General features: G+C 42.1%; 2 protein-coding genes across 6 annotated transcripts; one reads left to right on the forward strand and one right to left on the reverse strand.

Annotated features, from left to right (window-relative positions):
• Positions 1-1,397: 1,397 nt before the first annotated feature.
• Positions 1,398-106,331, reverse strand: PPP4R4 (protein phosphatase 4 regulatory subunit 4). Of its 5 annotated transcripts, none has more exons than XM_086708895.1 (25): positions 106,065-106,330; positions 104,577-104,650; positions 69,956-70,058; positions 49,766-49,913; positions 49,191-49,264; positions 46,542-46,648; positions 45,618-45,725; positions 38,654-38,775; positions 36,099-36,221; positions 34,881-35,050; positions 34,425-34,544; positions 32,029-32,106; positions 31,234-31,317; positions 30,453-30,635; positions 27,110-27,215; positions 24,975-25,122; positions 21,039-21,183; positions 18,830-18,871; positions 18,668-18,742; positions 12,288-12,357; positions 11,770-11,856; positions 11,377-11,470; positions 10,223-10,293; positions 5,910-6,057; positions 1,398-2,528 (listed from the first exon to the last, which is right to left on the reverse strand). In XM_086708895.1, exons 1-25 carry the CDS (start codon positions 106,182-106,184, stop codon positions 2,504-2,506), a joined length of 2,625 nt encoding a protein of 874 aa, XP_086565021.1. In that variant the 5' UTR covers positions 106,185-106,330; the 3' UTR covers positions 1,398-2,503. The 5 variants fall into 5 exon arrangements, with proteins under 5 accessions (XP_086565021.1, XP_086565024.1, XP_086565022.1 ...); XM_086708898.1 differs by lacking the exon at positions 69,956-70,058 and adding an exon at positions 53,114-53,216 and having other exon boundaries at positions 106,065-106,115; XM_086708896.1 differs by lacking the exon at positions 18,668-18,742 and having other exon boundaries at positions 106,065-106,331.
• A 35,006-nt stretch (positions 106,332-141,337) lies between these two features.
• On the forward strand, positions 141,338-143,161 carry LOC147579741 (interferon alpha-inducible protein 27-like protein 2). The gene is made up of 4 exons (XM_086708900.1): positions 141,338-141,488; positions 141,655-141,684; positions 142,200-142,361; positions 142,941-143,161. The coding sequence occupies exons 1-4, from the start codon at positions 141,443-141,445 to the stop codon at positions 143,141-143,143; spliced, it is 441 nt and encodes a 146-aa protein (XP_086565026.1). The 5' UTR covers positions 141,338-141,442; the 3' UTR covers positions 143,144-143,161.
• Positions 143,162-144,179: the final 1,018 nt, after the last annotated feature.

Raw genomic sequence — 144,179 nt, forward strand, 5'->3', positions numbered from 1 at the left:
CTCTGTGTCCTCTCTAATAAGTAAACTCCTTTTCAGCCCAATCTCCATTTCTGCCAGCTAAACCGAGTTCTATGGGTCTGATATTTCACTTGTAATGCTAACTAGTGAAATTTTAGAACCTGTCCTTAAGAATGCAAGTTTCTAGGGGCGCCTGGGTGGCTCAGTCGGTTAAGTGTCCGACTTCGGCTCAGGTCATGATCTCACAGTTCGTGGGTTCGAGCCCCGTGTCGGGCTCTGTGCTGACAGCTCAGAGCCTGGAACCTATTTCAGATTCTGTGTCTCCCTCTCTCTCTGCCCCTTCCCTGTTCACGCTCTCTCTCTGTCTCAAGAACAAATAAACATTAAAAAAAAATTTTTTTAAAAAAGAATGCAAGTTTCTATAATTAAGAAGACAAGGGGGCCAGCCATCTCTGTATCACTACAGCTCCAGATGTCATACAACTGGTTTAAAAGATCTATTTGATGAATTGTTACACTGAGAACTTTTACGAAGAGCATCAATTTTGCTTCTGGTGTAAATCGAGATATATGTGAATATTCGTAACTGCTACCAATTTGTTTTTTCACTCGCTTATTTCTTTTTAATTTGTTTTTTTTACATATCTGTCCTTGGAAGTATAAGTTTAGCAGATATGTCAGTGGTTTTGGTAATCACGTTCTGTGGGAAAAAAAGAGTACTTCTGAAAGTAATGTTGATTAACCATCTTAACTGACCATTTAGTAAGTTGGACCAAGACCGCAGCTGACTTCTGCACACTCCTGACATTTACACGCAGTAGTGAGTTTTCTCTGGCAAAACACTTTACTCTTTTCCCGCATGCATGGTGGAAAATAAATCCCCTAACTCTGCTATTATTATTATGAGTCATTATTGAACAAATCAAGTGAAACTCTCCATTTTATTTAAAGCAACAGAGTCAATGCCGAGTATGAATCCAAGTGCAGGAAGAACGTGATTGGACGTCACACACCGCACACGTGCTCTCCTAGTCACGTAGTCAGGTTCACGTTAGAGATGCTAACAGAGGTCACGGTCGAAACAGTTACATGAGATCCACAAAGAATACTGAATTCACTGAGTCGATACTGTCCTGTCACTCAAACCTGGTTTTTACCCAATTTTTAAGGAGTTCAACAATTCCATTTACCTGACTGTCCTTAAGTGAAAGATATTAAGAATCACTAAAACTAGCTCCAAAGAGGCCATATGAAAGGAAAAGGGAAAATAAACGTTTTGGAGAAGTCTCACATTGAGTTGCTGCCCCCGGAGTAATTTATACTTGATGTTGGGGTGGTTCTCAGCCATTCCTTCAAAATGAACGGTCTTACTCTACTTAATGGTGGAATAAAAATAAACTGCAGGTAAGTACTTAAAACTTTTCTCACAAACACAGGTATCTCATTAACCTATGTTTTATTTTGAGTCAATTCATTATTCATCATTTCACATTATAAAAAGTAACCACACGCGCGTATGCATTCACAAATTAGATCATCTTTATCATACATCAATGTATTTTAAAAAACAAATATTTTCTAATATCAATAGAGTTAGATGCTGATTGCATTTTGAAATAGGGAAGCTGACAATAGCTTCATACAGTAGATCTCAAGAACTGACATTTTAAAATTAAGAATTGTGTATGTTCCACAGGCAAATTTTGATGGGAATATTAGCATCAGTACAAATGAATGCTGTTGACGTAGCTTAAGCATGATAGCTTAGAATAACAGCTGATTCAAACTAGGTTCATCATTTTAAATTCAGTAAGGACAAGTACAATCTAAAGTGTAAACAAAGTATTTATAAAATAAATTCTTCTAGGAAATGAAATCATCAATCTATTATTCTTAAGGTAGTTGTACCTAAAGTTTCCAGAAATCTTTGTAGAATTTTCAATGCCAAATGGAAATCTCAGAACGTCCAGGAACAACACAGTCGCCACCACCGTGGGACCGATAAAATCGCGGCCAGCTGCTCATACCCTTTCCAGTGTGACTTTTCAATTGGGCCTGGAGATTTGTGAGAAAATGCAGTGCCTCTCTTACTCCCAAGGCCCCTTCAAGTGATCAGCTAAAGCAATTTCAGTCGATCTGGACTTTCATAGAATGTTTGAATGCTAAAACCCTAGAACAACTAAACAGCTGCTTTCCTGCACAGATGAACGCAGACTGGTCTCCTCTCTAGCAGTGCTTAAAGCGGACACCTAAAGTTGGTTTTCGTTGCACTTCACTATGACATTGGAATTCTGTAACCACATTATTACTCAAGAAATACATATTATACCACCTAGGGAATCTAATTTCAAATACGGAAAGTTTATCAACATCAGCTGCCATTATGGGTCTCTTCTCCATTCATCAACCAAAAAAAAAAAAAAAACAAAAAAAAAACCCAAAAAAACAAAAACAAAAAAACGCCCCAGCCATTGCTTTAGCTTTTGTCCATCAATCACATTATCTCCAGTTGTCTTTCTTTTGCCTTCTTCATCAAGCGGATGATTTAAGGATTGGATTTTCTCGATTTTCTTTGTCAAGACAGAAAGAAGGGAGGGAGGGGAAGAGGCAGAAAGGGAGGGAAAGAGAGAGTGAAGAGAAAAAGAGAAAACATGAAAAACTGTATCCGTTCAATGCTTACAAAGTAAATAAGAAATGTAATTTACTCTAAATAAATCTAATATATGAGGATTCTGTTTAAACGAAAAAGAAATTCCACATTAAAGATTACTTGGAACTATCTTTAATTACCAAATCCCATGCACATCTAACAAAGCATTCAATCCCATTCATACAGCTCTTCCTGCCTTTTTTTTTTTTTTTTTTTTTTTTTTTTTGGTAGGACAACAGTGGAAATTAACACAGGCCCAAGCATATCAACTATCTGGCTTTAAAGGACATACGATACGACGCATCCCGATACCTCCTTCAAGACACTGGCACTCTGAAATACCAGATGTATCATCTCTAGGACACTGAAACGCTGGAGAACGTACCGCATGGGATTTTTTGGAGAAGCAAAACTGAGATAATTAATACCTTCTGAGATCACTTCATAAGCTTTTTTTTTTTTTAGCATTTATTTATTTTTGAGACCGAGAGAGACAAAGCATGAACGGGGGAGGGCCAGAGAGAGGGAGACACAGAATCTGAAACAGGCTCCAGGCTCTGAGCTGTCAGCACAGAGCCCGACGCGGGGCTCGAACTCACGGACCGCGAGATCATGACCTGGGCCGAAGTCGGCCACTTAACCGACTGAGCCACCCAGGCGCCCCTTCATAAGCTTATTTTAAGGAAAAAGGAGTATTTTCATCCAGATGCAGCAACGGGCACCGAATTGTGGATAACACTTCACAGAAACAAGCCCAGCGTAGACACCAATCACCTGTTCCAGTCCCGCGGCACTGTGCACTCGTGACAAAATGCAGACTAGAACATTCCACCAAAATACAGTTACGGACTTGATATCCAGCCTCCTGCTAAAAATGCAGCTGAAGGGGCGCCTGGGTGGCTCAGTCGGTTAAGCGGCCGACTTTGGCTCGGGTCATGATCACATGGTTTGTGAGTTCAAGCCCTGCTCCAGGCTCTGACAGCTCGGACCTGAAGCCTGCTTTAGATTCTGTGTCTCCCTCTCTGCCCCACTTGTATTCTGTCTCTCAAAAATGAACAGATGTTAAAAAAATTTTTTTTAATAAATAAATAAAAAAGCAGCTATAATACCAACATTCCTCCTCCTTCAAAACATTCAGAAAAGAGGAAACACATGATGGGATTTTTTAGAGTGTGTCTCCATTTATTTTTTAACCATCAATTCTATAATTTGATTACATAATTCTATAAATATTATTATATATATATTGAGCAAGAGAAAATTCAGTCTATAAAAAGTAAAAACATGCTCAACAACGAAAGAACAGATAAAGACAGTAATCTGAAATAAAGGAGAGCTGGTATAAATATTAGCTTTTAGCAATCTTTACGTTAAAAAATGTCTATGGCATTTAGAAAAATAAGTTGGGAAGAGAGTGAATTACATTCTGATCATTAAGTATGTTCTTCGGTAGAATTCTAGGGCAAGCTTTTGAGAGGAAGAGGGACTAGGCTGACAGACAGGAAGGACCAGGGAGCAAGAACAGGAAGAAGATACCTTAAGTGATGAAGCACGAGTCCACCCTCCCATTTCACAGATGGGCACAATGAGGCCCAGAGTGCTGAAATGAACTGTACGCAGTAGTTAGCTGCCACTGGAACCAGGGGACAAGGCTCCGGCTCCATGCTCTCTACAGACCATTACCCTGTCCTGCCTCTATCCTCAGGACTTCTACATGGAATTTCCATAGTATAATCGCTTGAGCAGTAATTGCTGGGGCAAAGAACATTCTCCGTAAATAAAAGTACCCTTTGTATCAGTGCTACTAATCCGTAATATTAGTGGACGCCTGGGCGGCTCAGTCGGTTAAGTGTCGGCCCCTTGGTTTTGGCTCAGGTCATCATCTCACGGTTCGAGTTCGAGCCCCGCATCGGGCGGTGCACTGACAGCACGGAGCCTGCTTGGGATTCTGTCTCCCTCTCTCTCTGCCCCTCCCCCGCCTGCTCTCTCTTTCTCAAGAATAAACAAAACTAAACTTAAAACAAAAACAAACCCTTTAATATCAGTATTACCTTTTCTATTTGCTATTGCTTTCTTCTATGATACAGTCCTACTCTTTGCTAGAGCTCCATTCAATCAATTTGTTCCTAAGTTTTAAGTGAATTTTAAATACATCCATATTTGTATACATACCAGTGGCCAATTAAAATTTAGACTAAATTAAGATATAGTTCAGTTCCTAAATGGGACCAAAGCATGAAGTTTCTGCAAAAAAGATGCATTCGAGCAACTTCGTTAGAGAATATTCATGAACTCGGTGAGATACGCTTAAAAGGAAACCTGAGTCCTGGTTAAGGTCCATTCTACTCAGAAGGTCCAGGTGTCCTATATGAAGGAGTACACCTTAACGATCGTTTGGGCATCTGGGATGAATCCGTTCCACCTTGATGTGATGTCTCACCATGGGGATTTTTTTTTTTAATTTTTTTTTTTAACATTTATTTATTTTTGAGACAGAGAGAGCTAGAGCATGAACGGGGGAGGGTCAGAGAGAGAGGGAGACACAGAATCCGAAACAGGTTCCGGGCTCTGAGCTGTCAGCACACAGCCCGACACAGGGCTCGAACCCACGGACCGCGAGATCATGACCTGAGCCGAAGTCGGCCGCTCAACCAACTGAGCCACCCAGGCGCCCCAACCATGGAGATTTTTATAGTCTACTCTCCTAAATGTTTAAACTGAAAGTACCAAAGGCTTCCACAATTCAAACAACGGATATAAATAGCGCACAGAAAGGAATCACAAAGGAGAAGAACAGAGGCCCTTTCTAACCACCACACTGAAGGCCAGGTACAGTCTGTAGAAATCTCCAGTTTGCGGGACCCACAGCTCTGGATCACGGGCTGCAGTAGTATTTCTCCAGTGGCATTCGCTGTACCCACCTTTCGAAGCGCCGGGTGATTAAATACTGTGTACGTAAGCTGGCTGCTCGAAAGGGATGCGGTTAGCACCCAGCGTCTCCTCAGAGAAAAATCCCCTAAATGCAAACACTTCACGGAAAAATAAATGCGTCTCGGATATTAATGGGAGCCGTCGGAAGTTTCCTGCTGATTCCCTAAGGCTACGGTGTCTTTGCCACATATAAGTCATCTTACATAAAGTATCTGAGCCAACAGAGACACACGTGACAATAACTCCTTTCAATTTATACCATTTCCTCACTGTGGACATTGTCTGTTGTTTGGAAAGCATTTAAGTGGGAAGGGAAGTGCCTGAGAAAAAGCCTAGAATGGTACGCTTCGCACAGCACTGGAGTACTTACAAGGTAGCCTTTCGTGGTGGTGTCTCTTTGCTCCCACTGCTCTTTGGATCGACGGAGTTACCTGTCCCACGGGAGGTGCCCGGCAGGGAAGCGGTGGGAGAAAAGGTGGTTGGGGCACTACAGGCATTACGAGTGCGGAATGAATCATCTGAAAGGAATTCAAGTACAGTCAGACGTACTGAATAAGCAAAGAAAGAGGCTAACCTGGGGTTAATGACGGCTGACTTTTTTTCTTTTAAAATCAATTTTAGGGGCGCCTGGGTGGCGCAGTCGGTTAAGCGTCCGACTTCAGCCAGGTCACGATCTTGCGGTCCGTGAGTTCGAGCCCCGCGTCGGGCTCTGGGCTGATGGCTCGGAGCCCGGAGCCTGGTTCCGATTCTGTGTCTCCCTCTCTCTCTGCCCCTCCCCTGTTCATGCTCTGTCTCTCTCTGTCCCAAAAATAAATAAACGTTGAAAAAAAATAAAATAAAATAAAATAAAATCAATTTTATCAAGATACAGTTTACGGGCAATAAACCACGCAGATCAAGGTCTGACATCCGTACACAGCCATGAAGGCATCGCCACCATCAAGAGGGAACCCTGTTGATCCCTACCTCCCGCACTCTGGTCGCCCCGCCTCACACCGCAGGCAATCGGCCTCCTGTCACTAAAGGTTAGTTTGCATTTTCTAGAATTTTACGTAAATAGAATCATACAGTATTTCTGTCTTCTTTCACTCGGCACAATTCGTTTGAGATTCATCCTGGTTTTTGCGTGTATCAAGACTTCATTCCTTTTTATCGGTGACAGATACGCCATTGTATGGATATATCAAAATTTGCTTATACATTCTCCTGCTGATAGACATTTGGATTTTTTCCAGTTTTGACTATTACAAAGAAAGCTGCTATGAACAAGTGTGTACAAGTCTGTGTATGGATATACGTTTTGATTTCTTGCCAAGTAAAAGACTAGGACTGGAACTGCTGGGTCACATACCAAGTGCATATTTAACTGCATACGAAACCGCCAACTAGTTGCCCAAAGTGGTTGTACCAGTCTGCATTTCCACCAGCAACGAATAAGCGTTCTGGAGAGCTGCTTTACATCCTCACACACACTTGATATTGTGAGTCTTTCTAATTTTAGACATTTTACTGTCTGTGCAGTGGTTATCTCCTTGTATTTCTCACCCCTCATTGCTTTTTTTAAAAAAATTCAGAACTTTAAAGTTCTTTTTTTTTTTTTTTAACACTTTTTATTTATTTTTGAGAGACAGAGACAGAGCACGAGCAGGGGAGGGGCAGAGAGAGAGGGAGACACAGAATCTGAAGCAGGCTCTGAGCTGTCAGCACAGAGCCCGACGCAGGGCTTGAACCCACAAACCGTGAGATCATGACCTGAGCCGAAGTTGGACGCCTAACCGACTGAGCCACCCAGGTGCCCCTACAATTCAGAACTTTAAAAACATTTTTTTTAAATCAGTATTTTCTTGCTTTAATGTATTTGTCTGGGTCCTCGGTCTACAAAATTTTTAAAAAATGAATAAACAGTAACATATCATCTGGCGTCAAGAAATGATTTATAGCATTAGCAATAACACGTTAATTTTTTCGTTACAAGAACCTATAGGCATTTTTAAAAGTGGAGAACACAAAAACAGTATGAAAATAAAACTTATCTATAATACCATAATTCTAGCAACTGAAGCAATAGTCTTTAACCGTCCTAATATAATTTGCTTCAGTCTCTTTTCCCTTAGCAGGCTACGTACGTGCACGCCTATGCGTATAACTTACGCAAATAAGGACCTCCTGTGCTTCCTATTTGATACCATACTTTGTGATTTCGTAAATCTTTAACTATTTTTCTATGTAATCAAGTGGGGGTTTTTTTCTTAAACATTTTAAGGAATGCACAGAATTCTATCCGTAAAACTTTTTTTTTTTTTTATGTACACTGGACACACAATTAGCTTCAGGGTACAACACGGTGATTCCTCTATGCGCTGTGCTGTATCCCTGCAAGTGTGACTGCCATCTGTCACCGTGCTACACTACTACAAGGCCGCTGATGATACTTCTGACTCTGTGCCTTGCTCACCCACCCCCCAAAGCCTGCACCTCCCACGCCCCTGCCCCCATCTTGCCCATCCCCCCCCCCCTCCGGGCAAACATCCCATTTCTAGTGATCTGTCATGAAACGGTGAGATAAAATACATAAAATGTGGTAAAACATGTCAGAGTGTGTACCTTGGTATGATGTGATGAAAATGGCACTTTACCTCTGTCACCCTTCCTCCAACCCACAACCTTAGTCTAATTGTAAGAAAAACATCAGATAAATTCTAATAGAGGGGCGTCCTGCAAAATATTTAGCCAGTACCTCTCAAAACTGGGACTGTCACCAAAAACAAGGAAAGGCTAAGAAACCGTCACAGCTAAGGAAAGCCTAAGGTGAGCTGACAAGTGAATTTACGTCATGTTGTATGCTGGATGGGATCCTGGGTGGCTCGGTCGGTTGAGTGTCTGACTTCAGCTCAGGTCATGATCTCATGGTTCGGGAGTTCAAACCCCGCATGGGCTCTGTGCTGACAGCTCAGAGCCTGGAGGCTGCTTCAGATTCTGTGTCTCCCTCCCTCTCTGCCCCTCTCCTGTTCATATTCAGTCTCTCTCTCTCTCTTGAAAAATAAGTAAACATTAAAAAAAATTTAAATATGCTCATCTGAAGTCATCTCCAAGAGGCTAGATGGGATCCATGCAAGTTTGAAGAACCACTTCTATATATATATATACATATATATATATATATATATATATGTATATATACATACACACACATATATATATGTATATATATATGTATGTACACATACATATATATATGTATATATATATGTATGTGTATATATATATAACATATATATTATATGTATATAATATATATATAATAAAAGTTCACAAACCCTTAATGTTCCCTTAGTATCTCCTAAAGAAATCGCTGACTTGCAAAGATAAAAGTAATGAATAGTTTTATTATTTATGGCCCTCACTTCAAGGAGCATTGGTAATTTTAGTTCAACACATTTCTGTTATCAAATTCTTTCAGGTTTCTTATGCTACTCATAGTCTACTATATATATGGTATATGAATATCAGTGCTTTAATACTGGGACTATTTTCTCTTCTGGCAAATGAAAACATACTGTTTACAGCCAGTGGGTGTACATTCTTCATGAGAATAAAAAACACATAGTAAGAGGAAGACAGAATATTCAAAACACAACCTGAAAAGGACATGTGACCCAACTTTTAAAAGTTTCTGACCTCTTGAGTCGATTTGCTATTCCTCACACTAAAAAATTACCATAGCTCAATAACTTCCAGCCAGTATTTCTAAGGCAAAAAGTTACAACTATACAGTCATTAGCAATTTTTAGCAATATATTTTCCCTTATCCATGGTATCATTGTGTTCTATTATATAAGACAGAGGTAAGCAAACTACAAGTCTGTAAGCCAAATCTTGCCCGCTGCCTGTTTTTGTAAATAAAACTTTATTGGAACACAACCATACCTATCCATCATGTACTGTTTATGGCTGCTTCTACTCAACAGTAGAGTTGAGTAATTGTGACAGAAACCAATTTGGCCGAGAAAGCCTACAATATTTACTATCTGGCCCTTTACAGAAAAAGTTTGCTGACCCCTGGTATAAATATTCAAATATGTAATATTGTAAATGTTTGGCTACATATGATCCACCATGAAGCCCTACTCTTTTTAGCTTCTTTAAAAATCACTGCAAAACTTTTCATCTGTGCCTCAGGAGGGCCTCAGACTACGGAAGAACCTACTCGATTATTGCCCTTTCTTTCTTTCAAAAGTATTGAACTCTGGGGCACCTGGGTGGTTCAGTCAGTTAAGCATCTGACTTTGGCTCAGGCCATGATCTCTCCATCTATGGGTTTGAGCCCAGCGTGGGGCTCTGTGCTGACAGCATGGAGCCTGGAGCCTGCTTCGGATTCTGTGTCTCCCTCTCTCTCTGCCCCTCCCCTGTTCATGCTCTGTCTCTGTCTCAAAAATAAACAAACATTTAAAAAAAAATTTAAAAAAAAATAAAGTATTGAACTCTGAGTCTTGACGGTGAAAACAAAATGGCATAGTCAAGAATTTTCTCAGTTGCTAGGGAAAAGTTTAACCATTTAGGCCTTTGATAAAGATACAAGTTTAGGGGGAACACTGTCTCCAGAAATAAAGAGGTCATGTAAAGAAAACAGTAATTCATTAAATTTAGCAATTATTTTTTTAAAGAGCTCAGATTTCTACTTACCAGTTAGTGAAACCACAGAAGTCTTTCCTAACCCTGAGACGGAAGGTGTATATCCTACTGTAGAACTTTTACTAGAAAAGAATGTGAAATGGTTTAAAATACAAGAAATTGGCTTCTGTCACCCTAGTCATTAGGCACTTGGTCTTTCTAAATCTCTTTTAACGCTTTCCTCTACCTCTGGTGGAAGCACAGTTGCTACTTTTACTTCTCAATTTATTGCTTACCATGCCTCACAATAACTATTCTTTCTGTACCTTAAAAGCATCTCCTTAAACTTGCTATAGCAGAATCGGTTTTTCTTTTGATGCTCAACTACGACAGATAATACGGATACAATTTTCCTGGAAATAATTTCTCTTCAGTTGTAATCTCTTTGCCCATCTCAAGATCACTCTATTGATTAGGAAGTCCAGATAGATCTATTGAGAACGTCCAAAAACGTAGCTGAAAAGCTAGAGTAAGCTATCTTTCACAAAAGAAAGACATATCTTTCCCATGCCATGTTATCTTTCTTGACAGATGCTTTTAAAGACATTTACGTTGACTTAAAAGTTATTTTCATTGATGGATACGCAGCTCTTACATACTGTATGTGTACAACATTTATAAAAAGTCAGGGTCACAGAATTTATGCTGACTCTCTCCTCGTCTTAACTGTTGATCGTTCAGTGCGTGGGGCCAAAGGGGAAACCAGACACTCATCTATCGTCAGAAGAATTGTTGTGATCACTTTGCCACAAAAACACACTAGTACTTCTTTACAGAAGAAAACAGTAGCAACAGCAAATGGACGTCCACCTCTACTTAGCAAATGGGACACGTCCGCAGCCACTCAGAAGCTGAGTGGTGCATATGACAGACAGAGCACCGCCTCCCTCATAAAACAGCGTATGGATTCCATGATGCTATTATACGGCACCATGGCAGAAAGTCCTCCTAGAATGCCAGAATACCCATTGTTATACAAACTGGCAGGCTACAATTTTTTTCATATAAAATCTTTACAGAAGAACCCTTACAATCTATTGACCTATTAAAAAAAAAAAAAACAAAAGTAACCCTCATTTTGTATAGTGTAAATATTTCACGTAAGTAAAGATAGGTAACTAGCAAAATCAAATTGGGTTAGAACACGAATAGCTGACATGCCATACCTAGCACACTTGTCTAAGTTGCCGTATTTCGCATGAAAAGCTTGATTATTAAAAGACTGGCTTCGGATCAGTTTGGATTTCTTGATTTCTTTGCCTGGAGTAAAAAGCAGAAGGAAAACGCAGTTCATCCTTGGCTGCCCTATGCCCATCCCCTGGCCAACTCCCCCCGCCCCCGCCCCCTTTCGTGAGGCACGGATTTGTCCAGCTTCCTTTCCTCGGTTGAGCTAACTGGAGTATCTCTTACCCCTACTGCTCAGCAAGAACTCCCAAAACACTGAATGATAGAAGGTAAAAGCTGTTTTAGAAGAATACATCTCCTCTAGTGGCGTGGCTTTCCCTAGAACTGATTTTATAAAAGGGGAAAAGAAGACACAAAAAGAGGCTGTTTCCTACTTGTCGATGGGGTGCTGGTTCCAGGAGGTCCGGGAACAGAGATGGGGATGCTCTTGGGCAGAGTCGTCGGTGTCTTGGTGTCTCTACCTAAAACAAACTCTGTTTTCAATGCTGTAATTTCCTCTGAGCTCTTAATCTCCATAAGCACGCAAGACAACACAGAGAGTATGTGTCCTACTAGCTAAGAAGCGCTCTTTCCCAAATATGCTGCATTTATGTATCTACGTATTTCAATCTCAGCTGTCCAGTGACCGATTTCACAACGGCACTGCTGTTGTCAGACTTTAAGTTTCCCTGTGAAGGATCTGAACCTTCACACGGACTCCCAGCATTTATTCATGTATTCCTAAACCGGTGCCACATGAAACAGCCAATGTTTGAAAACTACCTTTTAAAAAATGAGAGAAAGTGGGCCAATTTTCTGTCTCAAACTCTGAAAATCGGCGTGGTCTGTCAGCACGCCAGGACGCGACACCAAGCGTGTAACTTAGCGGTTGAGACGTGGGAAAACTACTTACGTTTCTTTTCAAAGCTTTTCTCACTCATGGGCCTCCCATCGCTCTGTTGCTTCTCTTTCTCTAATTGTTCCTGTTATCAAAACAGTGTGTTAGCAGGAAATGGTAAGCACAGGTAGATTGATAAAACTCTTCTTTTATTTTTTTTAAGGCTTATTTATTTTGAGACAGAGACACAGGAGGGACAGAAAGAGAGGGAGAGAGAGAAGCCCAGGCAGGCTCCACGTTTAGCACAGAGCCCGATGTGGGGCTTGATCCCACAAACCGTGAGATCATGACCTGGGCAGAAATCAAGAGCCGGACGCTTAACCAACGGAGTCACCCAGGTGCCCCAAACACTCTTCTGAGAAATTACTCCAAGCATTACAGATACAAATACAGTTCACAAAAGTGCCTTAGCGAAGAATTCTCTTTCCAAACTACTATCTGAAGAAGTCAAGGTTCTTTCAGATTTGAGTTCTTTTAACAGGTACAGAATTGTGCCCTGGGAGGTCTGTCAAGCTAAAACAATGAGTTTAGTATCATTGTTATAATGGGCCTTTCTCTTCTGGAAGGTATGTACCAATTCTCATTGGCAAAATGTTGCTTATTAATGGTCATCTCCATTTCTGATGGGTAAGTGGCAAAGTAATACTTGTCTTTAAAAGATTGAGAAAAAGAAATGGTGTGTTGGGATATTTTTTAATGGTTTACTGAAGTGTAACATATGTAAAGAAAGTGAAGAGCTCAGTGAATTTTCCCAAAATGAACACATATAATCACCTTCCAGATCCAGAAACAAAATGTTACCAAAACTCAGTTTCTCCCCAAAAACAGAACAGGGAGGCAGGAAAATCAATAAACATGCCAAGTTCTGAGCAAACTTAGCATAACTGACATGTAGAAAACACTACACCCAGGGTGCCTGGCTGGCTCAGTCGGAGGATCTTGATCTCGAGCTCATGAGTTCAAGCCCCACACTGAGTGTGGAACCTCCTTAAAAGTCAAACAAAAACCAAAAGCCAAAAGACAACACTACACTCGGCAACTGGAGAACACGCATTCTTTTCGATTGCACATGTAATGAAAAGCAGGGAGAAACCAGACAACAGATTAAAAAATTTCTGTTTAGAACCGGTCTCCATAAAAAAGAACCAAATGGAACTCTCGCAGTGCAAATAAGACGCGTAAAAGTGAAAAACAAACGTCATTAAGTGGGTTGCAAGTAGTGTTGGCTACTTTCCCCACCTTTTCCTCGATTATCTTGGTCACATTAGTCACAGCTGGCTTCGAGTCCGCTAACTCCGATGCCAGGATCACCTGTGGCTCTTCTATCGCCTGATTTTTGTCTTGGGTTTAGCTCACTGAGTTCTAAAACTCAGCGTTTAGAGCCTGCTTATGCTCTGCAGTTTCTACTGCTGGCCGTCCTGAACTGTAATCTTTGCCTCCGAAGGCTGCTGAAGTCATGCACTTGCTTTTTCAGATCTCCACTGACGTGTTTAATTTCACAGAACAGTTCTCCACAGGGAGAAAATATAAGGAAGAAGTCAATGGGAATTTGAGAACTGAAAAATGCAGCACTGGGAATAAAAACACTGGATGCGCTCAGCAGCTCAAAGAGGACAGGAAAAGTCAGTGGCCTTGAAGACGCATCAACGGAAGTTATTCGCTCTGAATAACAAAGTGTAAGGAAAGAAAAAAAAAAAAAAAAAGGAATAAAACCTCATGGACCAGTGGGGCAAGATCAAAAGATCTACCATCTGGGACCGAAGACCCAGAAGTAGAAGAGCGAACACATACTTAAAATAATGGCTCAAACCTTCGCAAATTTGGGAAATGATACACGTTTACAGATCCGGAAAGCTCAGCAAATCCAAAACAGATAAATTTGAAGTAAATTATGCCTAAACACATCAAAAGCAAACTGCTGAAAACAAAGCATAAGAGGAAAGACATCTTCAAAGTAACCAGAGGAAGGCAACATTACGCACAGAACGATAATCCAAAAGAGAGCTAATATTTTATCAGATGCTATGGAGACCAGAACGCATCTTTTTTTTTTTTTAATTTTTTTTTTCAACGTTTATTTATTTTTGGGACAGAGAGAGACAGAGCATGAACGGGGGAGGGGCAGAGAGAGAGGGAGACACAGAATCGGAAACAGGCTCCAGGCTCCGAGCCATCAGCCCAGAGCCTGACGCGGGGCTCGAACTCACGGACCGCGAGATCGTGACCTGGCTGAAGTCGGACACTTAACCGACTGCACCACCCACGCGCCCCCAGAACGCATCTTTAAAGGACAGTAAGAGAAAGGTTGTCAACCCCGAATGCCATATCCAGTGAAAATGGCCTTCAGGGGCAAAGGCAAAAAACAATATGTTTCAGGTAAGGGAAAGCTAAGAAAATATGCCACGAAATACCTGCCCCCCCCCTCCCCAGAACAACCAAAGCCAGTTCTTCAGGCCAAAGGGAAAAAATAGCAGAGGGAAGTTCAGACACTTAGCAATGAATGAAGAGTACTAGAACTGGTAAAAAATAAGAAAGTAAACACAGGAGTTTACGCTCTTAAATTCTTCAAAGATACAGATCACAACTTAAAGCAAAGATTATTACACTGACTCGTGGGGCTTTCAATACAAATATAATTCACGTAACAACTGTAACATAAAGGGCAGAGAGCTCTGTATCATCGTTGAATGAATTAGTACACTATTAACACTTAGTAGACCTTAAAGGGTTAAGTGTATCGTATCCTCTCGATGAAACCACCAAAAAACAATTCAAAAAAAAAAGAAAGAAAGAAAAGAGACAGAGAAAGAAAGGGGAAGAAGAGACAGAACACCAACCACTAAGGTAAGAATGAAACAGAAGTTATCACCATGGATCCTATATATATATTAAAAGAATAATATAAGAGTATAAACAACTTTATGGGAACAAATTTGACAGCTCAGCTAACAGAATTCTGGGTATGGGAAGCAAATTATCAAGTTTACAAAAGAAGAAATAAAAAATCTGAACAGCTTTGTATCTATTAGTAGTTGAATCAATTACCAAAATTCTTTTCAAAATTAAAACTTTGGGCCTTGATAATTTCACTAGTGAATTCTATCAAACACCCAAGGAAAAATTAAAACCAATTTTATACAAACTCCATCAGAAAACAGAGGAAGAGGAATTAAGAGGAGGTGGTAATACTACACATTTCATTTTATAAGGCCCACAACTGTAATATGAAACTTAAAAGTCCCAAAAATGACAAAAAAGGAAATTATAGACAATTTCACTGTGAATAGAGATGCAAAAGTCCCTTTAAAAACTAGCCAAGAATCCATCAATAGAGAAAAGGTAATATATCATCATCAAGTAGAGTTTATCCCCAAAATACAAGATTGATTTAGCATTTAAAAACCCAAGGTAATTTGGGGTGCCTGGTTGGCCCAGTTGGCTGAGCATCCGACTTCAGCTCAGGTCATGATCTCTTGGTTCATGAGTTCGAGCCCCGCGTCAGGCTCGCCGCATGTCAGCGCAGAGCCTGCTTTGGATCCTCTGTCCCCCTTCCCGCTGCCCCTCCCCCACTCGTGCTTTTTCACTTAAAAATAAACATTTAAAAAAAAATAGCAATAATTAAAAATAAAAAAAATACAGTGGCTTAACAGGATAAAGAGTAAGCAAACATCATTTCTATATATGAAGAAAGAACATCTGACAAAATTCAATAGTCATTCATAAAAACCCTCAGCGGACTAGATATAGGAGGCAACTTCTGCAATTTGATAAAGGGCACCCACATAAAACCTCTTGGTAACATCATGCCGAATGGTTAAAAATCAAGCTATTTCCCCCTAAAATCTGTAAAATGACAAGGGTGACTGCTCCTGTCACTTTTATTCAATTGGAAGTGTTTCGTTATACTTCAGGTCCTAGACTTTGCAACCAGACGTAAGAAATAAAAGGCATAAACACTGAATAGAAAGAAGTAATCTTGTTGTACCTAAAGAGGATATAATGGCTCATGTAGAAAACCCTATTAAATCGAAAAACAACTCTAGAACAAATACAAGGTGAATATATAAAAATCAACGGTAATTGACAGCAGTGAAATTCTAGGAAGTAAGATTAAAAATTATAATTCCATTTATAATAATGACAAAAACCATAATATGCCCAGAAATAAATTGAACATAAGACCTCCTTTAACTCTACACTTAACACTACCAAAATTACATGGAAAAAAGTAAAGATTAAATAAATGGAGTGGCAGACAATGTTCAGAGATCAGAAAATTCATTGTTAGGATAATTAACACAATTCTAACAAAAATTCCAGCGGGCTTAAAAAAAACAAAAAATTCCAGCGGGCTTTTTATGTAAATGGATAAACTGATTCTAAACTTTGTATCAAAATGCAAAGGGCCTAGATTTGTCAAAGCAATTAAAAAAGAACAAAGTTGAAAAACTTAACCTACCTTATTTCGAAAATTACTATAATGTCACAGTGATAAAGACAGTTTGGAATTGCCAAAAAGATAAACGTGTAAATCAGTGGAACAGAATAGGGAGTCAAGAAATAAACACATACGTATATGGACATTTTTTTTTTAAGATGCTAAGGCAATTCAATAAGGAAGTTTTCGATGAATAGTGCTAGAATAATTGAATATTCAGATGGGAAAAATCATATAAACTAATTGAAGTGGACCACAGACCTAACTGTAAAACCTACCACTAAAATTTCCAGAAGAAAACACAGCAAAAAGTCTTTGTAATTTTGGGGTAGACAATGGATTCTTGGAACAAACAAGCATAAACAATAAGAGAAAAAAATGGTAAGTGGAACCTCATCAAGATTTAAAACTGCTCTGCAAAATAAAATAATCTTTCACCATTAAATAAGTGAAAGATAAGCCACAGACTCAAAGAAAACATTCATAAAATGTATATCTGACAATGGAGTAGTAATGAGCGTATAAAGAACTCTTGCATCTCAATAAGATGACGACAACCACCCATTTAAATATCTGAAAACAGGGGCGCCTGAGTGGCTCAGTCGGTCGGGCATCTGACTTTTGGTTTCAGCTCAAGTCATGATCTCTCAGTTGTGGGATCAAGCCCCACATCCAGCTCTGCACTGTCAGCGCAGTGGATTCTCCCTTGGAATTCTCCCTCCCTCTCTCTCTGCCCCTTCCCTGTTTGCATGGGCATGTGCTCTCTCAAAATGAATACGTAAACTGAAAAAATCTGAAAACAGACTTCATCAAATAAGAGATAAGGGTGGGCAATAAACAGAGAGATGTTCAACATCACTAGACATCAGGGATATACAATTTGAAATCACAATGAGACACGATTATATACCCGCCCTATCGAGCTGAGAGGATGTGGGGTAACTGAAGCTCTCCACCACAGCCAATGGGGACGTAAAATGGTACAGCAACCTTGTAAAACTGTGTTTTGTTGTTTTTTTTTAATTAAGCAAGCCATACCATCCAATCCAGCCATTCCATTCCTAGGTATTTCTGCAAAAGAAGACTTCTTCATAGGCCCACCCAGAGACGTCTTCATAAATGGTCACAGCAGCTTTATTTCTAATATCCCCAAACTAGAAGTAACCCAAGTACTCATAAGAGGTGGATAAACACGGGGCGCCTGGGTATGTCAGTCAGGTAAGCATCCGATCCTTAATTTCAGCTCAGGTCATAATCTCATGGTTCATGAGATCAAGACCTGTGTTGGGTTCTGCACTGACAACGTGGAGCCTGTTTGGGATTCTCTCTCTCTCTCTCTCTCTCTCTCTCTGCCCCTCCCCTGCTCACACGCTCGCTCTCTCTCTCTCAAAAGAAATAAACATTTCTTTTTAAAAAGGGTTTCTAATTTAAAATAAAAAGAGGTGGATAAACAAACTGTGGTAGGTCTGGAATGTGGACTACTACTCAGAGATAAACAGGAATGAACGACTGAGAACATACAGCAGCGCGGATAAATGTTAAAACAATTATGCTGGTAAAAAGAGGCAGGAACAGAAAACATTATATGTAAACAAACTTCTATAAATTCTAGCTGCTAGCTATTTATAGACAGAAACTAGATGAATGGTTTTGGGGGAGCTGAGTAGAACGTATGGATTTCCAAGGGGCCCGGGGAAGCGCCTGAGGGAATGGAAATGGCTGGCATTTTGGTTGTGGTGATGTTTTCATCAAACTGTACCCTTTCAATATATCCAGTTAATTGTACGCCAATCATACTTCAATAAAGTAGTTGTTTTTTAAAGGTTCTCAGATGTAGTTTGCGTTCTAGTTCGCAACAGAGATTTCAAAAACTCAGGAAATTATTGGGTTGCATAACAAAGCACAGCTCACACTGGTCAGAGAGAAGTGTGTGTGTGCCCACGTGCAAACAACGTACCATTTCCATAAGTAGTAGTTCTTCTCTTTCTTTCTCTTGATCCAACAAATCTTTTTCATAAAACTTTTTCTGAAACTAAGTTTAAAATGAAGTTACGAAACACTACGATGAGTTCCTGCCAATTTTTATATTCTTTGAGCATAAGGTAAAGCCTGGGCTTACCGCATCCATAGACATTTCCATCCTGTCCAGCTCTAACACGGTCTAAAAGCAAAGTTGTGAAAAATTATTCGACAGGAATTAAATTAAGCCAAACAATCGTCTCTCCAAAAGACTCCTTTTCCAGAGGGAGGTTCAAAGAGGAGACTTCTCCATTCTATGGGAAGGCTACATTAGAAAACCTCTCAGATTCTTCCCAATTTTACATGGTACTTTTCGCCAACCTCCTAATGCCAGGCTCCATTTATGCTGCTTGTAAAAGACTTTAACCTTAAAGAGAGCAAGTCTAGAGGGACACGTTGGACACTAAACACACACAAATTAGCGAACTTCTAATAACCCCAGGGCCACTCTTCTCTGAATCTTCAGAAATACAAGATAATTTTTGAATTTTTTAAAAGACCTTTTAGCTAAATACATACGAAGCAAACTGTCATTTGGGTTAAAATCCTTAGTTCCTTTCCGTAGAAATGTTTGATCATTATGACATTCTAACCATTAAGGAAGACTTCGCCCTGAAAGTATTTCTCAATTTAGCATTTCTCTTTCAGAACACATTAGTCTGAAACAAATCATTTTAATGAAACAGCGGTCCAGCTGACCCAGCATTGTGACTCTGACAGAGGACTGTACTTCTCACTATGACGGTCCAGATAAAAGTCTATTTATACAGACTCATGCCCAAAGCCAGTGTTGCACACAGAATATTTATTTGAAGATTTTTTATGCTGAAATTCAGGAAGATATTGTAATTTATGCCATGAAATTATCCCTTTTAAATAAAATTGCTTCCCACCTTAGAAACTGACTAGCATAAGCCATGCCATTTTTATCCCGAAGCTTTGTAGAAGAAGCTTCCTCGGTGGTTCCCTTTCCAAGCCTTCAGTTTGATAAGCATTATACTATAGAATTTTCATGGGATTGACTGACTTCCTCATGTGACACACACTTACAGTAAGGTCTAGTCTTGTAGATTAGTAATCCATTAATTCAATCATTTTTGTCCCTATTTATGGGGTTAGTTTATCTTTTGAGTTAATAAATTCTGCCAAGAAAGTCACTCGTGCTCTTATGTTTATTATTGTGAAAGTTAACTCTGTTGCCTAAACTTCTGTAATTAAATGGTAAGGACAGAAATATCTGGTAGAAACAAATACATATAATACATACATACACGTATATACGTATACTATATATAATATGCTTTTAGATTTAGGTGCGTGTCCAGACCCTGGGTATTTCTGGTTAGTTTAGCTGGTAAAAGAGGAACTCACACTTCAGTAAAACAAGAGTATACTAATTAATACTAAATTATCAAATCACTGTATTAAAAAGTTCCTCATGTGACATCTGGCAATGATCTCTAAGAAAAAAAACGGGAAAAAAAAAAATAAAGGATTCTTTTTTTTCCCCTCACCATCAATGCTAAGTTAAAAGACATTAATAAATTAATTCCTCTCAGTATAAAGAAATGCTCAGAAACTATGTATCCTGAAGTTCACACTCAGACTGAGAGTAACCACTTAAATTTGACTTAATCTTACAAAAATATGAGTTACACATTCAGCAAAAAGTTTTGAAAGACTACAAACTATTTTCAGGCATGACTTCACTAACCCCAAATTTTTGCTGTTTGCATTTTGTAACATCAGCAAACAATCCACGTGAGCCCATGCTAAATATAAAAGAAACAAACAAACCCATAAGACATGACGTCACATTCCTGAAAAAAGAATGCACTCGGGGTAAGAGATCCATATTCCAGCCCCGGCTCAGCCACTTGCTAATATGATCCCAAGCAGACATTTACTATCTGTAGGCCTAGAGTTTCTGCAAAATCAAACAGATCTTGAAGGCCCTTCCAGGGCTAAATTTCTATGAAGTGTGACTTTCCCAGTTGGATTATAATCACTTATAAATCAAGTCTGGTGGATGAAGTATTCATTATTAGTTGAACAGTATTTATTAAGCACCTCAAATGGGCCAAGCACTCTCATGGTGCTTATATTACTAGTAATACAAGTTGAATGTCTAACTGCCCCATGAAAGGAACTTTAGCAGCTGTAGCACACGTCAGCCAAGTCCGTTCCCAACACTACTCTAGCAACGCTATGTTACCATATTGCTATCGTGTCAAGCTAAAACACGGAAGCTGTGATGGACACTGTCTTCACGCAAGAAACGCCACTGGTGCGGCAAGAGCGATACTTACTCTTTTTACAATAGCCAGAACATCTTTATCTTTTTCTTGACAGAGGAGTTTCCTCACACACATTTCTAACTGCTGAAGCAGATGCTTATCTGCAGGGATCTTCAGAGTAGATTTCACTTTGGGCAACAAGTAGCAAAGTTTCATTCTGTAATAAATTAAACAGTACTTACTTTTGAATGAGTTCAATAACTAAGAATAACAGTAACGCGCGAAATGGAAAGAAAATTCAAACTTCGGGGAGCCTGGGAATTTAGCCTGTAGCAAACGCTTAAGGGGTGGCTGTTAGGAGTCAAGCATTCCTTATTCTGGGTGCTGAGACACACAGTGAAAAAGACCAACCAAATTCTTTGCTCTCCTGGAGCTCACCCTGTAGTATGGGGTAAGGAAGAAAGAATAAGGAAACAAAGTATCTGTCAGAGAGTGGTAAGTGCCATGGACAAAACTAAAGCAGGAAAAGAAAAGGGAGAATCAGAGGAGGGGCGTTAGTTTTAAAAGACGAGGTCATAGAGAGTTTCAGCGAAGGTTTCGCTGAACAGATAATATTTAATCAAAGATATTAAAGAAAATTAGGGAGTAAGTAACGTGAACATCCAGAGAAGAGCATGATGGACAGGCGCCTGCCGTATGTGCAAATGACCTATAGGGGGAGCCTGACTTGGGTGTTACCCCAAATTGGCAAATTGACCCAAACTGGCAAAGAGGCTATAGTGGGTAGAGCTGAGCAAAGGTGAGATCATCAGGAGACCTCAAAGTGGCAACAGGAGGCCAGCTCGTGCAGGGCCTTGGAGGCCACTGCTCGAAGACTAGCTTTCACTTTGAACACCGTAAGAAGCCGTGGAGGGTTTTACGCAGAGGAGGGAAGTGATCGGGCTTAACGTGATGGAAGGATCACCTGACTACTGGTTTGAGAGCAGACCGTAGAGGGTCGAGGACAGAAGGGAAACAACAGAGGAGGCTCTAGCAGTCATCCAGGTAGGAGACGGCGGCCGCCTGAGCCAGAGTGGTAGCGGTCAGGCAGCGAGAAGCGTTTGCATTCAACGTATTTTGCAAGCAGCAGTGCGTGCTGAGGAACCGTGGTGGGGTGGCAGGAAGGAGGTAAGGTTTTGATCCAAGCAGGTGGCAAGAGGAGATGGTCATGTGCACGGATGGAGAAGACCTCAGAAGAGGCAAGGGCAGGTGTGGGTGCGGGACACGGCGGGGATTTACTTTCGGGCAGACCGAGTCTGAGGCGCTTGTTGGACAAGCCACGGAAATGCTAAGTGGGCAGCTAGCTCGACGCGTCTCCTGTATAGGAAGGACACCCGTGCTGGAGACATACAGTCAGGAATCTTCAGCACACAGATGACATGCAAGCCAGGAGACTGGAGAGTTCGCCAAGGCCATTGAGTGCAGTCTGAGAAGAAAAGGCAAAAGGACAGAGCCTAGGTGCCATCCCAGTCTACACCACGCGGATAAGGCAGCAACACACAGACGGAAGAACACCAGAGAGGTGAGAGGCAATCTGGGGCAGTACAGAAAACCTTGCCGGGAAGAGGCAGTGCAGAAAGTGCTCTGCTTTGCTAAGCTACTAGTCTAGTGCTCTGCCGGGGCTGCTTTCACAGAGCGATGCCAGGCAGTTGCCTACGTTTGGGCTGCTGTATTCATTCATTCCTCTGAGTGCTCTCCAGATACTATTTTTTTTACTTCTACGCCAAACCCGAGACAACCAAGTCCCATTCCTAGAGTTTCTAGGCCAACCGGTCTACTGAGCCCGCAGTCAAGGATTCTCCACATACAAAAATTTGCTTTCTATTCAGGCGAAAAGGCGAAGGAGGCTCTTCCTCTAGAATACTCAGCTCCATTCATAGCAATAATGGTCTCGAACTCATTTGAACTCACCATGGATCCTGGTGATGCTTTCTCTCAGTTAAGGGGCCCAGTTACCCCAAAGAGAATCATTTGCATTTCTGGCAAAGGGGAAGGCTCCGTTGAATACCAACGGTCTTTCCAGCCTCCACATTGTCTAGGCTCCGTGAATGCAAGTTTTAAACATTGACGTAAGGAAAAACAAAAACAATCAACAGTCTATGCACACTTCATTCTTTACAACTCAAGGCAAGTCTCGAAAACATACATTCAACAAAAGCTACAGAAGTGGTGATTTAACTCTGAGAATCCTGGGTCCGTGCGATTATAAAGATTTTATGATTAGGTATCACACGCCCTTCCTGGTAAGCTAAATTCTTCATGTACATTATCTCAGGTATTTATCCCCTGGAACCCCCTATGAATTAGGTGCTAAGGAAATCCATGTGCAGAGAGATTATGTGACTTGCCCAAAGACACACAGGTAGTATAGAGCTGGAAGTCAGCTCAGGCAGTGTGGCTCCAGAAACCCCTGTCCTAAGTGCACGATCCCACCACTCTTGCCTGTGATGGCTTTCGTTCTATCTACACATCTCTGCAGAGCTGGGCAAATGCTTTCGTCTCCAAAACCCAATTAATATATGGTATTGCTGGACCCGTTTGTTTGGCGGTTACCCAGGCAGAAGAGTGGAAACCGAAACAAATTGCTATGCAATGATCTCTTACCCCCAAAATAACCAAAATTCACAGAGCAATGTTCAATTAATCTTCATTTGGTTTTTGAATTGACAGGTTGCTTTCTCTTAGGGTCAACTCTATGCTTTCAGTCTCGTTGACCTGGGTTAGAGATGATTTCATTTCCTTTCAGGTTTGTGTTTTTGTTTTAAAGTTTTTTTATTTATTTGAGAAAGAGAGCGAGAGAGAGAGCAGGAGAGGGGCAGAGAGAGGGAGAGACAGAATCCGAAGCAGGCTCCTCGTGAGCGCAGAGCAGGACACAAGGCTCAATCTCGTGAACCGTGACATCACGACCTGAGCCAAGATCAAGAGTCAGGGGGTGCCTGGGTGGCTCAGTCAGTTAAATGTCCAACTTCGGCTCAGGTCATGATCTCGCGGTTTGTGGGTTTGAGCCCCGTGCCGGGCTCTATGCTGACAGCGTGGAGTCTGGAGCCTGCTTAGAATTCTGTGTCTCCCTGGGGAGCCTGGGTGGCTCAGTCGGTTAAGCATCCGACTTCGGCTCAGGTCATGATCTCGCAGTCCATGAGTTCGAGCCCTGCGTCGGGCTCTGTGCTGACAGCTCAGAGCCTGGAACCTGCTTCACATTCTGGGTCTCCCTCTTTCTCTCTGCCCCTCCCCCACTCACACTCTGTCTCTCTCTCTCTCTCCCAAGAATAAAAACATTAAAGAATGTTTAAAAAAAAAGAGAGAGAGAGAGAGAGAGAGATGCTTAACTGACTGAGCCACCCAGGTGCCCCTCGTTGCCGTTCAAATAATTTTTGTCAACTGCTTGATAAGTAAGTGACAATTCATCACAGCGGGAGCTGCTTTTCTAGGGCCGACTTCGATTTGCAACATGTTTGCAAGTTAGATTCATTAGTTACTTAGCACAGATAAGATGCACAAAATACTGAAGCCAATGCAGTGGCATTTTCCGTATTTTCTTACACTAAAAATATAAAACAAAAACCAATCTCTTGATTGCCTCTAAAAATGGACAGATCTTTGCCCAAGCCAACTTGGAATTATTTTTTCTTTAGTCTTAGAAGATCCATAAATTATGAATATCTGCGCAAATCCTGATGCCAATGTGTGTATCCAAGCGGCAGGAGAAGCCTGCCAGGCTGGCTTTCACTACTGCTCTCTCAACCCAATAAACAAAAGACCTGAGACACCGTGAAAAGCTTCCAAGTCTTACTGAGGCTCATCAACTAAGACCACTAGGAATTTCAAAATAAGTATACAGTATTTACTTGTTTTCTGATTGACCATGAAAAAGATTTTGCATGTTCTTTACAGTTGGTAAGTAGATAAATTATAGTAGATAAATTTAAACATACAATTTTTTTCAAGTATTTCCTTGGATTGGTAGCATACCTCACATTTGCCACTGGATCGTGTGTCAGTTCAATAGCGGGTAGAAAGAAGTATTTACAGAAAAATGATTTGGAGAAGATCTCTATAATAAATTCACAGGTATCCAAAAATCGAAGTCTATTCCAATAGCTTTTTCCTTGGCCCAGTTCTAGAAACAACAACAAAAAAGATAAGTTTAATCTTTCCTACATGAAATTATATGTGACAAAATTAGACACACAAAACCCGTGACAAGTTTTTTTATATCCACAATTTGCTTAGCAAATACAAGAGATAAGAGAAAAAAAATCATACATACTAAAGATCTGTGGACTCCCAAAAATAAGGACATCTCAAAACATCTCAAAAACCAGAAAAAAATGTATTAAACATTGCATTCTATTCCATAAGCATTTATTAAGTACTAAATAACTATATCTACTATTTTTTGATCACCCATTACGTGCTAAGTACTCTATACGTATTATCACATTTAATCCCGAGAAACAATCCAATGGGGTAAGTATAGATTTATCCTCCTGAGAGGAGGTTCAGAGGTTAAAGTCACAGAGCTGGTAGGCGTAGTGCTGGAATGCAAATGAAAGTCTGTGTAACTTCGAACTCTGAACTTCTATTTGACCAATCAAATTAGTTGTTTTCTTCATTTCCATAGAAATGCTCTGAAGTGGTTAAAGTCCTATGTAACACTGTTTTACTGACAATAATTCAGGTAAACATTTAAAGGATTGTTTTCTCCCTATTCCACAAGTGTTCAAAAGCAAAATTCTTAATATTTAAAGCCAAGCGGAATCTCCTTTCAAAATAAAACTGATGCTAAATGTGAGGTTGTACCCCTGAAAAATGAAAATTAAAACAGAGTCAAAAAGAGAAAGCTTAAGGGGCGTCTGGGTGGCTCAGTCGGTTGAGCGTCCGACTTCAGCTCAGGTCACGATCTCGCGGTCTGTGAGTTCGAGCCCCGCGTCGGGCTCTGGGCTGATGGCTGGGAGCCTGGAGCCTGTTTCGGATTCTGTGCCTCCCTCTCTCTGACCCTCCCCCATTCATGCTCTGTCTCTCTCTGTCTCAAAAAATAAATAAACGTTAAAAAAAAATTTAAAAAAAAAAAAGAGAAAGCTTAAAGTATACTGAGCATAATTTTTCTTAAATGGAATTTGATACACTCTTAATTTTTTGAAAAATGGTGATCCAACTTAAAATGGTGAAGTCCAATAACCAGAAAATCCCTACCTACTACCTACGCTGGATAACAGAGTTCAATAAAAGCATTAAGACACTATGGTCAAAACAAGTATACAGTAATTAAAAATTTACTAAGTATATATAAGTATGTGACACTCTTTCTAGAATTAACACATTAACTAAAGGTTTCTGTCTCGAGTTAGCCCTTAGCAAATTAAAAAAAAAACTTGCATTTGTTAACTGATTTCATTTTTTTTTTTATTTTTTTTTCAACGTTTATTTATTTTTGGGACAGAGAGAGACAGAGCATGAACGGGGGAGGGGCAGAGAGAGAGGGAGACACAGAATCGGAAACAGGCTCCAGGCTCTGAGCCATCAGCCCAGAGCCCCACGCGGGGCTCGAACTCACGGACCGCGAGATCGTGACCTGGCTGAAGTCGGACGCTTAACTGACTGCGCCACCCAGGCGCCCCCTGATTTCATTTTTTAAAACATTATGAACCACATAGGCTTACCAGATTCATAGTCACGTATGCATCAACTCTATTCAAGGGAACTAAAAAAAATCCTTGCATTCTGCTAATATTTAATATAAAAACATAAAATGCTACATTCATGGAGACTCAACTCGTATTTTAGTTCCAAATGCTATTTCATCAGGGTAGAAACTGGACTTTCACCATAAAGAAACATTATTTTCATTTTTCAAGTGTAGAAACTCACTAAAAAAGACCCAGAGTAATTATTACTTTTGTTCATCACAGAATAATCCTATCTTAAAGATTTCTAAAACAACCCCCAAAAATTAACCTAGAAAACTCAAATACAAACACACTCCAGATACTTACCAACATCAGCCTAACTATTCATGACAAAATAATACATGCAGTAAGTCAGAACTAACTAAGGCCACTTTGCTTACTTTCCGTTTTTCAAAGTGAGAGGCAATGATTACTTACGTTCAATTAATTTTTGAATGACCTCATGTCTCTGTTCTTGTTTACGATTATAACGTAGAAAAATGCATAGCGTTCGTGAAGCTGCCTTTTGGACAGGTAAGACATTCTTAAAGAAATAAGAAAGACAATTAAACCAATATAATAATACACTTTTGCTCCACAAATCAATTTTTGATTGCGGCTAAAAGTAAGAGCAGTGTTGGGGCGTCTGGGTGGCTCAGTCGGTTAAGCGTCCGACTTCAGCTCAGGTCATGATCTTGCGGTTCGTGGGTTCAAGCCCCACAAGCCCCGCATCGGGCACTGTGCTCACAGCTCGGAGCCTGGAGCCTGCTTTGGATTCTGTGTCTCCCTCTCTCTCTGCCCCTGCCCCCTCGTACTCTGTCTCTCTCTCAAAAATAAACATTAAAAAAAAAAAAAAAAGTAAGAACAGTGTGGTCCACCTCTCAAATCCCTGTGGAAGTGCCCTCATAATTTAATGTCAATACCACTCAGGCATATCAACTAATGTATCATATTACAAAGTTAATTCAGTTTGGCACAGTTTCCAAATCATCCAAATCTGATTTATAGGATGACTCTCGTTTCTTTGCCACTTCATCTTAAGTGACATTCTCCCTAAATACATCTCGGCCACCCATTCTCTTAGCCATTCCCTGGACCTTGTCACTCATTTATTCAGCAAATACTTGCAAGAACATACCCTGTGTCAGATACATCATCAAAAATGTGCCACTTCTAAAATATAAATTTAGAGATCCCATGATCAGATATACTTTGCGATCCTTCTGGCTTGCTTCTGACTCTTCAAACTCAATGTCATCACTGAGATCCCTGGTCCATACCACAGATGAAACTTAGAATCAAAGGGACACCATGTCCATAACTCTTACTAATGTTCTATACTCCTTTGTCCTTTGAATTTCTGTCACACCGCTGGGCAGAATTCATTAATTTTAAATGAATTCAATTATCTGTCTTTACTGGGTTTGGGTTCCAACTACGTATCAGAGAAAAATCTCTCAACCAGATCTATTATGCCCAGTATAAAATTCACGTACACCATCTTGGCTTACGTATCAATACTATAATATTTAAATATTAAAGGTTCAGACTAGTACAGTGGGGATCCTTGAAATTCAAGTAGAATAAAACCGCACACTGCTGCCTTTCTGTATCTTTAAATATTTTTCACAACAAAAGTAGGGGGAAAAAAGCTTATGTCATTGCTCAAAACCTTCCAAAGACTTCCCCTGTTTCAGAGAATACAACCTGGATTCCATATCATGGCCCTCAAAGTGTGCTGTGCTGTGGACCCAGCCACCCCTCTACCTCACATCTCTACCACTTTCTACAATGGCTTCCGTCCTCACGCAACCACACTATTCCCTTTGCCTGGACCACTTGTCCTTCAGACATCCACAGAGTAATTCCAGTACTTTGTTCAAGCCTCTGCATGAAGCACACTTGATCAGAGAGGACTTTTTCCTGACCGCTCTCTCCACAACAGATCCTACTACCCTCGGTCACGTTCCTCGCCCTCTACCCTGCTTTCCCGGTCTTCACTATACTTTTCATCCCTGACATACTATATATGTATGTTTGTTTACCGCCTGTCTCCAACAGAATCTAAGGCTCCGTGATAATAAGTTCCTTATCTCTTTTGTTTGCTGCTGTATCTTGGTACCCAGAATAGTGCTTGGCACATAGTAAGCTCTCAATTAATTTTGCTGAAGGAATGAATACTATGACCATTAGTATAGAATTAAAAAGACAAATTCTTTCTTTTCTCCAGAGAATACTGACACAGAATAATGTGTCCTCTTTGATCATGGAAAACGTGCTATGATAATCACGTATCTCCTTTTAAGTGTGGAGTTACTGTCTTGTAAAAGAAAATAGTAAAACGAATCTCTCAGGCTTCCAAGTAGTTTGTTCATACTCTATGTTGCAACTCGTCTCTCCTTCCTGATAAGAGAAGCTAAAACTATGGAATAATTATGTATTCTTGGCTTTGGAAACACAACATGCCTACTGAATAATCAGACTGAGGTCAACAATTAAGATCAAACTTCACAGCATTTACTCAGCCTGACTTATTATCCACCTCGCCGCCACCACTGTAGAACGCAGGCTCTGTTAAGAGCAGGACTCTGTCTTATTCACTCCCTTTATCCCTAACTCTTGGAACAGGGCCTGACACATAGCAGGCACTCAAATAAGTAATTTCTGAATAAAATAATTAATAAATTCTGCTCAATTTGATGTGAAATTTCCTATGTGGCACACTCACGCGTTGTCCTCTGGTAAGGAGTCATTGTTGCCAAAATCATTTCTTAAGACTGTTAACGTCTATAACATAACCTTCATCTTCTAGGCTTTGCTTTGATGAATGAAATTAACTTCTAGAAGAGGTAGTTCATGAAATGTCTATTTTTTTTTTTTAACTTAAGTTGAAAATGACACCGACCATGTTATTTTTCTTTTTAATCTTTGAGGCTAAAACGGATTTGGGGTTTCTGAGACGGCTATTAGATTTCATTATCTCCCTTTTATTGAGAACAATGAGAACATAAAGCACTTTTTTTAGCAGCTTCTAAAACTTATACGTTATATGGAAATTTCTTATACTTCAAAAATAGTAGGAAGACATCATATTAAATGTACATATTAAATGTACAGTGAACCGGGGGTTCAGCAGACCTCTCTGGAAATTTTTGTAACAAAGGTCAACAACTCACTCTCTGGGGGATTTGAGTACAAATCTTTTCTTTTTTTTTCCTGCTTTTGACTCTAATTCTAAGGCTATCCATCATAGACCACCATGTTTTTAATATAAGCTTTATCTGTTACATAGCCATCTTTCAGAGGTACTTTAAAAAGAAAAAGTAACTCCTCTAAGATTGAGGGGCTTACAAGATGCCTTGGCAACACGGCATAGTTAAGGCAGGCTCTGAGGCCATGACACATAAAAGGTGTATTATCAGAGCAGAAGGTACTTAGCAGTCAAGATCACAGTCTCCTGCCAACCTGCCTCTTGAGAAGAGCTACATCAAGTTTGAAGTGAGTCTGTTCACACTCTCCTTGGCGACATATGGACAAAGGGTAAGTGAAGGTACCACCTGTTCATTCTTCATTCCAGCTATACAGACAATGTTCAAAAACAAGCATCAGTGGAGCACAGAGAAACTTAAGTTCCCCCTTCAGAGACCTGGCAAAAGAACATCCTTCTAAGACAAAATGGAATAAATGAAGTTTGTCGTACTACTTTGAGAACGTGAAGAATCTGGTAACTCCAAAATCAGGTGAGAGTTCAAAAGCATTAGATAAAAGGTACCGGGCTCACATTTGTCATCACGATCGTGAACATTCTTTGCAAGAAACGATAATAAATCTGATCACTGGATATGATGTGTGGCAGACAGGCATATTTCTGCAGTAGCTTCTCATGAGTTCTCCATTTTAAGGAGGCCGCAGCTCGCTGCTCGGCGGCTGTGAGTGCCGGAATCAAGTCAGGCAGAGATGACAACTGAAAAAGAAAGCCCATCAGAGGATGGATGATAATAAATCCACCACAGCATTCCAGAGAATTCTTCAGTCTTACAACACACTGGGGACAGGGACATTCTCGCTCACTTCACAACTTAGGATCTCGGTTGTCACAGGGAGACCGTTATCCGGCAAATTCAAGTAAGTATGTTTTAAAAATTCCGTAAGTAAAATGAACAGTTACTGGAAACGAAATTCTGAAATAGAGAATGGGCTCACAATCCCTCTGACGAAAGTAAAATTTGTTCTACTTCACTGTTGGAAAATTGTGACCTTCCAAATTCCTTCTCTTCTGTCCTCACCAGACGCTATTCTTGGAATAATAATTAATGCTAATAAAAACTGAAAATGTGAACGTAACCTCCAAGGGCAGTAAGAATCACGGTAATACAAGAATTGGAGAGGAAATTCAGGCTGTTGAAGCTCCAAGAGACATGTATTTACTAAGCACTTGTTAATATGGGGCAGACGCTATTTTAAATATTTTCCATCCGTTCTCTCCTTGTTCCCTACAACAACTGTGCGGAGTGAGATCATGTTTGTAACATTCAGGAACTTCTTTGATACAGGACGTTTACCTTATTTTCTTGAACACTGCTTTCTCCACCGGTAGACATAAGTTCAAGGATTTCTGGAAGATGATCTATGAGAGCATCTAGTACCTTTTAATAGAGATATTGGTTACTTTTATGGCAATTACTGTTTTTCTAGTCTTGGATTCGTTTCATATGTCCATCTCTGTATTTGTCTCTCGATACTGTTCAAATAGTCTAGACCGGAGACAGCCACTTCTACACAACCAACATGCTGAAAACCTGCCTCTCGGCTTTTAAAAAGCAACTGAAGTTAGATAACACCCTCTGCCATGACTAAATATTGAGGAGCTGAGCTTTGACAAGCCCGTACTCATTTGAGTGAACAGGATATACTGAATGCATCATCAACATAAAGCACTGCAAAGTTTCCACAAGTATACTCCCCAAAGAATGCTAAGAGAAAAAGAGATAACATTGAATGTATGATTCTGATTGTGGGAAATAAAAACCTCTTCACAGAAAAAAGTGGGAAATTTTTAAACTACAACAAAACAGTAACAGTGACTGGAACTAAAGGTATTCTTTTGTCTGTCTACTTTTTGGCATTTCCTAAATTTTCCTTAATAAGCAAATATATGTACGTATTTTAAAAACCTAGTGTTTTTTTTAAAGATCTCAATTTCCAGTCTATGATACAATGGTACATTGTCTTAACACTTTTGGGGATTGCCAGCTAGAAGAATTCATGCAATTCCTAAGAAGAAGGCGGGGAAAGGGCATTGAAATATTCAGACTTAACATAAAAGAAGTAAAAACCAAGGAGTAAGAAGATATTACCTCCAGTGATTCATCTTGTAATAATGTTATCAGTTCTTTATGTATTAAATATACTCCAGAATTCAGAAGTTTAGAGACCTAGAATGCAGCAATAAAGTCTCTCAGATTTAAAACTACTACACATCTAAAGGTTATAATAATAATTTTACAAAATACATCCCTGTTAGATACTTCTTCTGAAATGAGACTAGGTTACAACATACATATAAAAATCAGATTTCTAGAAAAATTAATTGCATACAAAACCAGCTTTTTACTCTCCTTTATGACACTCTGGAGTGTGGACACGTGAGAATCAGCAAGTAAGTGCCCACACGGGCGCAGCAAATGTAGGAAAGATTTATCAGAGTCATAATTTCCGTATCATAAGCAATAAGCCCATGGATGCCTCCAGCTCATATTTTAAAGTCTTACAGCGGCCAACAAGGTCTCCCAGGATAGTGCAGGCACATGAGCATTCGCCCTGGCTCAGCACCTCCTACAGAGGGCAAGTTCTACGGAAGGTCTGTGTGACGCAGGGACAGAGGGGAGTCCCAAGCACGCAAGACATCAAAGACTTTTCCCATCAAAGACTTTGATCACCACAAAAGGAGCTGGAAGGGTCTAAGCTAAACTCCCCTGTGAACAGGTGTGGGTTTTTTTTCCTCCTCCAGACAAAAACAGAACTCACAATGATAAATCCACCAGTTTCTACTTCTTTCCTTCTTTCTTTCTTTCTTTCTTTCTTTCTTTCTTTCTTTCTTTCTTTCTTTCTATGTATTGGGCTTCTGGGTAAGATTTCAATGGGCAGGAGGGGGTGGGGGGAAGTATTTTAAAAACCTCTGCTCTACAGGGTTGTTTCTGACTCGTTCAGAATATTTTCAAAATACTATTTTTCTGAAAAACAAGAATAAAGTTAGGATATAGGAAAGTAATTATCAGAATTTAACAACAACCCTGTGAGGAAAACTTAAACTCACCAGTGGATTTTCACTGCTCAAAAGGACAAACCCAGACTAACAATTCATTCTTGGAATAGAGGATCGTGAACAGCCTACCTACATGGTATGACTGAGGGAACATGGCAACTAGCCACCCAGCAAATAGCTAGATCAACAACTGCCAGACTCACTCCTACCAGTGAAATATTTTTATGTACCCATTTCAAGATGTTTCTCTCTCTGGTGCTAACATGTGATGTCCACTACAAAACACAAATAACGATGAAATTTTAAAGGGATAAAGATAAAAATAAGTAAAAGCTCTAATATTACATAAACATTGCGTTCTCAGACACGAACCTCATGAAACCGTCTCTGGATCATTAATCTAATAACTACAAGCATGCACGGTAACCAAGACTAAATGCTCACTTAAGGCGCACTGGAGACAGAGATTTCACTCAGCCGGCCAGTGCCCTCTGTCCCGTCCCATCCTCCAAAACATACTGTGCAACACTGGAAGTATTTTAATTAGTTACACCATTGAAAGACAATATTTCCTAGATTTTGCACAATGAACGTTTCGTTCACCCCAGAAAAAGTGTTATTCAGAAGAATACTATCACCCAACAATCAAGAGTCTCAAGCAACATAATCATGATGCTACGGGCTCCTCGTGTGCTTATAGCTAATCAAACAATGCTCTGATGTAGGAACCCAGTGCAAGGAAGGGGCTGAAATATTCTCATTGAGAGTAAGAATATTTAGATACCTCTTGTGAAGACAGGAAATATTTTATTGTGCCATTTACAAAGAGACATTTATATTTGGAAGTTGATAACTTACAGTTTATATGTGCCTACTGCAACTATGTAAGCATACACGTGCTTCCTGGGATCACCCAAGACACGTATCCAGATTTCAACCTCTAGGGTTAAGAAGTTAATTATATTCATCAGAAATGTTTAAATTCACTTTTGCTTCTTCCACTCAAGAGAGTTATAATAGCTGAACCTAACAGGTATGTTCATAAAACGTGATCCATTTGCACGAAAAGCAATAAATAACCTGTCATTCGATTTTCCGTTTACTCTCAAGTTCTTGAGTTTAGATGCAAAGTTAAATATTAATATTGTAAGGCATATAAAACCTGGTTTTACTTCCAAACCAAAGATACCCATATTCACACCACAATGTCTGGCTTAAAGTCAGCACTTAATAGAGGTACGCTGAATGAATGGATCAATAAATGGTAAATGAATATAATGTGCTTATGTAAATGACTTCTGTCAACATACTAAAAAGAGAATTATGGAAATTTTAAAATAACAGTTAGGACTAAAACATGAAAGCGATAGGGAGCCCATATCATATAATAAACCTTTATAAACAGAAGTGTACAAAATATCCAAAACTCATCTAGCATACATAGGTGGAATTAACAAACGTCAAGTGCTAACACTTCTTCACACTTACTTCATAAAAGCAAATGGCAATAGTGTATCTGACTGGTACTTCAGGGTCATGACAAAGGCAGAAGAATGTAGAATAGAGTTCCATGTGGAAGTTTTTAGGATCAACAAAAACAATCATGGCCTGGTGGAGGTGGAAGGGAGAAGATGAGTGGGAAGGACAGAAAAACGTGCATCAATACCTAATATTACAATCATTTCATTTCAATTGAAATCATGTCCTCTACATAATAATTTAGGTGGAAATCACATTTGGAAGATCCAAATGCATGCATATGGCTCTACTTTATACATAAAGTTAAATATAAATTATACTAATATTACTCAGGACCTACTGTCTACACCAGACATAAGGCTAAGCAGCAGGGTCATAAATGGCCGTGGTTTTTAATGCTATCTATTCAGATATTTTAAAGTTATCATCAAAACCTTTTGTCAGTACAAATACATAATCTATTACCGGAAAGTTATAAGCACAGTTCTTCCGTACTGAAATATATTTCTTCTCCTGCTCTAGGATTTGGGGTGGAATCTGATTTTCATTGTGTCCATTTTCTTGTTGCAAACCCAGCGTACACAGCTTCTTATAAAACTCCAAAAATCGCAAGTGTTGATCTGGAGTAAAAATTCCTAAAACAAATATAAAACCTTTGTTCAACATTTTCACTGAAAACAAAAATAGAGAGAGAAAAGCAAAATACAACACTTACGTAACGGGAACCAAATACTCAAGTAAACCGTTAAAGACCATAAATAAAAGCAACAGTGAGGAAAGAGTACCGCTTATGGAGAAATTCAATGGGTCTGTTGTTTCACCTTATGTTGATTTTAAGAACACTTTAATTTTAACAGTATAAACTATGCAATGCAGGAATGACGACTGAATGTCTGCAGCACGTATCACACTACAGACCACTGACGAGTCACTACAATAATAATATATAAGGACCATCACTGCAATTTACTTCTGGGAAATATTCTAAAATTGCCTGCAGAAAAGACATGTATGTGTATCTGCAGAGAAAAGAGTTTAAAAACTCAACCTAAAAGATGGCAAAGTAAACTCTAAATACTTTTGATCCACAGACTCATTCCACATTAATAAATTATCTTAGAGAGCAAGGAACTCATCATATACTGCAAACCTTATTTTCAACGGCCAATTAAAAGTCTATAATATACCTGCTGAAAAATGTTTTAGTATAGCAGATGGCTATAACTTAATTTATGCTTACATTATTACAGGAAGCTAAGAACTGAGTAATATGTTCAAAATGCCAGGTTAGGAGTATTATTCTAAATTCTAAGCTGAACTGCTCACATGATATATTAATTACCCAACAAACAGTCAATAAGTGTATACTTGCTATGCATCAATAGCTAATATAACTATGTCATATGCCAACCGATACGATATTTTATATGAATATAAAATATTCAGAAATTTAAAGGGCCATGACTACTTCTTTCGGTCACTGTTCTTTCAAATAGGTTCTGTTAGGGAAAAAGTCATTCTTAAATGTGCTCTAGATTGTGTTACCAAAAATCTAAGACTTCTTAAGATTTTACACCCTTAAAGGATAGGTTTCACAAGTGAGGAGCTGCAGTCTAGTGGCTGAGGCAGAAGACAAAGGAAATAAATTATCCACGATCTTGAAATTCTCAGGGCATATCATACCATAGAGTCCATGGCATAGTTTTCCTAAATGGAAAGATAAGGAAATAAGAATGGATTCGTCCGCTTTGAAAGATTTTTCACAAAATGATTTCACCAAGGGAAGGATAGTTTGACTTCTGTCATCTGGAAAACAAAACAAAACAAAACAGACTTTAGATCTAGTTGCCCACACTGCACATGGAGAAATGCATACATACAGATTCCAGAAAGGAAAGTCGCTGGGTTGGCCACGCGGCCACGGAACACGTCGGCAAGCCCTGGTCGCAGAAGTAGCAAGAAGAGGGCTGAGATCGGCAAAACCTTTTCACCCCAGGCTCAGGGGCTCGGACTCGTGGCGGGCCACCGGGACCACATGTCAAGAGTGCTTACAGACTAAAGAGCTTTGAGGATTGAGGCTTTGAGGCCGAATAACTACAGAACCCCAACACCGCGGACGTGAACGGAGGACCAGCAGGCTCAGGCCGCAGGTCTCACGTGTTAGCGCATAACTCACGCCAGGGGGCAGCTTTTTCTGACTGACAGTGTTAGCTTATAATATGTCCTGTTTATTGAATTTCTCCCCTTTTACTTATATGGCACTTCCTTAAGAAGTTCATTGATATTGTGGGGGCGTCTGGGCGACTCAGATGGCTGAGCATCCGACTTCGGCTCAGGTCACGATCTCACGGTTTGTGAGTTCGAGCCCGGCATCAGGCTCTGTGCTGACAGCTCAGAGCCCAGAGCCGGCTTCGGACTCCGTGTCTCCCTCTCTCTCCGCCCCTCCCCTGCTCGCGCTCTGTCTCTGTCTCAACAATAAACATTAAAAAAAACTTTTTTTAAAGAAGTTAATCCATACTTTAAGTATGTCTGCTTAGATTATAAATTTCTCATATATCCCACCGACATTTACATCTTGATTCTAAATACTCTGAATTTCCCATAATTCTCTTAAACTGTCAGAAAGGAATCGCTATTAAGGGTCTGACAAGACTAAGCAAAATGCTGCAACAGGTTTATTGGTATTATTATGACTGTTACTATCATTACATTTCAGGACCACATCTACCATTTTAACTAAATGACATTTATTAGACATTCATTGTATTCCGTACAGAACACGCATTATCCTAAGTAGAAGTAGAGGGATGAGTAATAAACGGTCTGAACTTGAGAAACTCACACCAGCAAAGAAGCCAAACACACAAACTATCACAAGACGACGTGATCGCTATTCTCATAGTTGGTACAAGGCACGGTCTGCAATTTTTGTAAACGTTCTAGGCCTCACAGTGTATCTGTCCTAACGACTCTGCCGCTAGGGCCCAAAATCAGCTGCAGACAATACAGAGCCACGTGGGCATGGCTAGGTTCCAATAAACTTTATTTACATAAGCAGGCAGCAGCAGGATCTGGCCTGCAGACCACAGTTGGTGTACCCCAGGCATAAGACATTTACAGAAATAATCAGAGAGGAGACTGTATTTGCAATGAGCACTGAAGGAAGTTGGTTAGGAGGAAAACAGAAGGGAGAAAAAACAGGGAGAAAAATGAATATGCAGAAAGGCTGGAGGTGTGAGCGAATTTCACGTGCTAAGGGAATGACAAGTGGTACTGGAATGACATTCCCTGAAGGAACGGCAGGGGAAACCGTGAACACAGGTTACGCCCAGATCTGTTCACAACCGAGCGTGGACAGTGAGGGGAGAGAGCAAGGAGGGGGCCAAGGCTCCTAGACTGAATGCCCAGGGGTGCCCCATCATCAGGACAAGGAGATTCACTCACTCATCTATTTTCACGTATTATAGTTCTTACTCCTCTGGCTCATCATATAGGCTGAATGATTATTCTGGAACAATCATACATAATTATTGGCCACACTGCAATAATCTTTAAGAGGCTCTCCTAGTTCAGGGTAAAATGTTGTTCATCCAAGTAAACATAATCCTATAATTACACAACAGAGTTTCGCACCCAAGTACTTGACATCTACTCCTCCAAGTTTTACCACATCAAAATGGTTAATGTTTACTGATAAATTAATGTCCAGCATTCGTCAAAAGTCTAGTCATATACTCACAGAGGAGCTAATTGTCTCTGTGATGTCTTTGTGATTTGGCTGGCACAACACGAAGAAATACCTCCTTACCCATTCCCACTCAAACACCTCATCCCAAAGTTTTCCTCCCCACGGCCATGAGATTTCTAGCATTAAAATATTAAGGAAGGAATATTACTGCTTTAGTCAACATCTTTCCTAGGGTCAATTAGTTAAGCAAGTTAAAGGCTAATTACCAAACCAATTCTTATCTCCCCACACAAGGCAGCTAAACATGGATGAGCGAAAAGAGAGAGGTATGGAACATGCAGTAACACAGGGTGCCAGGAAGGTAAAAGCAGCCACAGAGAAGGTGCCACAAGAGAAAGAACCAGAAAGAGACAGAGAGGAAGGGAGGCTTAATGTTCTTCATAAACAACATAAGGAATTCTATCCCTTATCTGTCTTCACTCCCTATCAGTTACAAAACAGGGGAAAACACTGTTTTCAGAAGCAAAGGTGTGTCCGCGGGAAGATTTACCTGTGTCAAACACGTCAAGCAGATTAACCAAAGTTTCGAAAGCAGCAAGCCGCACACTGCTGCCTTCATCCCTGGAGAGTTCTATTAGCTCAGGGAGCACCACGCTTTTTGTAAGTTCTGTCCTGCACAAGAAGCAACAGAAGACAATAAATCAATTCAATGAATTATAGCAAGAACTTATGAAGTGAAACTCATGGGGCCAGGTACTGCAGAGAATAGGAAAAATCATAAAGATCCGGCTCCTGCTCTCCAGAAGCTTGCAATCTGGCTGGAAAGCATGATATAAACATAAGAAACATTAACAGTAATTGTCTAATTACTTAAATCAATTCTACTTCCACCAGGATAATATTATTACCTGCAGAGATCTTAATGACTACAAGTTTATACTAAACTTTATACATTGTAAAAGTTTTCCATTTTAAGCAACTTCAGCAAATGATCTGGACTAGCCAGAAAAACCTAACAGTAGCGACCACAGAAACCTTCACAAAATCTTTTTATCTAGATTTCAAGGGATGCATTATTTTTTCATTCACCTAAAATACAACATTACAGTAACTAATTCCTACATAGAAGAATGATACAGGACACTAGACGCTCTCTCTGAAAGAATGAAACACAATACCCATGCTTTCGGGACATAGACAACATTTATAATACAATCACCAATGGTTCTCATTAGATACTTTAATCAGCCACTGCTTACTCACCAAAATGAGATGCTACTACAATGACCCGTGCTGATAAGGGAGACTTATAATGTGATGCATTATCACGTGTCCTTCCTAGACACGTGATGGAAGACGGCACGAATTATAATTTGACAGAGAATGAGAAAGTCACTGAGAGTTGCAGAAAACCTGAAAAGATTTAGGGCAGAGCACAAAGACTCTAAAAGAACGCTGTCAAGCAGAACTTTCTGCTATGAGGGAAATGTTTACAAACTGTATCGTGGCCACATGTGGCTACTGAGCATGTAAAATAAGGTCAGTAGGGGAGCCCGGGTGGCTCAGTCGGTTGAGCGTCCGACTTCGGCTCAGGTCATGATCTCACGGTTTGCGAGTTCGAGCCCCGCATCGGGCTCTGTGCTGACAGCTCAGAGCCTGGATCCTGCTTCGGATTCTTGTCTCCCTCTCTCGCTGCCCCTCCCCCACTCATGCTCTGTCTCTCTCTGTCTCAGAAATAACATTAAAAAAGATTTTTTTTTTAATAAATAAAATAAGGTCAGCATAACTGAGGAACTGAAGTTTTAACTTTATTTTACTGAATTTAAATAGCCAAACATGGCTAGCGGCTACCTTATTGGAGAGCACCGGCTCTAAGGACTTGCGCGATCAGAGAGCCAAAAACTGTTTCTAAGAAATTAATCTATGAAAGGGGGGGAAGGTGGTCAAAAGTACAAACTTCCAGTTATTAAATAAATAAGCCATGGGGATGTGCTGTACAGCATAGTGACTATAGTTAACAATACCGTACTGTATATTTGAAAGTTGCTAAGAGAGTAAATCTTAAAAGTCGTAAGAGAAAAAAATTCTGTAACTGCGTAAGGGGACAGGGGTAGCCAGACTTACTCCGATAATCGTTTTGCAATGTATACCGACTCGTGTTGTACCCATGAAACTAATCTGTTTTATATCAATTCAGAACGTGTTTGCATGCTGTTGAAAACCCTGAGTTTATTAAGAATGAAAGACGGTAGTTTAAGGTAAAGATCTCATCCCTATTTACAGGCAAAAGTTACTTCCATTCAATCTTTCAAATGACTTTTCCCCCCAAGAGTGGTATACTGATGCAAACCCAACTTAATTATATCTGGGTATTAAAGATAAAAACAATCAGAATCAAAAGGTCTTTAATAGCTGCACAAGGATTTCTTAATGCTGAAAAGGCAAAGTGAAAAAATCAAATCTGTGTATCATCAGTGGTAATAAGGACATGTCAGTTTCAACCTACCAACACCAACGGGGATTTCTCATTTTCAACTACGTTAAAGCCACTAAACACTATGGCACTATGTATTAAAAGAGCGCTTTTACAGGTTATCAAAATTTTAAAAAACATAAGAGCTATATAAAAATAGATAACCTCTAACCCTCTACTTAAAGAAACTTTGAAAGTTTCTGATAATGTACGGCCTCCAGGCTTCTATCCTGTTGATGTTATTATATACATCCTCTTTGGGCTTCAGCTTCCTCATCTGTAAAAAAGGAACAATTACTATCCATCCAACAGATGATTGTGAGGATATTAAGCTCACACAAGTGCTTAGAAGAGTGTCTCACACATGGTAAATATTATCTAAGTGTATACAAATGTTATTCATAAATTTTGATATACACTAATTCTTTATACTTATCTCTAAAAATGGAATAATACAGGTAAAATATCAGCAAAAATTTTGTGTGTATTATAGAATTCAAAAAGATTCTAGGTTTATGCTTCTCCCAGTAGGACACGAAGATGTTCCTGTGCCTTTGCTAGCACTAAAGATTTATCATTAACTTTTCTGATTTCATTGGTAAAAGGAGAATTTCACTATTGTTTTGTAAATATCACATATTATTCAGTAACTGTCTGTCTACTTGACTACATCTCTGGTCAAACTCTAAGCACCTGGACGACAGGACTGTATCTTTTTCATTATTACATCATCCATATGTAACCCATAGCTTATGGTAGGTGCTCAATGCATATTCATTAAATGCATAGATCTCTCTACAACTAATGAGGTTGAACAATGAGATTGAGTACACTTACATTTCTTCTTTATGAAGTATATTATTTGTTTTCTTTGCCCGTTTGTCACATTATAAAAGTAAAAATAAGGCATCGTGGCAGACCCACACACGTAAGATGCAAATATTCTCTCATTAGTTCCTCTAAACAAGCTGGATTAGGGCTGAGTACCTTCTTCAAGAAGCAGATGTGGGCAATACACTGCCTGTGCTGGTATATTTATGAGAATATCCTTTTCTTGACTTCATATGCAAACTCCACTCTGGCTAGGGCAGAATTGTAGGTCATTATCCTTTGTACTAAAAATGCCTTTGGCATGTAAGGATTCGGAACAAAAATCTGGGGACGGCCTGATTCTATTATTTGCGTAGGAGTCCAGTCTTATCAGCCAACATGCTAATAATTATAACCTAACCCTTCCATGACATCAGAAGGCAGGGTATGTAAAATACAGGGTGAGGGATAGCAAGATGAATGAAATAAGCAAGCTTGCCCAGATGGCCAACCTGGAATTCTGGGGTCTCACTGTGTGATCCAAATCTACCCAGGTGCTGGCCATGATTTGGTGCCACCTGATGGTAGCAGCCTGATCAAACTAAGTACCGATGAAGGATGATCCTGAGTTCCACGGTTGGCCCGGTCAGCAACAGCAATTCAAGGAAACTTCTCATCTGTTTGTGCCTTTTCCACCGGCCTTTTTAAGGAGCCTAGGCTGAAAGAATCATCTGGGCACCCAATCATCTCCATCTCTTTGTTAAGAAGATAAAGTTGCTTAGCCCTCCCCTACATCAACGCCCTTCCAATCTGACAGAAGACAAAACTCATGGGCAGAGGACAAGAACCAATCATCAGTCCCATTATGTCTGAATTCTACAATCTGCCTCTGACAAAAGCAATCCTGGATCTGCTTTGTGTCACTGTAGTTTGTATTTATCATACAGTATATACTCCTTTTGTATCTGGCTCGCTTCCCTTAACATACTGTTTCTGAGACATATCCATGCTGTTATACTGCATGTATCAGCATGACATTCCTTTTTCTTGCTAAATAGTACTCCACTGTATGGACATACCGTATTTTATTTTTCCTTTCATCGATCAGTAGACATCTGGATTGTTCCAGTTTGGGTGTTACAAATAAAGCTACTATAAACATGTGTATCTAACACAGCTCTTGTTATGGATATATTTTCACTTCTCTTGGGTAAATAATTAAAAGTAGAATGGCTAGGCCGTATTAAAGATGTTTAGCTCTGAAGTAAATGCCAACTAGCAGTATTATATCATGGGAGATTGGAAGGTTGTTGATTTGATAACATTCAGGAATGTGATAAGTTTCAAATTAGTCTTTATGTACAGTGTGAGATAAGAATTAATGTTCATTTTTTTTTCTCTCATGAATATCTAGTTATCCCAGTACTGTGTTTTGAAGAGATTTTCCTCCTTGAACTGCTTTGGCATTCTGTTGAAAGTCAATTGGCCACATATATATGTGTGTCTATTTCTGTACTCTCTTCTGTTCCACTTATCCGTATCTATTTTTGTATGTATCCTGAAACATCTTTAAATCCATTAATTAGTTCTAATAGTGGTTTTGTAAATTACTGAGGATTTTCTATGTAAACAGTGATGTCATCTACAAGTAGAAATCATTGTAAATTACTGAGGATTTTTCTATGTAAACCGTTCTGCCATCTACAAGTAGAAATCATTTTACTTTTTCCTTTCAGATCTTTAGACCTTTAAGATTTTTGTTTTCTTGCCTTATTTCAATAGCTAGGACATCCCATACAGTGTTGAACAGAAGTGATAAAAACTATCCTCGACCTGTTCTTACCTTAAGGAAAAAGCATTCAATATCTACCATTAATTATGACGTTAGCTGTAGGTTTCTCATACATGCCTGTATCAGATTGAGGAAGTCCCCTTCACCCCTAGCTTCCTGAGAGTTTTTATCACGAACGGATGTTGAAATTTTGACATACGTTAATAATGGGGGCATTTTCAGGTTATCTTACTTGTCATGTCACCAGAAATTTGACCAATTTCTTCAAAAGTATATTCTTCCAGGGCACCTGGGTGGCTCAGTCGGTTAAGCGACTGACTTCGGCTCAGGTCACGATCTTGCAGTTTGTGAGTTCAAGCCCCACGTCGGGCTCTGTGCTGGAGCCCGTTTCGGATTCTGTGCCTCCCTCGCTCTCTGCCCCTTCCCCACTCACTCTCTGTCTCTCAAAAATGAATAAACGTTAAAAAAATTTTAATTCATTTACAAAAGTATGTTCTTTATTTCCTATCTGAGCACTGTATGTTCTTCCCCTCCAACACTGAAGAATCTTTTTGTAGATTCCACATTTGTTTCTTTTTTCTCTTTAGTCATCCCTGTATAAAGAGAGGTCTATTCCATACGGTTGTTTTCCTGCAAACACATGTGCACGACCTCTTCGTTATACTATTCACTATTGATCTGATTATTCTAAGAACTGTCCTCTTTGATCCCAAGCTAGTGCACAACCCAGCTGGACAAGAATCTCTTAATTTTTCTTCCTGATCCATCTTATTAAATGAAGAACAATTTCTGGTGCTCATTTCTGATTAAACTAAAGTGGTCAGTAATTGCTCCCCTGCCAGCCACAACAAACACAAAACTACAAACCCAAGTCTGTACTGTTCTTGGGCCCTATTCCCATACTTCCTGTTCCCAAGTGCCTTAGACCACAACTCCCAGCACAGTAGTGGGCAGCCTCTCTCTTAAATCAGCAGCAGTCTCGGAAATATCTCTTCCCACCTCCTTTCACTCATCTCAGGGCTTCTCCTAGCCTTGTGTGTAGAAAATTCCTGTTGGTGGTTATCAGAGCTTAACAAAAGTCCTAATTTCCAATGCCAAAAGAAAAAAACTGTATATGTCTCTTTAGTTTTATATATTTATCAAAGAGAGAATAAAAAATATGAATCAGATCACAGTAGTTTTTAGCCATGACACCATGAAAATCCTATGATTATATTCTAATAGTACATGAGAATTCAAAATTAAATGAATTTAATCAGGCAAATTAATTTTTTGAGTGAATTCTAAGTTAACAAGGTAGGTAGATTCTAGCTTTGCTTTTGTAAATGAATCCTTAAGCAATAATTCTATATTAATTTTCAGAAGGCAAATGTGAACACATCTGACCAGCCTGTTTTTAACAGTGGCAAAATGTCAGATGACAAAACATGGAATACAAAAAGACAATGATATATTCTCCTGGTAGGTTCTGATCGTGATTAAGGAGCACAGAACTGGGCAAGACTGAATTATTTATGGTCCACAATGATCCAGAGTCAGCCTAGCCTAAGAAGATCTATCAGAAAGAAGCTAGTTCTGAAATCAAAATTAGAGAAAGGATTACTCTGTTACATTGTTAAGCTTCTAACACAACACTTAAATCCTCCGATTCAGCAAGGTGGACAGGACAGAGGACCTGAATCTGTATGACATTCTGAAGTCATCCCAAAGCCTTAAATACTGGCCCCCATTTTTTTGTTGTTGTTAAGAACTATACAAATGGCAACAACCTGATTGTCCCTGCTTGTGAAACAAAGAACCAGGTGAAAACAGTGCAACTTCTATTAAAAAATAAGAGGTCTCAATGTTTTTTCTATCAATTTAGGATCCTTTAAAAAAAAAAAAAAACTATTTCCCATGATGGTTCCGAGATAAAACTTCCTTTAATATCATACCTTAACATGAGATCAGTTTTTATGGGCGAAGAGGAGACTATCAGCCCTAGGCATCTCCTTCCTGAACCTCACACAACCAAAAGGCAAGAAAAGACAGTGGAAATGCCAAGGTGTACAGGAAACAAAGACTTCCACTGAGTAAGCCCATCTGAGAGGACCCAATAATATGTCGTTCGCCCAAAGGAATGCTACTGCAATAGTCCAAGCGTGGTTTATATTGGGACATTTTCCCTTCTCGGATCTAGGTAACTGGATGTTAACTAAAGCCAGTGAAGGTGAGAAAGAAAGAAATTAACGTGAAGTAAATGCTAAGCAACTTCACTTTAATCTAATCTCTTTTAATCCAGACACATCAGGAGGTACTTGTTGTTACAATCATTTTTAAAGCTCATATAAATTTTAGCCCTTCAACAAGCATGCTTTCATGAAACACACAGGCACAGCATATCCCTGTCTGACTATCCAGAAATAAGTATATGACACAAGGAATTGAAATGATACTTACCCAATGCCCTGAGCTATGTTCTCTAATTGCCGACACATACAAGATCGAACTTCATATTCCACATCTTGACAGAGTGATTTTACCAAGGGAAGTATCTCTCTTTTAATGCTTAGAAGGCAAAGACAGGAACGTGCAAGTGGGTATTTTAGACTAAAATTTTCAAACAGTTATCATCAAAATCTTAGCTTACCCTAACAACAAACATATTTTAATATAAAGCTTTATAGTCTAGAATGGATTTTCACATGTCATTAAAGTTTGGAGGTTATCTCCTGTTACTTGCAAATCATATACATGATTGGATCTTTGTAAAATAATGGTTAATTTTGGATTCACAATTAAACATCTTAGCTAAGATAAAAGGTTACACAGGCAAGTGGAATATCTAGCAACTATCTACCAAGATACTCTTCAACTTTATATTTTATTCTGTGCCATAATTATATAACATTCCAATCTTTCCACTTGGTTATTTATCATCTGGGCAGAGAGGAGCATATACATTATAAACATTCCCCATAAAGCCTCAAAATAAGAGAAATTATCCAAAATAATGAATTTATAACAATAATGGAAGAAATCAGAAAGTCTTATCTTTATGTACGGTTGGACAGTTTTTGACGTCTATAGAATAATACCATTTTATGCTCAAAACTACACTCAGTGTGTGACAGAGAAGGCTAAGATGAGAAATAGAAAAAGTTAACCGTGTTGATTTGAAGAGCCATGAGATCAGAAGAAATGCATCTGAATAGTAGACTAGGTAGACTATAAGAATTCTACAGAGTTAAAACAGCTAAACTTGTATGTAGTATGGAATAACATAATGTAAGTCTAATATAATAGTAAATCACACGACCATCATACATTTTAAATCGATTTAATTGAATAAAGTAGACAAAAAAATTATATACAAATACTCACGTATGGGCATCAAATTTGTTGGTCATTTTTCCTAAAATTTTACAACTAACTAAACGAGACTGGACAGTTTGGGAAAGTTGTGCCTTGGAAACAAGTGGGTTCAAAATCTAAAGAGAAAATATTTAGAGAACAAATTCACAAAGTTTTATATATTCTTGCCACTAATGTCAGCTATTTTCCTCAAGGAATATTTTAAGATGCTAAGTGTTTTTAAGAAACCTGAGTTATAATTTGAGGTGTCTCATAACCTGAATCACCTTGTTGACCTTCTGCGTTATTAAAGGGAAGATGATGATAAATTACATAATTAAAAAACAACCAGGCCGGGGGGGGGGGGGGCGGCGGGGAGCCTGGGTGGCTTAGTCAGTCAAGCGTCGGACCTCGGCTCAGGTCATGATCTCATGGTTTGTGGGTTGGAACCCTGCACCGGGCTCTGTACTGACAGCTCAGAGCCTGGAGCCTGCTTCAGATTCTGTTGTCTCCCTCTCTCTCTGCCCCTCATCCGCTCATGCTCTGTCTCTCTCTTTCAAAAATAAATAAAAACGTTAAAATAAAAATTAAAAAAACAACAACAACAAGCAGGTACACAAAACCTGAATTAAAGCTTATGATGAATTCTGTAATGATCTGTGTGCACATAAAGTGTAATTACTGAAATGCACATCTTCAAAAGAAAAATAAGCAAATTACCAGACAGCCTGAAATTTTTGTTCCATACAGATTAATTTTTATATTTACCCTAAAGAGATACAAAACATTATAGCTTCAAATAGAGTCTATTAAGTAATTCTGACATCGGCAATAACCCAAGTGTGATATTGTATTGCGTACACGCCGGGCACCCAAAAACTCAACAGCATGACATATTATAAAGAACTATGAAGATCAGATCCTGATTCTGGCCCCTGCTCTTAATCTGTCCAAGTAATCTTGCTGTTTCTTATTTCTCATCCCAAGATTTCTCATCTACTTAAAATGGAAATTAAACTGTCACCCTACGGTCCCTCCAAGTTCTGAAACTCTATGACTCTGATAAAAAGGTCAACTGGTTTTTTTCCTCTCCACAAAGAAGCCAGAAATGCTGAATGCATAATGATACATATAATTTAAAACTCAAAGACCTGAAACAAAATAAACTGCATGCTTAAAATCGTAAACATCACATAAAATAATATATGGCATTCGGGAGTAAAAACTGCATTCTACTACATAGCACTCTTCACAAACTAGAAGCAACAAATGTCAACATTACGTTCAACGTTTAAATATCTGTTAATCACCGAGATGTTTGGCACTAAGTATACAAACATCCTCATAATGGGGTAAATCTTCCCACTTTCAAGCTAGTGTTTCGGCACTGAGATAGGACCGCAAATTGTACGAGGGCAAAGGAAGGACGAAAACACTTCATGAAATACACAGAGGACATTTCCTCAACGGAGAGCTACTTTTTTCAACCAGGACATATTTGAAAAGAATCTAAGGATGATGTTCAAAGAGTGAAAAATCATTTCATTACAGAATAAATTTCCTTTCTAACTTTCTTATTCTCCCATTTTAACTTACTAGAACTTTGAGATGAGAACATATTAAATAATGTTAAAAATTAAAAAGCAAACAAACTAGTAACAATATTTGCAACAAACATAACAAAGGATTGGCAACCTTGAAAAATAGTACATATAAATAGTGATCAAATGATATGACCAGACAATTCCAAAAGAATAGAACTGATATAAACATATGAGAAAATATTTAACAGCGTAATAATCAAAAAAAATTCAAATTAAAATATAATCCCATTTTTTGGCTCATCAAGTTACACTGGAATGCTATTGGTGAGAACAGTCCAGAAACAGGCATTTTCACATATTGCAGTAAGAGCCTTAAGAATCTGAATGCCCTCTGACCCAGTAATTCCACTTTTTTGGAAGCTACAGTTAAGAAAATTATCTGAGGGGCGCCTGGGTGGCTCAGTCGGTTAAGTGTCCTACCTCGGCTCAAGTCATGATCTCACAGCTTATGAATTTGAGCCCTGCGTCGGGCTCTGTGCTGACAGCTCGGAACCTGGGGCCTGCTTTGGATTCTGTGCCCCCCCTCTCTGCCCCTCCCCTGTTCGTGCTCTGTCTCTCTCTCAAAAACAAACATAAAAAAAAATTTTTTTAAAGACAATTATCTGAAAAACAGAAAAAGCTCTACAGAGATGTTTACTAATGCCTCATTTTATTAATAAAATACTGAAAACAGGTTTAAATGTTTAACAAGTATTTTGTAGCTACTACCAAATGAGTTTAACATAACATATGAAAAGAATCCTAAGTGAAAAACAACCACATATAAATTCAACATGATTATGAATATGGCAAACAAAAAACATATACAGGGAAAAAATCTGAAATGATTTTTCAGATTTTGGCTAAGTACAGAACCACGATTTTTCTTCCTTTCATTTTCTGTGCTGCTCATACTTTCTATAATGAACGTGTGTTGCTTTCAGAGTGGGAAATGACCTTATTCCTTTTTTTAAATACCACTTTTCAGTAAAAACAAAAACAAAACCCCTGGAGTGACTTACTCAATAGCACTTACCAAAATATGTGTGTGTGTGTGTGTGTGTGTGTGTGTGTGTGTGTGTGTGTATTGCATTACCTCATGTTTTAGGGTTTCTTTGGGCAATACTTCTATTACAGAGAGAAGAGTTTCCAACCATGCATTGCTGACACCTGATTGACACAAGGAAAAAGAAAAAAAAAAGTCTCACAAATTAGTTTTAACTCAGCCATCAAGTGACAGCACTATTTAATAAAATGGGGTATAATTATTTTTATTACTATTTTAAGAAGTTCCTCTATTTTCTTTTTTGCTTTAGCCAACATCTAGAAAACATTTATATCTTTAAAAATAATATGGGGGAGGGAATACCCTTCAGCCAAAATGTGTCATTTTTGCTGTACAATAATAACACAAACATATTGTAAAATTCAAAAATTCTAAGAGGTAAGTACAGATCATAAGATAAATTAATGCGTCTTCAGCTTTCTAGGATCCTAAACTTTGCGGGGTTTGTAAGGAAACAGCCATGGCTATTTTTAGTCATACTCATGGTCAAATCTTGGGCAGGATAGCCTCATTCACTTATGCTCATCAGGCTAACGAGATCCCAAAGGCCTTACGGCCACCTCCAGGAAACAGTAAGCACAGAACTAACAAGCCAGGCTGCTGACCTGCATCCCTGTGCTCCAGATGTAGCAGAATGACTTGGAGGAAGGAGTGGGCATATGTATGAATTGACACTGATTCTTCCTGTAGAATGGTCCGGAACGACACCGCAGCCGTTAACTGCATTTCCACTCCCGCCACATGCAGGACTTCCTGTGTAATCAGAAAGAGTTTGCTATTACACAGAGGCGAGATCGGAAACTCTAATTTTTAAAAATCCAAGGTCATAGAAACCAAACACAGTCAGAGTCCACAAAATAACTATATATGACCTTTAAGGATATGCACTTCCTCTTATTACTTTAAGAAAACTATTATTAATCTGCTCCTTACTGTTTAACTCATTAGACCACCAAAAAGCTTAAATGTTGTCGGCACTCACAAAATAACATTCCATTGTTTTTTTTAAATGAAAATTATAAATATATATAAACCTTTTAATAATGGAATAGGGATTTTTGATAGATTTCAATTTCTATTTTTGCATTGCATTGTACAGTTCACCATCATACCTAGAATAGGAATGTCAAAGATCAAAGGTTTTCATTCCCTGTATTTCTATTTCAAAAAATAAACATTAAACATTCTACTATAAAAAAGGAACACACTTAAGATTGTGTAAATGTGTCTTCCCCTTTAGATAACTGACAAGAATATAAATTACCATGAAGTAAACTGTTTTTAAAAGAAGGAATTTTTTAAATATAAGAATGTTTCTAAAAATTAATTATATCCATAGCCACTCCTTAAAAAAAAATGGTAACGTATGTTCAAAGACTACATGAGATACTAATTTTCAACACATCAAAAAGTAAAAACAAAAAAAAACAAAAACAAACTTTCATTTAAACCTCATCAAAGATACTACCTCTACTTCTCTATAAGAGAGAGAGAGAGAGAGAGAGAGAGCTCATGTGTGTGTGTGTGTGTGTGTGTGTGTGTGTGTGTGTGTGTGTGTTAGCTAAAAGCATTACTTTGCTGCTTAATCAGTTATGTCAATTATGGGAATTTCCCTTAAATGCCTACTTTATAACTAACATAGTGAAGTTCGTAGAATAACGTGGAACAGATATGAACAACAAGGTTTCCTATCTGTGACCTTAAGAAAATTGATCTTTCCGTATTATTTCCTAATCTAGAAAATGTGAATTCTAGTACCATCTTCTCAGAGATTTAAATCATTTAAACAGAGCTTGCACGACTTACCAACTTGTGCACACTGGGCATTTAAGTAATGACCACTGGCCATCCACGGGGCTCCTCTACACGAGGCCACCTAATAGGAATCTCATCTTGTCCACATCTGAACTGACCTCTCCCCCAAACCTGTTCCTCCTCCCATCTTTATCTCCACAAACAGTGAATGACAACTCTTCCCTTCTGGTCGCTGGCCCAAAACTCTGGGGCTGGCCCTTAGCCCCTCTCAGCCTCTCACTCACCACAGATGGCCAACCAATCCTGACACAGAGTCTGACCACTTTCCACCATCACCTCCAGCCTGAGTTACCCCAGGAACCTGTTAACTAGTCCCGAATGCCATCATGGCACCTCTACTGTCTAGTCTCTACACAATAACCTGAGAGATTCTCATAAAACACAAGTCCGATCACGTCACTTAGCAGCTCAAACTCCCCAGTGGCTTCCATCCCACTCAAAGCAAAAGTCAGTCCTTTCAATGACTTCCCAGATCTGTTCCCACTGCCCACTTTTCCCAGACTTCCACATGACTGGCTCCCTGATCTCTCTCGAGCCTCTATTCAAGTATCACCTTTCCAAGGAGCTCCTCCCTGAAGACCTGATTTCATACTGAGAGCCACTCCCCCGCTCAAGCTCTCATCACCTCCTTTATATTATAGGTCTATCATCTCCACTGTCCAACATGCTCATATGCTTGTGGTCCGTCTCCCACACCTGAATACAAGCTGCAGGACCGCAAGAGTTTCTGGCTGTTGCGCTCACCACTGCACCCCACCTCCTAGCACACAGCAGGCATTCAGGAAGCGACTGCCAGATGACTGAGTATCCCTTACCCTTTCACCTAAAGTTTCTGCTCTTGGCGCTCTGTCCTTTCACACACATTTTCCACATCTCCTAAAGGATGACTTCAAGAGATGCTGAGGTGAGTCCTAAAGATTAGGGATTGGCAGAATTAGACACAAGGCAAAGCAAAAACAGATCACTAGAAATGCATTCTCAACCCTCCATCGTGCCCACAAGGGGATGTTCCTGCCATCTTCTCCCCCATCATCTGTGCAACCAGGATGCAGACCAAATACCCAGCCTTCTCGATTCACGTGGTGGGACCACGGCCAGTAATCGTTCTGGGAGATAACATGTCATCCTACAGCAGAAGAAACTCAGAGTCGTCAAGTATCCTGCTGAGGGCCAGCAAGCTAGCGATCAGCACCTGTAAGACTTAACCCTTCCTTGTCTGCCTGATGCCAAGCTAAGTACTCAACTCTTCCTCATGGACTCTGCACTTCCATTCATCATCCCATTCATCGGCTCAAATCAATCCCGAACCTTCATGTGGTAGTGTGGGAAATCTGGCAGCGGCTTCACTGTGGCAAACGTTTAAGCGGTATGGTTAATTCCCAGAAAACCTACAGCACGTTCAAACTTTTGTATCACACACACAAATGTTATTTTACAAGTTTCCGCGGCCAATAGTCAATTATATATCTTAAGAGTTCTTGGCTAAAAGAATAAGAGAGGGAATGATAAGGCGTAAAGCAAAAGCAGTGACTGGTCTCTGAAATCAGCCCTCCCATATCCCCTCGTTTTACTGTTTCCAAAACAAACACGTGTTCCACACTAACTATTTTGGATTTGGAAAACACTCTTACAAGATTTGACGTGGCCGGTATACATCACTTACAGGTTTCAGAACGCATGGCTTTTATTTAGCAACAGAAACTACTTTGCAAGGAAATATCAACATGTATTGTGAGGGCCACCGTGTTCATTCCGGTTCACATGAGTCTGCTGTTTTAAGTTCCAAGAGATGTCATCCTGCCCCCTCTTAAAGTCATTAGAGTCTTGGGTTTTGTACGTATGCAAACTTTATGCAAAAGAAGAACGCGGGAAGCTCTCCAACTTCGTATCTTCTTACTGTATTACTTAGTCTTGACTCCCGCAGCAACATTTGCCCCAACTATTTTGCATTTAATTTTCGAAAAATCCTCAAGTCTTATCAGGATTTGGGTGTTTCTCTTGTTGTGCTGACTTCAACATCTGGGACTGTCCACTGTTAAGAAACCAGCACAGACTAAGAGATTTTATCACTGCTAAAAATCAACTGACTGCTAAGCATATTTTTCTGAAACATAATACAATAAGCATTTGATACTTACCAGTAAGTGTTCTCCTCCACAGAGTCACACCCTCTGGACAAACATAGTGAGATCCATACTCTCTGGGTAAATAAGTGTGCATCCTCATGGACCTTGGAAGACACTGAAAAGTAAATTCCTCTATTGCTTAAGTGCATGCCTTACTGGCAGTTACGTTCCTCTTATATACTACTGTATGGCTGGCATTCCAACTTGAATTCCTCAAAAATGAAATGAGACATCTTATAAACGAGTTAATGGTACATTTCCAAGTTTAAAAAACTATTCCCGCTTAAGGAAGGAAAATGTACTAGACACTTCTCTGCTCAAGTTAGCATGAACTTTAGTCCTCTCTTTGGTTAGCATCAACGGTACGAGAAAGCGTTTTGTACGACATGTTACGGTCCTGGCCTAGAGGGAAACTGCTCTGTCTCCAATAAGCCCACATGGTATACCTCAAAAGATATTGCTCTTTATTATATACAACACAGAGAAGCATTACACAAATCACTGGCTTATTCCAAAAGAACAAAATATGGATTCACACATTTGGAAACTAAACTTACTGAATTAAACTGGTAAACATATTTACCACAAATGGCGCTGGCTAAAGGTAAAGGAGAACTAAAATTACAAATATCTTTGTAGATTTTTAGAGAGACTATCACTGATCATTTGGAAGTTAAATAATAGGGATTTAAATATTAAAACATTGAAGACCTAGGACACATAAAATATCTGGGGTTCCGAGGGTCACAACCGTGAGAATTTTCAGTGACTAACAGTAGCGGTAAGCAGCTCTTTTCACTATAAAAATGGTGACGTTTATAAGACTTTAAAGCTGAGTTAAGTGTGAATAACTGGAACATACCAAGTCAGATACCTTTAACAATTCACTACACCTCATTTGTTTCCCCTATCGCTGACCGCCAGGCTCTACACTAAAATAAAGGGTGAGGAGAACTAGTTGGGAATCCTGAAAGTCAAAATCCGAGAGGGAAAGGGGGAAAATAAAGTGGAGACAACAGGAACAGGAACAAAAGGGATGTCTTTTATCCTTCTTCAAATCTGTGTTTCAGTGATTAGCAAGGTTCATGAGGAGGTACACATAACAATATCCCAAAGATCTCTTTCCATAAAGGAAATACCAGTGGTAACTATCATACCACTACTGCAGATGTGCAATGAAGTGTCCTTCCATGCAAAATCATGACAACACCGGGGCGCCTGGGTGGCTCAGTCAGTTAAGCGGCCGACTTCGGCTCAGGTCATGATCTCGCAGTCCGTGAGTTTGAGCCCCGCATCGGGCTCTGTGCTGACAGCTCAGAGCCTGGAGCCTGTTTCAGATTCTGTGTCTCCCTCTCTCTGACCCTCCCCCATTCATGCTCTGTCTCTCTCTGTCTCAAAAATTAATAAACGTTAAAAAAAATTTAAAAAAACAAAACAAAACCATGACAACACCAAACAAATAAATACATTTCAAGACAATGGTTTTGAAACTGAGCTTCTAATTAGACTACTCCACCCAGTCATTTTGACATATAATATGTTAGAGTCATGTAATCTCATGATTTAGGCCAAGAATGTAAATAAAAAGCTATATATATAACACTGCAAAGAAAAGATATGCTTATCAAAGAAACATCTATTTGCTCGATATAGCACTGAAAGTAACCATATCAAACGATCCATTGTAGCCATATTTAATTAGTTGAACACATTTTGATAAAATGATAAACTGTTTTCTTGGAGGGGCAATCAGCGTTGGAAAGCACACCAAATGTCTATAACCAAGTGGAAATTGGGCTTTCTTTCTAGTCAGTCTGTCCTAATCTAGTCCCTTCTAATCTCTGTCTAAAGTAGCCCAATGAAGATCTAATTTTGATAATTTAATTTTAATTTCATTCACAGCTATTTATTAAGCATCATACTAAGTGTACTGGGAAGCTGGAGAAAAGTCAAACATTGTTCCCTACCTTTGAGGGGCCCCTGTAGCTTCCATATATTTAAACATTCAATAAATGTTTAGTTACATTCAAGGCTGTGCCAGGTTCTGGAGCCTTAGCAATGAGCAGGACTAGCAGTGCACCTGTTAGTGCCACAGTTAAGACTGTAATAGGAGCCAAGGATGAGAGGCGCAGATGGCATAAGAACACCTGACAGGGGACCTGATCTCTCCCAAGGAGAGAGGATCGCGGAAAAGTGACACCCAGCCTGCGCAAAGAGAAAGAGATAACGAGACAAAAGCTGGATAAGCACGAAGAGTACAAGGGCAAGCGCTCCTGGCACTGAGAAATAAGAAGGAGCCTGGCGGACTCGGGAACCAAAAGGCCAGTGAGACTAGAGCACACCGCGAGAGGAGGGGCCGAGGCTGGGGAAAAGAGAAAGAACCCCAATTACGCAGGGCCTCAGATGCACTCAGTAAGAGAACACTCAAATCGTAGACTTAAAGGCTTTGAAACAGCATGCAGACCACTACGATGAAAGTGAATCGGAAAGTAGAGAGGTGGGTGGAACGGGAGGGAGGTAGTGGGAAGGGACCACTTGGAAAACCATGACCCTCATCCGAGCAAACCCCCACGGTAGCCAGGACTAGGGTGAAGGGGGTGTGGTTGGAGAGAGGTGGGTGGATTCAAAACATATTTAAGATATGACATAAACAGGACTGCGTAAGCGAGGAGCAAAAGAAGAGATGGGATCAAGGAGGACTCCCCACATCCTGCCTTGGAAACCAAGTGGATGATAGTGCTACACATTAGGACAGGGGGACACTAAAGGAACCTGAGGTGTCGAGGGGAAATAGCAGGACTGAGTTTTGGACTTGTTAACCCTGAGAGGCCTTTGCGGCATCCCAGTGGAGATTACAAACAGAAAACTGCACATACGGATCTGATGCTCTGAGAAGGCATGCTGTAAATAAGAAAACTTACATAGAACACATGCAATTTATATAGATAATATATAAAGACCTGGGTGTAGATGAAATGGCCTACACAGAAAACAGATCAAAAGTGGCAATCTGCCACCGTAAATGTAATTTTACCCCGACAAAATAAGGGAGTTGAAGAACACAAAGTTTTAAAGGAAGACATCTATCACAAATGTTTTGGCAGAATATTTAATTTAAAACGCTAAATTATTCCTAATACATAAGTAGAAAACAATCAGTTGTTTTGTGTGGGGATAAGGGTGATGGTAGGCCACGGTGAAGGGGTATATGCATTTTGGGCTAAAATCGTTCCAAGATTAAACCAAGAAGAATAAAATAAAAGGAAAGGGAACTTACCCTCTCAGTAACGGAAGACTAGATAATCCTAATCAGCTCTCCTGATGGGGAGAATTTACAAAACCGGACAAAATACAAAAGTCATCTGTGTAAGAGCATATGGAAACTAACAAGGCTACCCATCCAAAACTAAGTAATTACCCATCCTACATTGTTCACTACTAGATTAATTACCCATCCAAGATCTAAGAGACAAAGGCATTCCAGAAAGGTAAGCATGTAATCTGGGGCCTCTTTTTCCTCTGAGGCCATCTGCTAATTCTAGAAAAGACTCCTGACAGGCTGACAGCTTAAGTGACTTTTTTTTGACAGTCTTGCAGAGGGTCCCCAGTAAGACCCCTGGGACAGGATAAGGGTGATCCTGAAGCCGACTGGCTTTTGCCAGAGGAGCAGCCCAGCTTCACAACATCCAGTACCTGAAACTGGATTAACTGAGGCTTTACTGCCAGTGCAGTTAAGTGGCTCCCAGAAGAAGAGGAAGAGACCACCCTAAGGCTCAATCTATTTCTACAAATAATTTATCAAATACAAGGTCCAACATACAATCAATAATATGCAGGCACACGAAGAGATAAGAAAATACGAGTGAGATCCAGCAGAAGCAATATAAAACAGAAATGCACCACGCTCCAGGCATTGGTGCGATCAGATGCATACCTGGTTCAAGGGGACGTGGTAGATTTTCAAAAAAAGATTAGAAATTCCAGACCAGAAAAGTAGGATAATCAAAATCAGATTATGTGGGGAAACAGGTTTAAAAAGCTTAGGGTGGAAAGCCGCCACCACCAGGCAAATGCACCCAAGGTCAGTTAGCAAGACACACTACAATGAGATCACGAGTAACTTGTTATATCACCTGCAGGAAATTCCTTTCCATCTGGCGCCAATATGCTATTATGCTTTGATCACAAACTCCACTTGCCCCCCCCACCCAGACCCTTTGTTTCTTACACAAGTTAACAATTACTGTCTGATTGGTTTCTCCACGTTCACCACGTGTGTAACATCCTGAGAGCTCAATAAATATGGAGAGGAAACCCCTATTCAGGGCTCTTGTCTCCTCCCGGACATTAGCCTCTCTAGTATTCAATTCTGCATCCACTCTCTTGCTGGACAAGAGGAAACTCCGCACTCTTGGTCTGCGGCAAGATTAGACATAAATGAATCGGTAAACTGTAATATGATCAGGATAAATCACTCAAAATGAGTCACAAAGAGAAAATAAGGGAAAAGACATAGAAGATTGGACATTAAAAGATCTAATATATGTGAAATTAGAGTCCTAGAAGAAAAACAGAGGATTAGGAAGAAGCACATTAGAAAAATATCTGAAAAGATAATGGTCAGGGTTTTTTAATGCAAATATTCTGACAAGTGTATAGGCTTATTTGTATGTATCTAGTGACTAATGATACTAAGCATCTTTTCTTACGCATACTGGCCAACCACAAATCTTCTTTAGTGAAGTAGCTGTTCAAATTGTTGCCCATTTCTTAAAATTGTTTTTTTTTCTCCCTTATTCTTGAGTTTGGAGACCTGTTTACATATTCTGAATGCATGTTCTTCATCATATATGTGATCCACGAGTATTTTCTCCCATTCTAGGTCTTCTCTTTTCATTCTCTAACAGTGTCTTCTGAAGAGCTAAAGCTTAAAATTTTCATGAGGTCAAATACCAATTTTTTTCTTCTATGGATCATGCCTTGGTGTCATATGTTAGAAACCTATGACCCAAGGTCACAAAGATTTTCTCATTTTCTTCTAGAAGTTTTATAATTTTAGTTTTTAACAGGTTTACAATCTATTTTGAGTTAATTTTTGTGTGTGGTATGAAGTATGGACTTTTTTCCCAATTAACCCAGTACCATTTGTTGAAAAGACTATCCTCTCTACACAGAACTGCCTTTGCTCTTATGCTGAAATCAACCGGCAATGTATATAAAGGACTTATTTTTCCTCTGTATATGTCCCACTGACTTGTCTTTATATAAATATGACATAGTCTTAATTGCTGCAGCTGTATATTAGGTCTCAAAATCAGGTAGCAAAAAATCCTCCAACTTTGCTTTTCTTTTTCAAAGTTGTTTTGGCTATTTTTGGTCTTTTATATTTTCATATGAATCTTAGAATTAGCTGGTCATTTCCTATCAAAAATAAAGGAACAAAAACAAAAACCTAACATGGTGGAATTTTTATTATTTTACATTGAATATATAGATTGATATGGAAAGAACTGACATCGTAACAGTATAGAGTCTTCTGATCCATGAACATGGTATACCTTTGCATTCACTTAGTTCTCATATTATTTCTCTCAGCAATGTTCTACAGTTTTCAGTATACAGACCTTACATATCATTTATCAGATTGAACCCCAAGAATTACATATTTCAATGCTACTGTGATAGTTTAAGAAAAACTTCAATGTCCAATTGTTTGCTAATATAGAAATACAATTGACTTGTATATTGATCTTATATTCTCCAGCCTTTCTATATTTACTTAGTAGTTCCATTATTTTTCTTATGTAGATTCCAGCATAGATAATAATGTTATCTGACAAAAAAAAAAACCCACAATTACTTCTTTCTTTCTCTGCAAGTGAATGCCTTTTGTTAATTTTGTTGCCATACTGCATTGGCTAAAACGTTCAGTATAATGCTAAACAAGGTGGTATTAGTGGACACTCTTGGCTTGTTCCTGAACTTAGGGGAAAGCATTCAGTCTTTCACCTTTAAGTATAATGTTACCTATGTATTTTTCAAAGGAAGCTCCTCTCTAAGTTTGCTAAGTTTTGCTAAGCTTCGTTTTGTTTTTCAGGAATGACTGTTAAGCTTTTGTCAAATATTTTTCCTAAATCTACGGAGATGATGAAAAGGTAGTGTTATTTTTTTTTCTTTTTCCTTTTTTTTAGTTTGTTGATAGGATAACTCACATGGATTCGTTTTTAAATGTTTAACAAACCCTAAATTCCTGAAATAAACTCCAACTGGTCATGGTGGATTATCCTTTTCTATATGTAGCTTGATTTGATTTACTGGTTTTCAGAAGATGTTTTCATGTAAGCTCATGAAGGTTATGCATCTGTAGTTGTTTGTTTTGTAATGTCTGTGTCTCATTTGGGTATCAGGGTGATGCTGGCCTCATAAGATGACTTGTTCTTACTTCCTCTATTTTCTAAATGAATCTGTGTGGAATTGTTATTTCATTTACATTTACCCTAATTTTTACCATTTCTGGTACTCTATTTCTTCATGTAAACCCAATGTCCATCTCTTATCACATCATTTCTGCCTCAAATATCTCCCTTAGCATTTCTTGTAAAATAAGTCTGGTACAAAGAATCCTTTCAATTTCTCTTTGCCTAAATAGTATTTTGCTTTCATCCTTGAAAGGTATTTTCACGGGGTACAGATTTCTTATTGACATTTTTTTTTCTTGCTTTTAGTACTTCTAACACTCCATTGTCCCCTAATCTGCACTATTTCTGGCCAGAAGTCTGCTTTACTCTCACCTTTGTTCCTCTGTTTGTAATGTTTCTTTCATCTCTGGCTGCTCCCGAGATTGTTACGTTTTACTTTCAGCAGTTTGATCGCAATGCGCCTGGTGGTGGTGACGGTGGTGGTAGAGTGTGTGTTTATCCAGCTTCAGGTTCTCTGGGCTTTTGGATCTTTGGTTTGTTGTTTATTAACTTCAGAAAAGTCTTGACTATTATTTCTTCAAATAGTTCTTCTTTTCTCATTCTGAGACTCCAATTGCACATATATTAGACCACCTGACATGGTCTCAAAGCCATGTGATGCTCTCTCCTGTTTTGTTTTGTTTTTTCTACTTGGTTCTATCTTTGTGTTTCAGTTTGGATAATTTCTACCTTCAAGTTCACTGATTCTTTCCCCATCTGTGTCCAAACTGCTGATGAGCCCATCAAAGGAATGCTTCATCTCTGATGTTATCTTTCTTTAAAAAATATTTTAAAGTAATCTCTACACCCAACATGGGGCTCGAACTCACAACGTCGAGATCAGGAGTCACGTGCTCCACCGACTAAGCCAGCCAGGTGCCCCATCATCCTTTTTATTTCTAGCATTTCCAGCTGATCATTTTATAGCTTCCATCTCTACTGAAATTCTCTGTGTGTCCATGCAGATAGCCTGAGGAAATGGGCACTGTTGCGTTCCCGTTCCCTTCCCCAAGCAGCAGCCATTCGTCACCTCACTGGCATCAGCAAGGGAGAGTCTCTCCAATCTCCTGTCCTGACCCCTAAGGCAAGGAGGCTTGTGGAAAAGAGACTGCAAGTGGGTGCAAAGTTCCCTTGTGTCTGGAGCTCCAAGTTATTCTAAACTGATATGCTGCCCACGCTCAACCTTTCAAAACCTGTCACAATTTCAGCTGATTTTTTTTTTTTTTCTAACAACCTTATGTGGTGGTCACTTCTTCTATAGTCAGTCAAAAGTCAGTGTCCCTGTGTCCCATCTTTTCTCAGAGGAGCTGCTGCTCTTCTGAATGTGGTTTTCTTGGTTGCCTCGTGACCACTTTCGACAGGCTCAAAAGAACTGGTGACTGAACAGACTCTGTGACTAAGCTATCGTTGTTGGACAGGAGTGTTGCTTTCTTGCACACTTCCACACCCTAAGTACAAGTGGAACTGATGGCTTTTGTGTCTGAGCCCTGAGTAGTCCTTCCTCTCTTATAAGCTTACCTAAATATTTAAATGAATGCTTGCTGTACTTTAGAGTTTCTAGATGTTCTGATTTGAGAAATTTCTAGGATATTTAGTGCATCACTGCCAAAAGGTTACTTAATCCATAAAGCTTTACATCAAAGATGACACACCTTTATTACAGTATAGTATGGAAATACCTGCCTTGTTTTATAATTTTGCAAGGACTGTAAACAAAAATGTCTATAAATGATCCTTCATATCACTCAAATGCCTTACATCAGAAACAATATCCAAGTAGTAACAGAGGTTGCACTATCACAGAAATAAAAGATCTTCTAATTAAGAATTTCAAAAGTTCTGGCTGATTTTTATGGTAGGGTAAAAATAACAAATGAATGACTAAGAAGCACGTGGGAGGGGCGCCTGGGTGGCGCAGTCGGTTAAGCGTCCGACTTCAGCCAGGTCACGATCTCGCGGTCCGTGGGTTCGAGCCCCGCGTCGGGCTCTGGGCTGATGACTCAGAGCCTGGAGCCTGTTTCCGATTCTGTGTCTCCCTCTCTCTCTGCCCCTCCCCCGTTCATGCTCTGTCTCTCTCTGTCCCAAAAATAAATAAACGTTGAAAAAAAAAAAATTAAAAAAAAAAAAAAAAAGAAGCACGTGGGAGAACACTGGTCTCCAACAGAATTCACTGAAAGGAAATACCTTCAGGTATTCGGAATACTAGCTAATATAACATTTTATGCATGCCCAGAGAAACTATGTACTCAGTAAATGTTTCCACTGAATTTAATTATTGTAAAATAATTAACGACGTTAATTTGTTTTGTCTGTAAGCATAAGTAGATAAAAAGACATGACGTAAATATTATTTTCAAAATGCATATGGGTCAATGTACTTTTGTTTTTGAACTACAAACCACAGAAGAAAAAGTAACTTGTATCATGTTCATGTTCCCTAATTCCTTGAGTTAATACTGCCTCTTTTTCTTTCTTTCTTTTTTTTAGTGAATTAGAAAAAATATTATAGAATTTTAGGCTTCCTAGCCCATAAAACCTCCTAGGTAGGTCGATTCTAACCCTTATGGGTTGTTTTTCATCAGCTTCCATTACAGGAATTATTTCATTTTCTTTCTTCACATTAGAGTGTCCCTAAATCCTTAGCCTGTCAATAAGAGTACGAACAGTGGGCTTTTTATGACCTGTATGATATCTGGAACACCATGTTCTGATTATTTATAAACGTGTTGCTTGCACAAAAGCCTTTTGCTTTTCTCAGGAGGGAACTTTTAACTTATCTCAGAAAACATGACCTACAGTGAGGAAGACCCGTACTTTTACTTTTGAGCTGCAAATGAAAGAACAAAGTAACTTGTATCATCTGTTTATCCTCTTTAATACCTTTAGTTAAGACTCTCTCTTTTTCTTGGTGAACTGTACAAATAAGTTATGTAATTTCATGCTTCCTAGAGACCTCCCAACAAAATATTCATAGTCGTACGTTGATGATTCTTTTAAGCCTGCATTTTCTCAACTGTGAAATGAGAATAAATATATCATGTAGAGTTGTTATAAGACGTTTAAAAGGATGTGTCTAAAGTATTAAGCACAGTGCCCGGCCCACAGAAAGTGTTCCTTCTAATTATCATTGGCTATCCACACATCTGTACCTCCTGAAATAAGACTTGAAAAGGAAGTAAAGCTAAAGTTGTTTTTTTTTTTTTAATGTTCATTTATTTTTGAAAGAGACAGGGACAGAATGTGAGTGGGTTGGGGGCAGAGAGAGAGGGAGACACAGAATCCGAAGCAGGCTCCAGGCTCTGAGCTGTCAGCACAGAGCCCGATGTGGAGCTCGAACTCACGAGCTGTGAGATCATGACCTGAGCCGAAGTCGGACGCTCCACCGACTGAGCCACCCAGGGACCCCAGGAAAGCTAAGCTTTTTATTCACGTACATCTATATTTACACAGAAAAGGTTTATTTAAATTTTTGAAAATGAAATCTTTTTTTTTTTTTTTTACATCTACCTATATTCAGGGGCACCTGGGTGGCTCGGTCGGTTAAGCATCCAACTTCGACTCTGGTCATGATTTCGCAGTTCCCGAGTTTGAGCCCCACGTCGGGCTCTGTGCTAACAGCTCAGAGCCTGGAGCCTGTTTCAGATTCTGTGTCCCCTCTCTGTCTGCCCCTACCCCACTCGTGCTCTGTCTCTCTCCTTCAAAAATAAATAAACATTAAAACAAAATTTAAATCTACCTATATTCAGTAGATATAAAATCATAATCACATTGGCAGAAACTTGTATTTTTTCTATTATTTCCATTAATGAAAATAATGTCATGTAAAATAACAGTAAAACTAATAAATCTTTCGAGAATCAGATTGGTAGACCACATCTGCTAATCTCAAATGACTAAATTTCATACTGATTAATTACGTCTTTTTTTATCCTTTCATTACTATGCCTCTCTCTCCCACTCCCCCAAAAAAGCTCTCTCCAGGACCACAAAGCAGCATCATACCATTCCACTGACAGTCTGTTTTTACTTCTCATCCAAGAATGCCATCAGTGGATCAGGCCAATATATCATTGGTCTTTCAGGCAGGCACTTACAGTCTCCGAATATGAAGTTCAATCAATGCTCATTTTTAAATCACTGTTGGGTGCCTATTAGTTTGCCAAGCATTGTTGCAGGTTCTGGGGGTACCATGATAAATCAGACTGTCAAAGTTTCCACCCTTAAAGGAAGAAAGAGAAAAGAAAGGCAGGTGATGAGTTCAGAAGCTAGATGGGATCAGGGGCGCCTGGGTGGCTCAGTCAGTTAAGCATCCGACTTCGACTCAGGTCGTGATCTCTCGGTCCGTGAGTTCGAGCCCCGCGTCGGGCTCTGTGCTGACAGCTCAGAGCCTGGAGCCTGTTTCAGATTCTGTGTCTCCCTCTCTCTCTGACCCTCCCCCGTTCACGCTCTGTCTCTCTCTGTCTCAAAAATAAATAAACGTTAAAAAAATAAAAAAGAAAAGGAAGAAAGAAAAGAAAGCTAGACGGGATCATTTTCTGGAATGGTAAGGAGTTTTATTCTAACCTGAAGTGAGAAGTTACTTTTATTAGTTTCTTGTGGCTGCTGTAATAAATTACAACAAACGGGGTGGCTTAAAACAACAGAAATGTATTCTCTCACAGTTCTGAAGGCCAAAGGTCCTAAATCAGTGTTATTTAACCAAAATCAAAATGTTGGCCAGGCCACGCTCCTTCTGGAGGCACTAGGGCAGAATCCATTCCTTGCCTCCTCCAGCTTCCGGTAGTTGCCGTATTCCTTGGCTTGTGGCCACATCACTCCAGTCTCCGCCTCCTTCACATGGCCTTCTGCGTGTCTGGGTCAAATTGACCTCTGCTTTCCTCTTATAAGGATACATGTGACGACATTTAGGACCTACCCAGATAATCCAGGATAATGTCCCTATCTCAAGATGCTTAACTACATCTGCAAAAACTCTTTTTCCAAATAAGAGAACATTTTTAGGTCCCAGGGATTAGGACCTGATCTCTTTGGGAGGCTATATTCTGCCTACCACACCACTTAAGCAATTTTCATGCAAGAAGATATGATTGATGCTTTGAAAAGATCTCTCTGAAGAAAAAAAAATAACTATGTGAGATGATGGATGTATTAATTAACTTGACTGTGGTAATCATTTCTCAATGTACACATATATTAAATCATTACGTTGGTACACTGTATATATAATTGTCAAAAAAAATTGTAGATTGTTCCCAGAATAAATAAATAAATAAATAAATAACCTCTATGGCTGAGTGGGCTGGGGGGGGGGGGGGGGTTGGGCAAAGTAGAAACAATAGGTCCAGCAAGGAGGCTGATGTGTAATCAGATGAGAGTGGACTGAGGCTTGAGAAGTAAAATTATATATTATATATCTGCTGCAATCATGATAAGCTAATGAGAAGGTTGTGTAATAGTTAAGAGGGGGGACTCAGCAGCCAGACTTCCTGTTCAAACCCAATTATGCCACGTGCTAGCTCTGTGACCTTTGGCAAGTTAGTCAAGTAAGGTGTTTCCTCTTCTATCAAGTGATCCTTATAGAATTGCTAGGAGTCGGGGCACCTGGGTGGCGCAGTCGGTTAAGCGTCCGACTTCAGCCAGGTCACGATCTCGCGGTCCGTGGGTTCGAGCCCCGCGTCGGGCTCTGGGCTGATGGCTCAGAGCCTGGAGCCTGTTTCCGATTCTGTGTCTCCCTCTCTCTGCCCCTCCCCCGTTCATGCTCTGTCTCTCTCTGTCCCAAAAATAAATAAACGTTGAAAAAAAAAAAAAATTAAAAAAAAAAAAAAAAGAATTGCTAGGAGTCATCAAAAAACTAAAAATGCACAAAGTGTTGACAGAGTACAGTGCCTGACACGCAGTAAGACTTCAGCAAATGTTAGCTATACTTATTTTTATTCGTTCCTGATATTGCACGTTTTCTAATATATAATTTTATGCAGATTTTTGGGTCCCCAAATGAGTGGAAAAACAAAAGAATTCAATAACTCAACAGGCAGGGGCATTTTTTACAATTCATTATAAAAAGAGTCACTAGTAATTAGCCCATGTAATTATTATTATATGGGGTAATTACATCACTACCACTTTAATTTTATAAAGGACCAGAGCATTTTAGAAATGTATCCTAACAATCAAATTCTTTCACTTCTAGCTAACCAGAAGTTTAAGTCAAATATTGAAATCTAACATTTAAATAGATCCCAATTTATTGTGGAAAGACTTAATCAATAAAGACCACAGACAAAAATTACTGGTTTTCAAAAGATGATACCCTAGGAATTAAGTCGTATAACATGAATATATTGTAACAACTGTATTTAAAAGTGTCTCCAATCTAGGAAATTTAAGTTGGAGGTCAAAATACTCTTTCTTTCTGGATTCTTACTTAAATTTAACCTTGAGGGGTGCCTGGGTGGCTCAGTCGGTTAAGCATCTGACTCTTGGTTTTTCAGCTCAGGTCATGATCCCCCCCAGCTTTGTGGGTTCGAGCCCCACTGACAGTGCAGAGCCTGCTTAGGATTCTCTCTCCTCTTTCTGCCCCTCCCCCACTCACACTGTCTCAGTCTCTCTCAAAATAAACATACATCCCTACATAAATACATACATACATACATACATACATACATACATACATACATACATACATACATACATAAATTTAACCTTGAGATAAATAACCTCATAGCATTATCATTTGTTGTACGCTTTGGATAAAATTTACAAAGTGAACTGTAAAAACACTACAGATCAGCTCAATTCAAATCTGATTCTATTTCTACCATTTTTAACCTACCTTCATCCCTAAGACAGTGAAAAGAGCAATTATTTTAAAAACTATTTTGCAGTTAATATATTATTGTAAGGATGAAATGCAAATGCAATACAACAAAAAGAAATAAAAATACCACTGGTAAAATGCTGTATTAAATAAAACCAGAGAAGTCTTCATTATCACTGTATCTGATGCTCTTTATGGTAAAGATAAGATAAAGGGGGAGCTCTAAAAGTTTATACTATTGTTGCAAACGTGCTAACAATCTCAGGAATGATCAGTTTCTTACACAGAATATTTATTGTACTTATCTTTAAATTCTCTAAAAGTAAGTCATTCATAGATTAATATTAGTAAGTATGTAAATGACTCTTCCCTGTGGATTTAATGAACGACCAACCGAGATACGCAAACCCAGCAGAACCATACAGATGCTCAAGCCAGAAATCCGGAAGGTATCTCTCACTTCCCACACCCAACTCATTAGGAAGTTCTGTTCTGTTCATTCTACCTAAATCATTGTGTCTCAAACACAGCCACTACTCTCCTCTGTCCCAGCTAGCTGGCCTAATCCAAGCCACCTTCACCTATCATGAGGACCAGTGCTATACTGTCCTCGTTCTCCCGCTCCAAGCCGCTCTCCACACGATTATCAAAATGATCACTGTGAAATGTAAATGGGACAAGCCACCGCTCTGCTCAATGGCCTTCCGCTGTCCCAAGGGAGAACATCTCTTACGCGCTCGGTCGCTGACCATCTCTCTAACCTCTCTTCAAGTCACAGCCCACCATCACCCACCGCATTCCAGCCACACGTGCCTCTTCCAGCCCCAACCAGTTCCTTCATCTTAGGGCCCATCTGCTGCCTCTTCCGCCTGGACCACTCAATCCTGCCTCTTCAGATGGCTGCTTCCTCCAATCCCTTTGGTTTTCAGCTCCTCAAAGAAGCTTTCTTTGACCTCCCGAGGCACAGTAGGTAATCCTGTCCCTTTACCCTGTTTTTCATAGTCACTTACTTGTTTAATGTCTGTTTCCCCCACTCTGGACTGTAACTTCCTTGAGGGCGAGTTCTCTGTTTTGCTCACCTCCATTTTCTCAGGCCTTAGAACAGTGCCTGGCCCACGGGAGGGACTCGGGAGATACTCGGGAATGAATGATGCCATTATTACTAATTACTATTATTAGTAATATTATTATTATTGCTCTCATAAAGCCCAATATGCTTAATTCTTCACTAGTTTTACATAAAGTCAGGATCACACTATTAAATAGTCTCCTATGATTGTTCTTTAATTGTTCTCCAGAGTCTTTAGGCCCTTCTGACATAGAATCTAATCTGGGACTGTCCACCACCCTTTTGGTATCTTTTTTAGGACAAAACAGGATAAATGAGAGTCCTAAATAAACGGCCACTTGTTGACTAAAGAAATGAGTGAACGGGAGCCTGCGTGGCTCAGTCGGTTAAGCGTCTGGCTCTTGATTCCGGCTTGGGTCACGATCTTGCAGTCATGAGACTGAGCCCCACGTTGGGTGCAGAGCCTGCTTGGGATTCTCTCTCTCTCTCTCTCTCTCTCTCTCTCTCTCTCTCTCTCATTCTCTCTGCCCCTCCCCTCCTCCCTCAAAAGAAATAAACATTTTTTTTAAATAAAATCAGCACTAAATAAAGGCTTTCTTATTTCTTAGTACACATTCATTAGTAAACATTTTCTTTATATCCATTTATTCAGTTAACCTTCTATATTATGGATTAACTTTAATTACCTTAAAAGCTTATTATAATCTTACCTTCTATAACTCAGTTATATAGTTTTAGCAGATTTGATTCTTTGTATAAATACACTGTATATATGAGTGTGCGATATTTTTTGTGCAGTCCCACGAAATTAAGATTTTTCAGGAGTTACTACTTTACTGTGAACTCATTAACAAAAGTATTTTTTCAAAATAATTTAGAGACCTCTAAAGGTCACTATTCTCTACCCTTCATCTTTTATTCTTGCTTTATGAAACCGTGAATGCTCAGTATGCTGTCCGTGAGCCAGATTTAGCATGCTCAACACAGAGTGCATTGGATGCTCGATATTTTTAGCTTTAAATCTAATTGACTTACCTACAATAATCTCTTAGTCAAGGCCCCCTAACCACCCGATCCCTTCTACCATAGTTTAGTTGCCACTTCCAGGTGTCATGCTAAGAAGCTTAGGTAGTTACTGTCACTGAAATTGAATGTGAAATTAAACTGGGATGGTGCAGACTTGATTCCACTGAAATTACAGCATGATTCTGGGGAAAATTGCTATGGAAAAGTCTGATTCATTTTTGAATCACATGCAAAACCAAAATAAGCATTTTCTCAATTCACCACTGTACCCAGAAAAAAAATTCATATTGCCTGCACAGAAATGTGGGCATCTTGTAAAAATAACATGCTATATCCCTGACCTAAATCACAGCAACTAGAACCACGTTATATATGCCTAAGAATAAAATTCAAGAATACACTAATAACTGCAGTATTTTAAATACATATAAATTAATTACAAATTACAAACAAGTTATAACCAAACAGAAAGCCAAAGAAAGTATACAAGTCACTATTAGCAACCATAGTCCCCATTGGTATATAACCTCCCTGACCCCATGAATAGATAAGCTCCCTGAGGACATACAGGCTGTTGTCTGTTTTGCTCATTCCAGTTCTTACAGATAAGAACAACACTTTGCACACAGCTACAGATAAATAACAAATACTATGTATCAAATATTTAATATTATATATTAATAATCAATAGATATTAGAGAAAAGAATGTTCTGATCAAAGATTTTTGTTTAAAGCAGGAAAACTTGGGGCACCTGGGTGGCGCAGTCGGTTAAGCGTCCGACTTCAGCCAGGTCACGATCTCGCGGTCCGGGAGTTCGAGCCCCGCGTCGGGCTCTGGGCTGATGGCTCAGAGCCTGCAGCCTGTTTCCGATTCTGTGTCTCCCTCTCTCTCTGCCCCTCCCCCGTTCATGCTCTGTCTCTCTCTGTCCCAAAAATAAATAAACGTTGAAAAAAAATTTTTTTTTTTTAAAAATAAAGCAGGAAAACTTAATTCTGAAGGAATATAGGAAGCAGTAAGTATAAAACTAAAAATGTGATGGCCACAATTCAATCTTTATTTGGTGATTCTGTAGAAGTCACCAGAAGGTAATTATTAGGAATAATAGTTAAATTACATTTTCAGTGTTGTAGAAATACTATTAATATAAATTTAAGTCAACAGAATACCAAATGAGACAGCTATGATTTCATAAGACTAATTAAGGTATTTTTGAGCTACTGAAAACCTAACTTTATTAAATAAAATGTCTCTGCTGAGAAAATAACTAAGAAACATTTACAACTTAAGGTCTGTATTCCCCCGTTTTCATCAGTTAATTTCCCTAAATATTGTCGTCATAATTCAAAATGTGTATATTAATGCGTCCTCCACTCCGCGATTAGGCACAAAAGATCAGCCATCCAAAGCTCTGAAATTTCCTGACAACGACAACTGTGCTACTGGAAAAACGGTAAATTCGAATCTTATTTTGTACCAACTTACTCTAACTTTCGGCAAGACTCTCCGAAGTGTCTCAGCAGGATTCTGTCGCACCAAAAATGGAAGATTTGCAATCACACTTGTTCCTTGGATATCTTGACCAGCACTTACAAAGAAAACACAGATTTAAAATTTGTAATTACAAGCCAAATGCCTGGGTTACAACCATAAAAGGCAGGGATTAATCTGCTTTTCATGATAAACACTCAGACATTTGACAAAGTTTTAAACTTGAAACACAGCATTTAGTTATAAAAGTAAAACCAGACCGAAATTTCATTAAGCAAATCTTATAACAAACACATGAAGATATTAATCACGCTTATGCTAAAACGTGATTCTCTCTCTACATACATGTCTTAAATCTAAAAGTCTTGAGGCAATTTTTAAATACTTACTTTAAAATTCTACCTCATTTTTCCCTGTGATCTGCCAGTTTACTCTACTTTCTAAAAAAAATACAGAGATGTAAATTTTCACCATGGTTAAGTATTAACCATAACAAGAGCAGGGATAGCAACAAAATAGACTACTGCAGATTCACACAACTTTTTTCTGGCACAGTGAAGTCACTGTTGCACTAGGCTGACACTAAGAGTTGCCAGAAACTTCTGAAAGATATATTCAGTTTCCTTAAAAGTCAGTGAGATGTATTTATACAGTACCTTTTAGATATAACATTCATTAGGTCATTAAGCCTTTACCAAAATAATCTCAGTGACACTCTACGGGCCTAACTACCTTGTTAAGGGTGTTCAGATTCTTCTGAAAAACAATTTCCGTGCAGAAAAGTCTTTGTTTTTAAAGCATTAGCTAAGCAACATGTGCATGTACCTGAAATATGCATTAAAAAGATACTAGTAAATGTGGCATCACCTCATATGGAAATGCCCCTTTTTCTTACCCGATACCAACTGACGTGTTAATTAATTGCTGATGCCATGATATTCATGTTAATTGAAATGATTTTTACTTATCTCTTCAAACAGAACTTTTTTGATTCTCTGTAAGACCTCAACATGGTTTCTTAAAGGACTTCTTACAGTATTATATTTATGGGCTGCCAAGTTTAATAAGTTCTGTTAAGAAGAAGCATATTCTGGGGCGCCTGGGTGGCTCAGTCCGTTGAGCGTCTGACTTCGGCTCAGGTCACGATCTCGCGGTCCGTGAGTTCGAGCCCCGCGTCAGGCTCTGGGCTGATGGCTCGGAGCCTGGAGCCTGCTTCCGATTCTGTGTCTCCCTCTCTCTCTGCCCCTCCCCCGTTCATGCTCTGTCTCTCTCTGTCTCAAAAATAAATAAATGTTAAAAAAAAAAAATTTAAAAGAAGAAGCATATTCTGATTCTACCCGGAGCTGCCCCATTGTGAAGAATAGCTTTCCCCCTGTAGCAATATGGGAGTGAAATATAGGTCAGCACAATCCTTTCACTATCCTTGACGCTCTCAAAGTGAATACTTTAAAAGACAAAAAACCAAAAAGGAAATGAGTAGCGAGTGAAATGGGGGACCTAGGCCAAGATGAGAAGATCAAAAAAGGGAAATTAAAGTTGCATATACTACAGGTGCCCCTTGAACAACATGAAGGCTAGGAGTGCCCTCCCCCAACACAGTCAAAAATCGGCATATAACTTTGACTCCCCCAAAACATAACTACTATTGACTGGAAGCCTTACCAATAACATAAATAGTTGATAAACATATATTTTGTATATATATTATATACTATAATCTTATAATAAAGTAAGCTAGAGAAAATAAAATATTCTTCATAAACTCATAAGGAAGAGATAAATACATTCACAGTACTGTAAGGTATGTACTGAAAAAATTTTGCATATAAGCGGGCCTGTGCAGTTCAAACTCGTGTTGTTCAAGGATCAACTGTACTTCTAGTGGGTCAAGTGGTGGCCTTCCATAAGACATGTCTGCAGCCTAACCCTGGAACCTGTGAATGTTATCTTAATTTGAAAAAGGATCTTGAGACCAAGAGACCATCCTGGATGATCCAACTAGGCCATAACCCCAATAACAATTGTCCTTAAAAGACACACTCAGAGAAGACAGAACAGGAGAAAGAAATCTGATCACAGAACAGAGACGGGAACAATGCCACCACAAGTCAGGGGATACCAACAACCCCCAGAAGCTGGAAGAGGCAAACAACAGATTCTCCTTAAAGCCCCACTGACACCCACATTTCAACTTGGTGATAGTGATTTCAGACTTCTGGCCTCCAAACCCATGAGAGACTAAATCTCTGTTGGTTTTTTGTTTACTGTTTTTTTAATTTTTTTTAACTTTTTTTTCAGATGCAAAAACTTAAGTTTATTTATTTATTTTGAGAGAGAGAGAGAGAGAGAGAGATAGCGCATGAGTGAGGGAAGGGCAGAAAGAGAGGGAAGAGAGAATCCCAAGCATACGCCATGGTCAGCACATAGCCCAATGCAGGGCTTGATCTCACGGGCAGTGAGATCATGACCTGAGCTGACATCAAAGTTGGACACTTACTATCAACAATAGCCAAATTATGGAAAGAGCTCGTGTCCATCAACTGATGAATGGATAAAGAAGATGTGGTTTATATACATAAAGGAATACTACTTGGCAATGAGAAAGAATGAAATCCTGCCATTTGCAACAACGTGGATGGAACTGAAGGATATTATGCTAAGTGAAATAAGTCAGAGAAAGATATCATATGTTTTCATTCATATGTGGAATTCAAGAAACTTAACAGAAGACCATGGGGGAACGGAAGGGGAAAAAATAGTTTCAAACAGAGAGGGAGGCAAACCATAAGAGACTCTTAAATACAGAGAATAAACTGAGGGTTGGGGGGGGGTGACATGAAGAGGGTAAAATGGGTGATGAGCATTGAGGAGGGCACTTGTTGGGATGAGCACTAGATTGTTCTATGTGAGCGATGAATCATGGGACTCTACTCCCAAAGACAAGAGCACACTATATACACTGTATGTTAGCTAACTTGACAATAAATTATACTTAAAAAAAAAAAAAAGAGTTGGACACTTCACTGACTGAGCCACCCAGGTGCCCCTCAGATTCAAAAATTCTTAACAAAATATTAGCAAACAAAATACAGTAACATGCAAAAGGAGAAATTATAAACCATGATCAAATGGGTTTTACTCCAGGGATGCGAGGCTGGTTCATTATCCAAAATCAGTGTAATCTATTATATTAATGGGTTAAAGAAGAACAATATGCATGATCATATCAATCAATGCAGAAAAAACATTTGACCAAATTCAACACATGAACACTGAAATTATAAATACGTTACATTTGGAAAATGAAAAACAAAAGTATGAGTTTAACACAATTTATATCAAAAATCTAAACAAGATTTTTGGGAGACATAGACAAGATATTTCTAAAATTTATATGGAAAGGCAAAGTAACTTGAATTCTTGAAAAGACAAAAATTACACAAAGGGAGAACCAGATTAGTGGTTTCCAGGGTTTGTTAAAGATGGGTATAGGGTAGGAGAGAAATGAACATAACTACACAGTGATAGAAATCTTACCTATCTAGGGGCGCCTGGGTGGCGCAGTCGGTTAAGCGTCCGACTTCAGCCAGGTCACGATCTCGCGGTTCGTGAGTTCGAGCCCCGCATCAGGCTCTGGGCTGATGGCTCGGAGCCTGGAGCCTGTTTCCGATTCTGTGTCTCCCTCTCTCTCTGCCCCTCCCCCGTTCATGCTCTGTCTCTCTCTGTCCCAAAAATAAATTAAAAATGTTGAAAAAAAAATTAAAAAAAAAAAAAAGAAATCTTACCTATCTTGATCATATCAATATCAGTATCCCGGTTGTGATATTGTACTATAGTTTTTCAAGATGTTCCTATGGGGGAAACCAGGTAAAGGGTATGTGGGGATCACTGTATTATTTCTTACTACAGTATATAAACCTGTAATTATCTCAAAATAAAAAGTTCTATTTTAAAAAATCAATCGATACGACAGAATTCTTTAAATACATGAACATCTCTGGGGCGCCTGGGTGGCGCAGTCAGTTGAGCGTCCGACTTCAGCCAGGTCACGATCTCGCGGTCCGTGAGTTCGAGCCCCGCGTCAGGCTCTGGGCTGATGGCTCAGAGCCTGGAGCCTGTTTCCGATTCTGTGTCTCCCTCTCTCTCTGCCCCTCGCCCGTTCATGCTCTGTCTCTCTCTGTCCCAAAAATAAATAAATGTTGAAAAAAGAAATTTTTTTTTAAAATAAAAAATAAAAAATAAATAAATACATGAGCATCTCAAAAGATGTAGAAATCTGACAAATCTAGCATTCATTAGTGATTTAAAACTATCAGCAAACGAAAAAATCCTATGAAAGGAAGAATGCCCTTCAGATAAAGGGCACCTATGAAAAACAGCTTACATCATACTTAATGGAAGAAGAATGAATGCTTTCTCCCTAATCGGGAACAAGAGAAAGATGTTCACATTACCACATTTATTCAACATTGTGTTGGAGGTTTATGTTGAGCCAGGGCAATAAGCAGTAAAAAGAAATTAAAGGCTTATGGATTGCAAAGAAAAAAGTCAAATTGGCTTTGTTCACAGACAACATGATCGTCTACAGCAAAAATAAAATTTATATGGAGATGCAAAGGATCTGAAATAATCAAAGCAAATTTGAATACAAACAAGGTTGTAGCAGAGCTAATACTATCTTATTTCACAACTTATTATAAAGCGACAATAAACAAGATACTATGGCACTGGCATAAAGATAGTCATGTAGATCGATGAAAAAGAATAGAGTGTCCAGGAAATAGACCCAAATTGAAATAAGTGATTGATTTTTGACAAAGGTGACAAGATGATTCAATGAGGAAACTGATCATCTTTTCAACAAATGATGTTGTAACAAATGGATAACCATATGTACAGCATAATGAAACTCTCCCCAACCTGAAGCAATATATAAAAAATTAACTCAACGTGGATTACAGGCTTGAATGTGAGAGCCAACACTGGGGCGCCTGGGTGGCTCAGTGGGTTGAGCGTCCGACTTCAGCTCAGGTCACAATCTCGCGGTCTGTGAGTTCCAACCCCGCGTCGGGCTCTGTGCTGATAGCTTGGAGCCTGGAGCCTGGAGCCTGCTTCGGATTCTGATCTCCCTCTCTCTCTGCCCCTCCCCCACTCGTGCTGTGTCTCTCTCTCTCTCTCTCTCTGTCAAAAACAAACAAACATTTTTAAAACAAAAGAGCCAATACTATAAAACTTCTAAAGGAAAACTTAGCAGAAAATCTTAGTGACCTTGGGTTTGACAAATACTTCCTAAATAGGACACAAAAGACATAAATTATAAAAGAAAAAAATAAAAAGAACTTCGTCAAAATTAACAACATTTGCTTTTCAAAGGCACTGTCACAAAAACAAAAAGGCAAGCCACAGACTGGCATAAAATATCTGCAAGATATATCTCCAACCACAACTTCTACCCAGAATATACAAAGCACTCAAACTAAATAACAATAAGAACATCCAAAACAAAACAAAAAGAACATCCAATAAAAAACAGACAAAAGGTTTCAAAACTTCACCAAAGAAACTATACAAATGGCAAACAATCACATCAAAAAGGTGCTCAACAAAACTAATCACTAGGTAAATTCAAATTACAACCACAAAAGATACCACTGCACATCCACCAGAATGACTACATTTATAAAGACTGAACATACCAAACGTTGGCAAGAGTAAGAACTCTCATCTACTACCAATGGAAATGGGAAACGGTACAACTACTTTGGGAAAGTCTGACAATCTCTTAAAAGCTTATACGTACGCCTACCAAACAACCTAGATTTTCCACTCTTAGGTATTTACACTCAAGAGAAACAAACGCATGTATTCACAGAAACACCGGAACACGAATACTTCTCACGGCTTTATTTGTAACAGACAAAAACTGAATGAAACGACCCAAATGCTCACTAAAAGGGCAGGCAGATAACCAAATTCTAACATATCTATACAGCAGAATACTATTAGCAACAAAAAGGAATGAACTATTGATACACACAACATGGATGAATTTCAAAACAATTATGCTGGATGAACGAAGCCGTGTTAAAAACAACCCATACTACTGTATGATTCCGTTCATATAAAATTACAGGGATTGCACATTAAACTATAGGGACAGAAAGCAGATCAGCCATTGCTCAGACAATGGGGGAAAAAATGAAGTTGGGATTACCAAGGGGCATGAGAAAAGTTTCAAGGGTGACGGACAGTTTTATTATCTTGATCATGGTGAAGATTTCATGGGCACATACCTATGACAAAACTCATCAGACTGCATTTTAAATATGTGCAGCTCTTTGCATGCTAATAATACTTCATTAAATCTGTACAAAATAAAGGATATAAATACAAAAAGACTGATAGAAGGCCACCTAGGAAGACGGCAGCAGTAGACAGTTTTTAAAATTTTCCTGAATTCACCATAAAAACAGAGCAACTAGGAGAGTAAAATAAAAAAATTCATGCACAACAACATAACCAAGTGATAAGATTTCCCACACAAACCCAAGACACATGCACATATGGACAGCAGCTAAAACTATGAACGATTTTGAATAGCCAGTGCCTAATGAGCTCAATGTGCCAATAATAATGCCTGAAAGAGCTCACTCAGTCTTATCCTTATGAGTTCTCAAAACATCTAGAACAAAGGCCCACACTGAAGAAAAATTCTAGGAAATAGAATCTGAACTCAACAAAATAGAAACAGATCACAAAGAGAAGACAAGGTCCAAATAAATGTAGAGACATGGAGCCCAGAAACCTCAGAAAGTAAGGCATCCTATTTTGAACACAAGCTAGAAATATATGAGGGAGCTCTAGAATCCTGAAATTAGAAAAACTACCCTAAGGGGTGCCTGGGTAGTTCAGCGGCTTAAGCATCCAACTCTTGATTTCAGCTCAGGTCATGATCTCGAGGTCTGTGAGCTTGAACCCCACATCAGTCTCTCTGCTGTCAGCGCAGAGCCCGCTTGGGATCCTGTCTCCCTCTCTCTCTGCCCCCTCCCCCCAACTCTGAAAAATAAACAAACATTAAAAAAAAGACAGTGAGGGGCGCCTGGGTGGCTCAGTCGGTTGAGCTTCCGACTTTGGCTCAGGTCATGATCTCACGGTCTGTGAGTTCAAGCCCCGCGTCGGCTCTGGGCTGACGGCTCAGAGCCTGGAGCCTGCTTCCGATCCTGTGTCTCCCGCTCTCTCTGACCCTCCCCCATTCATGCTCTGTCTCTCCCTGTCTCAAAAATAAATAAACACTAAAAAAAAAATTAAAAAAAAAAAAAGACAGTGAAAGACAGACATGCCCACAAACAGCTAACTATAAACTACTATTTCTCCGCAAGCAAAAAAGAAAAAAAGAAAGAAAGAAAACGTGTAAGGTATGGGGAAAAAAACATGTCATTCATAATTATGAAAACTCAAAATCAGGTGACAGAACTCAGGAAAGAAATGAAAGAAAATATTTCAGAAAACACTAAACTAGAAAGAACACAAGGGTGAATGAATACATTAGATAATGCCTTCAGAAAAATACAAGGGAGAAAGAAGAAAAAATTTTAAGTACAAGAAGATGAAAAAGATTTGAGAGAAAGCGATATAAAAGATAGGCAAAGAAGACCCAACTCCTACTTTTAATAGGAGTCCCCAAAGAAAAAATCCAAAGTAAGGGATGTGTTTCAAAAAGAAAAAATTATAAAACTTCTTTTGAACAAAAAAAAGATTCAAAAGAGCACACCATTTACCTGAGAAAATCAATCTAGCATAACCAACACTGAGATGTGCCGGACTTTAAAGCAAAAGAAAATCCTTTGGCAACATCACCAAGTTACTCAGAAATAAAATCAGATTGCCATTACATTTTGAGAGCAGTGAGGTATTAGAAAACCAAACTAACAGCCTACAGGTAACACTGCTTACCGTAAATAGGACGTGAGAAAACATACAAAGAAAGTGACCCCCCATTGTAAGCACCACCATCTCTAACACACATAAAATCTAAATTTAATTTCTACAGATAACTTATGTCTGCCCCTTCTCCCGCTCAAGGAGAAAAATGTGTAAGAAACCCTACTTTACACAAAGTAACTATTAGCTGAACCATACGAGGTTGCCAACATTAGATATTACTGACTTCCAACACTGGTGATTTCATGTTTCCAATTTATACAGTGAGCTCAGCAGGAATATATTAAGTCAAACACCTCGAGGAAGTGTGTACGGGTTGGTAACCACAATATGCTAGAGCAGTGGTTCCCAAACTTTACCGTGTACCAGAATCCCCCTGGGGCACCTGTTAAAACTAAGCCCTTCCATTCAGGGATGAGGATTCAGTAGATCCTGGTGAGGCCTGAGAACCTGATTTCTAACAAGTTCCCAGGTGATGCTGATGCTGCTGCTCTGGAGACAAAACCAGGAGAGCTACCATGATAGAGAAAGAATTAAAAATTCAAAAAAATAATAACGATAAAAAGAGGACACTGCAAAATCCTTCACATTTTTTAGACTCGCTGAGTGAAATAAACCAAGGGCACAGCCGCGGTCTGCCCAAAGGAAGCAGAAGGCCCTTCTGATGTGGAGTAATTTGTTCACCGCCGCCGTCAGTCCTGGCACCAGGGCTCCTCTTCACAGTAAGGGTGTTCCAAGTGACGTGGCGGCCAACAGTTAGCCGCCGTGGAGTAACATGAAGTCTACTCAAATGCGCATTAGAGACAAGCACGCGGAGAAGTGTGGGACGGGGATGTGGATCAGACACAGGAGACGCAGCCAAGAGTAGACTTGGCCAGATACTAAAGTGAGATACTGAGCTTGCATGCCGGGAAATGTCTTGGGTGCTGTGCACCTGCCACTGTCCCCTGCTGACTCTGGTCACCGGATGAATAAACCACATATGCGTGGATCTATGCGAGCCTCACTGATTGGAACGAGCCCAAAGACAATCAGATTTAAGTCACCAGCATAAAATTCGGTTTATTGATATAGGATATGTAATTTTAAAATAAATGTTTCATCGATGTTATAATTTTTTTTTTTTACAAAGTAAGATTCCTAGACTTCAAAACCTACAACTTTCAACTGAAAGGCACAAGGAACCATCATCCTGGCTACAAAATGAGCTGTTCCTCCTTGCCCCAGTTGTGCAATTCTTTGGCACATGTTCCCTTTCTAGAATACTCACTCCGAAACAAAGAGGACACAAGCCCACTCAGCAAACCATTCCCCTAAAACTAAAAAGAACTGGGTTAATCATCTAATATATACACTAGTGGCTAAAAAGGAAAGAGGAAGGAAAAAAAAAGACTAGTTAAATAAATGAATTTAGGACAGCTATCTTCTAAATTCTAAATTAATGTTACTAATTATCGTAGTCCCACTGGGAGATGCGCCTATTATAAAGAGCCATTTATAGTCCCATCTTCAACCAATGAAAAACAAGCCAATCCACTCAAGCATTTTTTGGTGTAATAGTTTCAGTCTTCCTGGTCACCAATGGTCACCGTGCCATTGTCTTGGGTAACCTTAGCATTCAGGGGAATAGCAAACAGCCAGTTCTTGACCCCCTCTAATCCAATGAGATTCCGCCCAAATTTTACATTCTCCAATTCTTAGCACAATATCTAGCATGCAGGAAAATCTCCATAAATATTTGTTGATTTAAACTGAATTTGTCTCCACTTCACATCAGCAGCCATGGTCACAGGCTGGATCTTACACCCTTACCTAGAAATGCTCGTCTCTAAGAGAGTCTCAAACCCTGGGATCTCACTTGCTGCCCATAAACTCTTACTTTTCTATTTCTCTATTGCTAAATCCATTTTTCACCCTCATCCCACTTCTAACTCATCGATTCCTTCTAATTCTCCAGTTTCTAATATTTCTCCTAGTGTCTCTTTCTTTCTCCCCAGCCTGAACCTGCCTGGCTGTTACTCCAACTACGTACACTGTCACCAATCACCTCCTTCTTCAATTCTCCTCCTCCGTGGCAGCAACAACAAACATAGTATCTAATACTCTGCCTGCCAGGCATTATGGTCAATGAGCTCCTCACCCGCAGTCGTATTATTTAACTCTCACAATCTCATGAGGTCGATTAGGTGCTTTTATTCGCTCCATTTTATAGATGAGGTAAGTAGGATTTAGAAAGATTACCGCACAGAGTTACCCAGACTGTACAACTCCAAAACCCATGCACGACACTGCCTCTCTCTTCCAACCTGTGCCTCCAGCCAATACCAAACTCATCCATCCGTGTTCTCCGTCCCATTCCTGCCCCTAAGCTGTGGAGAATTACTAGAGAAACTGTATAACTAAACTAGGTTGTGTAATGCTTTTTAAAACATATGATTTCAAAAAAAGCTGATCCTCGATGACGCTGGAGGGAAACAGAGTGATCATTTGTGGGAAATCAAAAAAAAGACCATGGCAATGCAAGCCGGTGCAGCCACTCTGGAAAACAGTATGGAGATTCCTCAAAAAACTAAAAATAGAACTACCCTACGACCCAGCAATTGCACTACTAGGCATTTATCCACGGGATACAGGTGTGCTGTTTCGAAGGGACACAGGCACCCCCATGTTTACAGCAGCACTATTGACAATAGCCAAAGTATGGAAAGAGCCCAAATGTCCACCGATGGATGAATGGATAAAGAAAATGTGGTGTGTGTGTATATATATATATATATATATATATATACACACACACACACACACACACACAATGGAGTATTACTTGGCAATCAAAAAGAATGAAATCTTGCCATTTGCAACTACGTGGATGGAACTGAAGGGTAAGGTCAGTCAGAGAAAGATAAGTATAATATAAAAACAGGGAGGGGGACACAACAGAAGAGACTCATAAATATGGAAAACAAGTTGAGGGTTATGGGAGGGGTTGTGGGAGGGGGGATGGGCTAAATGGGTAAAGGGCACTAAGGAATCTACTCCTGAAATCACTGTCGCACTATATGCTAACTAATTTGGATGTAAATTTTAAAAAATTAAAAATAAAATTAAAAAAAAAAAGAGCAGACATGAGGCAGCACTTCTGTTTATCTTAGCTAGCCTAGAGGATGAGACAGATACGAGGAGTAACCTCAGGGTTGATAAGGCAACTTTTCTTTCATTTACCATCTCCACTCTGGGCTGCTTTGCCTGCAGCACAGTGGTCCATACTCCAATTCACCAATTTACCTAACCTGGCCCTATTCTTCTGTGAAAGCAGCTTTTCTGCTTTAGTACTAAATTGGGGGTACCTCCATCCTGAATATCTAATCTTGTTTATTTCATATACCTATGTATTGGGCACCTTTGTGCCATTTCTACTTTAGGCCTTTGCCTCTCCCTATTTTACGGGCTCTGCAACCCCTCTATTTTGGGGTGCCATTGCACCTCCCTAATCCTGGCACCTTTGCACCCCCCTATTATTGGGGTGCCAGTCTGGTTTACCTAAACTCAGGTGTGAGCATTTTATGACTATATTTCTTTATGCCTTGTCAACCCATTGGTGTAAGCCCAGGGGTTTCCTAAGCTTATCTCCCACAGATTTTATGTTATATAGGAGAAAATAAAGTTTGAAAAAAATGTATTTCCTCACCATTATAGAGAAAAAAAAAAAAAAAAAAGGACCAGAAATTCTTAATATATTGTATTGCCCAAACCACTTTCACGAACATTATCTTGGGTCTCCAAAAATAAGACTATCTGTGCTAGTTTAAGAAACACATGCCCTGGGGCACCTGGGTGGCTCAGTCAGTTAGGTGTCTGACTTCAACTCGGGTCACGATCTCACGGTTCGTGGGTTTGAGCCCTGCGTCGGGCTCTGCGCTAACAGCTCAGAGCCTGGAGCCTGCTTCGGATTCTGTGTCTCCCTCTCTCTCTGTCCCTCCGCTGCTTACACTCTGTCTCTGGCTCTCAAAAATGAATAAATGTTTAAAAAAAGAAAAAGAAAGAAAGAAAAAGAAACCCATACCCTTCCACAAAGAATAGAGCCACATGTTTAGAAGAGATCCGGAGACTGACAATACCACCTTGCCTCAACCTTCTAAGGGCTCAAAATCTAATGAGGAAGACAGATGCACACACTAAGCATTCTAACAATATAGCAAAAACTCCTATTTCTTTTCCTAGTTGGCCAACCCTCACTGTGTATTTGGATCCTAAACCACTGGAGAAAGGCAGAGGAGAAGGAAGGGAAGCTATCCAAAAACTGATGACATAACACGATCAATCACTACTAGAGGAAATTAATCGGAGAACTCTAGCTTCGCTGCTGTTAAACTTCGTGTAGGATCTTAAATGATTTGTATACACACAGTCTGTGATCCTAATCCTAGCAGCTCTCATTTCAAACTCAAAAATATAACACAGAAGCTGTCGATAATGTGTTTGAGTTTATAACAAGGAAGCAGATGCCTTACAGGCCTTGTTTTGAGTTTGCAATGAAAAGTAAACTTCACGTAGTTGAAATTTAATTATTTCTTTACCCAAAGTAAATCATTTAACGATTTGTTTCAAGGAATACAGCAAAATAAATTAAATGATGAGCTCAGGGAATTAAACTTCCAAGAAAGACAAAACCTTCTTTTAAGACAAAGATGACTCAGGAATCTAAAGCAGAAGATGCACAATACCAGCCCACAATATCAGTAATCTTCCAAATGTGGCATATTTTCATATGTTAGCACCATAAAATTGAATCCTTAATAACGTTATACCTTCAAAGTATCAATCTAAAAGGTTTATATAGTTAGGGAACCATTCAACCTTGCTTAGTCATTATGCTTAGAATCATAGAAACATATTGTATTTTTTAATAGCACCAGACAAAGAGTAAAAGTGAAATTAACTTTTAAGGATCTACTATGTGCCAGGCAAGACACTTCACATAATCACAATAATCTTCATGATGTAGGAGCAATATATTTCTATCCTTACTTTACAAATGAGGAAAACCGAGGTGGGGGGGGGGGGGAGTGGCCGCGGATGGGAAGCAACCTACCCAAAGTCAACCAACTACTGAAGATTAGAGCCAGGTCAGATTCCAACCTATGACTTCTAAGCCCAAACCTAACCTATGGCTGCTAGACCCAGGATAATGTCACATCGTAAGAAGGGGCTAACCCGTCAGCCTAAAAATGTCTCCAAGTTGATAATGCTGCAAGAGAAAAAGTCACGTGATTTACCGAGCAATACTCATGTTACAATAAATTCTTTAACTGACAATTTCCACTCTCTTTTACTATCACAATGTCACATCAACAGAGCCTGCAGAAGGTGCGTGTTCAGTGCGAAGAAGAGACAAACTGCTCTCTTGATTGAACCAAGTCCTACCAGTTCTACAGAGAGTACTTCCTTTTGAGTGGCTCTCCAGCTTCATGTATCAACAGAGTTCCCTTCCCCTTGGTCCACCAACAGAGGGACAAACAGCCGTCTGACTCGCCAGGTATACATCTTGGGATTACATTCGCTTCCCCTTCTCCCTCACACCCCACATCCGATCCCACACAGTTTACAAGATGAGCATTATCCTTACTTGTCCTGGTGGGGAAAGAACTTATTAAGGGGCAATTATTAACTAGATCGAGACTATATATGACATTAACTTTGATATGTTTTTATTTTATTATACATAAATATTACTGAAATTTATGTTCAGTTTTATATATATATATATATATATACACACACACGCACACACATATGTGTATATATTAATACATACACACACAAAAACGTGTATACATGCCAGGTCACAAATTTAAAATCTATTTCTTACTATGGGTCATGTTAAAAAAAAAAAAAAAAAAAAAAAAAACAGTAGAAAATGATTGCTCCACAGAGGACAGATTACAAAGGTCTGCCCTAAATAAATAAGCTATAGCAGATGCGTTGAAAGGTATGCAAAATAGGAGTTTAGGAATAACTATACAAACTTGAAAGACTTCTGGGAACAACGTAATCTCACTAATTATTTTTTAATCGGTCTTTCTACTTCTCCATTAACAGAGTAGTAAAAATCTTCTTTAAAATACTTTTAAGGAATATATAAACATAACAGGACAGAGCAGGGGAGAAGGGATAGCGGAGAACCAGCTGGTTTATATAGCTGCCAACCCAGTAAGCAAGAAACCTGAGAGGGAAAACAGAATAGTAAAACGAGACAAAAGCAGGCCAAATCCCTGGCACCTACAGGAAGAAAAGATGATAAGCAGCCATCACAGGAAGGGGAAGAGACCTGATTCCTTAACCTATAGAACACAGGAGGACTGATATGCTCAATAATTCAGGAAGTACTTATAATCAGGACCTGCTGGTTCCGGATTCTCCAACATCACCTAATGACACTTTCTGCCTCGCCACAGACAGCGAACGCTAAGTGCTTATTATACAGTGAACAAAGCCCTGACAGGCATATGGTGGGTACAGGAGACACGGCCCTTGCCTTATTAGAGCTTCGCAGTCAGAGAAGACAAGTAGCAAACAACAATCAATTCAATCATCTCAACTGTGTCAAGATCTATGAAGGAACAGTACAGAGTACTATTGAGAACATCACTTAACTTGGAGGCCAAGGGGGAGCTTCCCTGAAGAGCTGAGACCCCAAAAATGGGTAGAAATAGGTAAAAGGGAGAGTAGAGGGAACAGCATATTCAAAGGTTCCCTGCTAGATGAGATTCATTCAATCGTTTATTTATAAAGATGTACCGAACACTTACGATTTGTCAGTCACCGTGCTCTGGAAATAGAAAGAAAACAATAAAAACCAAGCACTCTGATTCTGTGTAGCTAAATTAGAGTGGAAAAAGAAGAAATGGCTTCTTGCAGAAATAAGATCAACAGGACTTGAGACAAAACCAATTGCTGAGGAAGAGTACAAAATCATTCCCAGGTTTCCCTCCAGTATGATTTAAAAGGATGGTCAGGCTCCAGTAACAAGAGAAGGCACATTCAGATAAAAGGTGATGAATTCAGTTTGGGGCATGCTGAGTTTGAAAAACCAGCAGGCCATTCTGGAAGAGACATCTTAGTGGACACACTCAGCAAAGAGACCCGGCCTATAGTTCACATGAAAAGCCCAAGGCTACAGCCACAGATTTGGAAATTACGTCATGGAGAGGATCACGGAAATCTAGGGGTGGATAATATGACCTGGAAAGAGAGTCCCTAACAATATACAGGGGCTCCTGTTGGCTCATTTGACTGATATTACAGCAAATGAGGCACCAAATTGGAGGAAATGTAACACAAACAAGTCAGTTATAAAATTTAAAAGCTCCTCAGTCCACCCAAAATCAATATGCAAAAGCTGCCTGAAATGCTGCCTTTTCTCTAATGCTAATGATAGGACTGAATGGAGTATGTTGGAGTGAAGAGGGCCTAAATAAAGCAGTGATCACCCCCAGGACATAATTTCCAAATCTGTGGAAACATAATTCACCTCCTCACACTGTGACAATCAAGAAAGCAACATCTATAAAGACTATGGAAGACGTTCAAGTCAACCAGGTATCACTGTCAGGGTCAGGACAGTATCTCTATAAAGCAAGAATCTAATTTAAATAAAACAACAATTCTAGCAGTTTTTTGGTGGAATCTTTTGGGTTTTCCATATAGAGTATCATCTCATCTGCGAAGAGTGAAAGTTTGACCTCCTCCTGGCCGATTTGGATGCCTTTTATTTCTTTGTGCTGTCTGACTGCAGAGGCTAAGACTTCCAATACTATGTTGAATTAACAGTGGCGAGAGTGGATATCCCTGTCTTGTTCCTGACCTTAGGGGGAAAGCTGTCAGTTTTTCCCCATTGAAGATGATATTAGAGTTGGGTCGTTCATATATGGCTTTTATGATCTCAAGGTATGCTCCTCCTATCCCTACTTTCTTGAGGGTTTTTACCAAGAAAGGATGCTAAAATGTCAATACTACCCAAAGCAATCTACATATTCAATGCAACCCCTATCAAAATAACACCAGCATTCTTCACAGAGCTAGAACAAATAATCCCAAAATTTGAATGGAACCAGAAAAGAACCCAGAAAAGAAAATTTGTATGGAACCTGAATAGCCAAAGCAATCTTGAAAAAGAAAACCAAAGCAGGAGGCATCACAATCCCAGACTTCAAGCTATACTACAAAGCTGTAACCATCAAGACAGTATGGTACTGGCACAAGAACAGACACTCAGATCAATGGAACAGAATAGAGAACCCAGAAATGGAGCCACAAACATATGACCAACTAATCTTTGACAAAGCAGAAAAGAATATCCAATGGAATAAAGACAGTCTCTTCAGCAAGTGGTGCTGGGAAAACTGGACAGCGACATGCAGAAGAATGACCCTGGACCACTTTCTTACCCCATACACAAAAATAAACTCAAAATGGATGAAAGACCTCAATGTAAGACAGGAAGCCATCAAAATCCTTGAGGAGAAAGCAGGCAAAAGCCTCTTTGATCTGGGCTGCAGCAACTTCTTACTCAACACGTCTCCAGAGGCAAGGGAAACAAAAGCAAAAATGAACTACTGGGACCTCATCAAAATAAAAAGCTTCTGCACAGCGAAGGAAACAATCAGCAAAACTAAAAGGCAACCGACAGCAGAATAGGAGGAGATATGTGCAAATGACATATCAGATGAAGGGTTAGTATCCAAAACCTACAAAGAACTTATCAAACTCAACATCCAAAAAACAAATCATCCAGTGAAGTGGGCAAAAGACATGAATAGACACTTCTCCAAAGAAGACATCCAGATGGCCAACTGACACTTGAAAAAATGCTCAACATCACTCATCATCAGGGAAATACAAATCAAAACCACAATGAGATACCACCTCACCCCTGTCAGAATGGCTAACATTAACAAGTCAGGCAACAACAGATGTTGGCAAGGAAGTGGAGAAAGAGGATCTCTTTTGCATTGTTGGTGGGAATGCAAGCTGGTGCAGCCGCTCTGGAAAACAGTATGGAGGTTCCTCAAAAAGCTAAAAATATAGAACTACCCTATGACCCAGCAATTGCACTACTAGGCATTTATCCACGGGACACAGATGTGCTGTTTTGAAGGGACACACGCACCCCCATGTTTACAGCAGCACTTTCAACAATAGCCAAAGTATGGGAAGAGCCCAAATGTCCCTCGAGGATGAATGGATAAAGAAGGTGTGGTATATATATACAATGGAGTATTATTTGGCAATCAAAAAGAATGAAATCTTGCCATTTGCAACTACATGGATGGAACCGGAGGGTATTATGCTAAGTGAAATTAGTCAAAGAAAGACAAATATCATATGACTTCACTCATATGAGGACTTTAAGAGACAAAACAGATGAACATAAGGGAAGGAAAAGAAAAATAATATAAAAACAGGGAGGGGGACAAAAAAGAAGCAACTCATAAATATGGAGAACAAACTGAGGGTTACGGGAGGGGTTGTGGGAGGGGGGGATGGGCTAAATGGGGAAGGGGCATTACAGAATCTACTCCTGAAATCATTGTTGCACCATATGCTAACTAATTTGGATGTAAATTTTAAAAAATAAAAAATAAAATTAAAATAAATAAATAAAACAAAACCAAAACTATTGCTCCTACAGGATCTCTTATGAGTTCCTCAGTAACTATTAATTTAAATTAATTTCATGTATATATTTTCTCCTTTAAGAGAGAGAAACAAAGTCAATTTTCTCCCTGCTGTCCCTTAAAGAATTAATGTAGACATTCCTATCATTCCTTCTAGAAATGTATGAATTACCAGTCCTCTAGGTATTTTAAAAGAAAAATATTGTAGGGGCACCTGGGTGGTTCAGTGGGTTAAGCATCCGACTCCTGGGTTTTCAGCTCAGATCACGATCTCAATGGTTTGTGAGTTCGAGCCCTGAATCAGGCTCTACCCTGACAGCGCAGAGGCCACTTGGGATACTTCCCCCTCTCTCCCCCTCCCCACTCCTACTCTGTATCTCTCAAAATAAATTAATTTTTTAAACATTAAAAATAAAGGAAAGGGGGCGCCTGGGTGGCGCAGTCGGTTAAGCGTCCGACTTCAGCCAGGTCACGATCTCGCGATCCGTGAGTTCGAGCCCCGCGTCAGGCTCTGGGCTGATGGCTCAGAGCCTGGAGCCTGTTTCCGATTCTGTGTCTCCCTCTCTCTCTGCCCCTGCCCGGTTCATGCTCTGTCTCTCTCTGTCCCAAAAATAAATAAAAACGTTGAAAAAAAAAATTAAAAAAAAAAAAAAGAAAAAAAAAATAAATAAAGGAAAGAAAAATACTGTCTAAGGAAATATAATTATACCACACGTAATTGAATGAGTAAATATGGATACATGTGAGTCAATTTACTCATATATATGAGTAAATAATGATATAGAGCTTACCTAAAGTATTTTAATATGTTGTCCATAAAGTAGGTCCACATGCTATGTATGTATGTGGGAATCATCAAGACACAAGCAGTATAATGGACTTTTTAAAGCAAAGTATGTAATGATTTTTACCACAAAATAACGATCTGATGAAATAACAAGTCGTTGTAATTTATAACCGTTTACCTGCACAAAAGGATTTTAAAGAAGCACACATTTAAATGTGCCATATTGAACACTCTAATATATTTTTTAAATACAAGTCAAAAGAATCAGAGCTGACTAGTACACCTTGAGCTTTTTTTAAACTAAAGATAAGTAAATATTTTTGAAGGAGTAGAAAAATGGAGGTAACTACAGTGAGCACTAAATTAAGTATACAGTCATAGCACAAGAAAGGGTCTTAACAGCATGACTAGTAAGTACATCTCCCTCACTTCACTAAGAGAATAGAAGCTAAATGATGTTCTCAAGGTCACACAGCTGGCTAGAAGCTGCGCTGTTTCTTAGCAACCAGGATTAAAAGAAAAACACAAGTTTTATAGCTCTCACTGCCTAATAAAAAGAAACAAAACTAGTGTTGGCTAATTTTATATATATATACATATATATACATATATATATATATTTCCATATATATATGTGTGTGTATATATATATATATTTCTATACAATAAATAAGAAACCAGAGCTGAAATAATAAAATATATGCTGTTTTAGAACACTGAGAATTTCTCCTGAAGGAGAAGGAGGGGAAAAAAAAAAAAAAAAAGGCCACATCTATTTACCCACTAATGTACCAAAAAAAATAACGAAAACACTGGAATTCTGACCCTTCGGCAGGTTTCTACTAATCCAGTATTTGAGAACCATCTTGAATAAACAAATGTGGGACTTTTTTTAATATGTATGTCAGAAAACTACAGAAATCTTGTGAATATTTCTATTTTGTAAGAGGAAGATTAAATCTCTTAAATATCAGAGATGAGGAACAGGAAAAATTGAGGATATTCCCAGGTTTTTAATTAAGCAGATGATGGTGCCATGTATCTGAGATAAACAACCAACCCACGTATGAGTAAAGACGTGAAGGAAATAGTAGGCCTAGCAGTGCAGATATCTCAGGAAAACATTTTGAAATCAGAAGGAAAGCAAGTGGAAAATCCCTAAGGTAGGTGTGTACCTGGTGTGTTTAACACACCAAGCAAAGAAGGGAATAGGAAATGAAATCAGAGCTGTCGTCGGGAAGGAGGAGGTCACAGAAATCAGACAAAGTACATTCACAAACCGTAATGAAACTAAATGAGAAGTCGGTAACCAAAAGATACCTGGAAAACCCCCCAATATTTGGAACTCAAACAACACACTTCTAAATGACTCATAAGCCAAAGAAGTCTTGAGAGAATTTCTTTATTTCAACTAAATGACAGTGAAGACACAAAATATCAAAATTGTATAGCTAGGCAGCTACAGCAGTGCCTAGAAGGAAATATACAGCATTAAAATCCAAGTATTAAAACAGAAGCAAGGGCGGCTAGGTGGCTCAGTTGGTTGAGCGTCCGACTTCAGCTCACGTCCTGGTGTCTGAATTCAAGCCCCTCGTCGGACTCTGTGCTGACAGCTCAGAGCCTGGAGCCTGCTTTGGATTCTGTGTCTCCTTCTTTCTCTGCCCCTTCTCCACTTGTGCTCTCTCTCTCTCTCTTTCTCTCTCAAAAATAAACATTAAAAACATAATTTTAAAATAAAAAAAAAGATGGATCATGGGCATCAGGAAAGACTTAAAAAAATAATAAAATAAAATAAAATAAAATAAAATAAAATAAAATAAAATAAAATAACAAAAATTAATAAAATAAAACAGAAGATCAGGGCACCTGCGAGTCTCAGTTAAGTGTCCAACTCTTGATTTCAGTTTAGGTCATGATCTCGCAGCTCGTTGAGTTCGAGTCCCAAGTTGGGCTCTGGGCTGACAGCTCAGAGCCTAGAATCTGCTTCAGACTCTGTGTCTCCCTCTCTCTCTGCCCTCCCCCAACTCACACTCTGTCTCCGTCTCTCTCTCTCTTGAAATATAAAGAAACATTAAAAAAAAAATTTTAATATCATTAAAATTGATAAACCTCAAATGTAAACAAGAAAAAAGTTAAATAAACAAAAGCAAGAAAACACAAATTATCAATATTAGGAATAAAATAAGACATCAGTACAGAGCCCACAAACATTAAAAGAGAATACTAGCATAGCATAATTCAATGCCCATAAATTCAATAATTTAGATAAAATACAGTTAAGAATTTGAAAGACAAGGGGCGCCTGGGTGGCGCAGTCGGTTAAGCGTCCGACTTCAGCCAGGTCACGATCTCGCAGTCCATGAGTTCGAGCCCCACGTCGGGCTCTGGGCTGATGGCTCAGAGCCTGGAGCCTGTTTCCGATTCTGTGTCTCCCTCTCTCTCTGCCCCTCCCCCTTTCATGCTCTGTCTCTCTCTGTCCCAAAAATAAATAAACGTTGAAAAAAAAAAAATTATAAAAAAAGAATTTGAAAGACAAAAACTACCAAAACCTACTCAAGAAGAAACAGATAACTCAAATAGCCCTATTATCTATTAAATAACGGCATTTTTAGTTAAAAACCTTTCAAAAGAGAAAATCTCAGGCTCAGATGGGTTTCCCTGGTGAATTCTACCTAACATTTAAGGGCAAAAGATGGGGTAGAGTTTACTTAAAAAAAAAATTTTTTTAAACATTTAAAGGAGAAATAATACCAATTCTATACAATCTCTTCCAGAAAATAGGAAACCACTTCCCAAGTCATTTCATGAGCATTCTCCTAAAACCAAAACTGGGAAAAGATGTTACAAAGAAAGAAAACTGCAGATCAGTATCTCTCATTACATTCTAGAAGCAAAAATCCTCAAAAATATACCAGCAAACAGGGCCCAGAAATATTTACATCATGACCAAGTAGATCTCATCCCAAGAATGCAAGGTTGGTTCATCATTTGAATATTGATCAATGTAATTTAGCATAATAAAAAAATGTTAGAAAAGCCATATGTCATATCAAGAGACTCAGAAAAAATAGTATTTGACAAGATTCACCACCTATTCATAATAAAAACTGTCAGCAAATTAGGAATACTCACATCATACTTAATGGCAAGAGACTGAATGCCTTCCCCCCATGAGATCAAGAACCAGACTCAGAGGTCCTCTCTCACCACTCCTACAGGGGAGGGACCTGACAGATACTACTTTAACCAAGCGATCAAGACTATCATCACTGGTGATAAATCGTGTTAATGGCATGTACCCCTTGAAATGATGGGATGAGAAAGGTATTTCACCTCTATGGTATTCTTCCCAAGCCCATAACCTCAATCTAATGATGAGAAAAACGTCTGACAAATACAACTTGAAGGACATGCTACAAAATACCTGACCAGCACTCTTCAAACCTATCAAGATCTTGAAAAGAAAAGGAAGACTAGGGTAGTGTCCAAGCCAAGAGGAGACTAAGGACCTATGACAACTACATGCAATGTGGTACCCTAGAGTAAAAGGACATCAGTAAAAGAACTGGTAAAATCCAAATAAGTCTATAGTCCCATTAATGGTGATGTACCACTGTTAATTTCTTAGTTTTGACAAATATACTAAGGTTATGTAAGATATTACTTTTAGAGGAAACTGGTGAAACGTATGCTGGAATTCTCTGAACTATTTTTGTGACTTTTCTGAAAACCTAAAGTAATTCCCCCAAAGTATATTTTTTTAAAAAGCAAAAGGGCAGGAAATGATATACCGTGTAAACACTAACCAAAAGAAAGCTCAAGTACATTAATATCAGATAAAGTACACTTCAAGTTCTATTTCTAGGGATAAAGACAAATATGACATAACTATAAAGGAGTTAAATCACCAAGAAAACGTAACAACCCTAACTGTATATGCACCTAACTACAGAAATCAAAATACTTGAACTACTAGTAAAACTGATAGATTTGAAAGAAGAGACAAATCCACCTTTGTGGAGACTTCAGTACTCTACTCTTTGTTATCACTAGAATGAGTGGATAGAAAATAACTTTAGAGATACAGAAGACCTGTAAAATATCATCAAGCAACCTGACCGAATTCACATTTACAGAACATCACACCCAAGAGCAGAACACACGTGCTTTTCAAGTGCATATGAAATATTTGCCAAGATCAACCATTTTCTGGGCCATAAAACAAATCTCAGCAAATGTGAAAGAACTGAAGTCAAACGCAGTACGTTCTGTGACCACTACAGAATTAAACTAGAAACCCCTAACAGAAAGGTATCTGGTAAAATCCCCCAAATAACTGGAAAATTATGTGAGGTATACATATACACCATCCACACGTAAACTATCCCCCTATCCTCCTCCTCCCCACCATTATCCGAGCAACAAGGGGAGGTGTCCACTCGCCAACAAGCCCAGGCTGTGGACTTTTGTGAATCCTTTCCCTTTTAAGACCATCCACTTTTCAAGCAAATATAGTTTATAATTTTATTACCAAGAGAATTTCTAAATAAATACAGTTTATAAACTTATTACAAGAGAATTTATAGGACAATTCTAAGTCAGCCAGACTTCTCAGTCTGATTTTTCGTATGTGAACATATAACTCACATCCTGCCCAAAACATATTCAAACCAAATCCACAATGTGCAAAACTCTTTAGAGAAAAGATATTTTCTGATATTTTTTAGTCCTGCAAAATGAACAGTATTTTTTAATTGTAATATTATTGCATCCAATCCTTAATGAAACACAGGCACTTTCTGAATCATGGCCATTTACTTTACAAATTACCTTTTTTTTTTTTTAAAGCTGTGAAAATGGGGGTGCCTGGGTGGCTCAGTCGGTTAAGCACCCAGCTCTTGATTTCAGCTCAGGTCATGATCTCCCAGATGGTGAGTTAGAGCCCTGCCTCGGCCCGGTAGGGCTCCACACTGTCAGCTGGAGCCTGCTTGGGATTCTCTCTCCCCCTCTCTGCCCTTCCCCCACTCGTTCTTTCGCTGTCTCCCTCTCAAAATAAATAAACTTAAAAAAAAAAAAAGCTGTGAAACTGTTCACCTCTTCAAGGAGTTTCTGCCCTACAGGGATGCCCATTAGCACCACCTAGTGGATGAAATAATAAACTGGGATTCAACAACTTCCCTGTATCTAAGAAGTGAGGCTACTCGGCTAAAGCAGGATGGAGCCTTCAATTCTATCAGGCCCAACCCATTATATTACATGAAGGGAAGAGGGGGAAGCGGTGCCCGAAGAACCCAAGGGACTTGAATACGGCCACAAACACAGATGCCACATCCCCTTATTTTTAACAATAGCAAATTGGCCCTTTCTATTGCACGTTACAGCCATGTGCAAACAAATTAACCTCAACCATCTGGAAAATTTATCTGGAAATAGATCACAGACTTAAAATTAGGAGCTAACACCTTAAAACTGCTAAAAGAAAACAAAAGAAAAAATCTTCATGAGCTAGAACTTGGCAAAGATCTCTTAAACAGAACACAAAAAAAATACCAATTATAAAGGGGAAAGAAATCAATAAATTAGACCTCATCAAATTAGGCCACAACAAAGCAAAAAAAAAAAACAAAAAAACAAAAAAAAAACCTTTCCTCTTTAAAAAATACTTTTTACAAAAATTTAAAAAACCACAGACTGGGTAAAAATGTCTCCAAAACATATATCCAACAAACGGGCAAAAGCTTTGAACAGATACTTTACCAAACAAGACGTATGGCTGGCTTATAAGCTCACGTAAAGATGTTCAATGTCCACTGGTCATTTGGGAAATCCAAATCCCAAATTATTGGGAAATCCAATATACAATGAAATATCATCACATTGGACCACTAGAAATACCACTAAATACCTTGGAACTAAAAAGGCTGTCATACTCTGCCTGGAAATGTTAAATTATTGTTTTGGAAACATGTTAGCAGTTTCTTAAAAACATAAGTATGTACCTATTACATGACCCAGCCATTGCTCTCCTAGCTGTATCCCAGAGGAGGAAAGCACACGTCCACCAAAGATTTGTACGTGAATGTTCACAGCCACTTAAGTCTGTGGTAACCAAAACCTGGAAATTACCCAAGTGTCCATCAGTGGATGAACAGAGAAGCAAAATAGGTTATATTCTTAAAATGGGAGTAATTATCAATAATAAACCGAAATAAACTATTGACACATGCAACATTATACATGAACTTCACAATAATTAAGCTGAGCAAAAGAAGCCAGACCAAAAAAAATAGATATTCTGATACATTTCTATAAAATTCTAAAAACTGCAAACTAAGCCATAGTGACACAAAGTCGATCAGTGGTTGCCTAGAGTGGGAGAGAGGATCAGAGGAAAGGGAGAGGGTATTAAAAGGGGACACAAAGTTACTTTCTTTTCCACATACATAGTTATATATTTGTCATATATGTGTGTGTATCAAAATTCACTAAATTGTACAGTTAAAATATGTGTAGTTTACTGGCAATCAATTATACCTCAAAAAACTATAAAAATGGAAATACATGCATTCACCATATAACCCAGCATCCCGTGTTTAGGCATTTATCCAAAAGATATGAAAACATATGTCTACATTATAAAGCAGATCAATGGTTGGGGCGCCCAGGTGGCTCAGTCGGTTAAGCGTCCCACTTCGGCTCAGGTCATGATCTTACACTCCGTGAGTTCGAGCCCCACGTCGGACTCTGTGCTGACAGCTCAGAGCCTGGAGCCTACTTCAGATTCTGTGTCTCCCTCTCTCTCTGCCCCTCCCTGCTCACACTGTCTCTCTCTCTCTCTCTCTCTCAAAAATATTAAAAACAAATTTTTTAAAAAGAGACCACCAACAACTACCCTTTCCTAAACACCACTCTGTGCCAAGCATTGTGCCTTCTACATACATCTCCTCTAACCTTAACAATCCTACAGCGTAGGTATTATTATTCCCATTTTAGAATAGGAGGCTTGGACTCAGAGAAGCTAAGCAATTTGCCCAAGGTCTCTCAGTAAGTAAATGAGTGAGCCCCAGCTTCCAAGAATAAATCTGGTCTGACACTATAAAGTATTTCTGACATAATGTCCCGCCTTCTCGACACCCAACATACTTATTAACTGGGGATGACCTCTATCTTCTACTGAACTCAAAGAAAAATGCATTTGCTTCCTTAAATGGGTACTTCCCTGAACATAAGTATCTGCTGGTATAATGTCATTCATTCCCCAGGTGATGCCTAACGTATAACAAGGACTCAATAAATATTCTGCATGTTTTAACTTAAACTCCTAAGACTTATTCTCAAGTAACTATTAGTTACGTTACAAATCTTTTCCATTGTTAGTATCTCGGCCTCTACTTCACAAGATAAACACAGCCCAAATCTTGCATAATCACATCATGTTAGCCAGTTCCAGATCTTCCCCATGACATGATGTGGGTCACTTTTACATTGATGACAATAGTTTACTTTTTTTAAAGCTTTTTCTACAGTTCCCATGAGAGCCTTCTGCTTTCGACTGATGTCACAGGGAGAGCCTTCTGAAGCTTCAGTAAATAGGAAAAAAAAAAAAAGAGTAGATGCCACTGTTATTCTCACGACAAAAGACAAGGAAAAGGAGATGGAAATAATCACCAAACCCCTTATATTCAGTGACCCAATACTTTTCCAAAACAGGGAATTCAAGGTTTGCCAAGGACTAATGTGGCCTAGGCAATAATGTAAGACATATATTTAGCTGGAATCCATTATATACCTCTCTTGATATGTGAAACACTGATCCCTCTATCCCAAAACATGGAAGTAAAGATGCTTCCTATTTCTATGCAGAAGTCATTTGAGCATCACCTTCACAGAGGATGATTATTTGCACAATTTTTTTTTAATGGGACCTCTTGGAATCACTAAAAGGGCACCAACTGAAGGTGGTACTTCTAGAAGACCTTCTAACCAAACAGTCTAGTAGCATAAGGACTAACTAGAAAAACTTACAGAAACACTCTTGTAAGGAAAGAAAGATGTTCAATGGCATATGTAAATCATGCACAGGAAAACAGAAACCTCTTCAGGCTATTAAGCAGGCAGTTCTTAATCAAAATGCTAGAAAATTTACATACTATAAAGTTTGACACTTTGTTTCCTAAAATATAAGGGTTGGGACCACTCATACACTGCTGACAGTAGTTTAAATTGGCACAATTTAGAAAACTTTTCAGCAGTATCGTTTAAGCTAGAGATATGCATATACTGATGACCAATAATTCTACTTCTGTGAAAATAACTGAAAGAAATGTGTACATGAACATTTGCAGCAGCATTAATCAGAATAGCCAAAAACTGAAAAGAAGCCAGATTCCCATCAACAGTGGAATGAATAAATAAATTGTGGCCTATAATGGAATACTTTACAGCAGTGAAAATGAACAATCTATTTCTCCATGTAATAATACGGACAAATCTCTTTTTGAAAAGGTTCAGCGAAAACTAAGCACAAAACAGTACATTCCATGGTTCCTACCATACAACATTCAAAATTAGGCAAACTAATCTATGATGTTAAAAGTCTGGATGGTAGGGGCGCCTGGGGGCTCAATGAGTTAAGCATCCAACTTGAGCTCAGGTCATGATCTCATGGTTCACAGGTTCAAGCCCCACATCAGGCTCTCTGCTGTCAGCACAGAGCCCACTTTGGATCCTCTGTCTCCCTCTCTCTCTCTCTCTCTCTCTGCCTCTCCCCTGCCGGTGTTCTCTCTCTCTCTCTCTCAAAATAAATAAAGAAACTTAAAAAAATACATTCTTTTAAAGGGATGGTAGTTACTCTTTGCAGGAAATATGAGGAAATTGGCAGGCGTACAAGGGAGGCTAATATGATAGATTATGTTCTATTAATCTGTGTGCTGGTTACATGGGTGTGTTCACTTGTGAAAATTCAACAAGTTACATATTTATGATATGTGCATATTTCTGCAGATGTCCAAAAAGTTTGTTTTAAAAAACAAGGGGCACATGGGTGGCTTAGTCAGTTAAGCCTCAGACTTCGGCTCAGATCATGATCTCACAGTTCATGGGTTCAAGCTCCACGTCGGGCTCTGTGCTGACAGCTCAGAGCCTGGAGCCTGCTTAGGATTCTGTGTCTCCTTCTCTCTGCCCCTCCCTAGCTCCTGCTTTCTGTCTCTCAAAAATAAAAAATATTGGGGCGCCTGGGTGGCGCAGTCGGTTAAGCGTCCGACTTCAGCCAGGTCACGATCTCGCGGTCCGTGAGTTCGAGCCCCGCGTCAGGCTCTGGGCTGACGGCTCAGAGCCTGGAGCCTGTTTCCGATTCTGTGTCTCCCTCTCTCTCTGCCCCTCCCCCGTTCATGCTCTGTCTCTCTCTGTCCCTAAAATAAATAAACGTTGAAAAAAAAATTAAAAAAAAAAATATATTAAAAAAAAATTAAAAAAAAATTTTTTTCATGTTTTAAAAAACGAAAAAAAATGCCTATGAAAAAGTACTTCTTTAACTGAGATTCCTAGCTCACTAATTTTTTTTTTTTTTTTTTTTTTGTATACAAAAGTGAAGGAATAACAGACCAGACCATCGGCCAAACTGAATGCAGAAACAAGGGGAACGGCCTGGGTATCCAAGGACAAAACAAGGTGATCACAGTGCCAGCTTTGAAAAAGGATAGTGTCTCTCTCAGCATGGTGTTAAAGATTTTCCCAACTAAACAACACTCTCCACTTCCTTGTCAAAGGCAGGCTGAAAGCTCACGGCAAATAGGCTGCTTTCTAGAATGCTCACAGGCTTCTGCTCGTCTAACTGAGTTGTAACCAAGAGTCACCTACATTGCATTTGTTCTCAGATCAGTTTATCCCAATTTCACTTGCCATTGCAATTACATAATTTAATTAAATATTGCATAAAAATACAATGCTGAAAGAATCATTTCTATGAAAGCTAAATTGTAAGTTTTAGAAACACTCAATAAAGATAAGTTCCCAAAGAAAATTGCTATTGAAATAGAAAGAATAAGACACCTTGCAGAAGATGAGTAGAAAATCACAAAAATCTAGGACCATGCTTTCAAAATTCTTCATAAGCCAACTTTTTGAATTCTCACTCAGCTTTAAAGAAACATAAACTTGACATTTTAAGTGCATTATGGGGGTAATCTATACAAAAAAGCAGATCCTGTACAGGTGTGCTGTTTCAAAGGGGCACATGCACCCCCATGTTTATAGCAGCACTATCAACAATAGCCAAAGTATGGAAAGAGCCCAAATGTCCATCGGTGGATGAATGCATAAAGAAGATGTGGTATATATATACAATGGAGTATTACTCAGCAATCAAAAAGAAGGAAATCTTGTCATTTACAACTACGTGGATGGAACTGGAGGGTATTATGCTAAGTGAAATTAGTCAGAGGAAGACAAAAATCAGATGACTTCACTCATATGGGGATTTTAAGAGACAAAACAGATGAACATAAGGGAAGGGAAACAAAATAACATAAAAACAAGGAAGGGGACAAAACATAAGAGACTCTTAAATATAGAGAACAAACAGAGAGTTGCTGGAGGGGGTGTGGGAGGGGGGATGGGCTAAATGGATAAGGGGAATTAAGGAATCTACCCCGAAATCATTGTTGCACCATACGCTAACTAATTTGGATGGATGGATGGATGGATGGATGGATGGATGGCTAGACATATAGATAGATAGATAGATAGATAGATAGATAGATAGATAGATGTAGACCCTGAACTGTAATCAGCCCTATACTCAAAGAAAAGGCAGTAGACATACAACAAAAGACTGGGAAACAAATTCGAATTTTTTTTCCCTAAAAGAAAACGTTGAACGTAGGCACCACATTGATGAGTCCCCAGGTTGACCAATTTTTTTTTTGGATTAGCTAGCCAATAGTCTACTCCAATTGTGAGGTATTAAAAAGGCTCTTCTGTACATCACTCAAGAAAACTGGGCAAGCAAACTAGACATTCAGGTGCCCACCGCACATATACACACACAGTCTCTCTCAATGTACACACACAACCCTTCAACACCCACCTCACTGAAACAGTACTAAAACGCAGAAAGGCATCCAAAAAAGAAATTAACAGTGAAGATGAAAGAAGTCTGGGGATGTAGAAGATCTTAGAAATAAGGACACACAAAGGAGTTCTTCACACAACTTTTCACATTTGCACAGCAAACAGGATAGGTATTTTGAAAGATAAAACAACCAGGGACACTTGGGAGGCTCAGTTGGTTAAGTTTCTGACTTCAGCTCAGGTCAGGCTCTTACAGCTCATGGGTTTGAGCCCCGTGTCGGGCTCTGTGCTGACAGCTCAGAGCCTGGAGCCTGCTTCGGATTCTGTGTCTCCCTCTCTCTCTGCCCCTCCCTTGCTCCCACTCTCTCTTTCTCTTTCTCTCTCTCAAAAATAAATAAACGTTAAAAAAAATTAAAGAGAAAACAGTCAAACCCTAGCCATAGCCAAGCTCATCACCGAAGTTCTTCCCCCGCTATCCTACTGCTGTCCTGTTCTGGTCTTGAATGGGAGAGTTCCCACATGCGATCAGCGGTAGCCAGAGTTTACAGCACTTTGGTTCTTTTGTTAATTTCTAGATTTGGCGGCAGAAATCTCCTCTGAGATATCACTAGGGGGAGCACTTACTCCTTTAAAAAATAAAAAAAGGTGGGGGGTGGTGATTAGGAAGGGGAAAATTTCCTAATTAAAGACGCACACTTTAGGTGACTGTCCCTGGAAGACAAAGTACAAAATGTTTTAAAACTCACAGTGTAAAGTGACTGGAAAAGCAGCAACATAAAAGTGAGGTTAGGTACATTAACCAATCAATATAATTTATGCATAACGTTAAGAGCAAACATTGCTTAAGATAGAGTCATTTGGTACAAAAATATAAATCTGTAAAACAGGCTGATCTTATCACTCAGTTTAAAAATGTTTAATTAGAATTCGACCTTATCACTCAGTTTAAAAATGTTTAATTAGAATTTGTGAAGGTCCTGGTTTCTGATAAATCCTATTAGTAAAGGAAGTTAATAGGTATCTATCACAAACTTCAGTCGACATACTTTACTTGCCAGATACTTTACTAAATTACTGGATGGCAAAATTAATACTGTTATCCTTTCTTAAAAGTTTGAAATGTACCTTGAGAACCTAAGTAACAAGGAAGTAAGGACTGGGAAAAGAGACAGAAGGAAATTAACATTAAATGGGTACCTATTCTGTATCAGGGCTCCCCACATTACACAACCTTAGGAAACAGGAATTGCCATTTCCAATTTACAGATGAAAAAAAGAGACCGCAAAATGTGTTCCTGGTCAAACAGATAATAAACAGTAGAATAAGCTATAATCTAAATCTGTCTGATTCTACCGTCCACAATACAAAAAAAAAAAAAAAAATCAGAAGTTGTTTAACTCATCTGGCATTTTGGTCAACTTAAAATAAATAAATACACTTTATGAAGAGGTATATGTTTAAATCACAGCACAGAACCAGAAAGAATGAAACAGCAACAACATAAAAGACGGCTTGCCCTCTGGGAGCTTACAATGAAAGAAAATGTTCACACACACAGGCTAAGGAATACAATGTAGTGATTAATCATCGCTTGAGGGAAGCCATCAATAAGTGATAAGGGAGCTCACAGAAGCCTGGGCTCCACGTGGTTTCAGCAGTCAATAAAGGCTCTCCGTTAGAGGCAAGATCATAGCTGGATCCTGGGGATGGAAAACGTTGAACCGGTATAATGAAAGGTATCGCAGGACAGGGACAAGCAGAGCTAAGGATGAAGATGATGACTATGAGTAACAGCGAAGAGGCAGGACTGTTTCAAAAACTAAAGGACTGAGTGGAAACCACCCAAGTGCCCATCAACCGATGAATGAACAAGCAAAAGGTGATACACCCACACAATACAATACTACTCGGCAACAGAAAGAAAGCAAGCTCTGATACGCGCTACAACATGGATGAACCTTGAAAACATTACGCTCAAAGAGGCTGGTCACAAAAGGCCACATACTGTGTGATTACATGACATGTCCAGAAGAGGCAAATCCATAGAGACAGGAAGTAGACTAGTGATTCCCAAAGGCGGGAAGGGGGTGGGGGGAGAAGCGGGGAGTGACTGCAAAGAGGTATAGTTGTTTCTTTGGGGGATGATAAAAATGTTCTACAGCTGATTGAGGTGATGGCTGCACAGCTCTGTGAAAACACTAAAATCCACTGAACTGCACACTTGACATGGGTGAACTGTAGGGCAAATGAACTGCGTCTCAATCAAGCCATTAAAAACAAAAAGTCGAGGGCCTGGTGGAACATCACATTGCACAGCTAAGAGGGAGCCACTTCTGCCAAGTTTAAGGGTCTAGAACTGATCTGGAGGCAGTTAGAGGTATTTAAGTAAAGATTTACCAAATGAAAGCACAGTGTACTAACTTAGGGCTCTTCTCTAGCAAAATTATTCACATACTTCAAGTACGTTTCTAAAATATATGCCAAAATCACGAAGAAGACAGAGAACAGGAAAAAGATGATGTGATAGGATTTTGACTAAGCCACAAGCTGTGACAATTAGGAAAGCTGTTTTGCTTCAGCACTAAATGCCACAGATGGATGGATCAGCATCGTATTTATGCAAAACCACAAATTCATCTGTGTCATGTCTTCAAATACCGTAATGTTCTAAACTTAATTACGAAAACTGCATTAACAATTGATCTAACATATTTTAGGGTAAGATAATGAACAGTGTGATTTGTTTTTCACTGGATGACAGTCCTCTGTATATAATGTTTCAGATATTAGATTCAATCCCAATGCTACCAGAACCTCCACGGATATACAGCTTGTGTGATGCAAACAAACTTGTCTGAATTCTAATAACATAATATTCCAAAACAGTTTTAATATACAAAATAAGAGAGCTGAAGAAACAAATCTGATATTCAAAGACGGAGAGGGAGGAAAAAAAATCTGGATATTAAAGATCCAATACAAAGGGTAAAGTACTCGAAAATAAAGCTGAAAATCAAAGAAAAAACAAAAAAAAACAGGTCTCGGTAGGAGGTTCTACACCACTGGAAAGTACGATGAAAAAATAAAAGGCTCAATATAAGCAGATGAGGCTGTAACAGAACTTATCTATAACACAATCCCACACCCTCCCCAGAATCCTAGGGAAGAAAGAAACCTTTCAGGCAGTGTGCTGTTATTCCTTCAGAAGCTGTCCTAAAGGTGAAATCCCACTTTCCCCCAGGGGGTGGTAAGGCCATAGGAATCCAAGAAGAAGTCGGAGGGAGAACCTATACACAACCAAAACTGTGTTCGCCTTCCGAGTCACCTTGCAAACCTCCTTCAAGGTAGATGAGCCACAAGAAACTAAAGGAGACATCAGATCTCTTTTAAAACTTTGTCTAAGAATGAGAGGACCCATCTGTCTCTAAAGGGCTTTGTAAATTCCAGAACTGGATGAAACTTACGTTCTGTGCCTAAGAAATACAGACAACTTAAGAAACCGCAGATCACTAACAAACAATAAAAGCAACATAGAAAACAAGTACAAGTACGTGCTCCTAAAAAAGAAGCCTTGTCATTGATATCTAGGGTAAGGTATCTGCTGTCACAAGTAAGTAGAGCAAGGCTGTCCGTTTCTTAATGTAAGAAGTTATGCGAAAGAGAATTCCGTAAGAGAGAAGTAGGAAATTATTACAAATCATTAACTGCTATATGTTAACAGATACTTATGCAAAGTCTCCTCGATTGTCTACCTACTCTAAACAAAAAAACCGTGGGAAAAGGCAGAAGTTTACAACTGTTGTTCACCATATTGGACATGTTAATTACTAAGGAATAAAGTACTTCAACTATAACACAATCAAGTATCAAAAAAAGGTTAAACATGGAATTATTCTGTGTAAACACCAAAAACACATAGTTAACTCATACATAAATGAAAGTTTTCTTTTAAATAAATAGGAAGAAATAATGACAGCCTGCTACCAAAGATCACCAAAAGAGGGGAAATAACACCAACATAAGGTCTAAGATCCAGAAAGATTTTCAAGTGATAGAATTATTAGAGAGAACGTCTAAATTGTAAGCACGCTACAATTCTGAGTGCAGAAACCCAAGAGGCCATGAAAAGGCTAAAGAATAATTAAGAGAATGAAAGTCATAGGGAGGGATTTTTTTTTTTTAAACAGGATCCTCCACTGAGTAACATGGGACCAGACACATGACCTATAAATTAGAAAGGAGAACAGGAAACTTGCCAGCACCTGAAACTGGCAAAGCTGACCTAAGCTAAGGAAACAAGGATGATAAATATCTGGGCAGGTAAATAACACCAGGTTTCAAAATCTGATTCTAAAAAACAGAAGTGAAAACTCACTTGCCAAAGGGGAAAACATGTCACTGCAAGTTAAAGAAAAGTTTTAAAACAAATGGACACAAACTACCTTAGGAAAATTTCTGCTTCTGAAGTATTTTCACAGCTAAATTCATTAATGTTCACTGCATTAGCTTTTAGGAAGCTAAATCCAAAGTGTTTGAAACAGTTGAAATTTGGTAAATATTTCTAATAACCATTTGCATTGAGCAGTTCTGCAGAGTTTGTGAGATTAAACTTAAATGAGAGTAGGCTCAATTACATTTTAAAATCTTTCAGACAAAATGACGAAGCTTACATAGCAAAAGTAATATAAAACAGGATATCGTGAGCAACCAATTGAACTACCCTATGGGGGGAGGGGGGGAAGGGGGGGTTCTGTACAGCAAATAGCACATCACAGTCCTACTCTATGAGTAACTTAAAATTAATCACTGGACATTCTTTAAGTCTCATCTAAACTTACTGGATCTGTGGGAGAACAACCAAAGCCAGAAAATAAGGATGAGATCAAATTCAAACCCTTGGCTGTTCTATTCCTCTTGCTCCAAGGAATATTCTGTAAGTTGGTTGTCTTATTTGATCTCAGTTCTCAAATGCGTTAAGTCCATACCAAAACCGTATAACATAATCAAGTGCTACACATGCCAAAGTACCCTGTTCAAGTAAATCTGAACAGAACCTGTAACCTGACATTTCACAACGGCATTCATCCACGCAGCCACAGGGAAACCGCAACAATTTCACAGAAAGACTTCGGGAAATACCTGAGCAGATAAACAGCCCTTTCAATATCACTGAGGTCTTCATCGACTGTCAATCTTTCTATTTCTTCGGGTGTCTGTCAAGCGTAAAATACAAATAAAATACAAATTATGCACACAAACATGGATCAGTCTCGCCCCCCCCCCCCCCCAGTGACCCTCCGGGAACCCCACATGAGTAGAGACGAACGAAAAAGTTTCACAATTAATCATTATCACTGAAAACTAATCAAGGACTCTACATGCCGACCTCAACCACAGAGGTCTCTAATTTTCTTGAATTGTTGGGTTTGGTCGGTGGAGTTTGAGGTTGTTTTTGTTTTTTCTGTCGTTGTTTTTTCTCTTTTTAAACTCTTCTAGCTTCTAGACTGAAGCTTGAGAATTACATTGTGGCTTTAGAACATTGCTGTTTAATTGAGTTTAATCGAGTTTAGAACTCGATTTTATATGCATATCTATACACACTTTTAATCTCTAATACCCCAAGGCGGTTTCTCCAGCATTTTCCACCCCAGAAAATGCTCAAAGGGGGAATGGATGCAAACTGCAGCCGAGTGAGTATGAAAAAAGACGAAATGTGGAGTGGGGGAAGGGAATAAACTCCGGGGCTGGAAGGAAATCAAAGATTCGCGATATTGCGGCAGGTGGGAGCGAGAGGAGCTAAAGGGAGCTATTGAGAGGACGGCTGGGGGAGGGGGTGGTCCGTAAAGTAGGTCGGCCAGCAGCGAGGGTTGGAGGCTGGGACCAAGATGACTCTGCGGGGTGGGGGAGAAAACTGAAGGCTGACTCCCTAAAGGCAGGTGGGGATCAGGGTCCCAGCTGGAGTCCTGGAGGGGCTGGGAAGAAAGGACGCGCAGTGACTCAGGATGGGGGCCAAGGGTCGAGAGGGCTCTGAAGATCGGTAGCAGGACGACTCCAGCATGGGTGCTGGGTGGGAGGTGAAGGGAGGCCTGGCTGACTTGGGGGCACAGGCGACCGAGCTTGCTCGGATGGAGGAAGGGGCGAGCGGGATCCGGGGTGTCTCAGGGAGGGGGGGCAGGAGCTGTGATGACTGAGGAGTGGGACGGGGACAGGTGGGGGGGGGCACTCAGGAGGGGACCAGGAGGCGGCTGGAGGGGCAGCTCCCGCAGGGCGGAAGGATGAGGGGCCAAGGCTGTCCTAGAGGGGCGGCTCGGGGGACACCGCTGGGCCGGCCGTTCCTGGGGCGGCTTGGGAAAGGGGTCCGGGGCGGGGGGCTGGGGAGCCCAGTGCGTGCGAGGGGCCAGTCCCTCGGGGATTGAGGTCCGAGCTGGGAGAACCGGGGCTGCGTCGAAGCACGGGCGCCGGCAGGGGCCGGTTTAGGGTGACACGGCGACTGGAGGAGGACTGAGGGGCCAGCCCGACTCCGAAAGGGTCCCGGGTCGCTCGGGAAGGAAAAGGGGACGGGACGGGGTCGGGGCGCGGGCCGGCCGCCAGGCGCCCTGCGGGCACTTCCTCCTCCCCGGTGCGCACCTTGAGGCTCCGGCGGACCGGCCTCTCGATGATGGTGAGCTCCTGCAGGTCCTCCATGTAGCCGAACAGGCTGTTCTGACTGAAATCCATCGCGTCGGCGGCGGGCGGCGGCGGATGCATGGACCGCCGGGCCCCCTCGCCGCCCGGGCCAGAGCGGCCCCGGGATGCCGGACGCTCGCAGCCCCGCGACCGCCCACCAGCAGGACTTTCTCCCGCTCTCGGCCGCGGGAGCCCGGCGGGAGGCTGGCTAGCGGCGGGAGACGGAGCGCGGCCGCCGGGGGCGGGGCGGGCAAAGCGAGGGGGCGGGGCGGGGCGCGCGGGCGGGCTGTGGGGGCGGGGCCAGGGGCGGGGGAGGGGCCACAAGCCTGCCTCGGCCCCGCCCCCCCCCAGGCGCCGGGCGCTCGCGAGCCGGACGCAACTGCCGCGCCAAGCTGTGGTCGCCCCCACCGCCCTTCTGCGCCCTCCTCTCCCCGCGCCCCGCCCCGTGGCGCGTGCGCAGAGCCTTCCACCTCCTGCAGCCTGCGGAGGTGGGCTGGGGGCGGGGACCCGGAGCGGAGAGGCGGAACTGGTGACCCGGACCGCGAAAGAGAGGGAGGTGGGCTGCTGTGGTGTTCAACGTGATGGAGTAACTCGAGTGATCACTCGAGTGATCGCCCACTCCAGCAGGCGAACTATGGACTCGGAGACCATCCTAGCTCAGCTGTAGCCCTGGGGGAGGGATGTGTACCCAAAATGAGCAGTTACCACGTGGGGTGTGCCCGGGTGATGGGGTGATGGGGGAATACAGTCCTGGAGAGTCTAACATTTGGGTGGGGCAGCGGCCCAAAAAGGACTCCCGGAGGGGAAACGAACTGAATCTTAAACGATCAGTAAGACTTTCCTAAAGAAATAACAGGAAGCCCATTTCGGATAGAAGTCTGGGCGTGTTTTGGTTGTGGGAAGTAAAGCTGGGAGTGCAGGGGAAGCGACTGCTTGTCAAAGTGGGTGGAAGAGAGAGGCAGGTCCTTTATGGAGAAAGGCCCTGCTCTGGCCACGCACGTTTGAGTCGCTTGCATTTGATTCTGTTAAGAATGGGAAACCGTGGGAAAGGGATCGGGGCCATTTTTTGGACTTTGGGGGACAAAAGTTGTGTTGATCAGGCTCTTCAGCAGCAAATCCCCTCTTTTTAATTTTATGTTATTTTCCACCCATGTCCTGTCCACACTCCCATTTCTCTATCCCCCATATGCATCCTCTCTCTCTTTTTTTTTTTTAATGTTTATTTATTTTAGAGAGAGACAAACAGCACAAGTGGGAGAGGGGCAGAGAGAAGGAGACACAATCTGAAGCAGGCTCCGGGCTCTGAGCTCTCAGCACAGAGCCCCACGTGGGGCTTGAACCCCCTGCAAGATCATGACTTGGGCAGAGTCCTGAAGCTTAACTGCCTGAGCCACCCAGGCACCCTGCACCCTCTCTCTTATATTTAAGATATGTTCCCATATATGTATATATCCTCCAAAGATACTGTTTGTTTATGTATTATGAAAGATACTCTAAGAACTCTTTTTTTCTTGTTTTTTTTCTCAACATAATGTGTTAGAGATTTATCCATGGGGCTATCTATGTACACTAGGAGTTCATTAGTCCTGACCACGAACAACATTCAGTTTGTACATCTAACTCATTTTACTTAGCAATTCCTTTAAAATGGACAGTTAGGTTGCCAGCCGTTCCTTGTAACCACAGACAACACTGAATGGTATTAGACGTGTCCCTGATAGAGCATAAGGTAGAAATGAAATTGCCAGGTCATGGAGTCGACACTGCTTGTTTTCAGTCTGCCCGGTTGCCTTCTTAGAGTGGCTTTGCCAGTTCGCAATCCCAGCAGTGGTACATGAAGACATGTATGTTCTGTTTTCCCACTTTGTATGCTAACCTTTGGTATTATCCAATGTCCTAATTTATATCAATCTGATATCAGCAAAGTAGTATCACACTGAGGGGCCCCTGGGTGGCTCAGTCGGTTGGGCGTCTGACTTCGGCTCAGGTCATGATCTCATCGTCCGTGGGTTCGAGCCCCGCATCGGGCTCTGTGCTGACAGCTCAGAGCCTGGAGCCTGTTTCAGATTCTGTGTCTCCGTCTCCTTCTGACCCTTCCCCGCTCAAGCTCTGTCTCTGTCTCTCTCAAAAATAAATAAACATTAAAGAGAAATTTTTTCTTAACAAAGTAGGATCACATTGTAATTTCATTGAGTTTTTTTGTTGATAAGTGATGTTATCCATTTTTCCATATTCTGAAGAACCACTGAAATGTTTTCCTTCTGTGAATTACCTATTTGCAGCCTCTGTCTATTTTTCTGCTAGGTTTCCTATTATTTTTCTGAATGAATTGAAGGAGGTTTTTTTTATCTGTTCTAAATATTAATCTCTTGTCAGTCTTAGACATTGTATGTCTTTGTCCCAATCTTTCACCTGTCCTTTTAGCTTGGCCTTTCCTATCCTACGGTGTAGGGCAAATCCATATTTTGATGTCAACAAACGCATCTCATTTTAGCCTTGTGTAGTGTGTTGGGGGGGGGTCTTATTTAAGACTCTTTTCCTACTCAGAATATTCTCCTACATCTTCCCGTATTTAATAGCTTCACACTTTTACCTATCACGGTTACGTCTTAATTCACCTGCAGTTCACCTGACATATGGCATGACCAGGAATACAATGTTATTTTCCCTGCATAGTGAGCCAGTTTGCCCAGCAGTACCCACCAAACAATCCGTCCTTTCCCCCACCGATGAGTGCTGGCGTCTCTGTGCTACACCAAGTCTTAACAGACACACGTCTCTGTTTCTGGGCTCTCGTTTCTGCTCTGTTGATCCAGCTCTGCTCCAACACCGGTGCTGCACTGATTCCGAACTGCTCTGTTTTTGTTGCATGTCCTAATATATGATGAATCCTCCCACGCTTTGCTCTTTTTTTTATTCAATACCGCCTCTGAAGTTCAAAGCAAAAATGGTCAGTGGTTACCCAGTAGCTAAAATCCAGGTATTCTGATCCCTGCTCCACATTAAGGAGGGATGAAGGGGAAAATGGAGCTTGAAGAGATCGGGAGACGAGGCAAAGACGCGGGGGTGCCGATGTCCCTGAGCAGCACCTTGCAGCCCCCCCTTCCTGCCAATTTCCAAAATTGTCCTCTTTCCCCCTCGTTTACAACCGATACTAAATAATACTTGTAAACTTTACCCTGCTTCAGCAAAGTATCCTCTCCCATTTAGATTTTGTACCGTCATCGTTTGAGACTTGATAGCCTTCAGTGAAACATTGATGGAATGCACAGGCGTAGCTTTGATGTTGGCTGTTACAGGGTAAGAGACTGGTGAAGGGAAAATTGTTCAGTTTGGTGACTAGAATCTGTAGCTGTAGTTACCACCCTGTAGGAGAGATAGCCTGCCCCAGCCTGGCCGCCGGGAGACCTTCATCCCAATGCCAGCCCTGCCAGTGACATGCAGTGGGCGGAGTCTTGGAGCCCTGTTTTCTTATCTGAACTGCTTTTCTTACGACTTGTCTCAATGCATCCTAGAAGCACTCCTATGAAGCACAGGAGAAATGCACCACTATTCCAATTTTACAGATCATGAAATTAAGGCTCAGAGAAGTTGTATGGCTCAGGCATGAGCACACAGCTAAGGGGAGCTAGATTTATTCATTTCATTTATTCATTCAACAAGAACATGGTGGTTAAGTGCATGGACTTCGGAGCTGAACTGCCTGATTGGCCCTGGCCAACTGCCTGGAATCCTGGCTCTCCTACTTCCTATTGTGCAAGGTACTTAGCCACTCTGTCCCCCACTTTACTCTTCTCTAAGATCAGACTAAAAGTAGTACTCAGCACAAAGTCTTTTTTTTTTTTTTAACGTTTTTTTATTTTTGAGAGAGAGACAGAGCATGAGTAGGGGAAGGACAGAAAGAGGGAGACACAGAATCTGAAGCAGGCTCCAGGTTCTGAGCTGTCAGCACAGAGCCCCACGTGGGACTTGAACTCACGGAACCGCGAGATCATCACCTCAGCCGAAGCCGGATGCTTAACCGACTGAGCCACCCAGGCGCCCCAGCAAAAGTCTTATATGAATTAAATGGGATAATATGCCCACAATGCTTAGAGAAATTCCTGGCACATAGCAAGCATTATTTCTACCAGACCAGTGTTCCCTTTACCCAGGCTCAGAGAAGATTCAGGAAATTATGCTGAATCTGTTGATTCTTGTGGTAGCTAAAATAATGTTCTCCCAAAGAAGCCCACGTTCTAATCCCCTGAAACCTCTCTCTCTCTGCCTTTCCTGTGTATTCTCTCTCGCTCGCTCTCAAAAAAGTAAATAAGTAAGTAAGTAAGTAAATAAATAAATAAATAAATAAATAAATAAATAAATAAAACAGGGCTTCTTAACCTTGTTACTATGTGGGCCCTGATAATGCTTCATTGGGGAAAGGGAGGGAAATGCTGTCCTGTGCATTGTAGGATATTTAACAACACCCCTGGCCTCTACTCGCTAGATGCCGGTATCCTATCCTGACCTCTCCCCGCCCACCGCTATGCAGTGGAAAATGAAAATGCCTTTAGATGTTGCCACATGTCCCCGGGGGCAAAATGCCCTTTCGCCCCCAATTAAGAACCGAACCGCTGCTCTAACCTCTGCAATAACTCCCCATGTCACACAGAGGATGCCCTCCCACATCCCCCCACCGCCCTGCCTCTCATCTCGTCCTCCTGTTTTGTCTCCCCCTCCCACCCTGCTGTCTTCATGCACATTGGCCTCCTTACTCTTCCTCAAACACTCGAGGTCTCATCCAAGTCAGAGCCTACTGCTCCCTCTGCCTAGAATGTTCTTCCATTGGATTTTCAGGTAACTCACTCTATCACATCCTTCAGGATATTACTCAAATGTCACCTTCTCGGTAAGGCCAGCTCAGGACGCCTTTTATGAAATTGAGATCCCACTGTATGAGTCTACTAGGGCCACCATAGCAAAATACTACAGATTCAGTGACTTAAACAACAGAAACGTATTGTCTGTTGTTTATCGAAGCAGATTTGGTTTCTCCTGAGGCTTGCACGTGGCCGCCTTCCTGCTATGTCCTCACATGGTCTTTGCTCTGTGTGTGCATCCCTGCTGTCTCTGTGTGTCCAAATTTCCTCTTTTAAAAAAAAATTTAATGTTTATTAATTTTTGAGAGATGAGCGTGAGCAGAGGAGGGGCAGAGAGAGAGGGAGACACAGAACTCAAAGCAGGCTCCAGGCTCTGAGCTGTCAACACAGAGCCCGATGTGGGGCTTGAACCCACGAACCGTGAGATCGTGACCTGAGTCAAAGTCAGATGCTTAACCAACTGAGCCACTCAGGTGCCCCTCCTCTTTTTTTAAGTTTATTTCTTTATTTTGAGAGAGAGAGAGAGAGAGAGAGCAGCAGAAGGATAGTGAAATAGGGAGAGAGAATTCCAAGCAGGCTCTGCCCTGTCAGCATGGAACCTGAAACAGGACTCAAACTCATAAACTGGGAGACCATGACCTGAGCCGAGATCAAGAGCTGATGCTGAACCACCTGAGCCACTCAGGTGCCCCTAAATTTCCTCTTTTTATAAGGACCGCAGTCATACTGGATTAGGGCCCACTCCAATGGCCTCATTTTAATGTAATCACTTTTGATGGCCCTATCCCCAAATACAGTAGCATTGTGAGGTCCTGGGGGTTAGGGCTTCAACGTATGAATTGGGGGGAGGGACACAGTTCATCTCATAACACCTACCATCACCACCAGCAGCACTTACTAGTCTAACATTCTGAATGTTTTACGTCTTCATCTCATTTATGGTTCTTTTCTTCTCCAATCTTCCATTCAAATGTTGTGTTCCATAAAGGCAGAGAATTTGTCCATTTTATTCACCCCCACTTTCCCAGTGCCTAGAATAATGCCTGCTATCTAGTGGGTGCTCTTTAATTACTTGTTAAAATAATGAATAGGCATAAAGTAATGAATAGTAAAGTAATGAATCTCCATCAACTGGCTGTAAACTTGGTGAAGTTACCTACCTTCTCTTGGCCTCGGCTCCCTCTGTCAAATGAGGGAAGTAGGCTAGATAATATAGAACAAGAATTATGCTCTATTTGAATCTTAGTGCCAACTTAGCCCAGATTCCCTAGGAAAGTCTGAGGGGATGCATAAGTGCTAACACTTCCTTGAGAGGTGCAATCTCAGGGCAGCCAGAGTGAGAGAGAGGGAGGTGAGGCGGGACAAGATGGGAAGCAAATTCACGGACAGCACTGTGCCCCCAGGCGGGTTCCCAATCCAGGAAGAGGCCCAAAAGGCCCCATCCAGGGCATCTCCGGACAGGCTGGGCAGAAGTCCAACCTTGGGAACTGTTAATGGGAAGGAGGTACTGGGAACTATCCATGGGAAGGAGGCACTGGGAGCTGTCTATGGGAAGGAGGCAGTAAGGCTTCCTCCTGCCTTTTGCTTCCTATTGGTCAAAGTTGGCTTCTTGGGGAGTTAACTCTCTTGCACTTTTTTTTTAATTTTTTTTTTTTAACATTTATTTATTTTTGAGACAGAGAGAGATAGAGCATGAATGGGGGAGAGGCAGAGAGAGAGGGAGACACAGAATCGGAAGCAGGCTCCAGGCTCTGAGCCATCAGCCCAGAGCCTGATGCGGGGCTCGAACTCACGGACCGCGAGATCGTGACCTGAGCTGAAGTCAGACGCTCAACCGACTGAGCCACCCAGGCGCCCCTCTCTTGCACTTTTAACGGTCTCACCTGGCTCTTTCAGCAGCCTCTGGGGGAGCCATATCCCAAGCCCTCAGGAGGAAGGCTTCAAATGGGTCAGTAGTCTGAAGGGGGTGGCCTCAGGCTGCAGAGAAAGGAGAAAGGAGGGTAATCAGGACAACAATCCCTGGTCCCTAGGGCTCAGCAAGTGGCTCAGAGCCTAGGAGACAGGTGAGACAGGAGGGCTGAGGGAGGGAATGAGTGAGGAGGGAAAAAGCTGGAGCGTCTGGCCTAGAGGCCAGGATAGAGCTGGTGGGAAACTCTGATCAGCTCCAGCAATTGAGGAAGGAGCTCAGAGGAGCTCGGCCTGACAGGCAGGGCACTTGGGAGGGCCCCTGAGCCCAGGATGGAACCGGTCCCTTCGAAGTCCTAACGGACACCCAAGACCCCAGCAGCCCCACCTCATGAAACTGTTCTGATGGGGTCTTTGAAGAAGGACACCCAAATTCATCACCCACAGGGTCAGACTCCCAAGTAGTCGGTGGTGACGGGGGGGGGGGGGGGGGGGCCGGGGGGGGCTCTGTTGTCCCAGGCAGGGATCCCCTGCGCTTGGCAGGCAGGGAGCTGCTTCATTAGCAACAGGTTCTGGGCACCCAGCTCCCCTCGTCCTCCGTAGCCACCGCAGCCCCTCTCCTGATCATCACTTGGGAAACTATTCCTAAATTCCAGCTGCCCCCTCAGCTGTCTCTGGAGGGAAAGAGGGCGTTCGCTGCCACAGCCCCCTTCCTCTGGAAGGGGGTGATTTTCCTCCTGTGTGGGCTGTGCGCGTTGGGTTGTGTCCCAACTTGAGGGCAGATTCCTCCCTCCAGAGGTGATGATACACGCTGAGAGCAGATTGTATATTTGTCTCCCGGGAGGCAGTGGGCGAGGAAAGCAGAATTCGGCGTGTGAGCGTGGGGAGGGGTGTCTCCAGAGCTGTGATGGGGTGACGGGCCCAGAGAGCGGGGAGCCGATGCTGCTGGCTGTGTGGAGAGGCAGCGGGAGGCTGATTATAGGGCTGGGTCCTGTGGCCCTGGATGTGGGTGCGAGAAGCTGTGTACGCACTTGACTGTCAAGGTGGGAGTGATGGTTACCCTGGTGACCGGGCTAGGAAGTGGGTTGGCCTCGCAGGCAGAGATGCTGGAAAGAAAATAGAATAAGCACCAGTTAGGGCTTCTCGCTCTTTCTTTTCCTTGTCTTGATTGGAGCACCGCTCAGATGGTACCTTGTCATCACAAAGGAAGGACAACTTTTTCAGTGGTTGGGCCCACCGTTTCCTCTTCCAATTCTCTGTGCACGCACCCCCTCCGCACCCCTAGGCTGGCATAGAAGACCCGGATCCTAATCCCAACTGGCCCTGGGACCTGGGGCAAGTCACTTCCTCTCCGGGCCTCACGCAGACCAGGCAACCTCCAAGAGCCCTTTGTGTTCTGATTCTCCGGTGTCCCCCCTCCGCCACCGCCACCAGACATTTTGATTCAGCAGGTCTGGAGCGACGCCTGGGAATCTGCATTTTAGCCACGCCCACAGGTACTCTGCCCTCGTGGTTCAGAACCACCGCCGCTTGGCGTTGAGAGCACAGGCGTGGGAATCGGACAGACCCAGATGCTCACGTTAGCTCTGCTCGTCTGAACCTGCTTCCTTGCCTCCACGATGGGGGAAGGACGCAGCGGGACTGTGAGAATCAGCTGAAATGAGGCAGCGGCATATAGCACGGTGTCTGGCCCGCGATGAGTGTTCTGTGTCTTAGCTTATCGTGGTGTCTCAATCCATAGTGTCTCTACTATCCTCTCCCGTCCCTGGCAGCCCCCTTCCATCTGCTTGTTCTTCTCCAGCCAAATTCCACATGCAGGAAGACGATGCCACCCCAAGCAAGGACTCAGGCAGAGGAGGAGACGGTATACTCACAGCTGGGGCGCGCACACCCAGTTAATCTGTTGCCATGGCAACTCCTAGCTTACCAACCTCTGTGGGGCAAAGTGACTTCCTTCAGCGTCTGGGGGCTCTGGACGTGCACGGTCATTTCACCACCAGGAAATGGGAGGGCCCCATGCCCGCCCCGATCCCGACCACCAGGTTTGCATTTCGGGAGAAACTGAGGGCTTCCCCAGGTTGAGGATTTAGCTGAATTTCACTTCAAAGCCCCAGGACCCAACACAACGCCTGGCATACAGTAGGCGCTCGACAAACAGGGGTTGAATGAATACATACACGTGATATGAACCTGATTCTCTGGAATCTCTTTATCAACAGTGAGCTTCATTTAGGAGCGAGCCAAAGTGGGGGCGCCTGGGGGGCTCAGTCAGTTAAGCGTCCGACTTCAGCTCAGGTCATGATCTCGCCGTCTGTGTATTTGAGCCCTGCATCGGGCTCTGCGCTGACAGCCCGGAGCCTGCTTCGGATTCTGTGTCTCCCTTTCTCTCTCTGCCCTTCCCCCACTCACGCTCTGCCTCTCTCAAAAATAAACATTAAGAAAAAAAAAATTTTTTTTAAAAAGGAGTGAGGCAAAAGGAAATCGGGACTTCAGGCTTCGGTCTTCCCCACCTACTCCCTCTAGGAAAACTGCAGTCCAGCCTCTCTCCAAGGCATTTATTCACCTTGGCATCCATACGCAAGAATGCCCAGGGCATGCAGGTACAACTCACCAGCCCCTCAAAGTTTTGAAGTGGTTTTGCCCCAACAAATTTGTTCACGACGGTGTGAGAATCAGCCGAGATGGGGCTGCAATATTATAGCCCGGTGGTTATTAATATATCAAATTCTATACACCACGAAAATTAATCTTTCCTTTGCAGGGACTTGCTTCTCCCAACTATGAATTTTTCATGTCCCATCAATTCCTGCCCTCTTCTCTCTTGAGGACCTCTTCTCTCTAGCAAAGAACAGAATTGATTAAACAAATCTGCTCGGTATTGCAGCTGGTGAACAAATGTCATAAAAGAAAAAGAGATTAAAACTCTGGGCCGAGAGGTCCTTTTTAAAAATTATCCGAGAGACTAATATTTCTATTCCGGTCTGCCATTAAAAGATGCTTGCGGGTTCTTAGGGATTATATGCATTGGTCTCTCTGCCCCTAGCTCCTGGCACAGAGCTCCTAAACCCCTTGTAAATTCCTCAGTGATAAGAGCACTAGAAGCCTTTTTTGTTCTATTCAGGTGACTCTGGGTGGGCTTCTGGAAAGCTCTCGGGTGGGAGCTGGTCCCCAGAAAGACCAAGCCACGGTTAGAAGCTTGGAATTTTCGGCCCCACCCCTCATCCTCCGGAGAGAGGGCAGAAGGATAGAAATGGACAACTGATCACGCCTAGGTGAAAAAGCTTCCATAAGATCCCATAATCAGGAGGATCAGAGAGCTTCCTGGTTGGCCAACAGGCGGAGGAGTTGTAGGGTGACTGGCACAGCCAGACAGAGTCTGGAAACCCCGGACCCCTTCCCATACACCTTGTTCTACTCACCTCTTCTGCTTGACTGTTCATCTGTATCCCTTATCACATGCCTTTGCAATAAACCCCTAAATAGAAGTAAGCTATTTTCCTGAGTTCTGTGAATCTCTCTGGCAAATGAATCGAACCCGAGAAGGGGCTCGTGGGAACCTCCGATTTATAGCTGATCCGTGAGAAGGGCTGTGACAGCCTGGACTTGTAACGGGCATCTGAAGTGGACAACTGTCTTGTGGGACTAAGCCCCTCACCTGTAGGATCTGATGCCACCGCCAGGTAGATAGTGTCGGAACTGAGTTGGATCGTAGGACACCCAGCGGGTGCCGCGGAGAAGTTCTTGGTGGATGTATGAGGGAAGCCCTTCGCCCCCACTATTGTAACTGGGTCCCAGAACAATCTCAATAATTGAGCTTTGGTTAATGAGGCCTTTGCTTGAGACACAACATTCGGGGGCACCTGGGTGGCTCAGTTGGTTAAGCGTCCGACTTTAGTTCAGGTCATGATCTTGCGGTCTGTGAGTTCGAGCCCCATATCACAGCTCAGATTCTGTGTCTCCCCCCTCTCTCTGCTCCTCCCATGCTCATGCTCTGTCTGTGTCTCTCAATAATAAATAAATGTTAAAAAAAATTTTGTTTTTTTAAATCCGATGACACACCAGAGCACATGCACAGGAGCAGAGCAGAGCAGATAAGCCGATACGTCATGTATGAAGTCAAGTTTCCCTCATACGTTGGTTTCTGAGGTCGGGGTTCTGTGTTTGCTGGCCAGGACAATCTTTTGTTTTGTTTTGTTATTTGGATTTCAAAGCTACGCAGGGAAGCAGGACCAGCCACTTGATTCGTCTAGTCACTCCCTGTGGGAGGGTAGCTGTCCACAGTACACATTTGTTACTGGGCTGTGTTTTTACCTCGGGTTTATTCCTTCAACAACAGAGTTGAAAGCGGGTTTTGGTGCCTCTCCTGCATGATCCACTCTGTTGCATAAAAGGAAGTGATTCCTTTATTCAAATACCCAATGTGAAAAATGTGTTTGATCCAACAGAAACACATAGAAAGCAACTCTATACTCGTCTAACACCATGTTTGGAGCTAAAAGAGAAAGAAAGGGGTGCAAAACAGAGAAGCCCCTGCCTGGATGAGCTTATGATCTAAGAGGAGAAACAAGATGTGCAAACCGCTAAGTGCAGCTTCATGTAATGACCATGATGATACGCTTTAAAACCAAAACTGATTGTAGTCACTCAAGAGTCATTTCTTTTTTTAATGTTTATTTACTTTTGACAGAGACACAGCATGAGCAGGGGAGGGGCAGAGAGAGAGGGAGACACAGAATCCGAAGCAGGCTCCAGGCTCCGAGCTGTCAGCACAGAGCCCGACGCGGGGCTTGAACCCACGAACCTTGAGATCATGACCTGAGCCAATGTCGGACGCTTAACCGACTGAGCCACCCAGGTGCCCCACTCAAGAGTTATTTCTAAGGTAAAGGCGGGGAGTGTGTGGTGTAACTTAGATCCACGGGTAAATCAAATCTTTATGCTACTGACTCCTTCCCCTTAGAAAGACAAGGAGCAGAGGGATTAAGACCCCTGGTGGATGCTTGCCGTTCATGGAGATTGCATCAATGAATCTTTAGCCATCCAAGGTATTCCCGGAATTATTTGGGGAGTAGGAATGAAAGTCTCCCCCTCTGAGAGAAAGGGGAGAGAGGGGTTGGCCAAAACACAAGGCCTGATAGTGGAAAGACTTTTAAAGACAGTGATGTCCAATATTCAGTGTTGAGTTGTTGGCTTTGCTGATTTGTAAAGGCCCCTCCTCTGCCAATAAACCTTAAATAAAACCTGTCCTTCCCCCAGACAAAGGTACTGTGTCCCGTGAGTGGGGCTTCTTCACCGTGAAGAATGACATTCATTTTTGCATCTCCCGGCGTGTCTGGCACTTGGCAAAAAGAAATGATGAGTATCTATCAGAAGAGAGAAAAAATAGAAACGCTTAATGAAAGGACACAAATGAGACAGTGAATAATGGTCCGCTAGCACAAGGGTCTCTCTAGATCTCGCATTCAGGTACAAATTGGAGATACAGAATGCACAGCGAGGTGCTTCCAGAGGGTTTGGGTGGGGAGATGAAGCCGAGCTTTTGTTAATTTCTATTTGGAGACGCGGCTATAAATAGATGCTGTGGCCCAAAAGACTCGGAGCACCTCAGAAGTGAGCCCCCGTGAGAATGGCTCACATTCAGGATGAAATGGACTCAGCCGGTGTCAAATGCCTTTACACGATTTCTCAGCCAGACCGTGCAAGGATCTCTCACGCTGTGCACCGTGATAGCGTCTGTCTTGGCAGACAGAGGGAGGCAGTCCACGGCCACCTGTTTGCAACAATACGCACCAATGCTCCTTCCTGACTCACGCTGGCTCACTGTTTCATAAGAGGGGGCAGCTCCATTTCTCTCCCTGTGGCACCACAATAATTATTGAGAACAATAATTCAAACAATGAGAACTTACAATTCTCTGGTGACAATGCAAAAGTGCTGTTGTTTTCAGCAAAATAATCTCCCAAGTGTTGGGTAATGGGAACCATTATGTTCTGCTCCAGTTTGCGTGCATGGCAGGCGTAAACCATGGCTGTGAATGAAATTAGAATCACTCACTCATTCATTCATTCACTTCTGCATTCATTCAGCAATACTAATAGAATACCAGTGAGTGGCAGGCAGTGGGCCCTGTAGGGTCTAGGGTCTGGCTTTATTCCCTCCCACATCTTGACCCAGAGGTAGAGTCTGTCAGAACAATGGCCATTTGATGCTGTCCTATAAGGGAGTGATAACACACATCGCAGACACCTAAGAACCTTCTGGCCACCATGCTTGATGAGTCACAATATACATAGGGGGTCAGGTTTCAAACCAGAAACCTCTCCACAGGCACGGCACCATGGGCCGGATCTGGATCTGAGTCCTAATCCGAACCGACTGACCCGGAACTTCTCTCCAAACCTCTACTGGAGGAGGTAAAATGGAAATGAAGTAGGTCCTCGAAGATCATTCGAACAACAGGAAACAGGAGGGCTTGATGGATTTAGAAACTAAGGCAGAGCTTAAGACTAGGCAATCTAGGGGCGCCTGGGTGGCTCAGTCGGTTGAGTGTCCGACTTCGGCTCAGGTCACGATCTCACAGTTTGTGAGTTCGAGCCCCGTGTCAGGCTCTGTGCGGACAGCTCGGAGCCTGGAGCCTGCTTCAGATTCTGTGTCTCCCTCTCTCTCTGCTCCTCCCCTGCTCACATGCTGTTTCTCTCTCTCAAAAATAAAGATTAAAAAAAAAAAAGAACAGGCAATCTATGCTACTCCATGAAAATTGTTATTACTCAGAGCACAGCATGCATTAAATGGTAAGCATAAGCACATAAGATTAGCTTCTCTTCAAATTAGTTCCGAACCCATGAAACAATTTCAGGAATACTATAACCTTTCAAACTCTATGTTCGGCGGGTACGTGGCAATGGCGCCCAGAGAAGAAATCAACGCGCGCACAAATTGTCCATCCGCATTCAGCAGTGACTACACTACCAATACGCATGAGCCCAGACACAAACAAAGCCTACTTAACAGTTTCTAGTTTGTTGCTAAGAAACCGTGACTGCCTGGTATGAGCGTATGACCACTCTGTGTCTTGTGTCAACTCATTATGGCCACATAATTGGAGTGAACTTAACACCGGAGAAGGGAATGTGGCATTGCATTTTCATCACCCATACAGTTAGTCTATTATTGTCCCAAGGCCTAAAAAATATTTTTCCAGAACGAGGGGAAAGAACAGAGAGGTCAAGGAAGAATCGAGATCACGTGGAGGAGCGGCAAAGGATTCTTGACATGACAATCCACAAAAGCCTACCAACTGGGTGACAGCAAATCATCTGCTGTTCTCTTTCCCTTTCAAGTAGTGGCTCTCATGTTGGTCAAGCACGGACACTTACATTACATCCGTAGACCGGGAGAGTGAGGGGCAACATTCCCATGGCTGTGCTTATGCCGCCCTAAGCCACGCCCCTCTCCTTTTTTTTTTTTTGATGTTGATTTTTATTTTTGAGAGAGAGAGAGAGAGAGCACGTACATGAGTGGGGGAGAGGCAGAGAGAGAGGAGACACAGTATCCGAAGCAGGCTCCAGGCTCTGAGCTGTCAGCACGGAGCCCGACGCGGGGTTCGAACTCATGACCTGAGCCCGAGTCGGACGCTTAGCGCACTGAGCCACCCAGGCGCCCCGCCACTCCCCTCTCCTAATGGGCACATGGCTGCATTCTCCTCCCCAGGACTGAGAGGGTCAGAGGTGATCGGTGTTTCCCGCTGGTAGCTCTGCCCCACCATCCAGCTTGTCCCAGGTGGCTGGGCATCCATTAGCCTGTCAGTGGTTCTAGTTTCCCAGAAATCCACAATCCCCCTGAGCCCCCAAACGCCCACGAGATGCTTTCTTTCTGAGTTTCTGAAGGATATGTCCCAAATCACTTCTCTTAAGAAAGCAAGTGGTCTTAGGATAACTCAACATTATTTATTCACGCCCGCTGCTGGCTTTGAATTCCCTGACCCCATTTCACTGTCCGTTGCTTAAAACACCGATCCAGGCAATGGCACACTAGCCCTGGAGAGAGCATGAGAGACAGGTAAGTTAGCAAACGACAAGTCAGTGTGGTGAACAACATGCTCGATGTAACACGTGGGGCTGGGGGACCCCCAGATAAGGCACCTATTCCTGAAGGGGACCGGTGTGTCTGTGTCGGAGAAGGGGTCCTTGAGGAGGTGACACCGAAGGGCTCAAACTGTGGCTTCTCCACTCGAGAGCACACTTGACCTCTGACCGTTGCACCCACCCTCTGCCTAGCCCAGAGCCTCCTACTTGGTGGACACGAACTCCCACGGCCTCGGACTAGCACCCACTCAGGCATCTCAGGCGACCCCTCACTGTCTCATCCACTGCTTTCACCTCTCTCCCGCCTGCTCATTTCTAGAGCCCTGGGGGAGGCTTGTTTATGCTTGTTGAACTTTGATTGGACGATTTTATAAAAACCAAATGAAAGCCACCTTCCAGGCTTCCACTGCGGGCCTAAGCAGAGCCTGGCACCTGGAGGGGGGGGGGGGGGGCGCCCAGTCTGGGCATCAGTGTCCTGAGGCTCCTCAGACCAAGCCCTCCTTTTTAGCACCTGGTGGGGGTTCTGGCCACTGGGGGGTAAGGGGGGGGCGGGGGTTCTGGCCACTGGGGGGTAAAGGGGGGGCAGATGGCAGGGCGCTAGCTACAGGTGCTCACTATGTCCATTGTCAAAGCAACGAGGCGCCTCTCACAGCTGTGTGGGCGTGTACACGCTTGTAGGTTTTTATGGCGGGGTTTGGGGGGGGGGGGCAGTAGTTTTCCAGAAAAGCAATGTGAGTGTCATTGGAACTCATTAAGTCAGAAAAAGGGGAAAAACACCTACTGTATGTGTTAGCTACGATTTGAATGACAACCTTTTAAAAAATATACCTGATGCTAGAAGCAAAACGGACGATGATGGGGTTTCGAAGTCACTTGTTAGGAATACCTAATTTAGCACCTGGGTGGCTCCGTCGGTTGGGCGGCTGATTTCGGCTCAGGTCAGGATCTCACAGCTCGTGAGTTCAAGCCCCACGTCGGGCTCTGGTGCTGACAGCTCAGAGCCCGGAGCCTGCTTCAGATTCTGTGTCTCCCTCTCTCTCTACCCCTCCCACGCTCACGCTCTGTCTCTCTCTCTCTCTCTCAAAAATAAATAAATATTTAAAAAATTTTTTTGAAGAAAGGAATACGTAACTTATAGAGCTGTTGCACGTGCGCTCTCCAGAGTCCCCTCTGTAGGGGGGTCAGCTCTGTACCTCGGATTTTAATCTTCCTTAATCACCGCTTCCGTCCCTTTGCATTTCTGGGAAGAACGTGAGCTGATGCCTAAGTTCTGTGGACACCAGTCCACCGTCCTGGCCCCCATATTTTTTTATTGCAATTCCCTCCCAGCTGAGCCTCCTGCCCTCACCAGGATCGTTGCCTCTGCTTGTGCTGGATACCTGCTCATCCCTGCCTCTGTACCCTCGGTTATGCTGTTCCCCGGCCATGAATGTTTTTCCCTTTGCTCCTCTAATAGCAATTCGCCTTGCCCTTCAAAGTTCAATTTACGCTTTCCTCCTGGAACGATCTCGGACCACCTTAACGCTCCTCCCCACTCCAGTCCGGGTCTCCCCATTATGGATGCGCATGGTCCGTTCCAGTCGTCTACACTCCCTGTGTTTTGTGTCTCTGTTATGGACGTGGAAGGCAACACGGAGCAGGAAGCTCGTTGGGTTTGGCATTGAGCCTCAGCTCTACCAGCTGTCAGCTGTGTGACCTTGGGCAAGTTACTTAACCTCTCTGGACTCCGTTTTCTCATCTATAAAAAAAAAAGGGTAATAACACCTACTTTGCAGGATTGTGGCGATTACCCGAGATAATGGGCCTTAACATGCCTGTCAAGCAGGGAGCTTAAGAATGGTGGCCATTGGGGCGCCTGGGTGGCTCAGTCGGTTAAGCGTCCGACTTCGCCTCAGGTCACGATCTCGCGGTTCGTGAGTTGGAACCCCGCGTCGGGCTCTGTGCTGACAGCTCAGAACCTGGAGCCTGTTTTAGATTCTGTGTCTCCCTCTCTCTCTGCCCCTCCCCTGCTCACGCTCTGTCTCTCTCTGTCTCAAAAATTAATAAAACATTAAAAAAAAAAAAAAAGAATGGTGGCCGTTGACATTGATGACCTTGGAGGCCTCCTTCTTCTGGCCTTTCTCAAAGGACATGATTGATGAGAACTGGCTGGCCGCAGGAGGGGTAGGAAGGCAGACTCCTTCCCGATCCCCGTCCTGTCTGAACATGCAAACCCCTCCCCCCTTCCCTCCTCCTCTCCCTCCTGCCACATGTGAAACGCCACTCACCTTTGTTGGCTTCTCAGATAAATTGTCCATTTGTGTCTCCTTCTCTCTCTGCCCCTCCCCCACTCGTGTTCTGTCTCTCTCTTTCAAAAATACACATTAAGAAATTTTTTAAATAAAAATTAAAAATAAAGACCATTGTATGTACATGTGTATATTTAAAGATCACTATTAGTGTGAACTTAAAAATTCATGCTGATCTTAATTTTTTTTTTAGTGTTTATATTTGAGAGAGAGACAGAGAGAGACAGAGAGAGACAAGGCACAAGTGGGGGAGGGGCAGAGAGAGAGGGAGACACGGAATCCAAAGGAGGCTCCAGGCTCCGAGCTGTCAGCACAGAGCCCGACGCGGGGCTCGAACTCACGAGCTATGAGACCATGACCTGAGCCGAAGGGACACTTAACCGACCGAGCCACTCAGGTGCCCCAAATTCATACCAGTGTTAAATATTTAACCTCGAGGCTCCTGAGACTATGTCAGGAACCCCTGGGATTTGGAGTACTCCTCAAGAATGCCAGGTAGGGCCCTAAAGCAATGGCCCTGGACAAGGGTGCCGAACAGGCCAGTCTGTGAAGGCCATGGCCTTCACAGCAGGGCAGAGTCCCTTCGGGAAGGAGTACCTTCTGTCCCCTCCTCAGAACCCCAGAGCCACAGTGTCCCCTAGAAGGTGAAGAGCCACCCAGGTCAGCGGCGCTGAGCAGCGAGCGAACGATGCAAAACTCCAAGGGTCTGTCTCCCCACGTTGCTCTGGAGAGCAGAGGCAGGGTGTGCTGGAGGGAGCCCCACATTTCATTTGTTTCAAAAAAATAAACGAGACATTTCTTGAACTTCATGGTTGTGGCAGAGACTATAGCAGTCACCCCCTCCTAGTTTGTAGGAGAGACTGGAGACGATGGCCATCCAGGACAAAGGACCTATTCCGCGGATCCTTTGCAGTTCGATGTGAGCAGAGTTTGGAGGTCCTGCCCTCAAGGAAAGGGACATGATCATAGAAGTTTACTGTCACTGAGCTCTGCTCTATAGAGTCACAGGCGTCCATGCTCCTGCTTTCCCTAGGACAGCGACTTCCTCTGAGGGGTCCGAGTTGGCTCCCCCTCTTACGTCCGCCTTCCAGTGGTTGCCAGGGGGTCCCGATGGGGTGAAGGCACCTGCAAAGGCCTAGGAGGAGGGAGTTGACTGGAGTGATGGATCTGTTCTGTATCTTGATTAGGGTGGGGGTTACACGTGCTTGTACAAGTGTTCAAACTCACGAACTATACTCCAAAAGGGAGAAAAAGTTACTTTTACGGCATAATTTAAAGAATGAAATTAATGCACACACATGTATATGTCTATGTGGATACGTGCGTGTTTATGCACTCCATGAATACACACAGTGGTTAGCGTGTGCCTGATGGACAGAACGTGCTCTAGAAAAGGCTCCTCGCCACGTGCTCCGCAGCCCAGCAGCCTACGATTATCATTTGGCCTCTGGGGAGACAGAGCCTCACGCTAGAAGGTACATCAGCTATTTTGCTAAGGTGACTTCTCCCGCTCATAGTAAGACTTTACCAGTGACGTGATGCAAGCTCTTTTTGTGGAAGCCGACAGGCACACCGAGTTGCACCACTCTAGAAAGCGTGGGCTGCGGTCACATGCGCGTTCTTTACAGGAGAGCATTGCAACAGCGGTCGCCGAGGGCAGAGACGGTGGCACTGATCTCCGGGTGGCCAGCGCAGGTGCGGGACTGGCTGGCAGAGAGGAGACGTCAGGTCAGGCTTCTCCGGGCAGAAAACGAGGAGCTGAAGGGAGACAGGCCTGAGCACACAGCTCATCTGCTCCGTTTGACTGATGGCATTTACTGAGGGGCCGAGGAATAAATGACGTACTCCAACGCGAGGCATGTTGAAGTGCCCGCTGAACGGTGGCCCGAGAAGAGAGATCAAAAGGGGCGATGACCTGGCAAATTGGTGTCTTTCCCTGATGCCAGAATTTTGCTTCTTCCACGTGCACCCCCCGAACGAGTCCTTCTCCCCAAGACCTTACAGTCCGCTCCCCACTGCCACCCGTTTTGAACCCAGAGCGCTTTGTCCCGCTTCGGAAAAGTCAGACAAGAGCTGGTCCATGACAAAGCAAAGAGACGAAGTGGGGGCGAAACTTGAGGCCACAATTGGGAACCCAGCACCCTGGCCCCAGCGCTGCCCTCGATAAGCCGGGTGGCCTCAGGCAGGTGTCCCCGTCACAGGGCCTCCGTTTCCCCAGCTGTGCCATGGGGGGGTGGGCTCTCAGCCTCTCTCACCTCCTACCTCCTACCAGAATCCTCAGACCCGCCAGGACGGACCAAAATCATCACTCGTTGATGGGACCCTTTTCATCCTTCTTTTCCTGCCCACGACCTGCCACTCTGCGTAGGTAGGTCCTTTGCCAAAGGCCAGCAAGCTTTGGCCGGCCGGAAAAGCACATGTCCCTGCTGACAGGAAGTGCAGGAGTTGGACGCCTGGCTTCAGCCTCCCCTCCCTTCTCGAGTTCTGTCTCGGTGCCCTCGGCGCAGCCCCCCAAGCCCCAGCAAGGCGATCCATCATCCAGGCCGTCGCAAGAACTTCTGGCAGATTGCAGCAGCCTCTATTACTTGTATGTATAATTTATACGGCCCATTTCCACTGCCAGGGACACCTGATCTCGCACGGGGAAACCGGGAGCTCTGCCCTCCGAGACGTGTGCGCTCTCCGCCCACGGCCACGCACCACTTTTCCGGAACCTTTCATCTTACCGGGGCACCTCCCCAGGCCAGGAACGATGGGACCTCGGAATAATAGGACGGTCACCCCAATTTCAAGGCTGCCCTCAGAGGCAGGGCCGTCAACCACATGGACGCTTCGTAGCCGCTGCAGAGTCGAACCTCGCCTGTAAAATATAAGTGCACGGGCTCCGGGCCTCCCAGCCCGTCTGGGTCGTGGCAGAGACCGGGAGGAATAACATACGTAGAAGTTCTTTGTAGAAAACTATCCTCTGGCTCCTCAAAGTGTGGTCCCTGGACCAGCAGCATGGGCATCACCTGGAAGCTTGTAAGAAATGCAGGCCCCTCTCCAGAATCCGATTGCGCGCAAAGGGCAGGATGGCAGGAGGCCCTTAGCGGGTGCAGTGACAGGAACGTAAGGAGTCAGGGAGGGACTCGGAGAACGGGACACGGAGAACAAGACAAAACAAGAGAGAAGAGTAGGAAATCGCTCCGTGCTCCCTTCTGCCTGCCCTGGGTCACCTCCACCCCATCTCTGCCCCCCAGCCACCGAAGCCTCTTGACGTGAGCTCTCAAGTCAGCTGTTGACCGAAGGCCGCCAAAGAGCGAGCGGACAGCTCCCGCTTCGCTTGCAGGAGACCAAAGGGGACAACCAACACAGGTGGAAAGAGATGTCCCAAGGCCGGGGGCGGTGAGGGTCTCCCGTTCCTCCAGGAGGGCTGGGGGCGTCTCAGCCTGCTTCCAGACCAAGGCGCATAGCAGGCAGAGTACCTAGAGACCCCAGACCGACATCGGCAAGTGCATGGGGGCAGCAGAAAGCAGCCGTACCCAGATGGCAGAGGGGGCAGATGACGAGGTCCTGCGGGCTGTCTCAGAGACCTTGCCTGTCCCTTAATGGGTGATATTCTTATTGCCCTGGATTTTCTATTAAGCAAGCTTCCTGACATCACTTGAAGGTGAGGGTGCTTGACCCGTGTTTCAAAATTTTCCAGCAATGCTGGGAAATGGACTGCATCACATTCGACAAAATTCCATTCAAGTCATTACCCAGGGAGAGGCATTATAATTGCACAGATGTAAGTGCTCCATTTCGTGGGTTTAAAAATACCCCTTTCCAGGGCTGCAGCAGGCATTAAATGAGATAACGTGAGCGCTGCTCTTGGCACGGGCTTCTTATGAGTCTTTTCCCTGCAGTCTTGCAGAGGAATCGAAAGCTTCGCTCTGGCCCAGAGGCCTCGTCCTTGGCCTCAGCCCTGGCAGCTGCATTCTAATGGCTGTGCTAATGGATGTCGCTGATCCACAGGGACGGAGCCCCGGACCCAGATCTTAAAAGCCCCGAGTCACGGCGGGTGGAGGTTTTTAGTTGTTTGGGGGGTTTTTTGGTTTTGTTTTTTTCCAGAAAGAGCTCTTCTATTTTTTCAAGCACCACAGGCAGCTCAGCTCTCTGCTTTCTGCAGCCAAAGCCTGTCCCTTGAGGAAATCAAGTTAAAGTCCTCGCAGACAGTGGCTTTAAATGCTCCTGGGGACGCATTCGAGACCTAAAGGATATACACGAGTCAACGTGGGATAAACAGTATGTATCGAGCACTGACCACGTGTGAGAGATTAAATGACTGGCCCCAATTCCGCACCCCGCCCTGTACCCACGTCCTCGCCATGGCCTCATTTGGGGCAGAGTAATTCCATACTCCTTGATTTGGGGCTTGACCGCGTGACTTGCTTTGGCCAATGGAAGAAGATGGAAGCGAGTCACAGCAAGACAGTTCCAAGCACGGGTCTTAAGGGGCCTCGCATGCTTCTGCCATCACCCTAAAAAGAACTCCCTTTGGGTAGCTGCTGCCCGATCAAGCTGGACTCCGGAAGAAACACACATGGATCAGAGCCGCCCCTCCTAACCTGCAGTGAAACCTGTCAGTGAAAAACAAAGCTGCTGCTGTTGCCGTGTGACTCTGGAAGCAGAGTCACCCGGCCCAGCCAAAGCCTGAATCATCAGGACTGCCCCAGTCTGCCTACAGGGCCACAAGTGGGGGGGGGGGGGGAATGATTGTTGTTTTAAGCCCCTGTAGTTGGGGATAGCTGATTATGCAGCATTCTTGAGGCTGTAGCAAACCCATACACCCTGTGATAGAAATGAAAAATAGAAAGGGGGGGAAAGAAATAGGGAGAGAGAAGAGAACAGGACCGAGAGAAGAGGTGTCCCGTGGGCACTCACCGCAGCTAAAGACTGGCACGGCCCCGTAGGGTGTTCTCAGCTACAGGCACACATCGTGATGACGGACCCTGGTGTCACAAAGCCCGCTGGGGACCCTGAGAACTAAGGTCAAACCAAGCCCAGAAGGAGGGGAGTCTCAGGGATGCAGGAAAGGAAATGGAGGACTGGGAGCAAGCAGGACCGCAAGGGTCCAGGAGGACCAGATCTGCGCTGGAGGAGAGAGAAGATCAGGGATGAGAAGTTACCCCTCACTGAGACACTGGCACAGCTTTGGAAGGCTGGACATGGCCAAGGCAGCAAGGGAGAGCCAGGACTGAGCCCATCTCCTGTGGGGGGAACAAGGCAGGTACCAGGTTTTAGGAGGGAGGAGCCCGAGAGAGCAGGAAGAAGTCTAGTAACTAGACAGAGCGTATTTGGCTTGTAGAATATCTAAATAAGTATGTGCTGAATAAATCAATGAACTCCACTTTAACACGGGCTCCACTAACCCCACTTTGGGGCCAGGAGGCTTCATTCCACAGAGCAGTAGGTGCTTTTCCCAACTCCCCAGGACGGCAAGAAACAGACCAAGGGAACCATAAAATAAGCTGGTCCCCTCCACGCAAAGGCCATTCCAGGAGGACACCAGCCTAGCTCCCGGGGGCATTGAAGGGGAAGACTGCAGGCGGAAGAAAGCCTTTCTCCTGGAAGCCTGGAACCCCCACCAGGGTGTGGTGTGGTTGTTGCTATGGATACTGATGCCATCTTCATGCAAGGTTGTCCAGAGACTTCGCTTGTCTCCAAAATTTGGAAGAGCTGGCCCTACCGGGCCCGCATCCGGAAGGTTAGCATCTCAGATCCGACCCCTCCCTGACACAGGACGGGATCTCTCTGGGTTGCCCCAATCCCCTCCCCACCCAGCCTCTGTTGCCATTTATCATGGCATTTGGACGGCAAATTTATATTCTCATATTTTTTATATTTGTTTCTTATATAAAAATACGATTTCTCAATACAAACGTCCATGAAAACTGGGACCATGAAAGATGCACTGTGAGGACACTACGTGTCAATAAAATGAGAGAGAGGACTTGTATCGTAAACAGGAGGAAGGTTCCTGATTGTTTAGAATGCAAAGGCCTGGGCAGGCCCCTGCTCGGTGAGCCCCGGGTCTGGGCGCACTGCAGACACCCCTCCCCGCAGCCCCTCAGTCCCCCTTGGCCAGTGAGGGAGGGCTGGGCAGGGTGAGGGGGTGTCTCCTCCCAAGCAAGAGGAGAGCAGACCCAGCCCACCTTCCAGCTCTGTCTCCTGGAAGAAGAAAAATAAAAGCCCCTAAAAGAGAAGAAATCAAATGGACAAAAGCCAAGAGATACCAAGTGGCTAGCACCCAAACCCAGTGCATTGGGGGGGGGGGGGGGGTCTTTATTCTTCCTATAAATACATCCCAGTTGCTCCCAAGGACCCAGACCTGCACTTTCCAGGAGTGTTAACCCCCAGCTCTAAGGGTGCTTTTGCAATTCCATACTCTCCAATGGATCTCCCAGGTTCCCGAAATAAACACCCATGTCTGATTATCACGTTTTTTTTAAAACGTAGGAGGATCATAACATGTACCGAAAACCCTCCAATTGTTCCCTATCTAACCGAGAGCAAGAGCCAAAGTCCCACAAGGCCCTGTGCCACCCACCCCCAATACCCACACAGCCTCACCCTCACCTCCCCCCTTCCACCCCTCTGACCTCGTCTTCAGCCCTCACTCGTTCCATTAGTCACATTCACTGCCTTGGTGTTCTTCAAACACCTGCTGCCCCAGGCCCTTTGCACTTACTGTTCTCACTGTACAATGCTCTTCCCCAAACTGCTACACGGCTCCCTCTGCTTCTCCAGTTCCTTTAGGTCTTTGCTCAAGTCCCACTTAAGCAGAGATGCCTGTATTGGCTCTTCTGTCTACGTTCACTGTTCCTCTTACTCCACTTCACTTTTCATTGCCTCAACACAATCTGACGTGTCAGGTACTTACGTGTTTGTCTTTCTAATTTTCATCTCCCCTACATGACAGTAAAAACTTTTTTTGCTGTTCACTGCTCTTTCTCCAGTGTCTGTAGCAGTACTTTTTGGTACGTAGACATGGCCAATAATTATCTGCTGAACGAATAAATGAATGGGCAGCACTAGAGACAGGCACCAAGGCCAGACGTTGGCAGGACTTCTGGTAGCTTAAGACCTAGGGAAGTGCACACAGTAGGTCCTACAAGTAGCTCAGAGCCCAAAATCGGGATGCAGCCAGGCCTCAGGGGCTTCTAGAAAGGAGAATACAGAAAGGGCTCTCTCTTTCTCTCACTCTCTGGTTTCTTTCTGCACATTTGCTCCCACTCCCCCTTATCGGCAGCCTCTCTTACTTGGCCAACAGGGACAGATCAAAGAGAACTAAATAAACAGCTGCCCCATTTCCCATGTTACTGTAGACCTGGCTGTCCAGTTAGTTCTCTGTTTTGCTCTTTCCAAATTTCCAGGGAAAGAACCCTGCTTGGGCCCGAGTTGCCAAGTGCCCACCCAGGTCCCATCGCTGTGGTCCAGGAAGTGAGGCCATGTTCACAAACATGGATTCCAGGAGCCCGCCCTGTGAATGGAGAAGAAACAACATTTAATGGCATGCCTGAGAGCAGGGGAGACATCCTAAAAAAGAAGGTACTGGAAAACCCCTTTCGCTGTGAGATTTCTGCTCGCCCAGTAGGAGAATGGAGTAGAATGCTCCAATGAAGGGAGCCACCCTTGCAGCCCATTCAGCTCGAGATTCGTGCCAAGCCTTTTCCAGCCCTCGAAACAAATCTCCATCCCAGCCCTCGAAACAAATCTCCATCCCAGCCAAGCAGGTGTGGTAAGTGCGTCTCCTGCCCACATGCGAGTAGGCTTCCGTTTGAGGTGCTGCCTCAAGGGGGCACTCAAACCCAGGGCTCTAACTCTCCCCCAGATCCCCTCCACTGGGTGGCTGCTGGTAATGGTAAGAGGGTAGGACCTAAGGGCTCAGGAATCTTGGCTCGGCGCCCAGTGCTGCCACAATCTCTTGAAGGATGACACATCCCAGGCAAATTCACTCGCTCTGTTATGAGTTGGAGGATCGACTCGCACCACAGTGTCATTTCCAGAAAAGCAAAGGCAGGAGGCCTCAGCTAGAGGCGGGCCTGAGGACTACGCTGCAGTCAGACAAAATGGGAAGAAAAGCATGCATCGGAAACGTGAACAGGGGTTAGTGGTGGGAAGCCAAAGGGCTCTGATTTTTTTTTTTTTTTTTCCACTTGACATATCTAGAAGGTCTAAATGTTCTCATGAACATGAATCGCTTACATAATTCACTCGGTAATGTCAATCTGGGGTTCTTGTCAGCAGGGGACTATCCTGAATAAAGCCGTTTGGGACGTCGTGTGCAAGTCTACAAAGGTGGCCAGATGTCTTCACTTCTCTTGAGTGAGCCGTTGGAGTGGAGTCGATGGGTTGCACCGAATCTACAGGCCAGCATGTAAAGCGCTGGCACCTGAAAATTCTGTCTTCCAACCCGTGAGTATGGCGTAATCTCTCCATTTTCGGGCAGGGTCCCTTCGATTTCCCTCAGCAGTATTTTTCGGGTTCGATGTACACGTCTTGCACGTCCTTTGATAGTATATTCCCGAATGGTTTCCAGTTTCGATGCTGTTGTGTCATTTGAAAACCTTTTGAGCTTATGAAGGGTCACTTTGACTTTTGCTGCCATGCTGGTTTTTGTAAATACAACCGATTTGGACAATTTTGTTGAGTTCACTTGTTAGTTTTAGCAGCTTTGGGGGCGGGGAGTCCTTAGGACTTTGTAACGTAAACAATCATGTTATGCACGAAGAAAGCTTTACTGCTTCCTCTCCGACCTTCATGCCTTTCTCCCCACGCACTCCCCTTCTGTCATTATGCGGGGTGGGGGGGGTGGGGGGACCTCCGCAGACACTGGATAGAAACGGTGAAAGTGTACATCCCCGCCTCCTCCCAATCTGAAGACGAATGCACTCAGTATATTCAGTATATTGGCACAAAGAATTGTATTTGTTGTTGATTTTCTTCATAGAAAACTTTTGTAAGATCGTGGAAGCTTCCTTGGGGCACCTGGGTGGCTCCGCTAAAGTCGCTGGACTTTAGCTCAGGTGATGATCTCATGGTCTGTGGGTTCGAGCCCCGCATCAGGCTCCGTCCTGACAGCTCAGAGCCTGGAGCCTGCTTCAGTTTCTGTGTCTCCCTCTCTCTTTGCTCCTCCCCCACTCATGCTGTCACTCTCTCATTCTCTCTCTCTCAAATAATAAATAAACATTTTTTAAAAAAGAAAAAAAAAGAAAAAAAGATTCCACTTCGGGGAGAGCCAAAACTGTCATTAAGTTAAATCTCAGTTTGGTGCTGTGGGGCTTAGCATAAGTGACTCTATTTAGGCCCGTTGTCTGCTTTTTACATTTATAGTCCATTTCCCTTTTAAAGAAAGTGTGTCTCTAACGAGCAAAATCTTCCTATAAACAGTGGTAAATCGTATAAATCCAATAAAATAGTCTTACACCATTTTTAAATTTAGGTATTCTTAAACAATACTTATCTGCAACGTTGGTTGACAAATAGAATCTTTTTCAACTTTATAATCACAAGATTAAATCTCTGACTGAAGTACACCATTAAAATTGAAAACTCAATTCTGTCACACATACCAAGTTCTTACACACAAGTTAAATACTCAATATGCACAAATTGTTCTTAAAATGAATGCCCCAAATAAGATTTTCATTGGTTCATTTTATTTTCTGTTTTCTTTCAATAATTATAAACATCCCTAAGATCCCTAGGTTTTTTTAAGTTACTGGCTAAGAGGATAGTTTTTAACAGGATGCTACTGCCCCCTAGAGGACATCTTGGAGATTTTTATTTTATTTTATTTTATTTTATTTTATTTATTTTATTTTATTTTACTTTTTATTTTATTTTACTTTATTTTACTTTGCTTTGCTTTACTTTACTTTATCTTGTTTAGTTTAGCTTAGCTTAGTTTAGCTTAGTTTAGCTTAGTTTAACTTAGTTTAATTAGGCACAATGACGGACGTATGTTACCAGTACCTATGTACTTAGGGACCAGGGATGCAGGACCATCTCTCACAGCTAAAAGTTATCCTGTAGAAATTTCAAAAGTCCCTTCATGTAAACAAAAAACTAATTAACTATCCGAGCCTAGAACGTTACCGTATTTTGTACGTATTTTTTTTTAGTTTTAACGTAGATAGAATTTTTCAGTAATTGCAACTTTCTTGCAAATCAGGGAGATTGTACTTTGGTTTGGTCTGAACTTTACCAACTGAACTTTACCACCATGTGTGATATTGTCATTTATACTAAATATATATTGTGGACTTAGAACAAGGTTCCCGGCCTCACATTTCCTCGAATTCCTGGAATTTCCTGAGCCGTAAGAGCAACGGGAGAATCTTTCTTTTGTCATAATAGTTGGTCTCTTGTCCTCAATTCCTGAAGTCACTTCAGGGCCATGAAGGTGAAGTGTCTGTCTTGTTATTCACAACAACCCCCTCAAACACTGCTAAGCTTTTGTTAATGTGGCAACTCCTTTTGGAAATCTCCTAAAGGGGTGGGGCGCGCTGGGACCAGAGCAATGAACTACGAAATACAGGGCTGGAACTTTCAGCCCCACCCCCTCATTTCCAGGGACCGGTGAGGGACTGGAAGTTGAAGCAATCACCGATGATCAATGATTGATTCAATCATGCCTAAGTAATGAAGCCTTTATAAAACCCCCCAAAGAGAGGGTCCAGAGAGCTTCAGGTTTTGCTGAACCAGAATGCTTTCACCTGCCACCGGGCCAGGCCCCGAACTCAGATGAAGACAGAAGCTTCTTTGCTGGGGACGTCGCCCTACATAGCTCCTGATCTGGCTGTTGATTCATAGCTTGACTGTCTTTTGTAACAAACTGGCAATCTAGCGAGAAAACCAGTCCCCGGAGTCCTGTGAACTGCTCTAGAAAATTAATCCAAACCCAAGGAGGGGGTCATGGAAACCTCTGATTTATAGCCACTTGGGCAATATCACAAAGTAACAATCTGGACTTGTAACTGGCATCTGAAGTGGAGAACTGTCCTGTGGGACTGCGCTCTTAACCTATGGGATGTGACCCTATCTCCCCGGAGATGTGTCAGGACTGAGTTGAATTGGAGGACACCCAGCTGGTGTCAGAGAATGACTTGGTGATGCGGAAGAAAATTCCCCGCACGTTGTAATTGGTGCCAGAATTATATACCATTTTGGAAAATCGTGTTGCTGGTGGCAATGTTATTCATGGTACTTGAATCAGTCTGTATTTGCAGCTGCCACATTCATGGTGACTATATATAGATAAATGGATAAAGATACATAGATATGTTTCTGAAGCATTTGTTTCAAATTATCAAACATAAAAAATGGTAAGAACTTTCCGATGAATATTATATTGTATCAAAACTTAAGCAGACATGGGGCACCTGGGTGGCTCCGTCGGTTAAGCATCTGACCAGCTCAGGGGATGATCTCGCAGTTCGTGGGTTCGAGCCCCGCATCGGGTTTTGTGCTGACAAGCTCAGAGCCTGGATCTGCTTCGGATTCTGTGCCTCCCTCTCTCTCTCCTGCTCAATGCTCTGTCTCTCTCTGTCTCTCAAAAATAAATAAATGTTAAAAAAAAGTTTTGAAAACCTTAAATAGACACAAGCAACTTATTCATTATGTTTTTCTGGTATAATAGTGCTTAAGCACATAGATATTGAAATATGCGTTATTTTATTATAAGTAATTGCCTTTTATTTCTCTTTCGAATTGCAGTTTGGGCGATATATTGCATGTGGCTAGATGATATTATCTATGAATTTCATTTCAGGATAGCGGAAAGCATTACAAAGTATCTTTAAACTTCATAAAAAGAAGTCGTCATGGACCAACAACTCTGATACCGCTATTATATCGTGGAACCGAAAAATTAAGTAAGTGGATGATGGAAGGAAAGAGCAGTGTTTTTCCCTACTTGAGTGGGAGTTAACAGATAAGAAAGAAGAGGAAGCAGGGTGCTTGGATGCTCAGTGGGTTGAGCGTCCGACTCTTGATTTTGGCTCAGGTCATCATTCCAGGGTCATGGGATCGAGCCCCACATCGGTTTCTTTGATGAACGTGGAGCCTCCTCGCTGAACGTGGAGGCTGCTTAAGATTTTTCTCTCTCTCGGGGCGCCTGGGTGGCGCAGTCGGTTAAGCGTCCGACTTCAACCAGGTCACGATCTCGCGGTCCGTGAGTTCGAGCCCCGCGTCGGGCTCTGGGCTGATGGCTCGGAGCCTGGGGCCTGTTTCCGATTCTGTGTCTCCCTCTCTCTCCGCCCCTCCCCCCGTTCATGCTCTGTCTCTCTCTGTCCCAAAAATAAATAAACGTTGAAAAAAAAATTAAAAAAAAAAAAAAAAAAGATTTTTCTCTCTCTCTCTGTCCCTCTCCTGCTGCCCGCCCCCCCCAAATTAAAAAAAAAAGAAAAGGAAGAAGAAGAGAGGAAGCAAGAATGATCCATGTGGTAATGCATTAGGGTCTGAGGTATCAGTATGAGCTCATGTTTAGTTCAACATTGATACAAGCGGTCGCAAATGACAATACAGTATAGACAGGTGTACCCATGTGGGTTAGTATACACGCGTATATCTCTTTGCTCTGTAGCTAAGAGGGTCTTAGAAGCAATGATAGCCCAGTAGCAATGAGCACACCTAGCTTGCACATATTGCTAATTACGTGCTCCAATAAAAGAAACCGGGACTCCAGTACTAGGACCGGGACGGGAAACATACAAAATAAGTCTGGAGCCGCTTGTAGTGCCACAAAGCAATGAAGTGCTAAACTCACAGACACACACACACACACACACACACACACACACACACACGTGCACACACCCACCCACATCGATGGACGTATGTCAAAGAGACACAGGCACCAACGGAAAGACTGCCAGTGGCCGAAGCTGGAAAAACTTGAGGAAGACAATAATTAAAGCAATATCGAATTATGCAACAAAGTATAAAATAAATACCAATGCGTCCATACTGAGAGGGGCGCCTGGGTGGCTCAGTCTTTTGAGCTTCTGACTCTTGATTTCAGCCTAGGTCATGGTCTCGGGGTCGTGGGATCGAGCCCTGAGTCGGACTCCACATTCGGCATGGAACCTGCTTGAGATTCTCTCTCCCTCTCTCTCTCTCTCTCTCTCCTCTGCCCCTCTCCCCTGCCCTCTCTCTAAAAAATTTAAATTAATGAAATAAAGAAAAAGGGAAGAAGTGACCAATCTCCTGTGCAGAGAATCACAAATAAGTTATGAAGATACTCCACCCTCAAACAGGTGGGGTGTAATTCCCCAATCTAAGTGTGGGCTGCAGTTTCTTCCTTCCCAAAAGAACAGTAGGGAAAGGAATGGGTAAAAGCGACTTCACAGAGGAACCTGGCAAAAACTCCCTTACTCAGCCAAGTGCTCAAGTCACCCTCAACCATGGTAAGTCCTGTTGATAGCATGTACGTTTGACACGATGTGACAAGAATGGCACTCTACCTCTGTGGTCCTCCTCCCCCAAACCCATCACTCTAATCTAATTACGAGGGGGAGAATTCAGACAAATCCTACTGAAGGAACATTCTCCAAAACACCTGACCAGTACGTACGCCTCAAAACTGTGAAGGTCATCAAAAGAAAAAAAGAAAAAAGGAAAGTCTGAAACACTGTCACAGCTAAGAGGAGTTTAAGGAGACACGATGACTAAATGTAATGTGATGTCCTGGATGGGATCCTGGAACATAAGAACATTAGGTCAAAACGAAAGAAATCTGAATAAAGGATGGGCTTTACTTCACAATAATGTGCCAACATTGGATCATGAATTCTAACAAATTACCCTGTTAATATAGGATATCAATGATAAGGAACCTGGGTGTGGGGTATATTTGAACTCTCTGTACTATCTGCAATTTTTCTGTAAATCTAAAACTTCCTTTAAAAATAAAGCTTATTGGGGTGCCTGGGTGGCTCAGTCGGTTGAGTGTCCGACTTCGGCTCAGGTCACGATCTCACAGTCCGTGAGTTCGAGCCCCGCGTCGGGCTCTGTGCTGACAGCTCAGAGCCTGGAGCCTTCTTCGGATTCTATGTCTCCCCCTCTCTCTGAACCTCCCCCGTTCATGCTCTGTCTCTCTCTGTCTCAAAAATAAATAAACATAAAAAAAATTTTTTTTAAATAAAGCTTATTTAAAAATATCTCATCCTTATACAAAAACAACCACAAAATTGTATTAAGGAATATGAAAAGAAACTTGAATAAGTGGAAAGACTTATCATGCTCCTGGATGTAAAGAATAGTTTCTGTAAAGCTTTTCTTCCTGAATATTTATTTTAAAACTTAATTTCAGGAGCGCCTGGGTGGCTCAGTCGGTTAAGCGTCCGACTTCGGCTCAGGTCACGATCTCACAGTCTGTGGGTTCGAGCCCGGCATCGGGCTCTGTGCTGACAGCTCGGAGCCAGAAGCCTGCTTCCGATTCTGTGTCTCCCTCTCTCTCTGCCCCTCCCCTGCTCATGCTCTGTCTCTTTCTTACACAAAAATAAATAAAAACATTTAAAAAATTTAAAAACTAAATTTCAATCAAAAGAGGAAGGTTGTTTTTTTTTTTTTTTGGAAATTGAAGAAATATTTTTAAAGTTCATCTGAAGAATTAAAAGGTAGGAAGAGCCAGAATATTTTTTAAATTTTTTTTTAACGTTTTATTTATTTTTGAGACAGAGAGAGACAGAGCATGAACGGGGGAGGGGCAGAGAGAGAGGGAGACACAGAATCAGAAGCTGAGCTGAAGTCGGACGCCCAACGACTGAGCCACCCAGGCGCCCCCAGAATATTTTTTAAACCTAAATCAAAATGAGCAGATATTAAATCGAACATAAGTTTATAAACGTTACAACAGGGTGATACTGTTGCCAAAAGAGATAGTTCATTGAAACAGAAAATTCCAAAACACCTATCCTGGTATACATATACCAGTACGTGCATTTTGAATATAAAGATAGAATTTCAGGTCAGAGAGGAAATGAAAGATGATTTAATAAATGATATGAGAACAGCTAAGACATGTATAGGTATATGCAAAGCGCCCTGTATGTGCCAAACTGAATTCCAGATGGACTTAAAAATGAAACCCCAGAAGAACCTAAAGACAAAACAGGTGATGATGTACCTGATAGCTAACGAGAACAACCCTTTTAAGCACACAAAGACAAAAATAATGAAGGATCGGCAAATCTGTATAAGTATGAAAAAGTTTTGTGTTAAAAAGGGCAAAAAATAAGTAATGAACTTGAAACAAAATTCGGCAACATCCGTAAGAAGGGATTAAGAGAGTTAATATGTAATTCCTATATATCTGCAAGGGGGAAAAAAAAATAACACCTCCGTAGGAAAAAGAATGTGAGAAGATAACTTACAAAACAAGGACCGCATACGCCTAATAAACTTAAAAATAGTTAGCCTCTGTTGGGACGCCTGCGTGGCTTAGTTGGTTAAGCATCGGGGCTTAGCTCAGGCCATAGTCTCGCAGTTCATGAGTTTCAGCCCCGCGTAGGGCGCTGTGCTGACAGCTCAGAGCCTGGAGCCTGCTTCGGATTCTGTGTCTCCTTCTCTCTCTGTCCCTCCCCCACTAGTGCTCTGTTTCTCTCTCTCTCAAAAATAAATACACGTTTAAAAAAAAAAAAAAGCCTCTATTAACTTTAAAAATAAAACTGCCACATATTTTATCAGTAAAAATTGGTCTATTCAGGAATAGCGGAGAATTACAATCCCTGACACAGAACCTACGGCAAAGCCATAGGCAAGCCTGGGGAACAAAGAAATAAGCTCTTTGGGTAATGGGTAAAAGGGAATGGGTAAGTTGGGAGGGCTGTTATATAAACAAAAAGTCCGTTGGAGTCAACTCGAAGTTCAAAGCAGACTGGCCCTTCATTGGCTCTGTTGTGTGGCTCTCTTTTTGGCTGGGCTGTTGCCAGAGTAGGCGGAAAACCTTCCTCCGCCTGGGGTAGTAAAGCAGTAACCAAAGTAGTATCTACTTGGAAAGTAGGTCTCTTCCGGTTGGGGGTCTGCAATTGACGAGGAGCGGTAGGGCGTGAGAGCTCCCCCTGCTGGCCTCGCAACTCCATTTTAGCGAGGTTTCCTTTTATTTTCGCACCTCATTAGTGGTAAAAGAAATGTAAATAAGTCACAATTTTCCACCTTTCACCGCAAATCTTTTCTTTTTTTTTTTTTATTGACAAAGGTAACTGTTGGTGAGGAATAGGAAAAAAATAGATCTTCTCACATACTTTTGAGAGATGGGTAAACTGACAATATTTTTGGAGAGCATCCTAACAATAAATATCAAGTTCCATAAGAAATGCATAGTGTCCGACCCAACAACTCTACCTGTAGGAACATATTATCAAAAAACTATTTGTGCATGGTGACCTAAGCACTTCCTGCCACTTATAAGAACTCATAAGAACTTATAAGCACTTATCAGCACTTATAAGAACAAAAATTGGAAAGAATTTAAACCCTTGGGGGGTGGGGGTGCTGATACATTGAACTACAGCACATTCACAGGATAGCTGTTTGATGATAAGTACAAAACACATACAAGTTCTAGAAAAGGCAAACGTGTAGGGACATAAAAACAGATGAGTGGTCGCCAGGGGCTGGGGTCCAGCAAGGCTGACTACAAAGGAGCATGAGACAAGGTGTGGGGAGAGGGTGATGATGTTGAAAATGCTCCGGGGTGCCTGGGGTGGCTCAGTCAGTTAAGCACGGCTCTTGACTTTGACTTTGGCTCAGGTCATGATCTCATAGTTGGTGAGTTCAAGCCCCGCATCAGGCACTGTGCTGACAGCCTGGGCCTGCTTGGGATTCTGTCTCCCTCTCTCTCTGCCCCTCCGCTACCTCTCTAGCTCTCTCTCAAAAAAAAAATAAATAAAAATAAACTTGAAAAAAAAAAAAAGAAAGAAAATGCTCCACGTCTGAGCTGGTGGTTCCTCGACTGTAAAAGTTTGCCCAAACCCATAGATGTGTCCACTAAAAGGTTGAATTTTATCGTGTGTAAATTATATCTCAATAAACTTGACTTTAAAGAAAATCCTGTGGAAGAATATTAAGCAGCCTGGGGAAATTTAAATGACCCATTAAATGGGGAGCTTGCAAGGTAGTGTGCACATTGTTATCGGAACTTGGTAAGGGGGTTACGTTTTCCGAGTGTGACAGAAACTGGGCAAACTTGGTGAGGTAGACTGGAAGGAAATGTGCCAAAATGTGTCTCCCTCTGGAAATGAAATTAAATGTGGTTGACTCTTGAACATGGGGGAGGGAGGGTTGGGGCACCAACACCTTACACAGTGGGAAATCTGCCTATAACTTTGACTCCCTTAAAACTTAACTAGTAATAGCCTACTGTTGACCAGAAGCCTCCCCAACCACCTAAACAGTCGATTTGCAGCTATTTTGTGTTGTATGCATTATACACTGCGTTCTCACAATAAAGTAAGCTAGAGAAAAGAAACTCACAAGAGGGGTGCCTAAGTGGCTCAGTCAGTCAGTTAAGCGTCCAACTTCGGCTCAGGTCATGAGCTCACTGTTGTTGAGTTCGAGCCACTAATCGGGTTCTGTGCTGACAGCTCAGAGCCTGGAGCCTGCTTTAGATTCTGTGTCTCCCTCACTCTTACCCTCTCCTGCTCCTGCTCTGTCTCTCTCTCTAAAATAAATAAACATCTAAAAAAAAATTTTAAGAAAATCACAAGAAGATAAAATGTATTTACAGCACTGTACTATTAAAAATCCGCATATATGTGGATTTATGTTGTTCAAATCCATGTTTTTCAGGAGTCACCCGTATTTTTTCTTCACATTGTTATTTTATCTTTCTTTGTTTCTTTATTGCTGGAAACCATTTCTCTGTTGTTCAGATGCTTTAGGAGGCTTTTCTCTTTGACGGGGCCACCAAGAAGGAGGGAAACCACCAGCGGGCAGAAGAGCCAGGGGAGGAGGGGGACGCTCAGCTGGAGGGACAGGCCAGCGGAGAAGCAGAGGAGTGGGGCTGCGGGGCGGGGCTTGGGGGCTGGGGCGGGGCGGGGCGGAGGGCGGGGCGGAGGGCGGGGCAGGACTGGCTCTGGGTTTTGCTAGGGGCTGACCGCGCGGAAGGGCCTGCCCCGCGAGGGGCAGGCCGAGTTTCCATTGGAAATCATGAAATCACCCCCGCTGGTACTTAGATGTTACCAGAGCTCCGCGAGGACAAGGAAGGCGGCACCATGATGAGTGAGTCTAGCTTTGCAGGGAGCTGGCAGCCTGGGCTGTGGTGGGGGACAGGCCTCCCGGACCCCCAACCTAGGACGGGCCAGACGCCCCGCTGTTTTCCTTCGTTCCCTCCACCTATTAACTAGCTAACTCACTCTCCGTCTCTCTTCCCTTTTCGTGTCCCAAGAACGGGCGGCTGCCGCTGCAGTGGGAGGAGGTGAGTCGCCTGGATCCCCTGCGTCGCCGGGGAGGGGACTGCGGAGATGCGGGTTGGGAGGGCCGCCGGGGTGAATGTTAGGAGCAGAGAGCCGCGCTCACAGTGCTCCCGGGAAGAGGACGCCTGATCCGGGGCCTGGCTGCACCCTTAGGCCTTCTAAGGAGCGCGTAGAGATTTCCTTTGACTGGGGGTGTTGTTTATACAAACTGCAGTGGTATATTTCACCTCCCACATTTACACACACACGCACACACAGTGACGGGCAGTGACTTCCCCGGTAGGTCACTGCCACTTCCTGGGTGGGCCTCCCGTGACCTCTTTGTCCCCCACCTGACTCCACATCCCCCCCTTTCTCTTTGCTTTGGGACCACCCCCCCACCCCCCCCACCCCACCCCCCACCGAGCTGCTGTGTCCCATCGATGTTCAGAGCAGACAGGCCCCTGAAACTGCCAAGGAGTTCGGGAGGGGTCCCTTCCCCTGGCCCGCGCCCCGACCCAGCACCTGTTCCCCGCAGTCGTGGCCGTGGGGGCCGTGCCCGTGGTGCTGGGCGCCATGGGCTTCACCGGGGCGGGAATCGCCGCCTCGTCCCTAGCGGCCAAGATGATGTCCGCCGCCGCGGTCGCCAACGGGGGTGGAGTCGCCGCGGGCAGCCTGGTGGCGACGCTCCAGTCGGTGGGTAAGTGTTGGGTGGGCGGTGGACAGGTCGGGGGAAGGGTGGGGGAGCGCAGGATAGTGGGGAGAGGAGCAGAGCGAGGAGGGCGTTCACCCCAGAGGCTAAGCCTGAGGGAGGGCTCAGCTCCCTCCAGTTCCGTGGTTCTCATCCTCCCGGATCCTTTGACTTTCCCTCACTGTCCTCTTTCTGGCTCCTTCTGAGTGAAGTTTGGTGAGAATGGAGGGGTAAGGGGCTCTGAGAGGGAGAAGAAGGGAAGAAGCCCAGGGCTCTGGGTACAGCCCAAATCTGACACGGGGGTGGCCTAGGTGGGTCCTTTCCCCTCCGGGCCTCAGTGGCCTCCTGTGTAAGGTGAGGGGACCGGTTGCTCACTGGATCTTTGGCTGACTGTCCTCTGTCTCTAACTTCCCATAGATTCACCCCCTCTCCTGTCTTTGCCACCTCCAGCGTCGTCTCCCCAAAGTGGAGCCCTGGGGGTTTCAGAACCTAGTGGAGGGATCCAGGTCTCTGGGCCTCAGACATCCAGAGGGGTCGGGGCCACTGGTCACTGCAGGTTCCAGGACTCACCCTCTGTCTATTCCTCAGGGGCAGCTGGACTCTCCACATCATCCAACATCCTCCTGGCCTCCATTGGGTCAGCTTTTGGAGCCTTGCTGGGAGGCTCAAAAAAGGAACCTTCTTCCTCTTCCCCAGCAGAACCCGGGTCTGAAGGGGAACAGCCAGGAGAAACTGAATCCCAAGTTCAACCTCCAAACCCCCCGCTCGGTTCAGAGAAACAGGAGAAATAAAAATCGTGTGTGGATGCACCTCCACGTCTTTGCTCCTTGCAGCCCTGTTGGGGGGGGGGGGGACTGGAGTTTTCCAAATCACCCCATCCTCCCCACCTGCCTTGTGGAGTGGGTAGAGGCAGGCTAAGCACAGAATCAGTTGGCAGGAGGCTTTGATTCATCCTAGTCTCACAAGCGATGACCACATCCAGGCTGTATACACCCAGGACCATTCTTTGGCCTTCTGTGGGCCTCACTTTCCCCCCTCATTTAGTGATGGGGGTTGACAAAAGTTCCCATTGGGCAGCTGGGGTCAGGGGTAGCCAGGATACATATTGAGCCACTGACGACAGAGCACTTTGCCCTTCCTTATGTATGGACACTAGACATCCTGACTTTGAGGTCAGGCAGGGAAAGGCCAGCGTCTTGTTCACATCCTGATATGAGCAAGACACTGGCCTTTCCCTGCCTGACCTCAAAGTCCCGTGGGGAGGCTGGCAAGCAAATCACCAGGACAACTTAGTATGTTGAATGTCACAGTGGGGCTCTGGGCGCTTCCAGGCAAGGAGACTGAATCACGAATGGTCACTACGCCGTGTCTGGAAAAATCCTCCAATTCCTACCCTGGCAACAGGTGCGATTGGTATCCCCTGTTTCCACTCAAGTCCAAAGTGAGGGCTTACTTCCTGCCAGAAAGGTCTCTTCTCTGGAGTTGCTGTTTGTTTGTTTGTTTGTTTGTTTGTTTGTTTGTTTGTTTTTAAGAATGAGATATAACATAAATAGAAATAGAAATTCTAGAACTTCTGCTTACACCCCAGTAAATAGCCTGGGGGCCTCTAGGGGCACCCTCTGCATTTTGTAGACTCCCACTTGGGGACGTATCCAAAGGAGAGGCCACTTAGGATGTAGAAAGCTGGAGAGAGCGTCACTCCCAACCTACAACACGAAAAATCCAGACAACCCACTGTGGTAGACTCTGGGTCTGGAGTTCAAGAGAGCGGACGCAGGATTGCAATGTGAGAGAGGCTAGTGTCCAGGAGGAGACAAGAGCCCCGAA

Source organism: Puma concolor, chromosome B3, assembly GCF_028749965.1.
Source record: "Puma concolor isolate L17-30 chromosome B3, mPumCon1.1.hap2, whole genome shotgun sequence".
Taxonomy (NCBI): domain Eukaryota; kingdom Metazoa; phylum Chordata; class Mammalia; order Carnivora; family Felidae; genus Puma; species Puma concolor.

Coding starts and splice junctions, on each gene's coding strand:
- PPP4R4 (XM_086708895.1), bottom strand. CDS start 106,184: ATGCATCCGCCGCCGCCCGCCGCCGACGCGATGGATTTCAGTCAGAAC. Junction 70,059..104,576: donor AGGGCTGTTTATCTGCTCAG/GTATTTCCCGAA, acceptor TTTCTTTGTAAG/TGCTGGTCAAGATATCCAAG. Junction 10,294..11,376: donor AACTTAGACAAGTGTGCTAG/GTATGGCATGTC, acceptor ATTCTTTTCTAG/TAAAAGTTCTACAGTAGGAT.
- LOC147579741 (XM_086708900.1), top strand. CDS start 141,443: ATGTTACCAGAGCTCCGCGAGGACAAGGAAGGCGGCACCATGATGA. Junction 141,685..142,199: donor TGCCGCTGCAGTGGGAGGAG/GTGAGTCGCCTG, acceptor TGTTCCCCGCAG/TCGTGGCCGTGGGGGCCGTG. Junction 142,362..142,940: donor GGCGACGCTCCAGTCGGTGG/GTAAGTGTTGGG, acceptor TCTATTCCTCAG/GGGCAGCTGGACTCTCCACA.